At 37.9% G+C, this 144,179-nt stretch overlaps 1 protein-coding gene, 1 non-coding gene and 2 pseudogenes across 2 annotated transcripts; 2 read left to right on the top strand and 2 right to left on the bottom strand.

The window, feature by feature from the left end:
* Nucleotides 1–57,545: 57,545 nt before the first annotated feature.
* On the bottom strand, nucleotides 57,546–58,083 carry LOC134732831 (large ribosomal subunit protein eL6-like; annotated as a pseudogene).
* Nucleotides 58,084–71,870: 13,787 nt separating this feature from the next.
* Nucleotides 71,871–76,675, bottom strand: LOC134732943 (keratin, type II cytoskeletal 8-like; annotated as a pseudogene).
* Nucleotides 76,676–76,843: 168 nt separating this feature from the next.
* KPNA4 (karyopherin subunit alpha 4) lies at nucleotides 76,844–143,809 on the top strand. The gene is made up of 17 exons (XM_063620382.1): nucleotides 76,844–77,203; nucleotides 107,435–107,479; nucleotides 108,365–108,454; nucleotides 108,572–108,601; nucleotides 108,698–108,750; nucleotides 112,729–112,824; nucleotides 113,348–113,433; nucleotides 116,263–116,349; nucleotides 118,208–118,377; nucleotides 118,472–118,516; nucleotides 122,401–122,532; nucleotides 128,082–128,210; nucleotides 129,482–129,586; nucleotides 133,762–133,833; nucleotides 135,367–135,529; nucleotides 138,896–138,990; nucleotides 141,759–143,809. The coding sequence occupies exons 1-17, from the start codon at nucleotides 77,135–77,137 to the stop codon at nucleotides 141,855–141,857; spliced, it is 1,566 nt and encodes a 521-aa protein (XP_063476452.1). The 5' UTR covers nucleotides 76,844–77,134; the 3' UTR covers nucleotides 141,858–143,809.
* Nucleotides 128,423–128,752, top strand: LOC134733400 (small Cajal body-specific RNA 7). Its single transcript, XR_010116844.1, has one exon. It is a non-coding gene; the product is annotated as a small Cajal body-specific RNA 7 (non-coding RNA).
* Nucleotides 143,810–144,179: the final 370 nt, after the last annotated feature.

Genomic DNA, 144,179 nt, shown 5'->3' with positions numbered 1-144,179 from the left:
GAATATCTATTTTGGCCTGAACAACAGTGAGTTTTTTTTGCTCAGTAGCAAAGGAACTTTTTTGTAAATGTATGAGACTTTTTTCACCTGGAGTAGCCACTGACAAAGTTATTTTCTATTTGTCCATTATAATCTGCACCACCCTGTCTGCACGGCGTGATCTGGAATACTGGGCCAACACTGGCAGAGGGAAACATCATTACAATCTGTTGTTTGGCTATTCCCAGTGTTCAAACATCCTAATAAATGATACTCTATTATGTCTGAATGACTATAAAATGTTCTTGAAAAAATGGTTTGGTTTGATTTTTTCTATATCACATATCAAATAAGAGAAAATGAAAGCGAAGTAGGAGAGATTTCTATTGGATATAAAGGAGAGCTTCCAGGCTGCCAGAGTGAAAATATCAGAATGGATTATTGAAAGAGAATGCCTGGTCTTTTGTTAGGCATATCATTAACAAAGACTAACTTTTCTAAAGGCATAAGACTAGGTCAGATACTCTCTTACAGTCCTTTGCAGTTCTGTAGTTGTATAATTGTGTATCACATCCAAATTTTCTCAGCTTCTCTCGTTTTCATTTATATCATTCAGTGTCTCAGGTTATTAATTGGTAGGGCCAGGGGTCTAAGCCCCTTCTCGGGCCAAGTGAACACACACAAACACACTAGGGTCAAACAGTTCTTAAGAATTCTGAGACAAATTCCAATCTGTATAAATCTGGTAGTGGAAAGAAGTTCGTCATTGCCCTCCTTATTGAACTGCTTCATCTCTGAGCATAATCTGTGAGCATAGGCCTCACTGATCAGACCTTGATGATATTCCCCCATGAATGTTTCCTTGGCAATGGAAAGTATTCTTCCAGACCTCTTGTCTCTCATCACACCACCCTCTTCTCCCCTGCCCTCAGTGCTTTCCCTTCTTCTCTCTTCCCCTATGTTATCCCTACCCTCCCTCTTTAGAAGTGGCCCTTCCCCAGTATTAGCAAGCCTTTGGCCTCCTCCTGTGACCCGGAAATCCTGTCAGTCCCTGGCACAGGCTAGGAGTCATAACCATTCTTCCACCTGTTCCTGCTACTGGTTGGGAGGAGAGGGAAGGTTTATACCCTGAAGATAGAGATGTGGTCAGAAAAACACTACCTGGATAAATTTGTTTTCTTTTTTCTTCCCCCTCTCTTCTTTGTCCAGCCCATTAAAAAACTCATGCGTCTTGCACTGGAGAGTTAATCTCCTGCCAACAGCTTTCAACAGGTCCATGTATGGGAGTCATATTCCCCTTGCTGCTGTAACTCATCAATCAAAAGAGCACCACTTCCCTCCCAACCTTGTATAACATTGCAAGGCCTCCTTTTATTAACCAGTCTTTGGACTAGACATTGCCCTCTAGTAAGGGATGAGGGAAAGGCAACCTCACCACTCATATAAGGTATTGTTATGAAGTTTAGCAAACTGTGTTTATGGCCTGTAAGCCAAATCCAGCCCACTGACTGTTTTATGAGAAAAGTTATGCCCATTCATTACCCTGTTGTCTATGACTGCTTTTGCACTAAAATAACAAAATACAGTAGTTGCAACAGTGACCACGTTCCACAAAGCCTAAGATATTTACTATCTGGTTCCTTACAGAAAAAGTTTACTGATCCCTCATATAGTGTATCATGTCTATTAATAAAATCAAGACCACCACAACCAAAAGATCCACCTTAGCTGCTGCTTTCAAAGGTTTTGAATAGTTGTGGGATTTTTGTTTGCTCTTGAACCAAAGACTTAGGCTCTAGAGAAGTTTATCCTTCCATATGCCTTTCTCTATACCCTGCATGTTTTTATTGTGGCTGAAAGAGTTGTCACATTCAAAATGGCAGAATCTATCAAATGAACAGCTTTATGTAACTACCTAATGTTTAAGTTAGGTGAGAAAGTCCATAAACTTGAAACCTTGGATTCTCTCTCAACTCCCTCTTCACATCCCTCTATCCATATCCAACAGGTCACCAAGTTCTATTAATTCTACCTCCTAAATGTCTCCAACCTTAAATCCCCTTTCTCTATTTCCAGTACCCTACTTAAAGCCCTTATCTCTTATGTGGAACTAAATCAATGGCCTCTGGCTTATTCTCCCTGCCCCCAAGCCATCTCATCCTTACTAAGCCATTGTCCCTGTATTTATACCCTCCTCCCCAAAAATCACTCACCGCATATATACCCTCCCCTGACACATGCACATCATTCTCACCACATGTACACTTCTAACCTCAGAATTGGGGCTTTTACATCATTAAATAGAACCACTATTTACTTAGTGACTTAAGCCAAAAACCTAGAAATCATCTTTGATTTTGTCATTTTTCCTCATAACCCACACTGAATTAGCTCTAATTAATTTTAATTAACTAGCTCAAATTAATTCTAACTTGGCAAGCCCTATCAGGTCTATCTCAAAAAATTTATAGTAATCCTAATAGAGTTAAAGAGGGCTTAATAATTAACACTTACATTCCCATCTCCAGTTAAGAACCAACTGAAAATAGACACAAAAGTCAGACAAATGGAGACAAACGGAGGTCAAAATATTACCTTTATCAGTATTAGAGCTAATATTGACAGCTCATTCTTCTGTCTGTAGGTAAGAAGGCATCCTAATAGTGAACTCACAGCTAGACAGGCTTCCTACCCAGCCCCAGGTGGCATGGGCCACCACAGACTTCACTGTGCAGGGCAGAGAGTGCCTGCTCCTGTAGTACTTGCAGCAGAGGTATAGGGCAGACTACACATTTTGGATACAGGTAGACAGATTTTGAGGAGGGAGGTTGTGGGAGGAGCATGCTGGCATTGCCTGTACAGGCTGAAAGTCTGACAAGTTCTGGGCGGAGTGAGTGATGATGAGTAAAGAGGCAGGAAGGTTATAAGCAAGTTATAGGAAAGAAGATTACCCTCCTCTCAAATTCCCCCAATTTTTGTTCTCTTGCCCCATTTGCTTAACCATTAACTAGTGGCAAGGCTTCCCTCCATGGGGCACAAGATTAAAAATCTACTCAGGCAATCATCATCCCATCTTCGAAAAATTATTCCTCCAACACCAACCACGGCTGTTCAGGGATGCTGGTGGGCAGTGTTTTATTTTTAATCCCATGGACTCTAAAATGGGCCAGAATAGCACATTGATTAAATTAATTCTAAAACCTGCATCCAAACTGAAAATTATTTCTCTATTTTATTTCCTTTCCCAAACTATGTCCAGCCACATTATCTAATATAAGTTTGGCAATGATTAAAATAACAATATAAAAATACTCCAATAATAAAACTGCCAACAACAAAGTCCCAGATTTGAATATTAATTGCCTTCTTAGATGGATTTTCCTGGGAGGAAATTAAAGTTAAAAATTAAATCTCCATGTAAATTAGTCCAAGGATATTAGAGGTCAAAAGAATTAAAGTCCAAAATCACATTCTCATGCACTTGGGAGTTAAAAACCCAAAGAAATTGAAGTTTAAACTTTATCCTCTTCAATTTCTTACTAATACTTTGCCTGGTCTCAGCTAGGAGGGTCTGGGGCAGTCGGTGGGGAGTAGGCAGCTGCAACCTGGGCTATCTTCTATGGAACGGATGTAGGTCCTTTAGGACTTTAGCAGTTGGATGCATCTCTACTATGTCCTGTGTTTAAAGGCTCCAAGACTTAATAGAATACAGAAGACTATCCCAGCATGGGCCCCTGACCCACTAAATCCAGAAAACAAGCCAATCTTGCTATCATATAATATACAATTCCAGAGCCCAGAGTTAGTATCGTCAAAGACCCTGGCAGAGATTCATTGGTACTGGATGGAAGCAGGTCAGACCAAAAACAAATAACTTGGCTTAACCTTTCAATGACGCGAGTCGGTCTGGGATAGTTATCTGAAGTTCACAGTCTCTGAATTTACAGTAAATCTCAGGATCAACCTCCCATTTAGTAGTTAATTTTGACACCATATATCTATATATCTAGGGGTGAGGCTGGAGGAAGGTGGTGGGGATCTGCAAATAGCCTTGTTTCCAAGATAGTAGCATTTGAGACATCATAATCTTCTTGCAAAGTTAAAAACTTGAACTTGTGTCAGCCCAAATCACCAGGCTTTATTTGAGACGTGTATTTGTTAGGGTTCTCTAGAGGGACAGAACTAATAGGATATATATATTAGAACTAATAGGATAGATAGATATACATATCTCAAGGGGAGTTTATTAAGGAGTATTAAACTCACATGCTCACGAGGTCCCACAGTAGGCCGTCTGCAAGCTGAGGAGCAAGGAAGCCAGTCGGAGTCCCAAAGCTGAAGAACTTGAAGTCCAATGTTCGAGGGCAGGAAGCATCCACCATGGGAGAAAGATGTAGGCTGACTTTTCACATTTTTCTGCCTGCTTTATATTCTAGGGGCACTGGCAGCTGATTAGGTGGTGCCCACCCAGATTAATGGTGGGTCTGCCTTTCCCAGCCCACTGACTCAAATGTTAATCTCCTTTAGCAACACCCTCACAGACACACCTAGGATCAATACTTTGCATACTTCATTCCAATCGAGTTGACACTCAGTACTAATCATCACAGGCACCCCCACCTTTCTACTTATTCATAATCTAATTTTTCATTTTCCCTTTGAATCCCTGTTTCTGGCACCCCAGAGCAGAACTGAATGTGAGCCTCATCAACAACCTGTGAGCAGACCTTTTCAGGCCTGAGCCACAAAGGGTGCTTCATTTACGCTTGCTGTGAAATTGCGTAGGGCTATAAAATCTGTTTAGGGAAGGGATTTTTGCCTAGTCATCACATTTGATTCAGCTGAAGAATCAACCTTAGCAGATTTCCCAACTGAATGACTGTTAATCCTTCACAGTTTGTTTCTAGCGGTTTATGAGAATCAATTCCCCTCCAATAGATTCCTTGATTTACCATCTTTCCTCCATTTTTTAAATATTCCAGGCCTTAAGTAGCATTGCTGCCTGGTGTATCTTTAAGTGAAGTTCTAATATATGCCTCTGGTGCTTCATTCCCTCTGCTGTTACCCTTTCCTTTCAAGAAAGACCCAGTTGAATTTCTAAAAATTTAAACTACTTCTTAATTGGGTTGATTTCTAACACATGTAGGGCTGGGATTGAGGGCCTTCCTTCCTTCCTCTCTATTTTCTCTTTGCCTTCTGGCTTAGAAAATAGTTTTCCTAACATATTCATCTAGGTTTGATGTGTAGGGCTCCACCTTAGTGAAAGATACGAAATCAATAAAGTCGAGGGCTACCAAAAGCTACACTATTCAAACAAATCTTAGTGACTTTCTCCCACCCTTGCAGGAATGACTCACCTGGGAGATATTATCCCATCAAACCAACATCCAATCTAGGCCCAGACTTGGCTGATGATTGTTCTGTCTGGCTCTCCATTTATATTTTTCATATCTACTGTGCCTTCCTTAAAATGCCAACCTTATAAATTTCTCTGATAGGTGTCCTCATAGAACAGGCACCATCTGCATTAACTGTCCGTCTCTGAATCTAACCATTTGGCAACTATTTAAATATTTTATGCTTATGTACCTGGTCTTCCCCACTCAAATCTCCCTACATTATTTGTGACCACTTGGTATAACCACACCAGTAGTCAAAAAGTTGTTCCAATTGCTCTTACTATGGATTCTTCATCTGCACCTTTCAGGAGAGCCTCTCAGTTTGTTTCTGCATCTGGCTTCTTGCAGACAAAGGGATTCACTCAGAGATCTTATCCCTTTTCATTTGTTTTCACTGGGCCCAGTCACTACTCCTGCACTAATAATAGTTAAAACATCTTCACCTTTTCTAAATTCTTCTTTATGAAGAATTAGGTGTTTACACCTCCTACTGCTTTTGGGTGGCATATCCATCCTGACCTCCAAGAGCTCATATTGACCTTCCTAGATGATTCATCTCCAACTAAACACTCTGTTTCCTAAGAAAAGTTTTTTCCCCCTCCAGCTAATCATCTTGTCTTCTTTTATTTTATTTTTATTTTCCCACTTCCTCTGGTCTTATAGTCAGACTGAAGTATAAGTTTCAAATCAACCCAATTCCTCCTCAATTTCCTGAAAAAACTTCATTACTTGGGATGAATGGTCCAGGCACGGCCTTTGAGTTGTTTTCTACCTCAACCCAAGAAAATGGCATATTCTCTTTACCTTAAGAGTTTCCATTTCTGCCCATTCCATTCATTTATTCATAAATTTACTAATAAAATTTCCCATCTTTTGTGGGTAGGATTTGCTATTTGGTTCTCCAAAATCTAAAGCTATGGTCAGAATTTGTACAACAAGTCCAGAGCCACTTGAGACCACATGATAGGACTGACCCCTGATTCTATAGACAAGCTTCACAAATAGTTGTGCCACTATTTTCTCTCTTGGACTCAAAACAATATAAAGTGGAATTAAGTTTCAGACAGCTGATTTAACACTGCCTATCTAGAGCTGGCAATAATAATTTAAAGCCAGAACCTTGTCTGCTATCCAAGCCATTATCTTCTTGTCTGGATTACCACAATAGTTTCCAATTCGTCTCCCTGTTCCTCTTCTTGTCTCAACAGTCCATCTTCTACATAGCTGCTACATAGTGATCTTTTAAAAATTTACATAAGGTGAAAGGATGCTAACAAGGAAGTGAAAAGGCAACTCACAGAATGGGAGAAAAATTTTATAAATCATATATCTCATAAGGGCCAAGTATGCTGAATATATAAAGAACTCTTACAACTCAACAATAAAAAAATTATATTTTAAAGTGGGGAAAGGACTTGTATGGAAATATCTCCAAAGAAGACATACATAAAACAATAAGCACATGAAATAATTCTCAACACCATTAGTCATTAGGGAAATGCAAATTAAAACTACAATGAGATAACACTTCACACCTACTAGGATGGCTATAAACACAAAAACAGAAAATAACAAATGTTGTCCATGATATGGAGAAACTGGAACCATCATACATTGCTGGTGGGAATATAAAATGGTACAGCTACTTTGGAAAGGAGTTTGGCAGTTCCTCAAAAAGTTAAACATAAAGTTACCATATAACCGAGCAATTCCAGCCCTAGTTATGTACCCAAGAGAAATGAAAGCATATGTTTATATAAAAACTTATACTTGAATATTTATACAAGTATTATTCATAATAGCCAAAAAGTGGAACAGCCTAAATGCTCATTAACTGATGAATGGATAAACAAAATGTGGTATATACACACAACGAAATATTATTCTGCCATAGAAAAGGAATAAAGTACTGTTACATGCTGCAACATGAATAAACCTTGAAGACATTATGATAAATGAAAGAAAACAGGCACAATAGGCTGTATGAGTCTATTTATGAAATGGCCGGGACAGGCAAATCCATAGAGACCAAAAGTAAATTAGTGGTTGCCAGGGGCTGAGGGGAAGGTAGAATGGGGAGTAACGGTTAAGAGGTACAGGGTTTTTGTGGGGGAATGATAAAAATATTCTGAAATTTGTGATGATGGATACATGCATTGTGAAATACTAAGAACCAGTGAAACGTACACTTTAAAATACTAAAGTTATGTGAATTATACCTCACTTTTTTAAAAGACTTAAATCAGATCATGATCTTCCACTGGTTAAACTTTTCAATGGCTTCTTGTAGTACTCAAAATCCAATCTCTTTACCTTACAAGGCCCTAGGTAATATGACCTTTACCTCTCTTATCTCACCCCTCATTCCCCTCACTCCCCATCCCCCATTTATATTACACTCCAGGCTCACTGGTGCTCCTGCTTCCAATTCTGCCAAGGTCTTTCCGCTTAATCTTTCTCCTGCTTGGAGTATTCTCTGCCTAGGACATCTCTTGACTGCCTCCCTCTTATCATGGAGGTCTCCGGTAAAACCTCTTCAAGGAAGCCTCCTTCACCATCCTTATAACTGTCTATCGTATTAGCTTGTATTATTTTCTTCACAGTACTTATTACTCTCTGAAATTATTTATCTGTTAACTCTCTTCCATGAAAACATACATTTTCTGAGAGCAGAGATTTTGTCTGCCCTGTTTACTGCTATAATCCAAGTGCTGAGAACAATGCCCAGCACAGAGGAGATGCTAAAAATATAATTTTCAATGAATGAGTGAGAGCTAATATTTGTACATTGGACATTTGGATATTTTGATGGTATTTGGGAGCTGACAGAGCTGGTGGTTTTGATTCACATTCCTGGACACATTGAGACCGTAAGTATAGCATCTAGGGAGGGTGTAAGAAATAGCAAGGTTGGAGAAATGTTTTCAAATTTCTCAAAGACAGGATTAGATAGTAGAAACTATCTAAAAATGTCCAAAGCTTATGGAATAAGCTATCTGAATCACTCAAAGTAATTCATGATTCCGTTTGTTCCCTGAGATGAGAGTTAAGGTGCACACGCTTAATCTAAGATCATTGGAAGAATGTACCCAAAGTATACATTCCTCTGAGCCATGAGGCAGTGTAGTGAGGCAGCACAGTGAGGTGTCCCTAAGACTGCCGCTCAGCCCAGCCTTGGGACTCATGCTTTCTTCCTGGAAAGGGGCAATAAAGAACAGAGCCCCTGTAAACCAGAGCACAAGGAACATGTGCTTCAGGGCTCAGGAAGAGGGCAAGCTGGGAGAGAAGGGTGGCAAGAAAGCCATTGAGAACGCAATTAAGAAGCAACTATGCATGTGCCACTGTTGGTTGTGCAGGGGGATGTCAGGGCAGGGGGAATCATGTGGCTGATATTAAGAGAGAAAATGAGGATGCCAGGAGCTAGGAAGACACCCTCTGAAGCAGATACCCTAAGAGCTCTGTGAAGGGTCTGAGGCCTGGGGTCCCCATATTTTACTAATAAAGACTGAGCCACACATTGCTGTTTTGTCACGATGGCCCAGGGAAATGTGGGTTAGTCATATAACATAAGGGACAATGCTTGAATTCTCTTATTCGAATGAGGAAAATATCCTGTTTTTATTCTGAGATGATCTATGAATCATAGATGACATAAATTAAGTGGAAACAACATTGGGAAGAAAAAAACCATCTGTCATTGTATACTTTAGTGAGTTTGATGATCAGGCAACAGAAATGCTTACCTCTAAACTAAGCCAGGTAGAAAAAGAATGTAAAGATAGTATATGTTTAGATAATTAAGTGAGGAGAAAAGTTATTGAGGCAGGAAAAAAAAAGCTTGGAGAGATGAGAAAGTGAGGTGGTATAAGGAAATTAAGGGCTAATTCAGAAGTAATAACCAATTTTGTGAAATGGAAAGTAAAATTTTGAGCTTAAAAGGATAAGATACATATATATATTTGAGATATATATATGTGTACCAGTTTGAACAATGAATGACAAGAAATACTGCGAATGAAAGTGATTTTTAGAAAGTTTAGAAACTTTAAGAAAATGAGCAGAACATGATGTGGCCCAGATTACCCAGACATAGTGAGGAAATCATATCTAGGGATGTCATGGATCAGACACATTTCAGGTGGTTAAGAAGGAGACCAGTGCTGGCTCGTACAGGTTGAATTTCCAGAACAGCCTGCTAGGTAGCCTCCACTGTCCAGCCACCCTGTCATTCCATCGCCTAACTAATCTACTTGAAACAGGCCTTTAATCACCATAAAACCTTCCACGCCTTTCCATGTCTTACTAAGTCAACTCTGAATGCTGCCTGGCTCTCCAGCCCCATCCTTCCTATTCAAACTTCCGTCTTAGTACTCTCCACTATCTCTCTTTTCAGGACTGCCTCTCCAGTGTCCCGCCTCTGGGCCTTTGCCCAAGATGCTGCCTGGGTCTGACATGTATGCTGTCTTCTGTCTGATTAGTAAAATGTCATCCTTCTATCAAGGTCAAGCTTATAGTTTAATTCCACCATGGGTCTTTCCTAATTGTTCCTTTCTGTGAACTCCTAAAACCTAATTGCTCAATTCTATTGTCATGTATTATTCACAATTGCTTTACATGTATTAGTGCCAAGAAATGAAAGAAAGAGAAGAAAATAATTAAGAAAGAGAAGAGTGAAAGTCAAGAGGTAACTCCCACTTTAGATTCCAGTTTGGAGGTAGGTGCTGCTGGAAGGATGGAGGAAGCACAGCGAGCTGTCCTGGGAGCCTTGGGTGCAGGAAAGGAAGCAGGGTCGGTTGTAATGAGCACCCTGCTTCCCATGTCACTTAGCAACACATCTTTCTTTTTTAATAGTTTTTTTTAATGCCAGTTTTAGGTTCACAGCAAAATTGAGTGGACAGTACAGGGAGCTCTCAAATACATATTTCCCCGACACATGCGCAACCTCCTCCACTATCCCATACCCGCTGCCCTCTGTCTGCACTTCAGACCTACAGAAAACTGTGAGATAGTAAATAGGTGTTTCTTTCATTCTACAACGTAGATGAACCTGGAGGACATTAAACTAAGTGAAATAAGCCAATCACAAAAAAAGGCAAATACTGTACTATCTCACTTACGTGAAGTATCTAGAGTAGTCAAATTTATAGTCAGAATGTAGAAGGGTGGTTGCCCCAGACTCTGGTAACTACCATTTTATTGTCACTTCTATGAGTTCAGTGGTTTTCGATGCCACGTAAAGTAAGAACATGAGATAGTTATCTTTCTGTGCCTGGCTTATCTCACTTAGCATAATGTTCTCTAATTCCAGCCAAATGAATAATGCTACAATGAACATGAGAGTGCAGATATTTCTTTGACAAACCGACTTTAAATTTGGGGGGTAAATACTCGCAAGTGAGGTTGCTGGATCATACGGTAATTCTGTTTTGAGTGTTTCAAGTAGCCTCCATTCAGTTTTTCATAATGGCAGTACTAATTTACATTCTCACCAACAGTGTACAGGAGGGGTTCCCTTTTCTTCACATTCTTGCCAACACTTGTTATCTTCCATCTTTTTGACAGTAGCCATTGTTACAGGTGTGAGGTGATATTTCATTGTGGTTTCTCTAATGATTAGTGATTTTGAGCATATTTTTCATATAACTGTATGTCTTCTTATAGAAATGTCTATTCAGGTCATTTTTTTTTAATTTTTATTGTTTTATTTTTTATTTTAAAGTTCCAGGATATATGTGCAGGGCAGGGGGAACCACATGGCTGACATCAGGAGGGAAAATGAGGATGCCAAGAGCTATGAAGACACCCTGTGAAGCAGACACCCTAAGGGTTCTGTGAAGGGTCTGAAGCCTGGGGCCCCCATATGCAGGTTTCTTACATAGGTAAACATGTGCCATGGTGGTTTGCTGCACCTTTCAACCCATCATCTAGAATATTAAGCCCCGTCGCCTGGGTATTAGCTATTTATTCTGATGCTCTCCCTACCCCTGTGCCCCCACAACAGACCCCAGTGTGTGTTGTTCCCCTCCCCGTGTCCATGTGTTCTCATTGTTCAGCTCCCACTTATAAGTGAGAACATGTGGTGCTTGGTTTTCTGTTCCTGTGTTAGTTTGCTGAGGATCATAGCTTCAAGCTCCATCCATGTCTCTGCAAAGGACATGATCTCATTCCTTTTTATGGCTGCATAGTATTCCATGCTGTATATGTACCACATTTTCTTTATCCAGCCTATCATTGATGGGCATTTGGGTTGATTCCATGTCTTTGCTATTGCGAATAGTGTTGCAGTGAACATATATGTGCATGTATCTTTATAATAGAATGATTTATTTATATTCCTTTGGGTTTATACCCAATAATGGGATAGCTGGATCTAATGGTATTTCTGAAACCGCCTTTGCAAAATTATAGTTGAGGAAATTATGCCAGTGAAGGAAATAAGACCTAACCAACTCCATCTTGCTTCTAACCTTTAAGCTGTCCTTGTTTATTCCTGGGCATAAGCCAAACTAACTTTGGGAAGGAATTTAGTTCATGGTTTGACTCTGAAACAAAATGGACAACAGTCCTTTCCCAAAAAGGCCCCTTTCTCACCTGGGGACCAGTCTGCCTTTGCAGGACTAATAAATTAGCTACAGGATTAGAAATTACAGTTCAGGGGTCATGCAACCTCTGGCTCCAAGAGTCTGAACCTCCCCAAATTCCTCCTGGGGAGAACATCACTACTGTAAAACCTAAGATCAGTGCTTGAGATATTTTTCAGACCCTGTACTTGATGGATCAGCTGAGACCACCTATACTGGTAATCTGGCTCAACCAGTTCTGCCATCCCACCCAGAAACAGAAGACAGCAAGAAAAACTCACTTTGACCCCCTATGATTCCATCTCCAACCTGACCAATCAGCACTCCCCACTTCCCAAGCCCCTGCCCGCCAAATTATCTTTAAAAACTCTGACCCCGAATGCTTAGGGAGACTGATTTGAGTAATAATAAAACTTCTGTCTCCTGCACAATGGCTCTGTGTGAATTACTCTTTCTCCACTGCAATTCCCCTGTCTTGATAAATTGGCTCTGTCTAGCAGTGGGCAAGGTGAACCCATTGGGTGGTTACCTTTCTGGTTCTAGGTCTTTGAGGAATCATCACACTGTCTTCCACAATGGTTGAACTAGTTTACAGTCCCACCAACAGTGAAAAGGGCTCCTATTTCTCCACAGCCTCACCAGCATCTGTTGTTTCTTGACTTTTTAATAATCGCCATTCTGACTGGTGTGAGATGGTATCTCACTGTGGTTTTGATTTGCATTTATTTAATAATCAGTGACATTGAGCTTTTTTTCACATGTTTCTTGGCCACATAAATGTCTTCTTTTGAGAAGTGCCTATGTCTTTTGCTCACTTTTTAATGGGGTTTTTTTTCTTGTAAATTTGTTTAAGTTCCTTTCAATGGTAGTTTAATGGGAATAGGACTGAATCTATAAATTACTTTGGACAGTATGGCCATTTTCACGATATTGATTCTTCTTATCCATATGCATGGAATGTTTTTCCATTTATTTGTGTCCTCCCCAATTTCCTTGAGCAGTGGTTTATAGTTCTCCTTAAAGAGGTCCTTCACTTCCATTGTTAGCTGTATTCCTAGGTATTTTATTCTCTTTGTAGCAACTGTGAGTGGGAGTTCATTCATGATTTGGCTCTCTGTCTGTTGTTGGTGTATAGGAATGCTTGTGATTTTTGCACATTGATTTTGTATCCTGAGACTATGCTGAAGTTTTTTATCAGTTTAAGGAGATTTGGGCTGAGATGATGGGTTTTCTAGATATAGGATCATGTCATCTGCAAACAGAGACAGTTTGACTTCTCTTCCTATTTGAATATGCTTTATTTCTCTTCCCTGATTGCCCTGGTCAGAACTTCCAACACTATGTTGAATAGGAGTGGTGAGAGAGGGCGTCCTTGTCTTGTGCTGGTTTTCAAGGGAAATGCTTCCAGCTTTTTAGCAATATATCTTAAGTGTTCAGAATCATGAAAAATAAGAAACTTCCACATGATGTTCCAGATAATGGAAGCATGCAACTTCTCAGGTCCCCACTCCAGACCTACTGAATCAGAAAGTCTGGATGGAACCCAGCAATCTGTTTTAACAGCACTCCAAGTGATTGAGATTACAGTAATGTTACAGAACCACTGCTTTAGAGCACTGGAACTTTTCTTAAAAAGTACTCATTATATGACACTATTTCGATAATAAATTACATACTTCCTTACCTTCTGGAACAGAATGTACTAAACATAAAGTGCTCTTTTCTCATGGGGCCAGTCACCATGATGGACATCATTTCTTGCCCAGTGCCATTGTAACAAGTAGCACCCCAGACAGAACACCCAGACACCATGCTGCCAGGGCCACAGTCCATCTGGGCAACTGACTGCAACTGTCAATGTGGGCCCACTGAGCGCTGATTGTTATCTATAACAATATTGGAGGAGTTCTTCAGTTGCAGCTTTATAAAAACTATTCAAGGACCAATTGAAACTAGCCGAACCATAGTATAAAAGAAAACCCAAGCAGTTCACGAATTATACCCACACCTAATACTACAACGAACACTGCGCAGAGGCATTCTGGTGTCATATTCCATTGTCTCTTCACAAAAGAAGTGGTGGAAATTCTTAGGTAATTCTTAGGAAATGTTTCTGTTCTTAACTGGATTTCACTTCCTAGATTATCCAGGCTTTACTGACCCTCCTCAAAGGAACACACTCTATTCTTGTCACATATCAGTTTGCCCGAGAATGACTGCTTTCTTACAACTCATTTAAAATAATTCTCAAAATCGACATCTACAGTTGCTCAAAAGTTCAGATTTTTAGCAAGACATCTCCCTGGTTCATAGGTTTAGCTTTTCTTGAATACATTGTGCTGAACCTGCAACCAGCTTCTTATGCCTTGAGATCAGCACTGTTTTCCACATTCACAGCTCTTTGTCTATCAGTACTTCTGTGTTCTCCCATACTGAGGCTTTCAGTGAGATTTATATTCAGTTCCTTTTGGGAAGAAATAGTTTCCAGATTGAGTCCAACCTGAACAGGATTTCCACAGATCCATGGATCTGAGGGTAGATGCATATGAAAATTTCACAGATATTGCCAAAATGTCTCTCAGAGGAGTTGTACCGGTGTTTCCCAGAAATGTAGAAGGTGCCTGTTTTCCTGTAGCCTCACTGACAGAGATGGAAATTTCTTTTTACTATAGATATCTTAGGGTCTTATGACACCCTCACATGACAGGCACCATTAGAACAATTTCAAGCCCCTCTCTTTAGATGTTGACCCCCGGTGCAGTTTTCTTTTTCAATTTAATTCAAATAATTGGATTGAGAACTTACTTTGAAACCAGTTCTCACAAGTGTAAAATCAAAGAACTTGCAACCTTGCTATGATATTTGTAATAAACTCTGTTCTTTTTTTACTTTGAAGACAAGTCAAGAGTTTTAAAACTGAGATTTTCAGAAGGAAAATCTCACTCATACCTGACTTACATGATATTGAAATGACACTTTGGAATTTGAGTTTAAACATTAGAGTTCATGCTGGAATTAGTTAAGACTTTTGAGGTTTTGGGGATGCGATGAATATATTTTACATGTGAGGACATGGATAAATGCTTAAGTTGATGGAGACCTCACTTACCCCAATGTGATTATTATGCATTGTCTGCCTATATGAAAATATCTCGTGTATCCTATAAATATATACACCTGCTGTGTGCCCACGAAAACTGAAAATTAAAATAAATACATAATTAGAAGCTCTTTTTTGTTTTTGTTTGTTTGTTTTTTAGAGATGGAGTCTCGCCATGTTGCCCAGGCTGTTCTTGAACTCCTGGGCTCAAGTAATTCTCCCACCCCAACCTCCCAAAGTGCTGGGATTACAGGCATGAGCCACCCTGCCCAGCCAATTTCTTTTTTTTTTTTTTTTAACTGCTAAAAAATAACATAGGCAAGGACTGGACATGGTGGCTCACACCTATAATCCCATTTCAGGAGGCCAAGGCAGGAGCATTGCATGAAGCCTGGAGTTTAAGACCAGCCTAGGCAACATATTGAGACTCTGTCTCTACAAAAAAAAAATTTTAATTAGCCAGGTGTGATGGCACAAGCCTCTAGTCCCAGCTACTTGAGAGATTGAGGTGAGAGGATTGCTTGTGCCCAGAAGTTGGAGGCACCTCTACACTGCAACCTTGGCAACAGACTGAGACCCTATATTTATAAAAAATAAAATAAAATAAAAATTACGATAACAGGCAAAAATCTACTCAATCTTTTGTTTGCAATGACTTTTAGATATAACAACAAAAGTAGAATCCATAAAAAAATTGATAGATAGGACTTCATTAAAATATAAAATTCTCTTCTCTGTGAAAGATGCTGTTAAAACAATGAAAAAACAAACCACCGACTGGGAGAAAATATTTGCAAAACACATATCTGATACAGGACCTGTGTTCAAAATGTACAAAGGACTCTTAAATTCAACAATAAAAAACAAGTGACTCAATTGAAAAATGGACAAACAATCTGAACAGACATCTCACCAAAGAATATATGCAGATGGCAAATAAGCATATGAAAAGATTCTCAGCAGTCTATGTTATCAGGGAAATACAAATTAAAACAACAATGAGATACCACTACACACCTGGCTAAAATCCAAAACAGTGACAACACCAAATGGTAGCAAGAATGTAGAGCAACAGAAACTCGTTCATTGCTAGTGGTAATGCAAAATGGTGCAGCAATTTTGGAAAACAGTTTAGAATTTCTTACAAGGGTAAATATACTCTTACCACACAATCCAGCAATAGCACGCCTTGGTATTTACCCAAGTGAGTTGAAAACTTACGTTCCTACAAAAAACCTGCACACAAATGTTTATAGTAACTTTATTTATAATTGCCCAAACTTGGAAGCAATGGAAATATCCTTGAATAGGTGAATGGATAAACAAATTGTGGTACATCCACACCATAATATATTACTCAGTGATAAAAAGAAATGAGCTAACAAGCTATGCAAATACATGGAAGAATCTTAAACGTACATTGCTAAGTGAAAGAAGCCAATCTAAAAGAATGACGTACGATATCATTCCAATTACAGCAGGTCCTCTAATAACATCATTTCATTCAAAGACGTTTGGCTACAATGTTGATGAGAAAAAAAAAAATTGATTCCTGGCCTAGGCCACTGTCCATGTGGAGTTTGCAAGGCTTCCCCATGTCTGAGTGACTTTTCTCCATGTACTCGCGTTTCCTCTCACATTCCAAAGACATGTACATTGGGTGAAATGTTGTGTCTAAATGGTCCCAATCTGAGTTAGTGTGGGTATGAGTGTGAGTGTGCCGTGTAATGGGATAGAGTTCTGTCCAGCATGGGCTCCTGCCTTGTGCCCTGAGCTGCTGGGATAGGTCCTGGCTACCTGCAACTCTGAACTGGAATGAGTGGGCTGGAAAGTAAATGAATGAACGAATGAATGAATGCAAATTATTGTCAAATAAAAATTTGTAAAGTATACAATAATTACACAAATGCACAACAATAAATGATTCAAGACAAAAGCTCTCAGCAAGCCATCATTTTTGCTGTTGTTTGTTTTTAAACTATGTGATGACAAGAGGTGCTCCTTACAATTTTTGCTTTGCAAAATTATTTAATTTAGCCCATGACCACTATGACTCACTGATTCACCAAAAATTGGATAAATAATTATCTTACTTGTTTTTATTACTCTGTCTTAAGTGTATATGTAGCTCACATTTATTTCTATATTTAATATTAGAAGTGTTTGGAGTCTTTATTTACAAGTTTAGTGATTTTTGTGTGTGTGTGTTACCAGAAGTACACCTTAGGAACTTAACTCTTGTAAATATCAATTACCCTGTAGTGAAATTGGTTTTGGTATAGGTCATTTTGCTTAAAGTCACAGTTTCCAAGAGCCTCTTGACAACATTAAGTGAGGACTTAACTGTATACAACATTCTGGAAAAGGCAAAACTATGGAGACAATAAAAAGGTTAGTGGTTGTCAGGGCCTTAGAAGGGGGAAGAGAGATGAAAAAGTGGAACAAAAGGGAAATTTTAGGGTTGTGAAACTACTCTGTATAAAATTGTGACGGTAAATACAAGACATACATTTGTCAAAACCCATAGAACTAAATAACACAATGAGCCCTAATGTAAACTACGGACTTCAGTTAATAATAATACATCAATATAGGTTCATCAACTATAACAAATTCACCATACTAATGCAAGATGTTAACAATAAGGCAAATTGCCAGAGGGCCAGGGTGGTATATTATATAGGATCCTTCTGTACTTTCTGCTCAATTTTTCTATAAACCTAAAACTGCAACTAAAATATAAATATTCATTTTCATTTTTTAAAAGTAAAAACAGAATAAACTATATAACAAAGTGCTGTTTTTATAACTGAGAAAGACATGCACAGAAAACAACAAAGCACATTTTACAAAAACACATAAGAAAGAAGTTATTCATTAAATATACTAGAATTGTGGTCTTTGGGGAAGTGGAGTATGGCAATAAAATATAGTTAGCAAAATAAGAGAGGAATGTTGACATTGCATGAACCAATAATGATAACATACCATGAACTGAATATGACCAAATTTGTCCTGTGAATTTGAAATCCAAAAAGGAAAAATAAAAAAGGCAATGGTTCTCAATTTGAGCCAGGATATAGAGCTTAGAGAAGCTTAAAAAGAATGCACATGCTTCAGCTACATTTCATACCTACCACAACAGAAACTCCAGACTTGGAGGCCAAGTTTGTGCATTTTGCAAAAGTTCCTATATTAGCCAGGACACTTTTAGCTACAGAAACCCAACTTGAATAAGCATAAGCAATGAAAGCTCAGGACTATACTGGTTTTTTCAGCTTGGAAGTCTGGGGCATAGTCCAGCTTCAGGGACAGAAGAATCCAGGAGCTCAGGCAATGTCCTCATACTCTCTCTCACAGCTGCCTGTCTCAGTCTCTTCTACTGAAGACAGGTTTTCATCCATGTAGAGAAGAAAATGTTTACTAAATTCCTGGTCATGTGGTCATCCCTGTTCTCTGAGGGGAAAGAGAGGAGTGAAATGGAGTGCTGTAAGTGACAACCCTCAAGGGCCAAGGGAATGCAAAAGAAAAGATAGATTAAGCACACCAAACTAGAGATAATCATCATATCCTCCCAATTTAATTCAGAATGACTCAAACTTCACTTGTAGGACACACTGCATCTTTATGATTAAAAAAAAGAAAGAAAGAAAAATTGCTGGAAATATTTCTGTTTCCCACCCTCCTCTCTTTCTCAACCTGGGCTCTGCTGTCATGTTCTGTTTGGGAGCTCACACCATCCCCTGCCCTAGGAATGTAAAACAAACATCTGTTTAAACTTGCTTTGTGTCTGGCTTACAGCTTTCTTTAGTAGGCTTGGAATTTTAAAAATGAAGCTATTTAGGACACCTGGGTGTGCTGTGCTTTTCGATATATATTATCTCATTTCATTCTTACAATACAGATAATGGTCTAAGAAAAAGACCAGATAAGTTAACTTATCCAAGGTGAGAAAATATAAAAGTGAGAATTGGAATTTGAACCCAGGCTTTAAATCTCCAAATCTCATGCTTTGTCCAATGTGCAACAGCTTCACAGATAACATTAATAATAAAAATAATTATTATAATAAAAATTGCTAATAGTTTTTAAGTCCTTTCTATGTGCCAGGCAATGTTTTATAAATATTATCTCACTAATCCTCACAATAGACTATGAGGAAGATATTATTTCCCTCATTTTATAGCTGGGAAGACTGAAGCTCAGATAAGTTATTATCCTAATCACATAGCTACTAGTGGTGGAGCAAGGAGGTAAAACTAAGTGCATCTCAGAAAAAGGCCAATTTCAAAAGGTCACATGTTGTATGAGTTCATTTATATGGTATTGTTAAAATAACAAAATTATTGAGATAGAGAACAAATTAGCAGTTGCCAGGAGTTAGGGATGGTGGAGGTGGAGGAGGAAGAGTGACTATACAGGGATGGCACAAGGGAGATCTTTGTGGTGACGGAATGGTCCTGTGTTTTGACTGTGGTAGTGGTTATATAAATCTACATGTGATTAAATGATATAGAATCCTGCACATACATAGCGCCAATGTCAGTTCCCTGGCTTTGATATTGTATTATAAATACAAAAGATGTAATCAATGGCAATGAGGAAAACAAGATGGGACCGCTCAACACCAGATGTCTCTATACTAACTTTGCAGCTTCCTGTGAATCTATACTTATTTCATTATTTGAAGCTGAGACTAACAGTTGAGCCAGATATAATCCCTTGGAAACTGACATGCCTATACAAAAGTAAGGAATTATTATTATTGATAGTACTAATATGGAAGTGTCAGTTCTCTAAGAAGATAATTTCAAATATATTTTGCTTCCAGCTATTTATTTATTTATTTATTTAGAGAGACATGGTCTTACTCTGTCACCCAGGCTGGAGTGAGTGCAGTGGCACAATTATAGGTCACTGTAACCTCTAACTCCCAGGCTCAAGTAATCCTCAGACTCAGCCTCCCAAATAGTTAGGACTACAGGCATGTTCCACCACACCCAGCTAGTTATTTTTTTTTAATTTTTATTTCTATAGAGACAAAATCTTGCTATATTGCTCAGGCTGGTCTTGAACTCCTGGACTTAAGCAATCCTCCCACCTTGGCCTCCCAAGGTGCTGAGATTGTAGGCATAAGCCATCATGCCTGGCTGCTTCCAGTTTTTTAATGCATAATAAATGTAGGCAACTTGCTTTGCTCCGTGTGTGTACTAGACTCACCTATGCATCTCAGTAAATTTGCATGTCCCCACCTTCTACCCCCTACTTCTGCTACTTCAACTACCATCACCTATCTCCTAGCACTACTTACTCAGCCTTCCTTGGGAATGAGGGCTGAACCTCAGCACAGTCTCCATTAGAAGGAGGCAACAGACAAATTTCTTCTCCTGCCATGGTTTACCCTGGCCCCAAGGATTTTGTATGTCTTCTCCAGAGAAGTTCCATGTAACTGAGCAAGTTATGTTCTTTGAGAGTTTGTGGCCAGCTTGATAACACACCACATTGTATTTTCTTTCCTTCCTTCTTTGACTCATTTCCATTTTCTCTCACCTTTCCTACCCTGGGATTTTGCTTTCAGTAAACTTTTAGCAGGTAAAGTTTGCCTTAGGTTTTGTTTTCCAGGGAACCTCAGCTAAAACAGTGTGCTACTGAAAAGATATGCACAAATTAAATTTTGTTAAATTGAATTATATTTTAAGTGCACATAAAGAGATTTTCTGCTTAAGATTTTTTTAATGGAACAAGAAGATTTTTGTTCATATAAATAAATTATCCTGTCATATTTACTTTTTTTGTAAGGCTAGATTATTTTTATCTAAACTTGCTAGATTATCTACGTCAGTTAGTTTTTCTTTTAAATGGGAAATTCATTTAACAGATAAATACTACACAGATTAACAGTGTAAACTACACAGATTTTAACCCATAGAGTAAAATACATGGGATTCCATCAAGTTTATAGGTGACAGGCAAATGACTGGTACTGAAACAAACACAATTTCTATATATATACATATATTTTAAATGTTCTTCCCAGTAACAATGAGAACACTCAATGCCCAAATTTTGAATCCTAATACCATTCTCTAGTAAATGGAATCAGGGTTCCTTAGAGAAATGGCTGATTCTAGGGCTGGGGCAGGGAAAATGCAAAATAGAGCATCCTATAATGCTCAAAACACAAATGTATGAGGTCATTCAAAGAGATATGGGAGCAAATGTGAAAGTGCTCCCAAAACAAACCTGAAAATATTTGAGGGCAAGACCAGCCTGATCAACATGGTGAAACCCCGTATCTACTGAAAATACAAAAATTAGCTGGGCGTGGTGGCCCGCGCCTGTAATCCCAGCTACTCAGGAGGCTGAGGCAGGAAACTCACTTGGACCCGGGAGGCAGAGATTGCAGTGAGCTGAGATCGTGCCATTGCACTCCAGTATGGGCGACAGAGAGAGACTCCATCTCAAAAAAAAACAAAAAACAAAAAACATAGTGTCAGATTATAACCCAAAGTATAGAATAAATGTCCAGAAGTTCATGCCCATTTAAAAAATGATTAAATAAATAAATAAACAAGGGAGAAGAGATAAATCTTCCTTCCATTGGAATTCCAAACAATTTTTGTAGATGCTTTTCTTCTAGGAGGCGAAGCTGAGTCCCTTTTTCCCCCCTTGAGTATGGGCTGAATTTAGTAATTTGCTTCTAAAGAATGGAGTATGGACAAGGAAGGAGAGTTACTTTACAGTGGAGACTACAGACACTACCTTAACCAAGTGATCAAAGTTAACACAACCAATGTTGAGTCAAATTGGTAATATTTATTCATGCTATGATACAATAAGGATGGTACTTCATCTCTGTGGTCATCCTCCCCAAAACCTATCTCCCTAGTTTAACCAGAGAAAAAATCAAATTGAGGGACATTCTACAAAATATCTCACTATTACTCCTCAAAACTGTCAAGGTCATGAAAAATAAGAAAAACCCAGATAAAGGCAGGCTAAGGAGGCATGACTTAAATGTAATGCGATATCCTAGACAGGGTCCAGAACAGAAACAGGACACTTGTGGAAAAACTAGTGAAATCCAAATAAAGCCTGGGGTTAATAACAACCTACCAATGCTAGTTTCTCTGTTGTGACAAATGTACTTTGGTAATGTAAGATGCTAAAATTACCCAAGAGGGAAAACTGGGTGAAAGTTATATGGGAACTCTTGGTATTTTCTTGCAACTTTCTTGTAAATCTAAAACTACTGTAAAATGAAAAGTTAAAAAAAAAACAAAAAGGCTCAAACTTACCAGGTTCTTGTGTCATTAAAAAACAGAAACTAGAAAGGAGAAATGTTTCAACAGGTTCAGTAGGAGAGAAGAAAATATATATATATTGCTTATTTTTCACTGTAATTATTGTAAACTTCCTTTTAAGAATAGTTCTATGATGGCATTACTTAAATATTGTAAATGAGTAAAGAAGATAGAGAGGTAAAAGAGGATAAAAGGCACAGCCAGAGATCAGGGTGAAGCCTGAAGACGCCAGCATGAGGGTTCAGAGCTGCCGAGCAGGCATACCAAGCTCAGGGAGCCCACAGTGGGGCTGAGCAAACAACCTGCTCAGCCTCCTTCTCTGTCAACACCAACCTTGCCCAACACTGTAACCCAGTTGGCATGAGCTCAGTGATCCAGAAAGAGACATTTTTATGTAGCAGAGAAGTCATTAAAATCTGGAAATGTGGTGTCTGCTTCCTCTCCATATCCCAGATTATCCAGAACTGCCCGGGTCAAAATCGAGCCATTGGTGAGTGGGGAGAAGCTAAGCCACTCAGGGGAAAGTTCTAGCAAGATCCTGTTTGCCCTTTTCCTCCTCCAGGGGCTCACCATGGTGCTGTCCAATTTTCTCAGATGAAAGATAATTAGAAATATACAATTTGCAGCATAATTTTCCCTTCACGGATGGTGGTACTGATTCATATCCAAAACCTACCTGGGAAAAATAATTATTCCCACTGTTAACACTGATTTTAATAGACCCCTGTGGCTTAAGTGACTACAAATTCTACTCTAAAGGCAAACATTAAATAAAAATTAAAAACATCACTCACATTTACTTCCACATTAGAAACCAATAATTATATAAAGCCTTAATTTAAAAATACATTAGCTGATTAAATTATATCAAGCCATTGAGACAGAATAGATATTATTTCCATTTTACAAACGAGAAGAAGTGAAGAACTGAGCAATTCAGTAAATGGTTAAAGAGCATACAACTAGATAACCCAGGTTATCTAGCCTCAGTTCTTGACACTACCTGCCACTCCACATGGCTTTCATGCTGGTCACTTCATATTTTCAGCCTGCCCGGCACTGTCAGGTCCCTTTATAAGCTCGAAGTCCAGCTTGAATGGGATGAAGGTAGATTGTGGGAATAAGTTGTGCCTTTCCCTCCAGCAGGCGAGCTTAACCTTACAGCTCTCACTGTCCTCATCATGTGTTGTCAAGCAATGGGAATTGGCCTTTTTTGCAACTTTACAAAAAACACTCCGTTTACAAAAAGCACTGAGTTCCAGGTGCTGGAACTCCTCCAGGTGGAGGAGATTTCTTACATGATATTTAAAACTTTCCCCTAAAAATGATATGATGCTTGAGATTGTGAGATGTGCTTTAAAATAACCCATGAGGGAGCAGAGGAGGAAAGGGGTACCAATGAAACAGGGATGGCTGTATGTATGTAGATATGGCATATATACGTAGGATACGGGAATGGCCTTATAACATAAATGCCAAAGCCAAGTGATAGGTACATCAGGCTTCCTCTACTATGATATCTCCACTTTTGTATAATTGAAAATTTACAGAATAAAAAGTTAATAAATCAACAAACAAACAAATGAATAAATAAATAACACCAAGACTAGACTCTGGGGAGAAAAAAATCAAGTACCTAAATTTGAAGAACATAACTGCAATCAGTTAGGGTAGGCTGACCCATTTTAATAAACAAACTTTAATATGATCACTCAAATGGAATAGAGTCTTATTTCTCTCTAACAAAATGGTTCAGAGTAGGTGTCCCAAACTAGAGGGGGAAAGGCTGTGCCCCATGAAGTCGTTCAGGGACACAATCAGACAGGGGTTATGCCATCTCAATATGTGGCTTCCGAGGTCACTTTGTTACCATCCTGGACCGTGAGGAGGAAAGGAGCACAATGCCCAGTCTCCTGAAAGCACAGTTTAGAAGGGCATGTATTATTTCTGTTCACATTCCATTAGCAAGAGCTGAGTCACATGAAACATTTAGCTGCAAAGCAAGCTGGCCAATGTGGCTCATGGCTTGACAGACTAGTTACAGCTGCAGTGGAAGAAAGCACAAATTTTGGTGGAGAACTAGCTGTCTCTGCTACAATAATCTAATAAATTTTGCTATTAACATAGGCAGAAATCAATTTATTATAAAGCTTATGAAACTTAAATTTCAGGGCCTCTCACTTATATCGGTCTCTTCCAATGGCTTGTGAGGGGTCTGTATTAGTTACCAATTTTTGTATAACAAATTGCTCTAAACATACCAGCTTAAAACAATAAATGTATTATCTCACACTGTTTCTGAGAGTCAGTAATCTGGGAGCAACTTATCTGAGTGGCTCTGGCTGAGGATATCTCAAGAGGTTACAGTCAGGTTGTCAGCCAGGGCTGCAGTTATCTGAAGGCTTGACCAGGACTGGAGGATCTACTTCCAAAATGGTCCACTGACTTGGTTGTAAGCCGGAAGCCTCAGTTTCTCACCACACAGGCTTCTCCCCAGGGCTGTCTGAGGTTTCAGACAACATGTTAGCTATGTTCTGCCAGAGTGAATGATCCAAGAAATGTAGAAGTCATCACGTCTTTTATAACCTAGCCTCAGAAGTGACATATCATCACTTCTACTGTATTCCATTGGTCTCATAGACCAACTGCAATACAATATGGAAGAAGAACCATACAAGGGTGTGAATATCAGGAGAGAGATAATTGGGGAAAATCTTTATAATTGGAGGCTGGAGCACATGGTCATATGTTTTTGTAACATTTGCAAACGTTAAGATATTTCTATAATATTTTTCTTAACAACTGTCTTGACCAAATTGTTTAAGCTTTTGGTCCTACAAAACATGAATTCTATTCTTCCATTATCTTGCTTGACACTTTTCAAGTGGCTTTAGAATTCAGTGAGACTATTCCACAAATCAAAGTTATAATAACTAAATTCTGAATGGAATGAAGCACTTTTTAAAAATGTTTGTTTGGGTTACTGTTAATATTATCTAGGTTGTGTACTGTTGATTTATTAACAATGCCAGATGAGAACTTAGGAGATCTGGATTCTAATCCAGATTCTATCTCTAATTAGCTAGGTGGTCTTCCTTTCATAAGATGCAGCCTGCTTTCCAGGCTGGCTTTTTTATCAGTAATGAGGGTTTGCATTCACTGATCTATATAGGTCAGCTGTTTAAAACTCTATGAATTAATAATATGTCTCTCTATGCCTCAAATTCCTCATCCATAAAATGAGGATAACAGTACCTACTTTACAGAGCTATAGTGATGATTAAATAAGGTAATCGACATAAAGTGGCTAGAATATGCCCAGCAAGCAACAAATGTTCAATCAATGTTAGCCATTCTTACTATTTTACCCCTGGAAACTCGCCAATCTCAGGAAGCCTATTTTGAATGCTTTTATATTATCATAGTAATTTGTAATCTCGGTTTTTATCTTGGATGATTGTGTACATTTTTGTAAGTTGGCAAAAGACAATAGGAAGCAATGTCAAGGATATAGAACATTTAGAACTCAGTAGGAGTATAAATTGTTGTAATGACTTTGGTAAAACATTTGGCAGTATATCTACTTAAGCTAAACATGTGCATAGCCTATGATAAAGCAAATTCTCTTCTTGCTACCAACCTGAAAGAAATTGGTGCTTACATCTACCAAAAGACATATATAAAAATATTTATAAATGCTTTATTCATAATACGTGAAATTATTCAAAAAAGGTGAAACAACCAAAATGTCCTTTTACAGTAAAATGGATAAAGTATAGTGTATTCATAAAATGGAATGAATATAGCCACGAAAAATACAAGTGTCACCAAAATTATGTTGAGTAAAAGAAAAATCACAAAAAAATTGCATACTTTATAATTCCATTATGTAGAGTTCAAAATCAGGCAAACAAATCTGTGCTGATTGATAGAGGTCAAAATAACCATTACCTTTGGGAGGATACTCATTGGAAGAGGGGGCAAGGGAGCCTTCTAGGTTGCTGGAAGTGCTCTATACATTGATCTGATGGGGGTTATATAGGCATATACATAAGCAAAAATCAATCAAGCTTTAGATTTAAGATTTATACTTTTTATTGTAAGTTGTACCTCAATAAACCTTTTTTTAAGTTGATAATGGTATAAAGAAACACACTGCTGGATAGTGATTTAGATTTATTCAACTCTTTCATTTTAGCTAATGCTAAATTGTTACAATTATAGCTACTGGACAGCAATTACTGAACAATTATTTAACTATTACTCCCCTATCATATGCTACACTATCGTGTCAATTGTTCACTCATTTTACAAATACTTAAGTGCCAAGTACTCTGCTAGGTGATGGGACCATTAACAATGAACAAAATAGTCATAGCTCTTGCTTCCACAATGCTAGGTGCATTGAGATGAAATAGAAAAGTAAATCAAGAGTCACAATTGCATGTCACAAATGCATTATAGGGAGAGTGGAAGGTACCTTGCTTGCTATTGGAAGACAAAGCAGGAACAAAAGCCCAGAGGAGAAAGACTGGCTGAAGAAAATAATATCCAAGTTAAAATCAGTACCATTAGAGAGACATAGAGTGTAATTTTATGGCACACTGTTCCACAGGCTCAAGAGAACATGGCATATTCTAGGACCTGAGAAAAGTTAAATATGGTGGACATAAAGCATGTTGGACAGGGAGCAAGGAGTGCAATAAATGATGCTAGAGAAGCCAGCCCATGGAAGACACTGCAAGCCCTGTGAAAAGGGTAAAGGTATTCCATGGACAGGGAAAAGACATGACTCAACATGTAATCTATATGTTTGGTCTGTCTTCAGTGTGAAGAAGGAACTAGAGGGAGGCAAGATTGAAGGAATAGAGACTGGTTGGCAGGCTGTGGCAGTAAACTAGACTGGAGATGACGGTATCTAAAACTAAGACAGTACAGGAAAATTGAGACGTATTAATAGCGTGGAAGTAGAAATAGCAGGGCTTTAAGACTGACTAAGCAAAAAAGAGATTGACAGTTGATGTCCAGTTTCTGGCTTTAGCAACCTTGTGGACAGTGGTGCCATTCACCAGTACAGGAAATACAATGAAAGAGAAGTTTGCAAATTTGAGATATTTTGAGGAGGTAAGAGTAGGAAGCTGATGAGTTCTGTTTCATCCGAGCTGTGTTTAAAGTGCTTAGGAGCCATTGAGTTAGAGATATGTAGACTGCAGCTGGTGCTTAGGAAAGGTGACTATCCTGAAGAAATAAATTTGGAAGTCGGCATTGTGCAGGCATTAATTAAAGGCACATAAGTAGAGAAAATCTAAAATCACCCTGAATAATATGTAGAGTAAGAAGAGAAGCAGATTAATTATAGAACACTGAGGAATCCTCATTAAATGATCAGCAGCAGCGAAAGAGGGTCCCTTAAAGAATACTGAGGAGAAACACAGAGAACAAGGAAACCAGAACACTATGTACACAGAAGCTAAAGGAAGAGAGAGTCTTCAAAAAAAAAAATATTAGGTGGGCAACAGGATCAAATGGTGCCAAGAGGTTACACAAGGAAAGTCTTGGTGACCTTCACAAGAGCAGTAGCAGAGGATGTATATACCAAATTTGAGTGGCTAAGGACAGAATGTGAGGTCAGGAGATCTGATTGTCAAACATCCACAACATCCACTCCTGCCCGCCTCAAAACTGGGGGGTCCTATTCCCCCTGCTATTGACTAGTTTAGAAACATATTAATTAGAGTCCTAGTTTTAGACAGAGTACATTCTCACTAGTTTAAGTGGAAAGGGATTTATTACAGTGTATTGGTTAGCTTAGAGCATGTCTGAGGGAGCCCAGAAACCAAGCTTGAATGTTGCATAGCCAACACAGCCAGAAGAAATGATCAACCACACCATGGGAACTTTCCAGCAGATACCTCCCTGCTGCCACCACCTGCTGCTTGATACCCATGAACCCAGGATCTGGTGGAACCTCTCCAACAGCTGCAGTAGAAAAAAGCCTCTATGACCATGCCTGCCAGAAGAACCATGTGGCCTCTGCCTTGTGATGTTCACTTCTGCCTGCCAAGTCTGTTGGAGGATGGGGGTCTGCCAGCAGAAACCATGAGCAACCCTAGCTACACTTCAAGAGAGTCTTGGAAATATAGTCTAGCTTTCCAGCTTCTAAAGCCCAGGAAGCCATGTAACAATGGGATTGGAAAAGTGTGGAATGAGCCAATCAGTAATATTTGCTGCTGTCCATCCCTTTGACTCACCATCCATTCACCCTTCTTCCCATGTCAAAATTTCAAACCACAAATTGCAACAACATGTTCTTACTTTTCATAATTTAAATATTTCTTATACAAAAGAAGCTACATTCATTGTCTCCCTTTGAGATACAGAATCTCATCAATTACTCCGTGCATCTGTGGGTAATGTTTTTTCCTTTTCATGCTAAGTCACAACTCAGCGTTGATATTTTGAAATCTGTAGACTAAATTGTAAAGTTAAACACAAATGAAAAGAGCAAGGGAAAAAAAGAACACAGCAAGGAAGAAAATAACGGTAGGTACTACAGATCATGAGACCATAGCTAGGATTTATAGCTTCCTTCCTCAACTACTTATTCTATGCTCCCTTTGCTTCAGCCAGAAGCTTACATGAATCATTTACCTGATGAGATTATTTAAACTTCCTTCCTAAAAGGCCTTTTATGACTCTGACATATAGATTCCTAAGATTTTGCATTGGCTTTTGCCACTAGACATGGTAGTAGCAGAAGGCAAATGATGCCCTAGATTCCAAATATACTCCTCCTGGCATTCATTGTCTGGTAGAAACTCTTCCCATTTAAAATAAGAATCAAGCACCCCGGCCGATATATGCAATCTTTTTCTTCCCTTGTTCACAAAGCATGAGGAGTCCAAAAAGATCAGGCGTCAGTCTCAACCTCCAGTTCAATGTAACCACTTTTGTGTCTCCTGATGGACCCATTCTTCCCTTGAAAAATAAGACTGTTAGAAAAGCAGAATTAAAAGTTTCAGGGACGGGAAACAAGGATTTAGTGGGAGATGTCACTCCTACTTCACATCCATTTGCTCCTGAACCAATATACTGTGGCCATGGAAGATGATATGCATTTATTGCATCCGGAGTGCTAGCACCACAACCCAGCAAGGTCATATTTCCTGGCTGGTACCTAAACTGGGTCTCCCAATTTACCTTCTGTCTTTCTAAATGCCTTTCCACTTCTGGGTGGATACGTGGTGAGATTGGTGAATTTCAACAGAATTAATTAGCTCAATGCTTAACTTCATTTGCCAATAAATAAATTCCCAGGTCAAAAGCAATCATTAATGGGATATCAGTGAATTAGTTAGTTAGTAGATCTATGGATAATGATGCAGGTAAGAATTTTGCATGCAGGGAGAAGAAACCTGTATCTATAGTATATACATGTTGCAGTGAGAAAAAACTGCTGCCCTCTCCGTGATGAAAGAAGACCTGTGTAATCAACCTGCCACTAGATGGCTGGTTCCTATTCCGGGGCTTGGGATTGGACCAGGGCCTCGGATATTCGTCATTGCAGCAGTTATCATTGGTAGTCAGGAGCTGAACTAGCCATATAAGCCCCAATGGGGGAAGTCAATGTTGAATCTATGCATAAACTCCTTCCCTGCTACTGTAGAAACTTTTTAAATGAGCCTATTGAACACTTAGATGTCTGAGGAAAAACCTTTTGTCCACTTAGTCATTGAGAATCTCCTCTACTGAAGGAGTCGTTTGACAAGTATCCCCGTGGTACCCTGTTATTTTCATACTCTTGGCACAATTTTAAAATGTCCGTCTATGCGCTTCTTCCCCTGTATCTTCTTATCACAATCTTTCAATCTTGTTCTCGGCCCATGAATCAACATAAATCCATGCCTCAGACCATCTCCTTTCATACAAAATCAACCACAAGATGTTCCTTCCAAAACTCACATGTGCATCTGCTTACCAGAAGCCTGTTCTGTGAGAAAACTCTTACAATGATTTCTTTTTCCCTGTGAAGAGGAAGCATGGTCATCTGCTGGAAGTGCAGAGGAAGGTGACAAGATCAGAGATTTGAAAATTCAGGTTTAAATTAGCCACTCATGAGAGTGGTTGATTTGGAAAACAAAAAAAGGATTGGTGGGGGCAGTTTTGAAGCTGCCAAATTATATGATTACATGATTTTTCTCCAGAAGCCTACTGTAAGTCACTGAAGACACAAAAACCACCACAACAAACAAATGCAACATGTTTATCACAACCTCAAGACTAGTCATTCACCTGAGTTTAAAAATAATCACTCGAGGCCAGGCGCGGTGGCTCACGACTGTAATCCCAGCACTTTGGGAAGCCGAAGTGGGCAGATCACAAGGTCAGTAGATCGAGACCATCCTGGCTAACACGGTGAAACCCCGTCTCTACTAAAAATACAAAAAATTAGCTGGGTGTGGGAGGCTGAGGCAGGAGAATGGCGTGAACCTGGGAGGTGGAGCTTGCAGTGAGCCGAGATCACGCCACTGCACTCCAGCCTGGGCTACAGAGCGAGACTCCATCTCAAAAAACAGAACAAAACAAAACAAAACTCGTTTACAAAGCAATTTACTGGTAATTCTTGCTAAATCAAAGTTATTATTTAGATGTTAGATTTTTAATAGCAGTTTTTTGTCTAAGGCATAATAGTAATGTATAAAAATTATTTTTCCAAGTAAGTGCTATTTGAAATAACCATTGTCTTAGCCTGTTTGTGAAGCTATAACAAATTACCTGAGGCTGGGTCCTTTATTTTTAAAAAATTTATTTCCTTACAATTCTGGAGACTGAGAGGCACAAGGTCAAGATGCTGGCAGGATCACTGTCCCCTGAAAGATGGTTCCTCATAGATGATGCTGTCTGGGTGTTGTCACATGGCCAAAGAGTGGATGAGAACAAACCCACTCCCTCAAGCCCTTTCATAGGGCTCCAATCACATACATGAGGGCCCTGTCCTTATGACTTAATCACCCCCTAAAGGCTCCTTGTTTTAATACTATCATATTGGTGATTAAGTTTCAACATACAAGCTTTGGAGGACATATTATTTATTCAGACCATAGCAATTATCTTACAAAATCAATAAAATCTGTTGATAACAATAGTTGCCTGTAGGGAGGGAAATTAAGTGACTGAAGGACAAGAGTGGAAGGAGATTACTACTAGCTCTGTGGGGTCTTTTCTTTAAGGGCACTAATTGCAATCATGAGGGCTCCACCTTCATTACTTAACCCCCAAAAGCCCCACTTCCTAATACCATCACCTAGTTAGGATTTTTATATATTAATTTTGGGGAGATTTAAGCATTGCAGCAAGTTTGGGAAGATAGTTGCTACCCAGTGAGATAAGAATGCAGTGTGTAGCCTGGTGTGGTGGCTCACGCCTGTAATCCTGGCACTTTGGGAGGCCAAGGTGGGCAGATCACCTGAGGTCAGGAGTCCGAGACCAGCCTAGCCAACATGGTGAAACCCTGTCTCTACTAAAAGACAAAAATTAGCCTGGCGTGGTGGCAGGCGCTTGTAATCCCAGCTACTCAGGAGGCTGAGGCAGGAGAATCACCTAAAAATACCTATAAATAATAAAATAATATCTATAAAAAGCCCCGTGATGTGTCCTGCTTTACCCACAAGTACACCCCTCTGCCAGGTGCTGACAGGGCAAGGCTCTATGCAACTGTGATCTACCCTATACCTATACCAAATGACACCTAATTGGTGATTTTCTAAGCCATTTGCTCAGCATCAGCTAACTAGAAAGATATTTTCCAAAATATTTATGGTGAGAATATAGATTGCTTATTTTTTCCTTGTATTTTCCAAACTTTCGATGATGCTCACAGTCAGGGAAAATGCATCATAAATCTTTTGTCATGTGTTTGTTCATTCATCTTCCCACGTGTTTGACCAAATTTTATTGAGTGTTGTGTGTGGATATGTTATAGAAATTCATATGTGCTGTGTTCTAGGAAATACAGAGCTAAAAAGAGGAAGCCTCCACTTGCCGTGGTCTCTTTTGAATGAAGCAGAGTGTAAATAAGGAATGATTCTTGCCCTCCAGGTATTTACAGACAGATACATGGAAAAGCACCGAATAAAACAGAATGATTTAAAAGCTATATGCAACTAGCAATGTGCTATGGGAGTAAGAAGAAGAAACAATCCTATGCATATTGGGAAATGTTTCACTGGACAAAAAGGCATCTGAATTAAGTTTTGAAGGAGGATTAGAATTTTAGAGAAGAGAACAAGATGGAAAGTGCATTTCGCATTGAGGAAACAGCATGGACAAAGGCATGAAAATGCATGGCAAGTGCCTGAGTCTGTTCTGGGTGCTATTACAAAATACCATAGACTGAGTGGCTCATAATCAACAGAAATGTATTTCTCACAGTTCTAGAGACTGGGAAGTCCAAGATCAAAGCACTGGCAGATGCAGAGTCTGATGAGGGCCCACTTTCTTATTCATAGAAGACACCTTTCACTGTGTCCTCACATGGTGAAAAGGGTGGCTAGCTCTGTGGGGTCTTTTCTTTAAGGGCACTAATTGCAATCATGAGGGCTCCACCTTCATTACTTAATCAACCCCCAAAAGCCCCACTTCCTAATACCATCACCTAGTTAGGATTTCTATATATTAATTTTGGGGAGATTTAAGCATTGCAGCAAGTTTGGGAAGATAGTTGCTACCCAGTGAAATAAGAATGCAGTGTGTAGCCTGGTGTGGTGGCTCACGCCTGTAATCCTAGCACTTTGGGAGGCCAAGGTGGGCAGATCACCTGAGGTCAGGAGTCCGAGACCAGCCTAGCCAACATGGTGAAACCCTGTCTCTACTAAAAGACAAAAATTAGCCTGGCGTGGTGGCAGGCGCTTGTAATCCCAGCTACTCAGGAGGCTGAGGCAGGAGAATCACTTGAACCCAGGAGGCGGAGGTTGCAGTGAGCCAAGATCGTGCCATTGTCCTCCAGCCTGGGGGACAAGAGCAAGACTTCGTCTCAAAAAAAAAAAAAAATGCAGTGTGCATGGAAATATTTATGGGAAAGAATGCCAGAAAGGAATGGATGAATCATGTTGCCTTGAAGAGTGAGGCATGTACTGGGAAGACACTGAAAGTTTGCGAAAAGAAAGGAACAACTTCCACTTATGTTTCAGGACAATGTCATGTTTTAGGCAGTATGATGAAATTAAGATCATAGGCTTCGAAATTAAGCATACCTAAATTTTAATCTTTTCTTGTACTTGCTAACAGTGTCACATGGGGCAAGTCACTTAACTTTTCTGTTTCTTAATTTCATCAGGTCAGACTAGAGTTGACAAATGAAAGTAATCAATACTCAAATAGCACACAGTAGATGCTAAATAAATTATAGGTTTCACTCTTTCTATAGCAATGTGGAGAATGTATTATCAAGGTAAGAGATTGAATGCACAGGCTATTCCATGGACTGATGTGGAGTCTTGGTGAGAGGTGTCGAGGGCCCAAAATAAATAATGACTGTGGGAATAGAAATGAGAGAACAACCATAAGATATTGGCATCTAGTGCACAGAGCTAGAGATCCTACAATATATAGGACAGCCCTTAACAACAAAGAATTACCCAGCCAAAAGTGGCAGTAATACCAAGATTGAGAATCCCTTTATTAATGGAAAGAGGTCAGAGAACAAGTTGTATGACCTTTCTTTCCTTAGGAAAATTGTTTTTTTTTTTTTTTGAGACAAGGTCTCACTCTGTCACCTAGGCTAGGGTGCTGTGGCTCAATCTCGGCTCACTGCAACCTCCATCTCCTGGGCCCAAGTGATCCTCTCACCTCAGCCTCCAGAGTATCTGGGACTACAGGCACACACCACCACATCCAAATAAGTTTTTGTATTTTTTGTAGAGATGGGGTTTTGCCACATCACACAGGCTGGTCTGAAACTCCTGAGCTCAAGTAATTCACCCGCCTCAGCCTCCCAAAGTGCTGGGATTTACAAGCATGAGCCACTGCGTCCGGTCCAATAATTGTTTTAAATTATGAAATATTTAAAACATATTTGCAATATAATAAACAGACACCTACATGCTTACCACCAAAATTTAATGCATATTCATAACATAGTTCTTCTACATCAAGGAGAAAGAGATGGAGTTGTGAGTCCAGATAATCCTTGAGAAGCCCTCCAGCCCTCTGTGACTGAGAATCAATTGTATCTTATGGAAGAGTACTTACATATCCTCAGGTAAAGATCTTTCATTTTTCCTTCACGGAATCTTAAAATGTAAATTTTCTGAAAGGAATAATTTGTTAAATTAAGAGTAAGAATTTTCTATTTGGCTCTTTAAACAACAATAATAACAAATATTATTAAGATAGCATAATATCTAGGAAAGAAAGAAATATTGAAGTTTTCTATGACAAAAGCTTTCAATAAAAGGGGCTTAACACTTCATAGGGATTCCACGGTTTTTAATTAAATGGAAGCAGAGAGGAGAACCCAGTCTACTCTCACAAGCCTCTCATAGCTCCATCAATATCTGACATTGGGCCAGGCATGGTGGCTCACACCTGAAATCCCAGTATTTTGGGAGGCTGAGGCGAGCTGATCACTTGAGGTCAGGAGCTCGAGACCGGCCTGGCCTTGCCAACATGGTGAAACTCCATCTCTACTAAAAATATAAAAATTAGCTGGGCATGGTGGTGTGTGCCTGTAATCCCAGCTACTCAGGAGGCTGAGGCAGGAGAATCACTTGAACCAGGAAGCAGAGTTTGCAGTGAGCTGAGATCACACCACTGCACTGCAGCCTAGACTACAGAGTGAGACTCTGTCTCAAAAAAGAAAAAAGAAAAATCTGATATTGGCAAATGATTCAGTTTCAGTGCCTGCAGTCTGTATATTTTGCCATGCATGTGATTTCCCCCATAAGATGCCACAAATATAAATGAAAAAATTAAGTGGCTCCTTCAGGCTTTTAGTGACCATTACCACTTATGAGATAAGTAGAGATGTGCAGACACGGGGAGGTCAGACAGACTTTCACACCAGCCAAGGCATTGTTCCTGTAGTAGGCTGCTTCAAATTCACACCACAGCCCGGTTACAGGACCTACATATCAAGATCCTTTGAGTCACTCTTGGGCAGGTGGTACTACAGATGTAAAATCTGCATATGCCAAGGATTCATTGTGCCTTTATTAAATCATAGCACCTATCGTGGCTTCTGTGATGGTTAATTTTATGTGTCAATCTGACTGGGCTAAGGGATACCCAGATAGCTGGTAAAACATTTCTGGGTGTGTCTGTGAGGATTTCTGGAAGAAGGGCATTTGAATCAGTGGATTGAGTAAGAAAGATCCACACTCACTGATGTGAGCAGGTATCATCCAATCCATTGAGGGCCCCAATAAAACAAAAAGGCAGAGGTATTAGGCTGGCCCCAGTGGCTCATGCTTACTTATAATCCCAATGGGAGGCCAAGGCAGGAGGATTGCTTGAGGCCAGAGTTCAAGACTAGTGTGAGCAACATAAAGAGGCCCCTGTCTCTACAAAAAAATTTTAAAAATTAGCTACTTGGGTGGCTGAGGCAGGAGGATTGCTAGAGTCCAGGAGTTCAAGGTTGCAGTGAGTTATGATCACACCACTGCACTTCAACCTCAGTGACAGAGTGAGGTAGAGTGTCTCTAAAAAAAATTTTTTTAAAGAAAAGCAGAGGTAGAACAAACTCACTCTCTTCTTTAGCTGAGACATCCATCTTCTCCTGTCCTTGGACACTGGGCCTTTGGACTCCGACTGAGACTTGTGCCATTGACTTTCCTGGTTTTCAGACCTTTGGGCTGAGGTAGAGCACCACCAGCTTTCCTGGACCACCAGTTTGCAGATAGCAGATTATGGGACTTCTCAGCCTTCATGAGTCAATCCCTCATAATAAATTTCTTTCTATACATCTATATGTATACTATTTGTTCTATTTCTCTGGAGAACTCTAATAGAGCTTCCTTCTTTGATCCACATCTGCCTAGGTACTCAAATCTTCTATTTACATGTGTATTTGTGATATGCATTTTCAATCAGCTGCCTCAAGCAGATTTTTTTGTGGATTATTTTATGTCTGTGGTTTAACATGCTCATGTAACTATCTAAAGCTGTACTGTCCACTACGCTAGTCAATAACCCACATATGGTTACTGAGCATGTGAGACATGGCTAATCTAAATCAAAGTGTGCTCTAAGTGTAAAAAAAAATAAGATTTTAAAGATCCAGGGGGAAAAAGGAAAAAATATCTCATTAATTTTATTACATTGATTACATGTTGAATTTATTTTAGGGATCTTCAATTAAATAAAATATACTACTAAAATCCATCTCATATGGCTTTGTTACTTTTTAAATGTAGCTTTTAGAAAATTTGTAAAAATGTAACTTGCATTATATTTCTTTTTTTTTTTTTTTTTTGAGAGAGAGTCTCGCTCTGTCGCCCAGGCTGGAGTGCAGTGGTACAATCTCGGCTCACTGCAAGCTCCGCCTCCCGGGTTCCTGCCATTCTCCCGCCTCAGCCTCTCCGAGTAGCTGGGACTACAGGTGCCCGCCACCACACCCGGCTAATTTTTTTGTATTTTTAGTAGAGACGGGGTTTCACCGTGGTCTCGATCTCCTGACCTCGTGATCCACCCGCCTCGGCCTCCCAAAGTGCTGGGATTACAGGCGTGAGCCACCGCGCCCGGCCGCATTATATTTCTATCTGTAGAGTTTACCCTCCACACTTAGGCATTTTAGGATCAGATACACCCCATTTCAGACATACTTCTGATATGATATACATGGTGTGGAACTGAATATTCAGACAACATTTTTTTAGAGAAATATCTTTAGCTATTACATTATTAACAGATGATATTGTGTTAGATTACCCTGTGCTAGAATGGGAGATGTCCTATTCATGAGAGAGGTTCTATCAAGGAAGAAGTATTGTAGCCATATTTCCCTAGCCAGGAACTGATGGAATCAATTATTAAAGGTCTTACTTCTGAATGTGTACATACTTATGACCCCTGGAGGTAGAAGGGATAATCATAAGGATTCTTAAGACAAAAGTCATACTCGATTGATTTTTTTATAGGTAAATAATTACATGTAAGAAGAGGATGCCATAATATCTACTTTTTCACAAAGCTTTGACCAAGTTTTGTGCTGAAAGTTTTCTCATCCATAAATGGTTGGGAAAAGAGTGTGAGATAAAAGCACTTCAGTTAAGAATAGATAACTTGGAATCAACCCAAATGTCCATCAATGATAGACTGGATAAAGGAAATGTGGCACATATATACCATAGAATACTATGTAGCCATAGAAAAGGATGAGTTCATGTCCTTTGCAGAGACATGGATGAAGCTGGAAACCATCATTCTCAGCAAACTAACACAAGAACAGAAAACCAAACACCACATGGTCTCACTCATAAGTGGGAATTGAACAATGAGAACACATGGACACAAGAAGAGGAACATCACACACCAGGGCCTGTTTGGGGATGGGGAGGTAAGGGAGGGATGGTAGGTGATGGGTTGATGGATGCAGCAAACCACTATGGCACGCGTATCACTATGTAACAAAACTGCACATTCTGCACATGTACCCCAGAACTTAAAGTATAATTAAAAAAAGATGCATTAGTTATCTATTGCTGCATAACAATATTACTATAAACTTAGTGACTTAAAACAACACACGTTTATTATCTCAGTATCTGTGAGTCAAGCATTCAAGTACAACTTAGCTGGGTTCTCTGCAAGACTAAAATCAAGATGTTGGCCAAGGCTGGATTCTCATCTGAGTTTGACTGGGAGAAGATCCACTTCCATACTTACATGGTTATTGGCAGTATTCAGTGCTTTTTAGGATGACAGACTAAGATTCTCAGTTTTTTACTAGAGGTTGGCTGGAGGCTGCCTTCAGTTTCCTTGTTACATGTCCTCTCCACAGGGAAGCTCACAACACAGCAGCTTGCTTCTTTAAAGGCAGCAAGAGAGAAAGCCTCTCAGCAAGAAGGATGTTATAGTCTTAATTAACACAATCACATACATGTAACCAAGTATATCCTATCACCTTTCTGTACTTTATTGGTTAAAAGCAAGTCACAGGTCACATACACACACACTCAAGGGAAGGGGAAAGTGTGAAGGCCATGGGGTAGAGAGAATGAGGCCCCGTTAGAGTCTGTCCTACAGATAGAGAACTGGCTTAGGGATAAAAATTAGGCAAAAATGTCACGGTGGTGTCCAAAGTATCTGTGTTAGGATCATTTTAATTAATAGTTTTCAAATGATTTGGGGAAGAAGAAAAATAACAAGATTTCCCAGTTTTCCAACAGAAATAATTTTCTAAATAGTGACATGTTGTGACAATGGGAATAAGCAAAGACTGGTCAATGGAAATCATGAGCTGTGGCAGTAGCAACATCATCGACAAGTGGGAAGTGGACTTATGTCTGAGAACCAAGACACAGAAGCAATAACTAGAACTGCACAACCATCTTGGTGGAGACAAAGATAAGCTGCATCAGGGACTGGGGGCATTCAGGAAATGCTACCCAATAGAGTTTAAGAATAGCAGAGAAAAACATGCTGGCCAGCCCTGTAACAAAAGGAAAGTGGGTGCATGGTAAAGGTTCTCTTCTTACAGAGATTCAAAAAACCTTCCAGTGAAAGGCTAGAGAAGATATATAGACTCTGTGACTGTCTTAAAAGAGAGAGAAAGGGAAAAACTTGTTAAACCATAGTATATGGTGTCAATGCTCAGAAAAGATAACTGATTAATTTTTTACAGGTTCTGAATTAATTAAAGATATTTTAATACCCAAGATCTCATACATTAAAACTAAACCATTCTATGTTTTAGTGAGTAGCTGCCCTTATTTGCTTTCAACAATTATTTACTGAGCAGTTATTGTGCTTGGAAACACGCTAGATGCTTCAAATACAGCATGAGCAAAAACAGGTGAGGTCTCTGCTCTCACAGAGCTTATAGTAATGGGAAAGATGAACATTGGATGAATAATTATACAAATAATGACATAATTATTACTGGTAAGTATTATAAAAAATGAGAATAGAATGCTTTGAGGAAAACATGATAGGAGGATCCAGGATTGAAGGCACAGTGACATTCAAGCTAAAACTTGAAGGATAAGTTTCCTGCCCAGAGATGGAGAAAGCAGATGCCAGCAGAGGAAACATGTTAGAAGACCCCAAGAGAAAAGAGTTTGAGGTTCACTGAAGGAGGAGGGAGGGTGACAGGGCTGGGTCATGGAGAGCAAGAGCTCAAAATGACAGTAGCAATCACATAGAGCCATGTCAAGGATGTTTGAATTTCTCTTAAGAGCACTGAGAAGCCACTGAAAGTTTTAAGCAGAGAAATGATATAATATGATGTTTCCTTCAAACTGTCCTTCTCATAGTATTGGTGACTGGACTGAAGAAAGGGCAACTGTGGACACAGAACAGCCAGTAAAGTTTTCATGGTCATCCAGAGAGATACAATGGTGGTTTGGATTAGGCAAATGACAATGAAGATGGAGAGAAGTGGATACATTTAATAAATATTTTAAGGTAGAAAGGTCATTGATTGGATGTGAAGTACCTTTCACAGGGAGATGGAATTTTCAAGGATGACAACCAGGTTTCTGGCATGAACAGTTGGGGAACAGTTACCATTTATTGATAAAAGGAAAAAGTAGATGGGAATAGATTTGGGGAGAAATTCAAGAGGCTTCAGTTAAAAGATGAAAGATGCTTCTTTCTCTTGCTTATGGTGATAAAAGAATGTTGTATTTAGGTAATAATTGAACTATATGACCTTTGTTTTTCCATAAAAATACACATCAAGCATTAGGAGGTAGAATATATTTGCTACAGAAACAGACCAAGATGTTACAGGGCTAGCTTTGGACTTCTGCTACTTACGAATAAAAATGCTAGTGACATCAATTTATTTTGGCAATGTTCCCTCATAATCAATTCCAGCAAGTTAGTGCTAAGCAAACCAAGCATTCTCAGTTGACCAATCTTACCCCTACTGATTCAGTAGCTGCCAAAAAGTAAAACCTTTGGTACCAGGACCAAACAACTCTTTTAGAGTTTGTAGAACACAAGTTAAAATCATGAACGACCAAACGTTCTGAACTCCTGTCCAATAATTAATACCTGTGGATAACAGGCAACTGTTTTTTATGCAAGAATAAAGCTTATTCTGTCAATGTTATTACTGCAATATTTTACCATCAAGGGGATGTTCAGATTATGAATGTATTTTCTGTATTAACATTTTATAAAACTGATTTGTCCCAGGGTTGTTTTTTTTTTTCTTTTCCATGTTGTTTGGCCTCTCAGATCTAACACTGTGAGGCTGTAAGAAACTGCTGTGTCTTATCCACCTTTGACCTGCAGTGGATATTCATTGAATATTTGCTGGTTAGAGAAATGAATGTTTATTGTGTGGACTGTAAACTACCATTGAGATTAACAATGACTCTAAAAATGTAAAAATTAGACAGATGAATTCAATATAAACATGTCAAGATAAATGAATTGGAAGAAAATAATTCAGATCACACTAATAAAATATTAGGTTCTGAGCTATTCAAATACAACCAAAAATAATCCAGAACATAAATAACTTTTTCACAGAAAATATCTATCCTATGTTCTCTCTAAGATAGTAGCTTAATGCAATGAACTGTAAAGGGAGATTGATTTTAGAATTTAGTATTCAAATATCAAAGACAAGTGGGTATTGACCATGAGAAGACAAGAAATTTCTTATATGAAAAAAAGATCGATAACAGTGAATACAAAGATAAACATTTACAATTAGGTTTATAAAACTAGGAAATGAATTTCTCTGGTAATACATCTGTCTCTGAAAAATCCTATTTCACCAAAGACAATTACTTTAAACAGTCATTCAAATTATATGACATTGAGGGAAAAGGAATATTCCATAAACTATAAATTAAACTCAAATTGTTTCAAATCTCTAATGATTGTTCTACTTATTACCATTTGTTTCCATAGTTTGGTTTCTTTAGCTTGGTTAAATTGTAACCTGAGTGGTACCTATTCAATGATCCACAACAGAGAATTCTAATTTTTATTGTGCAATCATTTCTAAACCTTGGATCCTATCCATTTTACATGCAACATCAGTGAATACTCTTAGGAAACCAATGCTATGTGACCCTTTCCAACAGTGCAGAGGTTTATAGCCCAATTTGTTTTGTTTTGTTTTGTCTAATCTTTAAAGACTAAGATTGAGTTGCAAAAAGGATTAATTCATCACCTCCTTATCAACCTTAGCCACAGAAACTGTGATAGTCTCTTCAGAAGGAAACTTGCAGATTTAGGAATATGTCTAAATAGGTCTGAAAGGAAGAGTTACTTTTCACTGGATAATCTTGTTTTTTGTTTGCTTGTTTGAGATGAAGTCTCACTCTGTCGCCCAGGCTGGAGTGCAGTGGTGCAATCTCGGCTCACTGCAACTTCCACCACCTGGGTTCAAGCAATTCTCCTGCCTCAGCCTCCTGAATAGCTGGGATTACAGGCACTCGCCACCACACCAGGCTAATTTTTGTATTCTTAGCAGAGATGGGTTTCACCATGTTGGCCAGGCTGGTCTCAAACTCCTGACCTCAAGTGATCCACCCACCTCTGCCTCCCAAAGTGCTGGGATTACCGGCATGAGCCACCATGCCCAGCCTGTTTGACTTTCTTTATGTATTTATTTTTACCACATGCACGTACTACCTTACAATCACCATAAATCACAATTTAAAAACAATAACAACAACAGAATTAGTTACATGAAAAACACCCAAAATTACATAAGCAGTTTTTTGTATCTCTCTTGGAGATAGTCCGTGTTTTTTCCAAAGTTCTACAGAATGTACTGATATTCTAACTATAAAATTCTCTGTTATGTCATCTAAAAACAAAGCTGAATGTCTATATAGTCAATAGAAACAAGTTAATTCTCTGCATTCCCAGGGTCATGATGCCAAAAATAAACTAAACTCTCCAAAATTCAAATCTCTTTAATCAAAAGTTTTGATTCTACCCTAACGACTCTTTGTTCAAACTGCTAACAAAAATAAAATAGGCTGAGTTGAATTGAGTTAAATTGTCTCTTCTCATCTCAAAACTCCAAAGAATGTACCATAAGTTGGGAAAATGCATGTTTTTTTTAAAAGCAGAGAATCTAAACAAGTCATGAAAGGATTGAGTCACCAGGTAAGAAAGGATGGCTACGTGTAACACTGAAGTTAAGGTGCTAGGTAAACAAAGCAGGCGAAACTCAACCTGGGTCTAGAGTCCAAATTCACCCAGAAACGAGCTTCAGACAAATTGGCTAATGCTATCTGCACTCATCTGTGCCTCGGATATACTAGCAAATTACCTTATTAATAAATAACAAGCAAACAGATCTAGGTCACCTACATTTCCTTTCTTGGTGAGGCAGGTCCACTTTAGGGTTCCAAAGTCCAGATCAGAAATTGTTTTGAAGAAGTCTGAATCAGGACCTAGGACTTACACGGCCATCAAAATCTGGTTTAAAAATGTTCTATCAGCTCGATGTTGGTTTGAAGAAATGGCACAAGTTATGAACAATTTTAAAACAACTTGCTGACAAAGCCACTCTTTTTCCCTTAAGATTTTTCAGCATTCATTTAACTTGATATTTTCTGCAAAAGATTTTAGGGATAGGAAAGTTTTCCGAGACTATCTATAGCACAGCCTCTGCGTATAGCTCAAATCTCTCTCCAATTGGCCTTAATATCCCGTATTTGTGGCTTTCAACCAGGATTGGATGGGCTTGGCCTGAGTACTATAGTTTGGAAAATCTGCCACAGTGATTTGAATAGATGGAGTCGGCACCTATTTACCTGCAGTGTGCACACTCGCAGATGCACACACACTCAGGATTTATGTCACTATAGCTCAGGTTTTATCCCATTCCATTGTAGTGCCTTCTCATAATAGAATAACATACCCACCATGGAACAGACTTTATCGAGCTTGAATTTCTTTCTTGAAAAAAGTCAAGATAGGATCTTTCTTTCTGTCGCTCAGGCTGGGTGCAGTGGTGCCATCATGGCTCACTGCAGCCTAAAACTCCTGTGGACAAACAATCCTCCCACCTCAGCCTCGAGAGTAGCTGGGACTACAGGTGTGTGCCAACCAAACCCAGCTAATTTTTTAAATATTTTGTAGAGAAGGGTCTCACTATGTTGCCCAGGCTGTTCTCAAACTCTGACCTCAAGCAATCCTCCCACCTCTGCCTCCCAAAGTGCTTGAATTACAGGCATGAGTACCATGCCTGGCCAAGCTGAATTTTCTTGGTTTGTAAAACAAGTCATATTGAATAGGCTTTTTAAAATTACACATGCTCTCTCACCTTGAGAATGATTTGTTATAAGTTTACCATTCAGTGTTTCTGCTAACAGCATCCTTTCTGTCACCCAAGCTGGAGTGCAGTGGCGTGATCTCGGCTCACCATAACCTCTGCTTCCCAAGCTCAAGCTATTCTCCCACCTCAGCCTCCAAAGTAACTGGGAACACAGGTATGTGCCACCATACCCAGCTCACTTTTGTATATGTTTTAGAGACTGTGTTTCACCATGTTGCCCAGGCTGGTCTCAAACTCCTGAGCTCAAACGATCCACCGGCCTCGGCCTCCCAAAATTCTGGAATTACAGGCGTGGGTCACCGTGCCTGGCCTGCTAACAGCATCCTTTTCTTAAACATATTCCTCACATCTTTATGATGGCAAAATTCCAATTTATAATAATGCATATGTGACATTACAAAAGATTGTTCTGTCTACTAAATTTGGGGTAGGTTTCTACATAAGTATAACGTCTCCATAATACATTGTGATATTTGTTGCCCCATATTAAATTCACTTTTTTGGTTTTGGCTTCCAAAAAATTATATTCACTTTTCACCAAATCACATTTAACATAGTAAGGAGCCACAGTCTTTGGATTAAAAGTACAGGGCTTGAGATTTAAATTTTAATTTTCTACTGAAGCGGCCACAACATTCTAAAATTAATTTTTCATTTTTATTTAGTTATCTTTACTACAATCACTCAACAATATTTATTATTTTAAAATATTTTAAAGCCTTTTTTAAAAGTAAAAAACTCAGCTCCTTCATTAATAACACTGGAGGCAGCCCCAGTAGGGCCTGAGGTGTGGTTCTCAGTAGAGCCAGCCCCTAGAGTGGGAACCCAAATTCTGCTACTGTAATTTTTAATCCGTTCTTGATTTCTGTCACTTCATTTTTGAATTTGAATTTTATTCTTTCATTCCTTATATAATTTTGTTAATGTCTTTTACTTCATTTTGAAATAATGCAGTACTTTGGACCTGTTTTTTGAGTATGTCTTTTTGGCATACTTTTATTGTCTGTATAGATGTTATTTTACTCTTTATTCTCTTTTTTCTTATACATCCCTAATCCAAAAATCTGAAATCCAAAATGCTCCAATATCCAGAACTTTTTGTGTGCCAACATGATGCCACAAGTAGAAAATTCTACACGTAAGTACTTACCACAAACTTTGTTACATGCACAAACTTATTTAAAATATTGTTTAAAATCACTTTCAGGTGATGTGCCTAAGGCATATATGAAACATAAATAAATTTTGTGTTGCAACTTGGGTCCCATTCCCAAGATATCTCATTATGTATATGCAAATATTCCAAAATCCAAAAGAACCCTAAATCTGAAACACTTCTAATTCCAAGCATTTCAGATAAGACATACTCAGCCTTAACAACTTTGTATGGCATCTGACCTCAATATTTTTCTGTTGCTCATTTTCATGTGAATTTAGTTTCCCAGAACTTTAAGAAGGAAGGTTGATTCAGACTGCTTTTATAACCTTGATTGTTTAAAATACGGCAGTTCGCTATCAGAGATTCCCTGACTCTATTCCCCTCTCCCACTTTAGTCTGGTCTTCTCTTTCCTTCCCCATTGTTCCTATCCTGCTACTTTTTGACTGCAATCTCAGCCATTTTTTCTCACTATGAGATCCTAGCCTGGAAGTGAGACTGGTGGGTCAGTTTCCAAAGTTCATGAGATTAAGCCACTAGGGATCCTATAGGCCTTATCTGAAGATTCCCCCAGTTTCCTAGCTCTTCCATCCACTAACTTTGTGACCTTGGAAAAATTATTCTACCTCTCTGGGCCTCTATTTCCTCATTTGTAAAATGGAGATCAAATAATAAGATAATGAATTTTTATTTGAGATGCTTATAACATTGTTCACATTAAGCGAGTACTGTCTGAAGGTTTGTTTAATAAGTAAAATATTCATCTAATCCTTATCTATTAATTCACCTTGAAGTTGTAGAAGCTCTCAGGTAAACTGATCTAAACCATCTGCCTCCTCAGTGCCTCAAAGAGAGTATTCAGGTGTTAGCCATAGTTAAAGCTTTAATTTACCCTATCAACATATTTCACATTATTGGGAGGATTATTTTTTATTAATAATTAAAATTTTTGTTTGTACCATACTATGAGATTGAGGCTAGAGATTGGGGTTATGGGGGTGTGTGGGTGTTTTTTGTCTATTTGTATGTTTTTTAATTTTTGTCTGTTTTTATTTTATTAATAATAGCAAAATTTAAGTGTATGATATAGTATTGTTAATTATAGGCACAATGTGTATTTTTATTTTGTTTTATTGACATAACAGATGTACATAGTTTGAGGGTACATGTGATAATTTAATACATTCATATAGTTTGTAAAGATTATATCAGTGTACTTGGGATATTGATCACTTTAAATGTTTGTCTTTTATGTATGCTAGAAACATTCAAATTATTCTTTTCTAGCTATTTTAAAATATACAATAGATTATCGTAGACTATAGTCACCCTACTGATCCCCTAACACTAGGTCTTATTTCTTCTATCAAACTATACATTTGTACAGTTTTACCATTAATCAACTTCTCTTCATCCCCCCCCTCCCCATTACCCTTCCCAGTCTCTAGTAACCATCAATCTACTCTCTATCTTCATGAGATCCACTTTGTTAGCTCTAACATATGAGTGACCACATGCAATATTTGTCTTTCTGTGCTTGGCTTATTTCACTTAACATAATGACCTCCAGTTCCATCCATGTTGCTACAGATGAAAGGATTTCACTCTTTTTTATGACTGAATAATATTCCATTGTGTATATATAGCACATTTTCTTTATCCGTTTATCCACTGATGGGCACTTATGTTGATTCTGAATAATGCTGCAGTAAACATGGGAGTGCAGATGTCTCTTTGATATGTTGATCTCCTTTCTTTTGGATATATACCCAGAAGTGGAATTGCTGGATCATATGGTAGTTCTATTTTTAGTTTTTTGGGGAACCTCTATACTGCCTTCCACAGTGGCTGCACCAATTTACATTCCCACCAACAGTGTATGTGGGTTCCCCTTTCTCCACATCCTCACCAGTATCCATTATTCCCTGTCTTTTGGATAAAAGCCATTTTAAGTGGGGTGAGATGATATCTCATTGTGGTTTTGCATTGCATTTCCTTGATTATTAGTGATGTTGAGTATTTTTTCATATGCCTGTTGGCCATTTGTATGTCTTTGGAGAAAGTCTGTTCAGATCTTTTGCTCATTTTTCAGCCAGATTATTTGGATTTTTGCTAGTAAGTTGTTTAAGCTCCTTATATATTTTGATTATTAATGTCTTGTCAGATAGGTGGCTTGCAAATATTTTCTCTTATTCTGCGTATTGTCTCTTCACTTTGCTGATTGCTTCCTTTGCTGCACAGAAGATTTTTAGCTTGAAGCAATCCAATTTGTCGATCTCATTAAATTTAAAAGCCTCTGCACAGCGAAAGAAACTATCATCAAACAGGCAACCTACAGAATGGGAGAAAATTTTTGCAATCTATGCATCTGACAAAGATCTAATATCCAGCATCTATAAGTAACTTAAAAAACAAACAACCCATTAAAAAGTGGGCAAAGGACATGAACAGACACTTCTCAAAAGAAGACATACATTCTCCCAACAAGCACATTAAAAAAAAGCTCAACATTACTGGTCATTAGATAAATGCAAATCCAAACCACAATGAGATACCATCTCATACTAATCAGAATGGCAATTATTAAGAAGTCAAAAAATGACACATGCTGGTGAGGTTGTGGAAAAAAAGAAACACTTTTACATAGCTGGTGGCAGTGTAAATTAGTTCAACCATTGTGGAAGACAGTGTGGCAATTCCTCAAAGACCTAGCACTAAAAATACCATTCGACCCAGCAATCCCATTACTGGGTATATACCCAAAGGAATATAAATCATTCTATTATAAAGACACATGCATGTGTGTGTTCATTGCAGCACTGTTCACAATAGCAAATATGTGGAATCAACCTAAATGCCCATCAATGATGCACTGAATAAAGAAAATGTAGTACATATACTGTTCTACAATAGCAGCACTGTTCACAATAGCAGATATGTGGAATCAACCTAAATGCCCATCAATTATACACTGAATAAAGAAAATGTAGTACATATACACCATGGAATACTATGCAGCCACTAAAAGAAATGAGATCATGTCCTTTGCAGGGACATGGATGGAGCTGGAGGCCATTATCCTTAGCAAACTAATGCAGGAACAGAAAACCAAATACCGCATGTTCTCACTGATAAGGGGGAGCTAAGTGATAAGAATACATAGACACATGGCAGAGAACAACACACACTGGGGCATGTCAGAGCGCAGGGATGGGAGGAGGGAGAAGATCAAGAAGAATAACTAGTGGATGCTGGGATTAATGCCTGGATAATGGGATGATCTGTGCAGCAAACCACCATGGCACATGTTTACCTATGTAACAAACCTGCACATTCTGCACATGTACCTCTGAACTTAAAACAAAAGTTGGAATTAAAAAGTAATAAAAAATAAATAAATAAAATAAAAAACAAGAAATCTTGTCTATTTTGGCTTTGGTTGCGTGCGCTTTTGAGGTCTTAATCCAAAAACCTTTGCCCAGACCAATGGTCTGGCAGCATTTCCCCAAAGCTTTCTTCTAGTAGTTTTATAGTTTCAGGTCTTAGATTTAAGTCTTTATATGGATTTGATTTTTGTGTATGATAAGAGATAGGGGTATCATTTTATTCTTCTACATATTGTTATCCAATTTTCCCAGCACCATTTATTGAAAAGAGTCCTTTCCCTATTGTGTGTTCTTAGCACTTTTGTCAAAGATGATTTGGCTGTAAAGACGTGGATTTATATCTGGTTCTTTATTCTGTTTCATTAATCTCTGTGCCTGTTTTTATGCCAGGACCATACTGATTTGGTTAGGATAGCTTTGTAGTAAGTTTCTTTTTCATTTTTAATTTTTGTGGGTACATTTTAGGTGTATATATTTATGGGTTACATGAGATATCTTAATATAGGTATGCAATCTGTAATAATCACATCAAGATAAATAGGGTATCCACCACCTAAAGCATTTATCCTTTGTGTTTCAAAAAATCAGATTATACTTAGTTATTTTTAAATGTACTATTAAATTATTTTTACTATAGTTACCCTGTTTTGCCAGCAAATTTCAGGTCTTATTCATTCTTTCTAACTATTTTTGTACCCATAAACCAGCTCCATTTTCCTCCTACCCCTTCTTACTACCTTTCCCAGCTTCTGATAACCATCCTCCTACTCTCTACTTTTATGAGCTCAATTGTTTTGATTTTTAGCTCCCACATATAAGTGAGAACATGCGATGTTTGTTTTTCTATGCCTGACTTATTTCATTTAACATAATGACCGCTAATTCCATCCATGTTGTTGCAAGTGATGGTATCTCATTATTTTTTATGGCTGAATAGTACTCCATTGTGTATATGTACCACACTTTCTTTATCCATTCATCTGTTGATGAACACCTGGGTAGCTTCCAAATCTTTGCTATTGTGAATAGTGCTGCAATAAACATGAGAGTGCAGATAACTCTTTCATATACTGACTTCTTTTCTTTTGGATATATACTGAGGAGTGGGATTGCTAGATTGTATGGTAGCTCTATTTTTCGTTTTGTTTTTTTTCTTTTTGGTTAGTATTTGTTCCTTAATAGGTACTTAATCTTTTTTTATATATACTTTAAGTTCTAGGGTACATGTGCACAATGTGCAGGTTTGTTACATATGTATACATGTGCCATGTTGGTGTGCTGCACCCATTAACTCATCATTTACATTAGGTATGTCTCCTAATGCTTTCCCTTTTTAAGGAACCTCCAAACTGTTCTCCATAGTGGTCGTACTAATTTGTACTCCCACCCACAGAGTACAAGTTTTCCTTCTTCTCCACATCCTCGCCAGCATTTGTTATTGCCTGTCTTTTGGATATAAGCCATTTTAACTGGGGTGAGATAATATTTCATTGAAGTTTTGATCTGTATTTCTATGATAATCAATGATGTTGAGCACGTTTTCATATACATGGTGTCAGTTGTATGTCTTCTTTTGAGAAATGTCTATTCAGATCTTTTGCTCATTTTAAAATCAGATTATTAAATTTTTTTCTATAGAGTTGTTTGAGCTAATTATATATCCTAGTTATAAATCCCTTGTCAGATGGGTAGTTTGCAGATATTTTCTCCCATTCTATGGGTTGTCTCTTCACTTTGTTGATTGTTTCCCTTGCTATGCAGAAGGTTTTTAACTTGACATGATCCCATTTGTCTAATTTGGCTTTGGTTGCCTTGTTCAATTTGGATTTGGTTGCCTGTGTCCAATTTTGGTTGCCATTTGTCCAATTTTGCTTTGGTTGCCCGTGCCTGTGGGGCAACCAAATACTCAAGAAGTATTTGCCCACTCCAATGTCCTGGAGAGTTCCCCCAATGTTTTCTTTTAGTACTTTCATCATTAGATGTCTTAGATTTAATTATCTAATACATTTTTATTTGATTTTTATAGACAGCAAAATACAGGGATCTAGTTTCATTCTTTGCATATGAATATCTAGTTTCCCCAGCACCATTTATTGAAGAGACCATCCTTTCCCAATGTATGCTCTCGGAAACTTTGTCAAAAATTAGTTCACCATAGATGCATGTATTTATTTCTCAGTTCTCTATTATTTCCCACTGGTCTATGTGTCTGTTTTTATACCAGTACCATGCTGTTTTGGTTATTATCCTTCTGTAGCATAATTTGAAGTCAGGTAATGTGATTCCTCCAGTTTTGTTCTTTTTACTCAGGACAGCTTTGGCTATTCTGGGTCTTTTGTCCTTCCACATAAATTTTAGGATTTTTTTGCTATCTCTGTGAAGAATTCATTGGTATTTTGACAGGAATTGCATTAAATTAGTAGATTGCTTTGGGGAGTATGAACATTTTAACAATATTGATTCTTCCAATTCATGAACATGGAATAGCTTTCCACTTTTTTGTGTCCTCTTCAATTTCTTGCATCAATGTTTTATAGTTTTCATTGTAGAGATCTTTCACTTCTTTGGTTAAGTTAATTCCTAGGTATTTTATTTTATTCATAGTGATTGTAAATGGGATTACTTTCTTGATTTCTTTTCCAGATTGTTTGTTATTGGCATATAAAATGCTATTGATTTTTGTATGTTGATTTTATATCTTGTAACTTTACTGAATTTGTTTATCAGCTCTAATAGTTTTTTGGTAGCGTCTTTAGGCTTTTCCAAATACAAGATCATGCCTATTTGCAAACAAGGATAATTCAACTGCTTCTTTTCCAGTTTGGATGGCTTTTATTTCTTTCTGTTGTCTGATTGCTCTAGCTAGGACTCCTAGTACTATGTTGGATAACAGTGGTGAAAGTCAGCATCCTTGTCACATTCCACAGGAAAGGCTTTCAGCTTTTTCCCTTCAATATGATGCTAGCTATGGGTCTGTGGTATATGGCTTTTATTATGTTAGAAATATACTCCTCAGTATATATCCAATATACCCTGTTTTTTTAGAGTTTTTATCATCAAGGGATGTTAAATGTTATCAAATGCTTTTCAGCATCAACAGAAATAATCATATGGTTTTTGTCCTTCATTCTGTTGATATGATGTATCACATTGAGTGATTTACATATGTTGAACCATGCTTGCATACCTGAGATAAATCCCACTTGGTTATGATGAATGATCTTTTTAATGTTGTTGAATTCAGTTTGCTAGTATTTTGTTGAGGACTTTTGCATCAATATTCAACATAGATATTGGACTGCAGTTTTCTTTTTTTTGATGTGTCTTTGTTTGGTTTTGCTCTCAGGGTAATAGTAGCCTTGTAGAATGTGTTTGGAAATATTCCCTCCTCCTCTATTTTTTGGAATAGTTTGAGTAAGATTGGTATTAGTTATTCTTTAAATGTTTAGTAGAATTCAGCAGTGAAACCATTGGGTCCTGGGGTTTTCTTTGCTTAAAGACTTTTTATTATGGCTTCAATCTCATTGCTTATCATTGATCTCTTCAGGTTTTGAATTTCTTTATGGTTCAATCTTGGTAGGTTTTATATGTGTAGGAATTTATGCATTTCTTCTAGATTTTCCAATGTATTGGCATATAGTTGCCCATAGTAGCCATTAATAATCCTTGGAATTTCTGTGGTATCAGTTGAAACATCCCCTTTTTCATCTCTGATTTATTTGGATCTGCTTTTTTTCATAGCCTGGCTAAAGATTTGTCAATTTTGTTGAACTTTTCAAAAAAGTTTCCTTTTTGTGTTGAAAAGTTGTTTCATTTATTTTTGTATTGTTTTCTTCATTTCAATTTCATTTATTTCTGCTCTGATCTTTATTATTTCTTTTCTTGTACTAATTTTGGACTCGGTTTACTCTTGTTTCTCTAGTTCCCTAAGATGCATTATTAGGTTGTTTATTTCAAGTTTTTCTTCTCTTTTGATGTAGGCATTTATAGCTATAAACTGCCCTCTCAGTACTCCTTTCACTGTATCTCATAGGTATGTTGTGTTTTCATTATCATTTGCTTCAAAAAATTTTTCAATTTCATTCTAAATTTCTTCATTGACCCACTGATCATTCAGAAGCATATTGTTTAATTTCCATGTATTTGTATGTTTTCCAAAATTCCTCATTATTAATTTCTAGTTTTATTCCATTGTGGTCAGAGAAGATGCTTGATATTACTTCAATTTTTTTGAATGTTTTAAGACTTGTTTTGTGACCTAACATATGGTCTATCGTTGAGAATGATTCATGTGCTGAGGAAAGCAATGCGTATTCTGCAGTTATTGGATAAAATGTTCTGTAAATATTGATTAGGTTCATTTGGTCTATAGTGCAGATTAAGTCTGAAGTTTCTTTGTTGATTTTCTGTCTGGAAGATCTGTCCAATGCTGAAAGTGGGGTGTTGAAGTCTCTAGCTATTATCGTATTAGAGTCTATCTCTCTCTTTAACTCTAATAAGAGTTAAAGTGAGCTTTATATATCTGGGTGCTCCGGTGTTGGGTGCATACTTATTTACAATTGTTATAGTCTCTTCCTGAATTGACCCGTTTATCATCATATAATGATGTTTTTTGTCTCTTCTTATAGTTTTTGTCTTGAAATCTATTTTGTCTAATATAAGTATAGCTACTCCTGCTCTTTTTTTAGTTTCCATTGACAGGGAATACCTTTTTCCATCCATTTATTTTCAGTCTGTGTGTGTTTTTATAGGTGAACTGTGTTTCTTATAGGCACCAAGCCTATATTGGGTCTGGTTTTCTGATCCATCCAGCTATTCTATGTTTTTTGATTGGAGAGTTTAGTCCATTTACATTCAATGTTATTATTGACAAGAACTTACTCCTGCCATTTTGTCATTTGATTTTCGCTTTGTGGCATCTTTTCCTTATTTTATTCCTTCTTGTCTTCCTTTTAGTGAAGGTAATTTTCTCTTATGGTATGATTTCATTTCTTGCTTTTTATTTTTTGTGTATCTGTTGTGTGTTTTTTGGTTTAAGGTTACCATAAGACTTGCAAATACAATCGTATAATCAATTATTTTAAGCTGACAACAACTTAACACTGTTTACATAAACAAACTAGCAAAAAGAAAGTAAAAGCTCTACACTTTTACTTCATCCCCCTGCTTTTTAACTATTTGTTATTTCTATTTATTGTACTGTCTATGGCTTCAAAAGTTGATGTAGTTATTATTTTTAATTGATTCATCATTTAGTCTCTCTACTTAATAGTTGTTTACACACCACAGTTACAGCATTATAATATTCTTGTGTTTTTTCTGTATACTTACTATTACTAGTCACTTTTGCACCTTTAGATTATTTCTTATTGTTCATTAACATCATTTTCTTTCTGTTCGAAGTACTCCCTTTAGCATTTCTTATAGGACAGGTCTGGTGTTGATAAAGTCGCTCATTCTTTTGTTTGTCTGGGAAAATATTTACTTCCCCTTTGTGGTTGAAGGATATTTTCACCAGATATACTATTCTAGGGTAAAAGCTTTTTTCATTCAGCACTCTAAATGTGTCATGCCACTCTCTACTGGCTGGTAAGGCTTCCACTGGAAAGTCTGCTTCCAGATATATTGGAGCTCCATTGCATGTTGTTTGTTTCTTTTCTCTTGTTGCTTTTAGGATCCTTTCTTTATCCTTGATCTTTAGGAGTCTGATTGTTAAATGCCTAATAGTTTTCTTTGGGCTAAATCTGCTGGTGTTCTATAACCTTCTTGTACTTGGATATTGATATCTTTCTCTAGGTTTGGGAAGTTCTCTTTTTCCTTTGAATAAGCTTAAGCTTTCTACCCCTATCTCATTCTCAATCTCCTCTTTAAGGCCAATAACTCTTAGATTTGCCCTTTTGAGGCTATTTTCTAGACCTTGTAGGTATGCTTCATTACTTTTTATTCTTTTTTCTTTTGTCTCCTCTGTGTATTTTCACATAGCCTGTCTTCAAGCTCACTAATTCTTCTGTGTGATCAATTCTGCTATTAAATGACTCTGATGTGTTCTTCAGTATATCAATTGCATTTTTCAACTCCAGAATTTTTGTCTGATTATTTTTAATTATTTCAATATCTTTGTTAAATTTATCTTATAGGATTCTGAATTTTTTCTCTGCGTTATCTTGAATTTCTTTGAGTTTACTCAACACAGCTATTTTGAATTCTTTGTTTAAAATGTCACATATATCTGTCTCTCCAGGATTGGTCTTTGGTCTTTGTTTGGTGAGGTCATGTTTTCTTGGATGGTGTTGATGCTCGTAGATGTTTGTATCTGGGCATTGAAAAGTTGGGTATTTATTGTAGTCTTCCCAGTCTAGGTTTGTTTGTGCCTGTCCTTCTTGGAAAGGCTTTTCGGGTATTTGAAACAACTTGGGTGTTGTGATCTAAGTTGTATCTGTATTAGGGGAAACTCAAAGCCCAGTAATGCTGTGGTTCTTGAATACTCATAGAAGTATCACCTTGGTGGTCTTGAAAAAGATCTGGAAGAATTATCTGGATTAACCAAGCAGATACTCTTGTTCTCTTCCCTTGCTATCTCCCAAAGAGTCTCTCTCTCTCTCTGTGCCAAGCCTCCTGGAGCCGGGGGTGGGGTGACACAAGAAACCCCTGTGGCCACCACCACTGGGACTGTGTTGGGTCAGACCTGAAGCCAGCACAGCACTGGATCTTGCTCAAGGCCTGCTGTTACCACTACCTGGTTACCACCTATGTTTGCTCAAGGACCTAGAACTGTACAATCAGCAGGTGGTGAAGCCAGACAGGCTTGTGTCTCTCAAACCATGAGACCCTTCCCAGTCCTCCCTCTGCTTTCCATAGGCAGAGGAGTCTCACTCTGTGGCCACCACCACCACAGGCCCACAGGGAGTACTGCTAGGCTTCCACCAATGTTCACTTAAAGCCCAAAGACTCTTCAGTCGGCTTGTGGTGAATGTTGCCAAGCCTGGGACTCACCCTTCAGAAAGTAGGCTCCCCTGTGGACCAGGTCAGGCCAGAAATGCCATCCAAGAGCCACACCTGGAATTAGTGTCCCCAAGAGCCTGCCTGGTGCTCTACCCTCCTGTGGCTCAACTGATATCTAAGGTGCTAGACAAAGTTCCCTTTTACTTTTCCCTCTGCTTTTCTCAAGCAGAGGGAGTCTCTCATTATAGCCACTACAGCTGGGAATGTGCTGTGTCTCATCTGAAGCTGGCAATTCTCAGTCTCAACCACAGCCCAGAATACCTGGATATTGCTACTAGTTATTCAGGGCCCAAGTGCTCTTTAGTCAGCAAATGATGATGGGTCCTGCCATGGCTAGGTCCTTTTCTTCAAGGCAGCAAGTCCCCTTCTGGCCCAAGGTGTGTCTAGAAATGCTGTCCAGGAGCTAGGGCCTGGAACAGTGCCCTCATGACTATGCCCATTACCCTATCCTACTGTGGCTGATCTGGTATCCAAGATGTAAGACAAAGTCCTCTTTGTTCTTCTCTCTCCTTTCCTCAAGCGGAAAGAAGGGATCTCTATCAGACCTGCAAGCTGTTCAGCCTGGGGTTGAGGGAGGAGTGGTGCAAGGACTCCTTTAGCTGCCCTGGCTGGTGTCTCAGTAGGTCATGTGCCCCCACCAGTCCACTGGCTCTGAGCCCAGCTCGGCACTAAGACCCACCTAGGAGTTGTATTCCTTATGGCCTAGAATGCCTTCCAAGTTTATTTAGAGCCCCAGAGCATTCCAACACTCAATGAAAAGGCTTACCAGAACTCAGTTCAATGAAAAGTCTCACAATCACTGCATTCTCCCTCCCCAAGCACACAGATTCTCCACACCATGCAGCCACTGCTGAGGGACCAGGAAAAAGCAATTAAAGGCTGTTAAAGACTGTTTTTCCTGACCTTTTCAGTGCCTCTTTCAGTAATGTGAAGTTCATACAAGGTACTGTGAGTGCTCACCTAATTTTTTGGTTCTTATGAAAGTGTTGTGTGTGTGTGTGTCTGTGTGTGTAGATGTTAAATTTGGTGTTCCCATGGGGGGGTGGGGGAGACAATTATTGCAGCCTTCTATTCTGCCATCTCACTCCACCCCTCTGCCAGTAGTAAGTGTTAGAGTCGGACATGTGATGCCTCTAGTTTTGTTATTTTTGCTCAGGAGCATTTTGGCTATTTGGAGTGTTTTGTGGTTCCATATAAATTTTAGAAGTTTTTTCTATTTTGTGAAGAATGTCACTGGTATTTTGATAGAGATTGCATTGAATCTGTAAATTGTTTTGGGTAGTATTGTCATTTTAACAATATTAATTCTTCCAATCCACAAGCATGGAATATCTTTTGTTTGTGTCCTCTTCAACTGTTTTTAATCAGTGTTTTATAGTTTTCTTTGTATAGATCTTTCATTTCTTTGATTAAGTTGATTCTTAGGTATTTTATTTTATTTGTAGCTATTTTAAATGGGATTGCTTTCTTGATTTCTTTTTCAGATTGTTCACTTTTGCTGTATATAAATGCTACGGATTTCTGTATGTTGATTTTGTATCCTACAACTTTATTGAGTTTTGTAATAACTTCTAACAGGTTTTTGGTGGAATCTTGAGGTTTCTCTAAGTGTAAGATTATGTTATCTGTGAACAAGAGTAATTTGACTTCTTCCTTTCTAATCTGGATGCCCTTTATTTCTTTCTCTTCCCTATTGATCTGGCCAGGACTTCCATTACTATGTTGAATAAAAGTAGTGAAAGTGGCAATTCTTGTCTTACTGCAAATCTTAGAGGAAAGACCTTCAGTTTTTTCCATACTAAAGTTAGCTGTACGTTTGTCATATATGACCTTTATTATTTTGAGCTATGTTTCTTCTATGCCCAGTTTGTGAAGGCTTTTGACATAAAGGAATGTTGAATTTTATCAAATATTTTTTCAGCATTTATTAAAATAATCATATGGTTTTTGTTCTTGGTTCTGTTAATGTGACGTGTTACATTTATTGATTTGTGTATGTTGAACCATCCATGCATCCATGGAATGAATCTCACTTGATAATGGTGATTTATCTTTTTGATGTGTTGTTGATTTTTTTAGTGTATTTACAGATACATTTAAAAAAACTAGAAAGCCAAATTCAACAACACATCAAAAAATTAATTAGATTCTTCTTAAGATATTTAGAACACCAATTTTTGAGAATAAATTTCATTTATCTGGGAAAACACAGATCACAGGTAGCCCTGGAGCTGAGGAATCGCTTTGATTTTTAGTAAAATTTGCAAGTCCACAGCTTTCTGATCAACCTTGCACTGCTCTGTAATCTCCTTTTTTTTTTCCTTTGTTGATGATCTCACCTTCCCAGTGTCTGGGCTTCCACAGCTTCTTCTTCTTGAAGTAAGTATGAGTAAGACGTTTTAGGATTTTCACATTGCTGATAACAATTTTTGTGGAGGTGGCAATGACAAATTTCTTGTGTGTTCTTCATAGAAGAACTCAATTGAGAACCAGAGATCCAGTCATAAGTGAGAAGTGAGAAACCACTGCCCAGCTGCTTCACGAAAACCACCCTCTTGCCTCTGTGGTGCCCAGGGGGGATGAACAGAATGGTCCTGGGAGTGATGCTGCCTCGCAGTTTTCTCTGTGCTGACTGAAAGATTTTTGGCTGTGGCTCAACAGCTTTCAGGGCACATCTTCAGTAGGATAATAGCTATGCATTTTGCAAAGTGTAACCACTTGAGTACCTTCAACTTTGTCACCACCAACTGCTTTTGTATTAAACCAGTTGCAAAAACCTTCTCCTTTTTCTCTTCAATCTTTGATTTACCGGCTGAATACTTCCTCTTGTACATAACCTTTCCACAATACATAGCAGATTGGGAATATCTGCCAATTCCTCTGATGAAGACAGGACTTCAGCTGCAATGAGGCTTCCCCTTTTTGGCTTTTTGTTACCCTTTTTCACCTTCCCATTAGCAGCAGCCTTCTTGGCTTCAGGTTTCTTCTACTTAGTATCCAGCTTCTCAACTTTTTCACCCACCATCTTGCAAGATGGGAAACAGAACTTGCTAGTACTTTCTTGAGGACGTTTTTTTCCTGTGTCGATTTTCATAAGGGATATTGGCCTGTAGTTTTCTTTTTGTTGTGTCCTTCTCTGATTTGGTATCAGGGTAATGCTGGCCTCATAGAATGAGTTTGGAAGTATTCCCTGTCTTCCATTTTTTTGGAAGAGTTTGAGTAGAATTGGTATTAGTTCTTCTTTAAATGTTTAGTAGAATTCAATAGTGAAGCTATGAGGTCCTAGGCATTTCTTCGATGGTACACTTTTTATTACAGCTTTGTTCTCATTACTCATTATCGGTTTGTTGAGGTTTTCTGTTTTTTCATGGTTCAATCTTGGTAGGTTGCTGTATCCAGGAATGTATCCATTTCTTCTAGGTTTTCAAATTTGTTGACATATAGTTGTTCATAATAATCTCTAATGATCCTTTGCATTTCTGTAGTCTCAGTTGTTTCTGATTATTTATTTAGCTCTTCACTCTTATTTCTTCTTAGTCTTAATGATTTGGTGATTTTGTTTATCTTTTCAAAAAAAAATCCTTTTTGTTTCATTGATCTTCCATAAATTTTTTAGTTTCAATTTCATTTATTTCTGCTCCAATCTTTATTATTTCCTTCCTTTTACTAATTTTGATTTGTTTTTGTTTTTGCTATTCTAGTTCCTTGAGGTGCATCATTAAGTTGTTTATTTGAGATTGTTGTACTGTTTTGATATAGGTGTTTATTGCTATAAACTTCCCTCTTAGTACTGCTTTGTTTTATCCCACAGATTTTGGTCTACTATATTCTCCTTTTCATTAACTTCAAAAAATTTTTAATTTCCTTCTTAATTTATTCGTTGATCCATTTGTCATTCAGGAGCATGTTGTTTAATTTCCATTTGTTTGTGAAGTTTTTGAGGTTTCTCTTATTGGTTTCTAGTTTTATTCCACTGTGTTCAGAAAAAGGTAATTTTTAAAATTATTTTTATTCATTATTATTTTTTAGAGACAGGGTCTTGCTCTGTTGCCCAGGCTGGAGTGCAGTGGTATGATCATGGCTCACTGCTGCCTGAAGCTCCCAGGCTCAAGTGATCCTCCCACTTCAGCCTCTCAAGTAGCTGAGACTATAGGCAGGTGCCATCATGCCTGGCTAATTTTGTTTATTTTTTGTAGAGATGGAGTCTCACTATGTTGCCCAGGCTGCTCTCAAACCCCAGGGTCAAGTGATCCTTCCATCTCAGGTTCCCAAAGTATTGGGATTGTAGGGATGAGTCACCTCACCTGGCCAGGAAAGATACTTGATATGATTTCTACTGTTTAAAATTTGTTCAGACTTGTTTTGTGGCCTAAGATATGGTCTGTTCTGGAGACCGTTCCATGTGCTGATAAACAGAATATGTATTCTGCAGCAGTTGGGTAAAATATTTGGTAAATAAGTTAGGCCTATTAGGTCTAGTGTGTAGTTTAACTCCAATGTTTCTTTGTTGATTTTCTGTCTGGACAATCTGTTCATTACTCACAGTAAAGTATTAAAGTCCCCACTATTATTGTATTGTGATCTATCTCTCCCTTTAGATATATTAATGTTTGTTTTATATACTTGGGATCTCCTGTTTTGGGTGCATAGGTATTTATAATTGTTAAATCCTCTTGCTGATTTGACTCCTTTATTATTTTATAGTGACCTGCTTTGTTTCTTCTTACAGTCTTTGATTTGTAGTCTGTTTTATCTGATATAAGTATAGCTACTCCTGTTCTTTTTTTTGTTTCCAGTTGCATAGAATCTCTTTTTCCACCTCTTCACTTTCAGTCTATGTGTATCTTTATAGGCGAAATTGGTTTCTTGTAGGTAGCGTGTAGCCAAGTCTTGGTTCTTTATCCATTCAGCCACCCTATGCCTTTTAATCAGAGAAGTGAGTCCATTTATACTCAGTGTTATTATTGGTAAGCAAAGACTTACTAATGCCATTTTGTTTCTTGTTTTCTCATGGTTTTGTACCTTCCCTCCTCTTACTTCCTTTCTTGCTGTCTTCTTTCATGGCGAAGGGATTTTCGCTGGTAGTATTTTTAATTCATTGTTTTTTATTTTTAGTGTATCTATTATAGGTTTTTGTGTTGTGGTTACCTTGAGGATTATAAAAAGCATCTTGGAGACATAATAAATTATTTTATAGAGATGGCAACTTATCTTAGATCACAAAAAAATTGAATAAAAAAGAAGAAAATAATTTAAAAAAACATTTTACATATTAACTCCATCCCCCTCCCCCTCTTGACTTTTAGTTGTCTCAATTTACGTGTTTTAAATTATCTCTTGATAGGTTACTGTAGCTATTATTGTTTTTGACAGATTTGTCTTTTGGGCTTCATAATAGAATTATGAGTAGAATGCATCCCACAATTACAGTATGAGAGTATTCTGAGTTTGTTCATGTACTTAGATTCACCAGTGGGTTTTATAGTTTCAAATTTTTTTTAGTTTTCTTTTCTTTTTGTTTTGTACATTAGTGTTTTTTGTTTCAGATTGAAGAGCTCTCTTTCATATGTCTTGTGACGTAAATCTGATGGTGGTGAATTCTCTCAGCTTTTGTTTGTCTGGGAAGGACTTTTGTCTCCTTCGCCGTTGAAGGATAAACTTGATGGAGACAGTATTCTTGGATGGCAGTTAAAAAAAAAAAAACTCCCTCACTTTAAAAATGTTATTCCACTCCCTCCTGGCCTACGTGGTTTCCATTGGGAAGTCTGTTGCCAGATAAACTGGAGCTCCTTTATATGTTATCTGCTTATTTTCTCTTGCCACTTTCAGCATCTTTCCTTTGTCCTTGCCCTTTCAGTGTTATTATATGCCTTGGAGTAGTTTTATTTTAATCAAATCTGTTTGGTGTTCTATGACCTTCCTGTACCTGAATATTTATATCTTTCTCAAGTTTTGGAAAGTTTCATTATTTCTTTGAATAAGCTTTCCACCCCATGCTATTGCTCAACTCCCTCTTGAACACCAATAATTCCTAGATTTGGTCTTTTGAGGCAATTTTCTATATCTTGTAGATGATCTTTGTTGGTTTCCTTTTTTTCTCCTTTCATTGTGTATTTTCAAATAGCTTGTCTTTGAGAGCACTGATTTTTTTACTCTGTTTGATCCATCTGGCTGTTGAGAGCTTCTAATGAATTTTTCAGTTCAGCAAATGTATTTCTGAGTTCCAAGACTTCCATTCGATTTTTTTTTATTATTTCAATCTCTTTGCTAAATTTCTCTGATAAACTTCTGAACTGCTTTTCTGTGTTATCTTGGAAATCACTGAGTTCCTTAAAACTGCTATTTTAAATTATTGGTCAGAGAGTTCACATATTACCATCTCACTGGGGTCAGTCACTGGTTCCTTGCTTTGTCCATTTGGGGAGATCATCTTTCCCCATTTGCTGTTGTTTCTTGTGGATGTACATCTGTGTCTTTGCATTGAAAGATTATTTATTCCAGTCTTCTTTGACTAGCTTATTTTGGTTTTTATTAGATATATTTGCTTAGAGGTTCTTAACCACTAGGTTGCTGCCTCCTTTTCAGTTCTATGTGGCTCCTTAAGCCCAGCTTCACCTCAGTTGTAGTAAACAATCATAGCACTGCCCTTCCCAAACTGGGGAAGTCCTAAAGAAGATATTTTGGCAGTGTGGAAGGCTGGCTAGTGGTTTGTGCCCAGGGGACCTGTGGAACAAATCTCCTACAGCATGTTGCTGCTGAGCAATCATTCTCATCTGGTGTCCCCTTTAGCTGAGTTACACAGCAGAGTTTTCAGGGCTGCATGGTAGTACTGCCTCCTCCCTTTGTTTCTGCCCATTCTCAGGGATATTTCTCCCTTTAGGCACTCACAATGTGCCCTGTGGTTAAAGCAGGCACAAGTCTCCTGCCAGGGAACCCAAATTGATGAGGAAGCTGGTTGTCCACTTCAGTCTCACTTTTTCCAGTGTAGAAACTGTGTCGGGGAAGAATTTTCACACCCTTATTGCTGGGCCAAATGTGGGGAGGGATATCATGGATGTGGAAGTTCTATTCTCTGTCTTCTCAGAGTTTTTTCACTTTTCTGTGGGCACAGGAACTGTCTCATCTCCATATTTAAGTTCTGGGATATTGCTAGTGATAATCTTGGTGCTGTATATTTGTTTTTAGTTTTCTGTGGGGGAGAGTGAAGCCAGCTTGCTGCTATGCCACCATTTTGGATCTACGTGTCATTTTGGTCTTTAACAAAAGATTCGAGAGAAAGGAAAGCTGTTTAGTGTTATCTTATTAAGAACACAAATGCTGTTCATCTCCAATGTTGAGTGGGAAGAGGTATTTCTCATTATATCTGTTCAATTTTCCCTTTTCTCTAGGCTTTCTAAGGACTTAGAGGTAATTTTATTTGCATGTAATCAAATAAAACTCCTCAACATCTGATACTATTAGCAAAGGTGGCAAACAATCCGTTTAGAAAGTCTCTGGAAAACCTTTTCTTAAAGTTCAGAGTATTGTTAAAGTTTTCTGAAATTTTAATTTTTTACAACTTATGATTCAATGATGCAAATTTCTATTATCTATGGTCAGAATACACCACTTCTCTAACCTGTTGGATCTTGTCATTTCCTCTTTTTTTTGAGACAGAGTCTTACTCTGTCACCCAGGCTGGAGTGCAGTGACGCGATCTCAGCTCACTGCAACCTCCACCTCCCGGGTTCAAGCAATTCTCCTTTCTCAGCCTCCCAAGTAGTTGTGATTACAGAAGCACGCCACTACGCCTGGCTAATTTTTGTATTTTTAGTAGAGACGGGATTTCTCCATGTTGGCCAGGCTGGTCTCGAACTCCTGGCCTCAAGTGATCCACCCACCTCGGCCTCCCAAAGTGCTGGGATTACAGGTGTGAGCCACTGTGCCCAGCCTCATCTTTTCCTTTTTAAGCAATTTTTCTCTGCTTTAGAACATATAGATACAAAAAAACTAACCAACCATATTTTTAGTATTTAGATTGCCAAAAAGTATTTATCTATATCATCCTGGGATTTGTCTGGAAAAAAATATGATCAAAAAAAGAAAGGAGGTATTCATGACAAATAAATGTAATGTGTGATGGTTTGAATCCTGAACTTGAAATTTTTTTTTCTTCTTTTTCTATAAAGAATATTTTTGGGAAAATTGATGAAATTTAAATAATGTCTAAAGATAAGAATTTCATGTCAATTTTCCTGATTTAGATAATTAGACTGTGATTATGGAAGAGAATGAACTTGAAGCATTTGGGGTAGAAACATCATGTCTGCAACTCAACTCTGAGAGTTCAGAGAAAGAGAGAGAGGATGCAAGAGTAAATGTGTAAAATGTTAACATCTGGGGAACTTGGATGAAAGGTATATGGGAATTCTTTGTACTATTCTTTTACAACTTTTTTGAAAGTCTGAACTTGTTTTAAAATAATTTTTTTAAATAGTCAGGGATTAAGAGCAGAAAGTAAGGTCAGTGTCCTGAAGATCTCTTTGAACACTTACAGGATCCCTAAATGGTACACATGGAAAGTAAAAACCTTATTAGCTTAAAAGAAAAGTTGGGAGCTTAGAGTACCTCATATTTGGCTAAAAAGGCCAATCCAAAATTACTACCTAAAAGGTACTCACTTTGATAGATACAATGATGTTTAATTTAATACACTGCCATTCCATATTAGCAGAATCAGTGATATTCCAGTGAGCTAATAACACAGGCCAAGACCATTAAAAATTGCAGGGACTATCAGATTAGCAGAGATGAAATTGAGTTATTATGCTCAGTTAGCATGTGGGGCAACAAACTTGCTTGTACACTACTGGTGGGATTTAGATTGGTATAATCTGGTATAATCATTCTGAGGAGCAACCCAAAAGTATTATCACATTTTAAAATGTTCATAAAATGTTCTTACCCTTTGACTCAGCAATTCCACTTCTAGAAACTTATTCTAAGGAAATAATAGGGCAAATGCACAAACAAGTATATTCAAATATGTTCACTGTCACAGCAAAGAACAGGAAACAACATATGTCCATCAGTAGGAGACTGATTAAATAAATTATGGTTTATCTATACCAGACAATATTCTTCAGAAATCATAAAGTATGAGATAAATTAATAGGAAGCAATGTCCCTAATGTGTTAAATGAAAAAAACAGGTTTCAGAATGGTATATGTAGTATGATTCTATTTACATTTACCTTACTTGTTATATTAGTCTGTTTTCATGCTGCTGATAAAGACAGAACTGAGACCGGACAATTTACAAAAAAAAAAAATAAAATAAAAAGAGGTTTACTGGACTTACAGTTTCACATGACTGAGGAGGCCTCACAATTATGGCAGAAGGCAAGGAGGAGCAAGTCACATCTTACGTGGGTGGCAGCAGGCAAAGAGAGAGCTTGTGCAGAGAACTCATTTTTTAAACCACCAGATCTCATGAGATCCATTCACTGTCATGAGAACAGCATGGGAAAGACCTGCCCCCATGATTCAATCATCTCCCACTGGGTCCCTCCCACAACACGTGGAAATTATGGGAGCTGCAAGATGAGATTTGGGTGGCGACAGAGCAAAACCATATCACTTGTTTACATTTAAACTGGAAATATTATATAGACAGTTTTAAGAAAAAAAAACTGAAGGAATGCATGCGAAAAAAGAATTGTGGGTAGGCAAGGAGTACAAGTACATATGTTACACTATGGGTACACTGATACATGGTACTACGTATATGCTACGCTAAATATGGCAGACTACATATTTGTAAGGACCAGTGCAAAATGAAAATGTTGAGCCACCAATTTAAAAACAGAATTTCTAAGATAGTGACAGCAGAGTTTTATTTTTTTTATTTTTATTTTTTTATAAAGGAAAGAGGTTTAATTGACTCGCAGTTCCACATGGCTGGGGAAGCCTCACAATCATGGCAGAAGACAAATGAGGAGCAAAGTCACATCTTACATGGTAGCAAGTAAGAGAGCATGGACAGCAGAGTTTTAAGCCATGCTTGGAGCTCTGTTTGGCTGTACGAATCACATGTCCATAAAGCCAGGCCTGACTATACACAACACTATACCCTTAGATATATGCTGTACTATATATTACACTATAAATTACACTCAGTATATACTAAGATATACACTACAGTAAGGGGTTGCATATGAGTGGTGGGTAGAAACACACATCTGGTTTATCTTTCCCTTTCCTTCCTTGTTATTATCTTGAGTAATAAAGTCAACACAAATTATATTCAAATTATCCCTAAAAGGAGTTAGCATTTTAAGGGTGCCAAGATCAACGATTTGCCAGAGTACCCTTTGGATCACTTCACACGTCACAAGAGTGCCTCCAAGAGGACTGACTGAAATCCAACGAGGAGACAGAGATATATGGCTCTGCTCACATTTCAAAACAGAGCTTATAATCCTGGTGTGTGGTATTACTAAAGACTTCTGTGGCAAAATTTAACTACACTTAAAAAGTTTTCCATTCTAATGACTATCTCGACAATAAATGCAGGGTAATTTTTTCCTCTTTTCATGTCACAAGTAGAAGCATAAGAAAAAAGTAAGAAGATAAATATAAAACAACAGGTATTTCTTACCTCTAGAAATTAAATAGCTCTTCTAGGTCACTTGGGTACTGATATTTTTCTACTGCTCTAAATGGCCCTATGATATCCTTGACTTAACCAAATAGTAGTGTTACTAGTTGTTAATTGACTTGATCTGTCTACAAGTTAAACGTTTCCTCTGATGCTTCTATTTATAAGTAGAACTAAAAACCTGGGAAGTCTAATTTGGGATCAGTATGGTAGCTATGTTCTGCCATGTAGAACATCAAGTTTGATTAGGCAGATCTTAGGGTTGTAGCCAAAAAGCAAGGGCACAAGACATTCTAATATCTAATGGGCTCTAAAGATGGTCTAACACTTACCAGGCTCTTATTCCCATTAGTTACATGAACAGCAACCTTTAACAGGCCCTAATGAAAGTGTTGGGATAAGCAAGTAGGTGAAAGACAAGGGTTTCCAGGATTCAACACTGTGGGAAAGCAGGAAGAAAAAAATTAAAAGATTTGTTGTTAAAGATTTTGTCTGAAGTCCATCATAAGGTAACCAGTGGTAACTAGGCATAAATGGCACACAAGGAACTATAAACCTTTGACTTCATAGGCATCTGGAGAATCTGTTGAAATTCTATTTGAGAAGTTCTCCAAGAGACTTCAGGGTTTTGTATAACATGGTGACAGACTATAAATAGAAATCTGATAAATCCTATGAGGTGTGTATTTCAAGACTAAATCCCATGCCTTAGAAGTGTTCAATCTTACACTATCTTTTAATTCATGTTACACAATTATAATCATGTGTGTATACATGGTACCATATATCACATATAATCTATGCTCAGTAATAAAGAAAAACAACTAATAAACACATCAGAATCCTACTTATATGAGATTATCCAAGGCAGTCATCTGTTTTAGGACATTAGTCTGTCTTCATTAAAATTATTAAAGACACTTATATTCATGAGAATTAATATTCACCAGTCTGATTAGCACTACTATTCTCACATTTCGAAACAGAACCTATAATTCAGGTGTGTAATATTACTGAAGATAGAATTATACCATTTCCACAAATACAAAAAAGAGCTCTATTTAATGCATTTGCCCTTTGTTACTTCCATAGATATTTAACTGCTTTTACTCTAAATATCTAAATATTACAATTACTTTTTGTTTTAAATGATTAGATGCACATGGGTCTTACAAGAAAAACGTTCTAACAGTATCCTCTGAAGACTAATGGGCTATGACTCAAGAAGTATTGAGGTTGGAAAAACCACCTGATGGGAATATTGAAGTGAAAATTCAAGCACAAAATGGATGGTTGATCTAGGTAATATTTATACTTTCTCCCAACTCTGAAATATCATGAATATGAAACAATTCTTACAAGTCTTGAACAGGGCAGAGGCATTGGGAATGAAAAGTAGGCAAATGTGAGAGACTCTGTGAAGATACTTAATCATTACAATTTGGCATTGATTGAGTGTGGGATGCAAAAGAAAAGGATGAAAAATCAAAGTTACTTAATGTTTTCAGCTCAAGTAACTGTGTAGCACCATTAGCAGAAATAAAAAAGGATTAAAAATGAACAGTTTTCATTTTTTCCTTGTTTTGATTGAAAAGGAATCCCCCTGAACAGGGTGACTAAAAACAGAGAAGCTAACCCAGTAGTTCCATTTTGTTTGTTGGTGTCAGAGATAGTTCCAAAAGGTCAGTCCAGATGGGGCAGGAAACTCCAATCCTCCTGACTGGACCTCTAGCGGGAGAGCCTTGAGAAGGAGACTAGCAGAAGGGAAACAGAGTATCTGGTAAATGGGCTAAAATTCAGAAAGAGAGGAAAGATAGTTAATGGAGACAATCTGCCTCTTTGAGAATTGATTCAAGAACGAGGACAGGCTTGTTCCTTCAAGGAGCTAGGGAAGGCAGTGGCAGAGTATATGAGATTTAAGCTAACACCAAAAAACTCAGAATAGACTTTGCATGCTCAATGGAGCCAGTCTTGGTGAAGAATGCCATAAAGAAAATAGCATTTGAGAAAACTCAAGAGGAAAACTAGAAGCAGAGAGAAACCTAGGAAAGTAGTACATACATCTATTCAGAAAGTAGTATGGAACTGGGTATTACTGGCTTGTTAAATGCTGTCCTTGAAACACTAATTATTTGGTACATTTTTTCAAGTAAGAAATCTATAGCAATGAATTTACACACTCATTACTTTTTTTTTTTTTTTTTTTTTTTGATGCAGGGTCTCACTCCTGTCACCCAGGCTGCAGTGAAGTGGTGCAATCATGGCTCACTGCAGCCTCAACTTCCCAGGCCCAAGTGATCCTCCCACCTCAGCCTCCCAAGTAGCTAGGACTACAGGCGCATGCCACCATGCCACCATACCCGGCTAATGTTTTCTTTTTTTTCTTTCTTTTTTTTTTTTTTTTTTTTTTGTAGAGACAGGGTTTCACCATGTTGCCCGGGCTGGTCTCAAAACTCCTGGGCCCAAGCGACCCACCTGCCTCGGCCTCCCAAAGTGCTGGGATTACAGTTGTGAACCACCATGCCCAGCCGACATGCGGTATTTTGAAGTGTTGCATAATATATGATCTATTACTGTGATGCCTAATTAACCCTTATTTTAACTCTGTTCTTATCTTAATGCTGAAACTACCTCATAATGAGCTCTGTTGGGCCGGATTTAGTAGTTGCCAAAGTGTATTCTAGGAACTGAAACATCATTAGCATCCTCTGAGCTCGTTAGAAATTCACATCTTCAAAGGCTGTCCCAAATTTACCGAAACAGAAACCCTGGGGATAGAGGCCACCAATCTGGTTTTTAACCTTCCAGGTGATTCTAATGCATTCTGAAGTTTGCAAACCATTTCCTTGGGCATTTCAGAACTAGACCTCTTCAGAGATCCAGCTGAGATCAGTGTGATAGGCCAGGGTCTATCTAGAATGGTCAACTAGAAATCACAGGGGTTTACAGCTAGGCAGGGCTGGACTCCAACTAGGGTTCTAGCACCTGTTAGTTGTGTAGGGTCTTGAGCAAATTACTTAGCTTCTTTGAACCTCAGGTTCCTCATACAGAAAATAGAAATGTCTACCTTTAAAGGTTGCTATGCACAGTAAAGTTTATGTACCTCCATGGTAATTAGGAGTGCCAGCTCTGGTGTCATGCCCAGTTCAAATGCCAGCTACTGTGTGATCTTGGGCAAATTACTAAACTTCTTTGTCTTCAATTTTCTCACCTGTAAAGTGAGTATACTTAACTCATAGGGTGGTGGTGAGGATTCAATGAGTTAACATACATATATTGCATACATACATTATCTATATAGAGTATTTTATTATTATTTGTATTTCTTTTGTATTTCTTTTATTATAGGCAGGTAATACTTATTGAGCACTTATGTGGCAGTCAGTCTTTTTTTTTGTTTGTTTGTTTGAGACAGAGTCTCGCTCTGTTGCCCAGGCTGGAGTGCAGTGGCATGATCTTGGCCCACTGCAACCTCTCTCTCTCGGGTTCAAGTGATTCTCCTTCTGCCTCAGCCTCCCGAGTAGCTGGGATTATAGGTGCTTTTTATGCCTGCCAGCCCGGGCGCGGTGGCCCACGCCTGTAATCCCAAAACTTCGGGAGACCGAGGCAGGCGGATCACTTGAGGTCAGGAGTTTGAGACCAGCCTGGCCAACATGGTGAAACCCTGTCTCTACTAAAATACAAAAATTAGCTGGGTGTGGCGGCTCGCGCCTACTCAGGAGGCTGAGGCAGGAGGAGAATCACTTGAACTCAGGAGGCAGAAGTTGCAGTGAGCCGAGATCGCGCCACTGCACTCCAGCCTGGGCAACAGAGCGAAACTCCATCTCTAAAAAAAGTGCTCATTAACTATTACCTGCGTATAATAGCAGAAATACAAAATAAATACAAATAACGATAATAAAATACTTTACATAGATAAAATACCTAAACCTAGAATACAGTAGGTGCTCCATATTTGGTAACAACTGTTATCACTGTCATTATAGAATTTTTTCCCGTAAAGTATAAGGTTATAAAAGGTTCCAATACACGGATATTGCCTCATACTTTCATATATTCTTTACGTTCTAATGTCTTGCCTCCCCTCTGAATAACCTCTGTGGATTATATCAATATCAACTTCCTTGTTTCGACAGTGTACTACAGTTATACAAGATGATACCATTGGGAGAAACTCAGTAAAGGACATATAGGATCTCCTTGTACATTTTTTTGGAACTCCTATGAATCTGTAATTAGTTTAAAATAAAAAGTTTAAACAACAAAAAAAGATAGGGGTAGGGAGCTTGCCTGAAATGAGAACTATTGGGCCTGAAGGCTAGGCCTATAATTCTGTTTTTCTCCAATTAAATAGTTAAAACTAAGTTAAAAAAAAAAAAAAACTAAGCTAAAGAAAAACTAGATTCATCCCTCTCAATCAAATTAACATCAATGGTCAGGTGCAGCAGCTCACACCTGTAATCCTAGCACTTTGGGAGGCCAAGGCAGGCGGGTCACTTGAGGTCAGGAGTTTGAAACTGGGCTGGCCAACATGATGAAACCATGTCTCCACTAAAAATATAAAAAAGTTAGCCGGGCATGGTGGCAGGCACCTGTAATCCCAGCTACTTGGGAGGCTGAGGCAGAAGAATCGCTTGAACTTGGGAGATGGAGGTTGCAGTAAGCGGAGATCACCCCACTGCACTCCGGCCTGGGCAACAGAGTGAGACTCTGTCTCAAAAATAATAAAATAATAACATCAATGGCTAGCCTTTTAATTTATCATCTTTTACCAGGGCTTCAGTCAAAATTATCTGCCTATAATAGCAGAAATAGAAATAACAATAATAATTTTAAAAGAAAACACTTTGCATAGATAAAACACCTAGACCTAGAATATGGTAGGTGCTCAATATTTGGTAACAATTGTTTCTCCAGGCTCCCCAAGTTATAAGTCAGAAAAGTCTGGCAATGAAAATGAATGAATGAAGTCCCTACTACCTGATCAACTTCGTTTTCCAGAGAAAATAAAGATATATTACCAAAGGCTTAATATTTTTCTCTCAAAAAAGCAGCAGTCCAACTGTAACAAAAACAATTATATTTTAGTAAGATTTAGCAACATATAAAATTCCTGAGGCCGGGCGCAGTACCATGCCTGTAATCCCAGCACTTTGGGAGGCCGAGGTGGGCGGATCACAAGGTCAAGAGTTCGAGACCAGCCTGACCAACATGGTAAAACCCCGTCTCTACTAAAAATACAAAGATCAGCTGGGTGTGGTGGCCAGTGCCTGTAATCACAGCTACGTGGGAGACTGAGGCAGGAGAACTGCTTGAACCCAGGAGGCGGAGGTTGCAGTGAGCCGAGATTGCACCACTGCACTCTAGCCTGGGAAACAGAGTGAAACCCTGTCTCAAAAAGGGGGGAGGGACAGCATTAGGAGATATACCTAATGCTAAATGACGAGTTAATGGGTGCAGGAAATCAACATGGCACATGGATACATATGTAACAAACCTGCACATTGTGCACATGTACCCTAAAACCTAAAGTATAATAAATTTAAAAAATAAATAAATAAATAAATAAAGCCTACAAAAAAAAAAGAAAGAAAGAAAGAAATTCCTTCTTTTTTCAACCAACACTACCCAGGCTTTTGCTCCGGAAATCAAACATAATCTAAGGTATTACCCCAAACAGTAACAGAAACCATAGGATCCATATTACAAAGAAAGATTCTATAATCTTCAGTTTAATGCATATATCATGAGAAGAGTCTAAACTGCTTAACAAGTATAATTATTTTTGAGATTGCATTTGATCAACCAAAATCCTGTGTAAGTCTTCACAAATCCTTTCACAAATGTCTGTTGCAGAACAGTTTCTTTATTCAGAAAGTGACTCAGAGAATTTCATGACACACTGAAAGCAAGTATCTCCATAATATTTTAGACTTTCCCAATACCAAGAGTGATTACAAGTCAGAAGATCATTACCTAACACCAAATAGCCTATTGCAAAACAGGTCTCAGATACAGAATAGGTTTTCTTGTGTTTGGTTATAACAACTATACTTCATATACATAAAAAATCATCTTTGTTAAATAGTCTGTGTTAGTTATGTACTAAATGTTTGTGTTCCCCCAAAATTTATGTTGAAATCTTAACCCCCAATGTGATGGCGTTAAGGGTGAGGTTTGAGGGAAGTAATTAGGTCATGATGGTGAAGCCCTCATGAGTGGGATTAGTGCCCGTATAAGAGATATGAGAGCTTGCCTCCTGGCTACTATCCAACATACAAGGATACAATAAGAAGATAGCCATCTCCAAACCAGGAAGTGAGTTCTCACCAGATACCAGATCGGCCTTAATAATGGACTTCACATCCTCCCTAACTGTGAGAAATAAATGTTTGTTGTTTAAGCCACTCAGTTTGTGGTAATGAATTATCACATCCCAAATTAAGATAATGTTGAAATGGTTAATAATTCTGCATTTTACTTCCTTAGTTCAGCAAGTTAAATTGAAACCTCCTAATCAGTTAGATCTACCATATCTTGCTAATTCAATTACCAATCACCACGTAGAGCTATTACCAACTCCCTGAAGGACTTCTTTGCCCATTTGATAAATTATGTATCTTCCATCTGGGAAGAACTGTAAGTATAGACACTAAACATGTAAACTTGGCAAACGAGTAGTGACATTTTCAAGTAATAAATTTAAGCCAATAGACTAAGAATTATAATTAAGGATAATTGTTTAACAAAGTGTGTCACAACTACTTTTAAATACATAGGGGGTTTTGCCCTGAAATGTATGTCTGATTTATTCCCTGAACTTTCACCCCAGAATGAGCTTGATACCAAATCAAGAATTTATATAAATAGAAGGAACTCAGTAAACTAGAAGCAATAATGACTCAATCCACAATTTTTTTTTTTTTTTGGTGGAGCTAGCTGAGGTTTTATTTTGGACAAAAAAAAAAAAAAAATTGAATTGTTTTGTAGCTGGAAGCATGAGCAAGGGGGGTCCCCAGACAGTAAACTCCCCCACAGGTGGGTTGAGCCTCAGGGGGGTCTCCTGTTCTCTGTGCTTCCCCACACAGCAGCCTCCCTCCTGGAGTCTGTGGCAGCCACAGGAGGGGCAGATTAGGAGGGGCTGCCACAGTTGTTCACTTGGGCAGGAAGTCAGAGGACTCAGACACCAGCTTCCCATTGCGGGTCTCGATCTTCTTCACAACCACGGCCCTGGTGGAGCTGGTGCAGCTGAAGGAGCTGGAGCCTGTGCCAGAGCCAAAGCTGGAGCCCAGGCCATAGCTGAGGTCACGACTTGTGAGGCCCACATAGGCCGAGCTCAGATCAGCTGCAGAGCCGCTGGTGGTCTTCATATGGATACTCACGTTCTGCATCCCAGACTCCAGCCGGCTCTCCTAGCCCTCCCGCAGCTTTCCGTAGGTGGCGATCTCCATTTCCAGGGCCAGCTTGACGTTCATCAGCTCCTGGTACTCACACGCTGCAGAGTGGCCTCCAGCTTGGAAAGCTTGGCCTTGGCATCCTTAACAGCCAGCTTCCCACGCTGCTCAGCATCTGCGATGGCGGCCTCCAGGGAAGCCCCCTGGCCTTTGAGGCCCTCGATCTCAGCCTAGAGCTGGCTGATGTTCCGGTTCATCTTGGAGATTTGAGTCTTTGTATGCCGCAGGTCATCCCTGTGCTTCCTAGCCAGCATCTGCAGCCCCACATACTTGATCTGGTACGTGCTCTCAGCCTCAGCCCGGCTGTGGTTGGCGACCTCCTTGCACTGCCTCTTGACTTCAGCGATGATGCTGTCCATGTCCAGGAGTGGCTGCTGTCCATGGACAGCACCACAGACATGTTGGAGATCTGGGACTGCAGCCCGCAGGTCTCCACTTCATACAGTTGGCCCTTCCAGGTGAGACTCCAGCTCTACGTTGTTCATGTAAGTTTCATCCACATCCTTCTTGATGAGGACAAATTAATTCTCCATCTCTGTACGCTTATTGATCTCATCCTCATACTTGTTCCTGAAGTCCTCCACCAGCCCCTGCATGTTGCCAAGCTCTGCTTCCAGCTTCAGCTTCTCCTGGCTCCAGCTGCCGCCTAAGGTTGTTGATATAGCTCCCGAACATGTTGTCCATGTTGCTCCCAGCCATCTTGTGCTGCTGCAGAAGGCTCCACTTGGTCTCCAGCACCTTGTTCTGCTGCTCCAGGAACGGTACTTGTCTGTGAAGGAGGCAAACTTGTTGTTGAGGGTCTTGATCTGCCCCTTCTCCTGGATGTACACAGCCTGGACGTTGGAGTCCACCTCCAGGTTAAGGGGGCTCAGCAGGCTCTGGTTGACCGTGATGGTGGTGATGCCTCTCATACTGCTGGCCCCACCATAGCCTCCGCCCAGGCCACTCCAGAAGCTGCTGTTCCCCACTAGGGAGAAGCTCGAGGAGCTGGTGCAGGCACTGGGCCCACTCGTGTAGGGGCGGCTGCTGAAAGCCTGGGGGCCAAAGGTGGATACCTTGTAGGACTTCTGGGTCACCCTGATGGACATGGTGGAAGCAGGAGTGGAGGCAGCAGGCTGAACCAGGTGGAGATTCCAGAAGGAGCGGAGAAGCTGCTTCTTGATCTCAATCCACATTTTTATCAAGAGGGGTTAGCTTGCTTTTCAATTTAAGTGGAGGCCTGCAGCATTTCTGTAATACTTAAAGGCATTTTTTCTGGTTTTCCTGACTCCTGCTTTAGGGGCATATGGTCTTGCATTTGACAAATAGTCCCTGAGTACTTATGTGCCAAGTACTATTAGGTGCTGGGTATACAGTAGTGAACAAAACAACTATGGTTCTTGACTTCAGAGAGCTTACTGTCTAGGGAGGAAGACAAATTTTAGATAAACAAATAAAATTATAAATTGCGGTTATTTCCTATTTGTATTGCATCTTTCTCAGTTGGTAACTAATCACAACCCTTTTTTAGGAGTCTTCTGTGGAGAGAAAACTCGGGTTGTTGTTTAATCATCAGAGACACTCAGTTGTAGCTGGAGACATGGAGACATATAACAGACACGTCTATAAACTTCATCATGAAAGCTACCATGAAATATATTCCAAGAAGTACAAAATGTTCATCTATTGATATGTTGACAAGATAACTTTTACTCATAGGGTGGGAATTCGCTGGTAATTTGTTTTCTTGAACACTGCTTATGATAAAATCCATGATGGCGCAAAATACATACATATTCCAGCTTTTCAAGTGAATTTTCTTATCCTAAACTCATTTTGAAAAACATCAGTGCTCTAGTATGTTACTTCAGTTAAATGAGTCTTTGAAGAATAACAGTTTATAATGAACATCATCATTTGTATTTAAGATCTGTTCTAAATTTATATTCAAGTTAACTTTCAGTGTGAGTTATTTCCAGGCACAGCTTCTGTTGTCCATAGCCCAGTTGATGTATATAAAGTACTGACGACTTTAAAGGTACTACTCTGCTTCCTAAATTTTTACCTTCCTTTCCCCCACTACAATATCCTCTACAAAGTGATTCCTAAAGTACTCCGGCTCTTTTCATTGCCCCTCCCCCAAAGGAAACTCAGTTGTTCAAATCTGTTAAACCCACTAACTTCTTCCATTTTAACTTAAAAAAAAAAATTCCCCTCTGTTGCCTTTAAAAGTGTTTCCTTAAGGAAGATCTGCATTTTAAACACTTATCTGCACGTTGTTCTACTCAAAAAATATACTAGAAAGGACCGAGAGTCAACGATTCTGAAGGAGTTTGTATCAGGGTCTCTTCTCCCTACCTCGCCAAGTTTAAACACACCCAACGCCTGGATTCCTTGCTTCCGACTCGAGTTGCTGCTTTACATATCCCTGTACATTTGAGGTGTCGTGTATTCGTTGATATTTCAATATATTTTAAAATAATTTTCCATTTCTGTTTTGTGAAATTGTTGAATACGTTCTTTTGTATCTCGTGTCATTTCTGCCTCTGGTAATGTTGTCCCTGGTATCCTTGGAACTCATTTCCTTTCTCAACAGACAATATTCCCTGTCAGCTGCCACGGGCCCCGCCCTCCAGAAGTTCATACTTTGTGGTCAAGCAGCTTCTTTAACTTTCTAAGACGAATTACCTAGGAAGTGCTATTGTCCCAGGATCACCAGCTCTGCCTAAATTCCTACCTGTTGCGGGTGCTTAGTCACAGAAGATGAATCAGATTCGTCTAATGGGCCCTTTCCTTTTCCACCCACCTTTCCTGTCGCTTTCCGCTGAGCCTCCTCAACTCACGTCATCCCAGCAGGTCCTGGCCCCCAGACCCGGCCCTGGACGGCAGGGAGCCCCAGCCCGGGAACGGAGCTGCGAGTGTCCGACCCGGGAGAGAGCGAAGCTCAGATCTCTCTGCAAAGCGAACGGAGAGCGCAAGGAATGCCCAGGAAGACAGGGCGCGCCCGGGGAGAAAAGAACGTTACTTTAACGCAGCCTCGACCCTGAACCCCTGGCATCTAGGGCTTCCCGGACGAGTGGAGCAAAACAACTCGCCCTGCTGCGTTCCTGGGCCTCTCTTTCCCCTTGCTGGTTTCCCCTGAAGTCTACTTCTCTGTTGCTTCCAACCCCTCTCTCCGAAGGCATGTGGTCCTTCCCAGCCTGCCCCCGCCGCACCCCTCCCGGCCCGGAGCCGGCTCCTCCCAGCGTCGTTCGCTTCCCCTTTCCGTTCGCTCTTTCCGCCCCGGCTCTCCATCGCCCCTTTAGATTGGTCGAACGCACCGGAGCCTGGTTGGCCAATGGGCGAGCTGGGCTGGAGGCGATGGGCGTGGCCGCAGCGCCGGGGCCTGCAGATCGAGGCTGCCTCCCCCTCTCAGCCGGCAGCACATTCCGCCGCCGTTGCCGCCGCCCGGCCCCACAGTTGTCTTTGCCGGAGCTGCAGTCGCGCTGGGGTTAGCGCGGGGGGGCGGGCGGGGAGAGGAGAAGGCCGCGGCGGAGGCAGGTGAGAGGAGGAAGGAAGCGGCGGCGCGGCGGGCACAGCAGCTCAGGCGGCGGCCCGGTTCCTGGGAGTGTCGGTGCGGCGCGGTGGTTGGGGCGGATCCCGCGGGGCCCGGGCGGGGGAAGGAGTCACCGGCCCGGCCATGGCGGACAACGAGAAACTGGACAACCAACGGCTCAAGAATTTCAAGAACAAAGGCCGCGACTTGGAGGTAAACTCGGGGACGACGCCGGAGGGGTAGGGGCTGTGGACCTGGGGCCGGTCTCCGCCGGGACCCCGAATGTGGGGAGTAGGGGCGGGAGCCGCCTCCGGACCTCGGGGAATGGCGCTAGGGGCCGGCCCGTCCGTGACGCCTCTGTTAGCGCGCCGGGAAGTTTATGTCGGGCCTGCTCCGCCTCCGCCGGGGAGCGAGGTGCCCGGGTACGGCCGGCGCGGCCTAGGCCTGCCCGGCGGAGCCGGCCCGGCGCGGGTGCGAGGGGCCGGGCCGCGCGGCGGGGAGGCTGGGCGCGGCGCGTGCGGAGGAGGCGTGCGTGTGCGGCTGGTGCTGCCCCTGCCGGGCCGCGGCCCCCTCCCCGGCAGTGGCGGAGATTCCGGCTCTCTCTCGGGCACCGACGTCTGGCGCCGCGGGAAGGAGGGCGGTGGGGATGGGAGGGTGAGCGTGTGGCGACCGAGTGGGGCTCTGAACTTCCTCAGCGAGGCCCGAGGCGTCTCCACTTAAAGGCATTTTTTCTGGTCTTCCCGACTCCCGCTTTACCCCTGCCTCCCCCCAATATCCAAACTACAGGACAACTTCTCCGTTGAAAAAAAACACCCCCGGCGTGAGAGGCCATCCTGGTGATGCTAACAGTGCCTTCCAGCGGCCTGTGTTTTACTCTGGATATAGCTGATTCAAGATGTGGCTCACGGTGTGCCCTCTTCCAGGCAAAGGATACCCCTTATTTCAGCTTGTCCACAAATCTCTTTACCCCCTCCTGAGAGGAGACCACCAGCTGCATTCTTACATATAAAGTCCAAAGGGTTATACAAAGCTGTCATCCTCTAGTCTACAGTATCCTTTCCCTCCACCTGCTGGTGGTGGTAGTGGGGGATGGGGTGGGCTAGGGAATGGCACCATCACGTTTGATTATTTAAAAAGGAAAAAAAAAAGCTTCATTGTCTTAGATACAGCTGCTCCTGAGATTGTCTACATAAGGTGTATGGGTTAAATACACACATGCACACACGCATACCCACACACCCCACTGAGATTTTTGATAGAAGACTTCTTCCCTTCAGCTTTAAGAGTTTAGACAAATAGATTTAATACTTCCCTTCTGCATCTTAATCACGAGTTTAGCTTTAGGGAAAGTGGTCAAGCAGTATTTTTTATGTTGTTCCTCGGTAACGTTTTCATAATGAAATCTTCAACTTCCCATGGCATTTCTGAACTTGAGAGTTTGCTTGACTGAGATATTTTTTGGGCTTTTTACAAAGCTGTTAATATTATCTTTAAAGTAGTTTATGCGTTTTAGTGGGTTTCATAATTTGAGGGACTACTAAGTGTCCAGGGCTGTTAATTCTGTGGTTCTTTTAAGGTTAACATATTACCATTGTGATCCCTTTTTTTAATGCAAAGATGTCACATCTTTATTGAGATAATTCGCATGCCATAAAAATGAGCTTCTTAAATAACAATGATTTTTCAGTAAATTTACTTGTTTGTGAAAGAATGTGGTGAAAATGTTTTTTACTAATATGAATACTTAGAATGAGAAAAAATCACAAATAATAAAACTTAAAAATTGGTAAGTACCACAAAATTACAGAATCCAGAAAAATAGCAATTAGGTGCTTGACAGATCCCTATAACCCTTTTTTCCTCTACATTTCTGGCTTCATTTTTCTAGCAGCTTCATTGAGATGTAATTCACATGCCATACAATTCACCCACTTAAAGTGGCTTTTAGTGTATTCTCAGTTTTGCAACCATCACCACAGTCAATCTTAGAACATTTTCACCGCCCCAAAAAGAAACCTGTACTCATTAACAGTCACTCTCCAATTCCCAACTACCCCAGCCCCAGGCAACCAGTTTTTGTCTTCTTAGATTTGCCCATCCTGGATATTCCATATAAATGGAATTGTACAATTTGTGCTCTTTTGTAACTGGCTTCTTTCACATAATGTAATGTTTTCAAGGTTTATCCATGTTGTAACAAGAATGTATCAGTGTTTCATGGCCGAATGGTCCTTATGGCCGAATGATCCTCCAGCTCGTGGATATATCACATTTTATTTATCAGTTCTTCAGTTAATGAACATTTTCATTGTTTCCACTTTTTCAGCTATTTTACATAATACTACTAAGAACATTTTTGTGTGGATGTATGTTTTATTTCTCTTGGCTATATACCTAGGAATAGAATTGCTAGATCATATGGAAACTTACATTCAACCTTTGGTGGAATTGCCAGACTTTCTGAAGTTATCCTTATTTTTTAAATTGATGTTTCCTCCTACCTCATATCTTTTGGTACTTTAGTCAAAATCAGATTAAGAGCTGAGGCTGTATTAGAAGAATATTGTGATGTGTGACTTTTAAAAAATAAGTATATATTGACATTAGCCAGGTTTTTTTTTTTAGAAATTCATAGTGCCTTGTGGTTGTCCTCTGGTGACTTTGATAGCCTTGTGCATACATTAGGGGTAGGAATATTTTCACTTCCACCTAAGGAAATAACATATGATTCTAATGGAAAGTCATACTTTGTCCACACTGTGACTTACTCAAAATCACATATACTTGTAATGAGATAGAAACATTCTTTTTTGTATTTTGCGAACAGTACAGTGGTCTGTTTTGTGTATTTGTTACTTACATATCTGCTGTATCTCTCTAAACACTTATCAGCCTACTTACATATATGCTGTATCTCTCTAAACACTTATCACCCTTTAGATATGGTTACTACATTTTGTTACATAATGTATGTAGAATACAGCAAATTCTGAGAAAAATAATTGCTTTTTGATTTGGATCTTATGATGACATCTATTTCATGGGGAGTCTTTGGAAAGAAGTATGGACCAGTGAATTTAACTTAATCCAGTGTATCCAAAATACCATGCAACATCTAATTTGTGTAAAATAATTGAGACATTTCACGTTATTCCTTTCATATGTTCAAAATCCAGTTTGTATTTTACAGTTATGGCATACCTCCACTTGGACTAGCTGCATTTCAAGTGCTTAATAGCCACATGTGGCTAGTGGCTACCTTATTGGAACAGCCTATGTACAGAGTATATAGCATTTAGGGAGAGGTAATTGTAGCATATTTTGATCTAACAGTTTATTTGATTAGAAATGATGAAGAGTACAAAGTCCTAGAGTTTAGTTTAATTTGATCTCTAACTTTGTGTATGACCTTGGGGGAAATCGCTTAGTCTTATGGTTCTTTCATCTGTAAAACTAGAGGTACTTGACATCTGCTTCATGAGTGTTGTGAAGATTAATAGGTAATGTTAGGAAGATGCCTGGCAATTCTCTGAGCGTTTTATCACCCTCAGCTTTTCTGTTTGGGGAGAGGGAAGGGATTTAACAAGATTCAGTATAATTGATTCGCTTACTCCCTTATTTTCAGTGGCTGTTTTTTCTCTCTGCTTGTATAAGTTGTTACATTGAACAAGTAATAGGGAAAGCTTTTAATACAGAGACGTGTAGCTGCTCATTGAAGGGCAGTTTAGACACACCAAATTAGTGATCCCTATTAAAGTTATAATTTCTGAGTGTTAGAGTTGAAAGTTATGCATAGATTTCCATCTGATATTTGTTCCTACCTCTCTCTACCATTCTGGCTCCTCTAAAATGTGGTCATGTTAAGTTTCTTGAAAGACAAAAGCAACAAAGAAGGCAAATGTTGAGTATCCATTTAAAATAATTATCGGAACTATCAGATGATATTCACCATGGCGTGGCTGCTTCTTACAGTGTTGTAGAAGATCCCCAGTCTTAGTTTGAGAATAGTAACCATAGAAAAGAGGGTATACAGTGCAGCATAGGAAATGGGAAGTGACCACACTTGAAATAAAAAACTTATCAGGATAAAGTAAATTAAGCTCATCTAATTAATGTTTTTTAAAGTAGAGGGGAATTTTCTTGTAGATTTCCTAATAAACCTGCATACTTTTGATGAAAGTTCTAAGTGTCTAGGTTCAAATAGAGCATAAAATATAACTAGATCTTTTAAAAACACAACTTTAAGAAAACAACTTACCCTAAATATAAAAGAATATTAAAATGCTACATAATTAGAAACTTGTGATTATCCACACAAACACAAAATATGAAGTCAGCTTGAACATTTTTTAAAAAAGGTGCTTGGTTGGCAAGAGTTTAATAAATTGATCAGCTGTTTTGTTGTTTTGAAAGAGCCTCGGTGATTTGTTAAAGTGTACAGAGTGAAAAGCATTGTTAAGGTATTAAGTCTTGTTAACTTTTAGAGACTGATCTCTCTCACCACAAATCTTGGAACATATTTACTATACTTAAAATAACTACTGTCTAATTTTTCACATAATAGTCCAAGCATGTGACAATATGAAATATCTGATAGAAATATAATTAGGAATTAAATGATTGTTTTTGTGCTTCCTGCCAATTTTCCTGGTTTACAAGGTAGCCAGTTTGAGAACTGCTTCATTGATAGTTTTCCTGGAGATACCAAGATGCACTTATTTTTCATAGTCACTAAGTATGTCAAATGAATATACAAGATTGAGAAGAATTGTAGGAGTGCTTTAGATTTCAAAGAATGAAGCTACTTTAGAAAAAAAAAAATGCAAAGATAGTTTTTAAACATTGATTTCTAATACCTGATAGTGGTTGTGGGTCCTTAAAATATTTTTAAATGTTTTCTGGAGTGGCATTCATCTATTTGAGGCCTATAATGATGAATGAAACAAGAGTATGTCATCAGATTTAACCTTGATCTTTGATTTTGGTACTTACTCGCTGGTTTAGTTTTGGAACAGAAGAGAGGAGTATGACTGAAGGGAACTTTTTGAGCACCTACTGTATATGCTTTTAACTGTATTCACATTTCTCTCAATCTTATAAATATTGAATTTATTTTAAAGAAGAAATTTTAAAGAAGAAACTCTTGTGCTTTTGATTTAGTAAGATAACATTCAAGGGAATGATTTTAATTCAGGTGTGTCAGAGTCTGTTCTTTTTGTACTTTACCATATTTCCTCCATTTGACTTCTTTCAGTCTTAATGCCAGTCTCAAATTTGATGAAAAGGTTTTATATGAAAGCACTGAGCATAGTCCACGGGGTATAATAGGTATTCAGTAAATGTTTTCTTTTTTTCTCAGAGGGGTTTTTGGAAATTGTGTGTCACTTGTGGACTTCCAAACACTAGAAAACACAGTTTGTTTTCTGTGCTTTTCATTTAGGTTTGGTAAAAGACAGGGTTGGAGTTCTTCCTTTTTCTATAGTTAATATGGGAACTATCTTTATATTGACACCTATAAAATAAGGACATTTTTCAAGACCAAAAATACATAGTGAGAAGAATGGCCATGTTGAACCTTTTTTTCGGGTCTTAATATTTGGCTTAAGACAGCTGAATTCTCATCTATTTCTGCATTCAGTCTTTTGTGATACACTGTTTTGGTCGAAGTGTGTGAAGAATATCCACCTTCACACAGACAGACAGTTGAAAAAGGAAGGTATGTATGTTTTCATAGGCTTTTCAGGATAATTATGGAGATTAAGTGATACTATACCGTAATTCCACAAGAGGTAGTTTCTTAAAAGATTAATTGCAATGTAGAATCTGAAGCCACATGAGTGAACTTTTCTTACACTGTTACATTAAAATCTATTGGTGTGTCTTGCACTTCAGATATAACTTTTACCCATCTTTTACTGATGCTTTTTGTAACACCATGCATTGGATTATTTGGAAAACATTATGTCACTGAGTTATGCACATCTTCCAAATGCTAACATATTTTATTCAATAAAAAATTCATGATAACCACACAATTCAGAAAAATCTTAAGTATTGAGAATCTGTCAGGTTCACGGTAGTGGATACAAGTTTTCTAAAATTCTAATTTTCTCTCGGAAGCTCAATTTTTTTTTTTCTTTTTTTACCATGCCTCTAGGACAAGTTCAGAGAAAGCTGAAATTTTATCATTAGCAATAAATGCTATAAATGGTTATCCTTGAAGCCATAGACTCACTTTGCTCATTTTTGTGAAAACATCTTCCAGCCATTAAGTCTGAATAACCATAATTTGTCTGTCAGTAGTTTTTTCAAGTAAAAATAGTGTTCCATGAAAACAGTGGCTAGGTCAGGTCACAACTCAGTTGCACAAGTACTTTTTCCTTGAGACAGTCGTCCTTCAGTAGAAGTTGGTATGCGGCAGAAGTGGCTTATATGTAATCTCCATTTTTTTCACACAATTAGAAAAGGCCAATATTTAATAAAAGTAATCATTTTTTACTGTTTCCTCAAGGACATTCTTAAGTGAGCTGGCTTTTAAACAAATTTTAGCTGTGAAATCAGTGACTACTATTGCATCGTGATGTCATTGCCTTAATTCATTCTAAAGCATCAGCAGTCTTACCCCTATGGCATCAATTCAAATGTTAATACAATTTTTTTAAAAAAAAGTATTAGTATTATCATTAGGAAAATAGTTTTGACCCTGTGTACTCTCTGTAAAGGTCTCAGGACCCACATAGGGGCCCATGGACCATACTTTGAGTACCACTCTCTTAGTTTATCATTGCTTCTTTTGCACATGAGTGTCACTTTTAATTAATACAGGCTCTTAAAGGACCTTATAATATAGGGGTTAAAAGACATGGACTGTGGAGTGACTTAGGTCTGGGTTTGAACTCTGGTTTCTCCACTTAATAATTATGGAGGCTAACTTAATTCTGTCTAAGCCTTTGAAATGTTTAACAGTGCCTAGCATAAAGTACATGCAGAGTAAATGGAACCTCTTACTATTTCTGCCAACTTACTTAGTCATACATTGCATCCAAGTAAACCCCTATGTTCTATATCAGAATAACATTTTGCTTACAAAATTCCTCTTGTACCTCTGTGTGCCATAATCCAAACCACATCATACAAATTGGGGAAGGCTTCCTATTCCCCTTATTTAACAGTCACCTGAAAACCTACTTTCTCCCACATACTTCAGCCAAATTGTCACATACATACTAGTTTATGACTTCTTTAATCCTATGTTGTAAGTGGGTTACTAAATGCTTTATGTAGATTTTGTCACTGTTTTCTCAAAAGATTGTAAATATAATCAGAAAACAACCATAATTCATACTATTTAGTACCCAGAATGAAAATGATTTAAGGTAATAGATATTTGTTGGTCATACAAGATTAAGTTGATTATTAAAGATGCTAAACTTTCCCAGGCACAGTGGCTCATGCCTGTAATCCCATTGCTTTGGAGGCTGAGGCAGGAGGGTTGCTTGATACTGGGAGTTTGAGACCATCCTAGGCAATATAGTGAGACCTTGTCTCTACAAAAAATAAAAATAAAAAATTTAGCTGGGTGTGGTGGCACACACCTGTAGTCATACCTATTTAGGAGGCTGAGGCAGGAGGATCACTTGAGCCCAGGAAGTGGAGGCTGCAATGAACTATGACTGTGCCAGTGCACTCCAGCCTAGGTGACAAGAATGAGATCTCATCTCAGATAGATAGAAATTTTTAAATGCTGACTTATTTTCTATTGCTGTTTATTTACTATTCGGACACAATGTGGTCACCTGTCATTTTTTCCCTAAATTTTTATTTACTTTAAACTTAATGTAAATTAGATTTTAATTAACGATGTATTTTGACAAACGTGGAATTTCATGAATTTTTTGCCAACAGAAGTCGGAATCCTAAGATAGTATGTTTTTTACTAGTTCAGTGATGGACATACTGTCTAATATTAGAAGGTAAATCATAGTCTATCTCAGTGTCCTGTTCTTTAATGAAAACTTTAGTTTGCACATATCTACTTTTTATGTTTTTTAAAGTATGTCTTTCTGGACCCTTGAGGTAAGTGTTACATAAATTTATTTAGTTGAGTAGTTTTATCCTGAAAGACCTATGTTAAGTTGTCTCTGCTTGGTTGTATTAAATGGCCCTGTCCTGTTTGCCACCTGTTCTGCCTCTTCACACTGGCTTTTTAGCCACTTTAAGCTGTTACTGGTCCAGAAAAACAAGCAAGATAATACCTTAAGGTTTTCAAATAATTGTTACATCACTCCTAGTTCTTTAGTAGGTGTGAAACCCAAATATTTTCCAGCTCTCTTTAAAATAGTGCAGAGGATTTGGTTCCTTGAGGCCAGGAGTTTGAGACCATCCTAGGCAGTATAGTGAGACCTCGTCTCTAAAAAAAGGAAAAAATTTAGCTGGGTGTGGTGGCACACACCTATAGTCCTACCTATTTAGGGTAGGTTTGGTTCCTTATTTCACTTTTGAATATTATGTGGAGATGTTCATTTTTCTACAGATATATCTATAGAATTGGGTTCATTGTTGATCAGCTGTTTCAAACACCTTAAATTTGTTCACGTTTTTTCTCTTAATGTTGTGAATAATTTTTCCCAATTCCCTTGTTATTCTCCAGCTTTAAAACAATGACAGTACAGGTTGAGCGTCCAAATCCAAAAATCTGAAATCCACAATGCTCCAGAATCTGAAACTTTAAGCACCTACGTGATGCTTAAAGGAAACGCTCATTGGAGCATACCAGATTTTGGATTAGGGATGCTCAGTCTCTAAGTATTATGCAAACATTCTAAAATCCCAAAAAATCCAAAGTCCGAAACACTTGTGTTCCCAAGCATTTCACATGAGGGATACTCAATGATGAAAAGTTTAATTAAGACCAATAAACAAATAAAAAATAGGATCTGCCTCATTAGTCATTAGGGAAACATAGCTCTAAAGCATGATGAGATACCACTTTACACCCACTAGGATGGCAGTATATAAAAAGAAAATAACAGGTGTTGGTGAGGATGTGGAGAAAGTGGAACCCTCATACATGCCTGATGGGAATGTAAAATGGTAACGGCTGCTTTGCAATGCAGTTTGGCAGTTCCTCAAAAAGTTAAACAGTTAACATGTGACCCAGCAGTTCTACTAATTAGATATAAATCCAGGAGAATTGAAAACATATGTCTGCACAAAAACTTGTAAATGAGTGTTCATAGCAGCATTATCCATAACAGCTAAAAGAAGGAAACAACCTGGCTGGGCGCAGTGGCTCACGCCTGTAATCCCAAGCACTTTGGGAGGCCAAGGCGGGCCGGATCACCTGAGGTCGGGAGTTGGGAGACCAGCACTACCAACATGAAGAAACCCCATCTCTACTAAAAATACAAAATTAGCCAGGCATGGTGGTGCATGCCTGTAATCCCAGCTACCTCGGAGGCTGAGGCAGGAGAATCACTTGAACCCAGGAGGTGGAGGTTGCAGTGAGCTGAGATCGGGCCATTACACTCCAGCCTGGGCAACAAAAGCAAAACTCCATCTCAAAAATAATAAATAAATATAAATAAATAATTTAAATAAATAAAATAAAAGAAGGAAACAACCCAAATACCCATTAACTGATGAATGCACAAAGTATGGTATATACATACAATGGAGTATTGTTCTGCTATAAAATGAAGTGTAATAGTTCACCCTTATCTGCAGTTTCAAGTTACCTGCAGTCAACTGTGATCAGAAACTAGGTGAATATGTGATACAACAAGATATTAATATTTAGAGGGAAAGAGATCCCACATTCACTTGACTTTTCTTACAATATATTGTTATAATTGTTCCATTTTATTATTATTAATCTTTTACTGTGCCTAATTGATAAAGTAAGTTTTATCATAGATATGTAGGCATAGGAAAAAACATACTACATATAGAGTTCGGTACTATCTGCAGCTTCAGGCATCTACTGGGGGTCTTGGAACACACCCTGTGCAGATAACGGAGGGACTATTGTACTGACACATGCAACGGTATGGATGAACCTTGAAAACATACTTCCTGAAAGAAGCTAGTCACAAAAGATCACATTCTATAATTCCAGTTATATTTGAGATGATATGTAAATAAATAAAATTAACTCTTTTTCCTACACTGCCCTTTCATACAGTCACTCAACACAATACTTCTGACACCAGATGTATGGGGGTTTTTCCCCACGCACCAGCTAAGCAGTCAGTTCTGCAACGGACACCTGCTGGGTATCCACTGATTCAATTTAATTCTGACACTGTCTACCTGGAGATAACATCAGATTTCAGGTTGAGAGCTCAGTCCCATGGGAGTGTCCCCCACTTCAGATGGAATCACAAGCACAGGTTATGTCTTGTGCCTCTGACTGACTGGCTATACATAGAGTTCGCACTACCCGCTCCTTGGGTTCAATTAGTTTGCTAGAATGGCTTACGGAACTCAGGGAAACACTTTCCTTATGTTTACTGATTTTTTTTAATAAACGATATTACAAAGGATACAGATGAACAGCCAGATGTGGTATATGGGAAGGGGCACTGAGTTTCCATGCCGTCTAGGCACCAGCATGTGTTCTGCTATCCAGAAGCTCGCAGAACCCATTTTGAGTTTTTATGGAAACTTCATAATGTAGGCATGATTGATTAAATCATTAACAATTGGTGATCAGCTTAACCTTCAGCCCCTTTTCCCTCCCCAGAGGTTGGAGGGTGGGGCTGAAAGTGCCAATTCTCTAGTCATGTCTTGGTCTTTCCAGTGATCAGCCCTCATCCTGAAACTAACTAGGGCCCCCCAGTCACCAGTCATTCATTAGCCTTCAAAAGACACTCATCACTGCATAGATTTTAAGGATTTTAGAAGTTGTATGTCTGGAAATGGGATGAAGACCAAATATTTCACAGTATCACAATATGAAATGTCCAGGATAGGCAAGTCCATAGAGACAGAAAATAAATTAGTGGTTGCCAGGGGTTGGGACAGAGGGAAAAGGGAATGATTGCTAGTGGGTATGGAGCTGATTTTTGTGATGTTGAAAGTCATCTGGAGTTAGATAGTGGTGTTCAATGCACAACTTTGTGAATGTACTAAAATAACTGAATTGTATACTTTAAATGGGTGAACTATATGGTATGTAAATTATATCTCAAAGCTGTTATGTTAATATTAAAAACAACAATAGAAAACGTAAGAGATGAGTGGGAGTTGTGACAACTTTCCACTTTTTGGGGGTCACAGTTGAACTCTAAGCAGCTCTTTTTCACTGACTTTCCCTTCTACCCTTCCCTGTATTGAATTCATTTGTTAAGCAAATATTTATTCAGCATCTGTATTGGAGGTTCTGTTGGAGGTTGTACATAACGCAGGCTGAGTTCCTATTCTCATGAAGTTTACATTCTAATAGGTCCAGATCTCTAAGATCTCTCAGTCAGCCTTAAGCTGGCTCTGTGGGTAAATTCAATCAATATGAGCTAGATTCCTTATGTTTCTTTCTTAAACTCAAATTTACAATGAGTATTATACCTTAAGTTTGAAGAGAAAGAAAAGCCTAAATGTTTTGTATCTGATATCTCCTTGAGATTTATGCAAAAGCTTAGTTTTTAATGTGGGAACACCTAGGATTGCATCTCTAGTTATTTGCCATTAGGACAGTTTAATAATAATTTTTTCAGCCTCCATTTCTGCATCTGTAGAATTAAAATCCTATCCTAATGGGGACTTGTTTTGAATTAGGCGTTTAAGAATGCAAGGAACACATCCTTATTCAGACTAGGTCAAGTAGGGATATTAGGGAAGTTCAGGGACCAGTTCTCATATTATCCAAGACGTCAGGTAAGATTGTCTTGATGGTAGGTGTTCATGGATCTGCAAAGTTCTGCTCTGCCAGCTGCTAAGTTTTATTTTCCCTAGCTACTGACTGTCTTAGTCTTTACGTAATTCTATGTTAAATTACTAAGAGATAATCTGACTGAGCTAATAAGCTGTGCCCAAGCTGAAGCAGATTGTTTTTACTGCTGGCCTGCTTATGGATTGGCTTTTCCTGAGTCAGGTGCTTTCTTCCCAACTCACACTAACAGTCTTCTGTGTTGTGAGGAGTATAGGGGTATCACATGAGAAGTAACATCATTTGACTGCTTCTCCAGGAGCACCCCTGGAAAGAGCAGTTTCTTTTAGACAAGATTGTAAATATGACATTATGTTAATGTCCACCTCCGTTCTTTCTTTCCTGTTAACTTTCTACTCACTGTCATAATCTGGGGCAAATCATTATTGTCTCATCCCCAGAGTGGTTACCTTGTTTCTGCTATTGCCTTTCTCCAGTTCATAAAATAACCTGCATGTTTTTTAAAAAAAATAATAATAATAATAAATCAATTCTCACCTCTCCTGCTTCATTAGCTTCTCACCACATTTAGCTTCCATACTCCTTACTGAGACCTTCAAGGCTGTACCATATTTGGTCCTTGTGTACTTCTCCTCCCTCTCGCTCTACTATCTCCCTTCGTTACTTATACTCTCATTCATTTATCTTCTTTTAATTCCACTAACACATTAGTGGTGTTCTCCTCTTCACCCCTTCACACATGCTGCTCTGTCTGTGAGAATGCTTTCTCTGCGCCTCCAGTCCCCGTCTCTTTCCTTCATTTACATGGTTATTTCTCATCCTTTGAATCTCAGCTTCAAAGTCATTTATTCGCAGAGGCCATCCCTGAAAAAGTTAATTGAAAGTTAAGCCCCCCGGTTTCCTTAAGAGCACTGATGATAATTTGTGTGTTTACTCAGTGTTAGTTTCTCCCCTCAGACTATAAGCTCCCTGAAACTTACCTATTTTGTACACCACTATATTCTTAAGTCTCATTACAGAGCCTGTAGTCAGCATTTAAGTAAATATTTGAGGGAATTAAATGAAAATTTTTTTTAAAGAAAACAGGAGTGTACTCTGTTTAGAATTAGTAACTAAATTAGAATTTTTATTTTTAAGGTTATCTTATGTATTATATAAATTTATGGAGTACAAGTGCAGTTTTGTTACATGTGTAGATTGCGTAGTGATGAAGTCAGAATTTTTAAGTCTGTTTTTTCTCTTGATAGAAGTAATGCATGATCATTGTAAAAACACTTTGGAAAAATAAAAATAATCTTTCATATTCTCACTACTGTTAGTCTTTTGGATTGTTTCCTTTTTCGTGTGTACATTTTTCCAAACATATTTGAACTTAATTTGAATTCTCATGAGAGTAACTCATATTAGAATACAGCGAAGGTTTTCATCCTTGGCACTATTGACATTTTGAGCCAGATAATTTGTTGGGGGATGGGGGAGTGTCCTGTACACTGTAGGATGTTTAGCAGCATCTGTGGCCTCTTCTTACTAGATGTCAGTAGCACACCCCCCGCCCCCCACCCAGTTGTGACGACCAAGAATAGTCTTCAGAAATTGCCAAATATCCCTTGTGTGGCAAACTCACCCCAGATGAGAACCATTAGAATGCAGTTACTTCAGTAAACTTCCCAGAACATCATTGCTGTTTTCACTTCTCAACCCAGAAACCTTCAGTGGCTTCCTATTATCTCTAAGAGGCACTGAAAAGTTCTTAATTAGCTAGGCATTTCAGGCTCTCAATTTGGTTTAACAGATATTTGAGTGTTTGCTGCATAAATGCTAGTAAAGGTCTAAAAGTGAAATTACTTGTCCAAATTAATTCTTACCTTTTTAGTTGATAACTCCCCATCCAACTAACTTCATCTCTGACTCTCTACTTCAGGCAAATGAACCCACCTCACATTTAACATTCAGTTTTGCTTTTTCTGTATTTGCTTTTGTTGGGTCTCTCCTGGAAACACCTTCTAGTCTCCCCTTTACCTTGCCGTTTCTTATTTATGCTTCCACATTGAACTTAAACCTCCACAATTCCGTTTTCACTAATCACATCAATTCATATGAATCTTCCCTTTCCTGAACTCTTAGAGCAGTTATTTATGTACCTATATTTTGATATTTTCTTCTGTAAGACAGTGTTTTTACTTTTCATATGTTTTTGTAGAGAAAAGAGTATTGCAAAAGGATATGTGTGGCTTGTATACCAACAACTTGGATAACCTAGATGAAATGGATAAATTCCTAAAACATATAACCTGTCAATACTGAATCATGAAGAAATTGTAAATCTGACTAGACCTATAAGTAGTAAGGAGATTGAAACAGTAATTTTAAAATCTCCCCACACAGAAAAGCCCAGGATCATTGGCTTCACTGGTGAATTCTACCAAACATTTAAAGAAGAATTGATGCCAGTCCTGCTCAGACTCTTTCAAAAAATGGAAGAGTTCCAAACTCAAGGCCAGCCCTACTCTGATACTAAAACCAGGAAAAGACATTATAAGAAAAGAAAACTACAGGCCAGTATCCTTGAAAATAGATGCAAAAATCCTCAACAGAATACTAGTGCACCAAATCCAATAGCACATTAAAAGGATCACATACCATGACCAAGTGGAATTTATGCCTGGGGTGCAAGGATGATTCAACATATGAAAATCAGTATGATACACCACATTAACTGACTGAAGGACAAAAATGACACAGTCATACCAGTTGATGGAGGAAAAGTTCAGTATCAAACCTTGACAAAATTCAGTGCCCTTTCATGATAAAAACACTCAAACTAGGAATAGAAGAAAATTATCTCAACATAATAAGGTCCATATATGAAAAGCCCACAGCAAACAACATATTCAATGATGAAAAACTGAAAGCTTTTCCTGTAAGATCAGAAATAAGGCAGTGGCAGTGTGTGCTGGCTCATGCATATAAGTCCAGTGCTTTGGAAGGAGGCCCCGATGGGAGGATCACTTGAGCCCAGGAGTTCGAGAGCAGCCTGGGCAATATAGCAAGACCCTGTCTCTACAAAGAAAAAATAAAATAAAAACTATCCAGGCATGCAGGCATGCACATGGGGTCCCAGCTACTTGGAAAGCTGAGGGAAGATTGCTTGAGCCCAGGATTTTGAGACTGAAGTGACTGCCACTGCACTGCAGCCTGGACAACAGAGTAAGACTCTTTCAAAACAGAACAAACAAGGATGCTCACCCTTGGCATTTCTCTTCAACATAGTACTAGAAGCCCTAGCTAGAGCAGTTGGGCAAGAAAAAGAAATGAAAGACATCCAAATCTATAACAAAGATGTAAAATTATCTCTGTTCACAGATGACACAATCACCCTAAAGATTCCACAAAAATGATTAGAACTAATAAATTCAGCAAAATCAACATACAGAAAAACAGCTGTCTCTATACACTAACAGTGAACAATCTGAAAAGGGAATTAAGAAAATCTCATTTCCAATAGTGTCAGAAAAGATACTTGGGAATAAACCTAACCAAATTAAAGGCTTATATGCAAAACATTGCTGAAAGAAATAAACACAAAAGGAAAACAATCCAATGTTCATGGAAAACTTAATATTGTTAAAATGTCCATGATACCCAAAGCAGTCTAAATGTTCCATTGCAAGCCCTATCAAAATCATGGCAGCATTTTTTACAGAAATAGAAAAGCAGTCTTCATAAGGTACCATAAGGACTCTGAATATCTAAAACAATCTTGAGAAAGAACAAGCCTGGAGACCTCATGCTTCCAGACTGAAAGACATATTACAAAGCTACTGTAGTCAAATCAGTATGGTACTGGCATAAAGACATAAACAGTGGAACAGAATAGAGAGCCCAGAAATGAACCCCTGCATATTCGGGCAAATAATCTTCGACAAAGATACCAAGACTACACATTGGAGAAAGGATAGTCCTTTAACAAACGGTGCTGGGAACACTTGATAATCCACCATGCAAAAGACTGAAATTGGACCCTTGGACTATATACAAAAATTAACTCAAAATGGATAAAAGACTTAAACATAAGATCTGAAACTGGTAAAATAGAAGAAAATAAAGTTTTATAACTTTGGTCTCGGCACTGATTTCTTGGATAAGACACTTAAAAGCAAAGCTATAAAAGCAAAAATAGACAAGTGGAAAAACATCAAACTGAAAAGTTGATGTACAGCCAAGGAAACAATCAAGAGTGAAAAGACAACCTGCAGAATGTGAGAAAATATTTGCAAATGATGTATCTGATAAAGGAGTAGTATCCAGAATATGTAAAGAACTCCTAAAACTCAACAATAGCAAAAACCAGCAACCTTATTTTAAAATGTGCAAAAGGCTTGAAAAGATATTTCTCTAAGGAAGATAAACAAAATAGCCGATAAGCACATGAAAAGATGCTCAACATCAGTAATTAGGGAAATGCAGATCAAAACAACTATACCATCTCCCACCCATTAAGATGACTACTATAAAAATAACAAAAACAAAATAACTGTTGGTGAAGATGTGGAGAATTCAGAATCCTGTGCATTATTGTTGAGAATGTAAAATGGTGAAGCTACTATGGAAAACAGAATGGTGGTTCCCAAAAAGTGAAAAATAGAATTATTATATGACCCAGCAATTACGCTTCTGAGTATATATCCAGATGAATTGAAAGCAGGAACTAAGATACTTGTACATTCTAGTTTATAGTAGCAGCATTTGCAGTATCCAAATGGTGGAAGCAAAAGGTTATTTAATGTATAAAATAGATAAAATGTGTATGTACATACAGTGGAATATTATTTAGACTTAAAAAAGGAAGGAAATTCTGACATATTACAACATGAATGAACCATAAGCATTATGCCAAGCAAAATATGCCAGTCACAAAAAAAAAAAAAATACTGTATAATTCCACTTATACAAGGTACCTAGAATAGGCAAATGCATAGAAACAGGAAAAGGAATGATGGTTGCCAGGGGATAGAGGGAAGGAGACAGGGAGTTGTTTAATGGATGTAGTGTTTCGTTTTTGCAAGACCAGGATAGTTTTGGGAGATTTGATGCACAACAATATGAACATTCTTAATGCTGCCAAACTCACTTTAAAATAGTTAAAATGGTAAAGCTTATGTTATGTGTTTTTTACTACAGTTTTTCTGAAATTTTCTAAATTTTAAAGTGGTTAAGATAGTAAATTTTATTGTTATGTATATTTTACCACCACCACCAACAACAACAACAACAAAAAACCCAGAACACTGACAACACCACATGCCAGTGAGGATGTGGAGCAACAGGAACTCTGATTCATTGTTGGTTGGGAAGGCAAAATGGTACAATCACTTTGAGAGGCAGTACAAAACTGAACATACTCTTACCATATGACCCAACAATAGCACACCTTGGTAATTAACCAAATGAGTTCAAAACTTATGTCCACACAGAGCAGCTTTATTCATAATTGCCAAAACTTGGAAGCAACTAAGATGTCCTTCAGTAGGTAAATGGATAAATTGTGATATATCCAGACAAGGGCATGTTAGTCAGTGCTAAGAAGAAATGAGCTATTAAGCCATGAAAAGACATGGAGAATCTTAAATGCATATTGCTAAAAGAAACAAGACAATCTGAAAGACTATGTACTCTATACTTCCAACTATATGACATTCTTTAAAAGGCAAAACTATAGAGACAGTAAAAAGATCAGTAGTTGTTACCAGGGATTGAGGTTGAGGGAGATGAATAAGGAAAGCACAGAGGATTTTAGGGCAGTGAAAATACTGTTTGATACTAATGGATGCATATCATTATACATTTGTTAAAACCTATAGAGTGTGCGACACCAAGAATGAACCCTAATGTAAATTATGGACTGTAGGTGATAGTACATGTAGGCTCATCAGTTGTAACAAATGTACCACTCTGGTAACAGGATGTTGATGTAGCGGGAGGCTTTGCCTGTGTGGGGGCAGGGAATATGTGGGAACTGTCTGTACTTTTTACTGTTTTCCTATAAACCTAAAACTGCTTGAAAAGTAGTCTTTTGTGTGGCATGGTGTCATTCCTGTAAAAATCCTAAATATATAAAATTGGTGATATGCAGTAAAAACACCAAAACACCCATGAGAATCTAATCAGGCAATTAATTAGGAGAATGGTTGCATTTGGCAGAGAAAAATAAGGGGAGGAGAGGATTGTAAATAGAGGGAGATTTTAGCAGTATTCATAATACTTTTAAAATTTTTATTTCTTCAAAAAAGCAAATATGACAAGATAACATTAATACATTGGATGTCATGAAATTTTTTTGTATATTTGACATTTCATAGTTGGACTTTTTAAATTCATCTTATAGAATTGGTTAATTTGGGATTGCACATGTCGCCTACATACTCCACTGACTAGTTAGTAGAAGGGAACCATTATGGTCAGTTTACACAGATTTAGTCAAAAGCTCGTCCTGGAAACATCACCAGAAATGGGAATCACTTTGCAGTGTGGCTTAAGAGACCAAAGAAGGGCCGGAGAGTGAGTTTCGTTTCCATTTTGAGAAAATTTAATGTTTTGTAGATACCAGGGCTCAGTTTTAGTTTTGTAACGTATTTAGTTCAGTACTATACCACAATAAATGAGACGTGGGTTAGAAGCTCTAAGTCTTGAGTGGTATTTTAAGCATATTAAATAGTGTGCAGGGATGGGAATAAATGGTAGCAGAAACAGACCAGAATTCAGTAGATGAGGGGTGGGGAGCGATATTGGAACCTTTGTTTATCCAAACAAAGGTTGGTGATTAACCGTATTAGTTTATAAAGTAAATGTACGTTTAGTAATCCTCATCTTATTTGACCTATCCCCAACACTGGATGTAGTTGATTGTGGTTCCTTAAAAAATAGTATTTTCACTTGGTTCCATATTCGCACAGATTCTTCCTTTTTTTGAGATGGAGTCTTGCTCTGTCACCCAGGCTGGAGTGCAGTGGTGCGATCTTGGCCCACTGCAACCTCCGCCTCCTGGGTTCAAGCGATTCTCCTCCCTCAGCCTCCCAAGTAGCTGGGACTACAGGCATACACCTGCACACCTAGCTAATTTTTGTGTTTATAGTAGAGTCAGGGTTTCGCCATGTTGCCCAGGCTGGTCTTGAACTCCTGACCTCAAGTGATCCACCTGCCTTAGCCTCCCAAAGTACTGGAATTACAGGTATGAGCTTCCATACCTGGCCTCGCACAGATTCTTGACTGCCTTCTATCTCACTAATTTCTCTCTTAGTCTTGTACCTCTTATTTTGTGGTGCCTCAGGTTATGCTCATTTTGCAGGTAATCTCATCTGGTGATCTGGTTTTAAATATTTGGACGCTGACAACTTTGCAAATTGATATTTTTAGTCTCACCCTCTTTCTTGAACTCAAGATTCAACTGACTACTTGACATCTCATTCGATGCATTATAAATACCTTAAACTTGGATCTAAAAGTGATATTACCTCCCAAAACTTGCTAATCAGTCAGCCTGCCCCATCTCAGTAAATGGCAGTTCCATCCTTCAGTTGTTTGGATCAAAAACCATAAAATCATTGTTTCCTCTTCTTGACAGTTCTATCCAGTCTGTTAGCAAATTTTGCAGGTTCTGTCTTCAAAATATATTCAGACTCATGTTTTATGATCCCCACTGCGACCACTCTGGTCCAAGATATTATCTCTTGCTGGGATTACTGCACTTGTGGTACATTCCCAACACAGCAGCTGGAGTAATTCTCTTTTAAATCAGAACATGTCTCTCCTCTCTCCTTTGCTCATCCCCCAGTGGCTTCCTAGCTCACTTAGAGTAAATGCCAAAATCTGTACAGTGGCTGGCCTCCATTTCCTACCCCTCTTTGTTCATTGCATGTCAGCTATCCACCTGGCTTGATCACTCTTCTCAAAGTCTTTTTTTTTTTTTTTTTTTGAGATGGAGTCTCACTCTGTCACCCAGGCTGGAGTGCAGTGGCGCAATCTCGGCTCACTGCAAGCTCCGCCTCCCGGGTTCACGCCATTCTCCTGCCTCAGCCTCTCCGAGTAGCTGGGACTACAGGTGCCCGCCACCACGCTGGGCTATTTTTTTGTATTTTTAGTAGAGACGGGGTTTCACCGTGGTCTCGATCTCCTGACCTCGTGATCCGCCCGCCTCGGCCTCCCAAAGTGCTGGGATTACAAGCGTGAGCCACCGTGCCCGGCCTCAAGGTCTTTATTTAAAAATGTCCTTCCTTTGTCAGATGAGTAGGTTGCAAAAATTTTCTCCCATTGTGTAGGTTGCCTGTTCACTCTGATGATAGTTTCTTTTGCTGTGCAGAAGCTCTTTAGTTTAATGAGATCCCATTTGTCGATTTTGGCTTTTGTTGCCATTGCTTTTGGTGTTTTAGACATGAAGTCCTTGCCCACGCCTATGACCTGAATGGTATTGCCTAGGTTTTCTTGTAGGATTTTAATGGTTTTAGGTCTAACATATAAATCTTTAATCCATCTTGAATTAATTTTTGTATAAGGTGTAAGGAAGGGATCCAGTTGCAGCTTTCTACATATGGCTAGCCAGTTTTCCCAGCACCATTTATTAAATAGGGAATCCTTTCCCCATTTCTTGTTTTTGTCAGGTTTGTCAAAGATCAGATAGTTGTAGCTATGCGGCATCATTTCTGAGGGCTCTGTTCTGTTCCATTGATCTATGTCTCTGTTGTGGTACCAGTACCATGCTGTTTTGGTTACTGTAGCCTTGTAGTATAGTTTAAAGTCAGGTAGCGTGATGCCTCCAGCTTTGTTCTTTTGGCTTAGGATTGACTTGGCGATGCGGGCTCTTTTTTGGTTCCATATGAACTTTAAAGTAGTTTTTTCCAATTCTGTGAAGAAAGTCATTGGTAGCTTGATGGGGATGGCATTGAATCTATAAATTACCTTGGGCAGTATGGCCATTTTCACGATATTGATTCTTCCAACCCATGAGCATGGAATGTTCTTCCATTTGTTTGTATCCTCTTTGGGCTAATATCCAGAATCTACAATGAACTCAAACAAATTTACAAGAAAAAAACAAACAACCCCATCAAAAAGTGGGCAGAGGACATGAACAGACACTTCTCAAAAGAAGACATTTATGCAGCCAAAAAACACATGAAGAAATGCTCCTCATCACTGGCCATCAGAGAAATGCAAATCAAAACCACAGTGAGATACCATCTCACACCAGTTAGAATGGCCATCATTAAAAAATCAGGAAACAACAGGTGCTGGAGAGGATGTGGAGAAATAGGAACACTTTTACACTGTTGGTGGGACTGTAAACTAGTTCAACCATTGTGGAAGTCAGTGTGGCGATTCCTCAGGGATCTAGAACTAGAAATACCATTTGACCCAGCCATCCCATTACTGGGTATATACCCAAAGGACTATAAATCATGCTGCTATAAAGACACATGCACACGTATGTTTATTGAGGCACTATTCACAATAGCAAAGAGTTGGAACCAACCCAAATGTCCAACAACGATAGACTGGATTAAGAAAATGTGGCACATATACACCATGGAATACTATGCAGCCATAAAAAATGATGAGTTCGTGTCCTTTGTAGGGACATGGATGAAACTGGAAAACATCATTCTCAGTAAACTATCGCAAGGACAAAAAACCAAACACCGCATGTTCTCACTCATAGGTGGGAATTGAACAATGAGAACTCATGGACACAGGAAGGGGAACATCACACTCCGGGGACTGTTGTGGGGTGGGGGGAGGGGGGAGGGACAGCATTAGGAGATACACCTAATGCTAAATGACGAGTTAATGGGTGCAGGAAATCAACATGGCACATGGATACATATGTAACAAAACTGCACATTGTGCACATGTACCCTAAAACCCTAAAGTATAATTAAAAATAAAAAAAAAATAAAAAAAAATAAAAAAAAAAAAATGTCCTTCCTGGCTTTATATTTTTCTGTCTAATACCACTGAAAACACTATACATTTTAACTTTATTTATAATCTCTCACACTAAAATGCAATAAATGCCACGAAGACAGAGATTTTGTCATTTTGTTCTGTTTTCACCTTAACACTCAGAACACTTGTGGTCAGTAAACGTGTTGGGTGAACGGTTTCCTATGCACATGCATACATCTGTTTAGTATGTGGACATAACTAGAGGGCTTTTAAAATAGTGCTTTTGCAAAGTAATTCAGTAATTTACCTTTCAATGAAGATTTTTCTGTTGCTAAGTTTAATGTCTTTGACATAAGTTCACAAAGAAAAAGAATATTTTTAAAGTAAACACTGAAGAGAAAAAGAGAAGGAAAAATAGCTTATTTGAAGGAATATGTAACAGAAGTAGACCGAGAATGAAAAAGTAATGTGATGTGGTGTAAAGAATATTGGACTGGATCCAGGATATCTAAGCTTTGGTATTCTTGAAGTCGCTGGGCCATAGTTCCTTTCTCCATAAAATGAAATAGGTTAAATGATTTCTATTCTCTTCAGTTACAAAATCCTATAATACTATTTGTTTAAATTTTTCCGTAAGGAAACCATGAGTTTGAGTTTATTATGTTCTTATAACATAGAAGGAAAATGTTCCTCAATCTCTCTTGCTTACACATTTGATATTGTTTTGTAAATGGGAAAAAAAAAACTTTTTCTCATCTGAAAATGCACCAAATCAGCAGAGAAATCAGATTCCTTCAAGCAGTAATATAAAAGCTTGGGTTCTATTGACCTTCTTAATTTGGGTATATCTCATTTCTTCTCTTATTCTTCTTCGGTAATTTTTCCCAGTGTCTTTTCCCATGAGTTTTCTTCAAGTCACTCAAACAATTTGTGAAATTTTATTTCTTCTGTTAAGGATTCAAAGTTTTTTGTTTTTTGAGACAAAGTCTCTCTCTGTCACCCAAGCTGGCACGATCTTGGCAGAGAGTTTGAAGAGAAGTGATCATTCTTGGTAGCATTTGATCAATTCCCTTATAACTCATTAATCCTAGAGTACCTTCCTTTGTGCTTATATAAAACTTATATGTGTGTTTGTTTACTAGAGTAGATTTATTTATAGGTTGTCCTCAGTCACCTTCTATAAGTGATTCTGAAAGTTTATCTTGCAGTGTTTCCCATCCCTGAGAAGGTTATATGTGTCTCAGCAAACCTATGGTCATTTCTAACCTTTTTTCTTTTCCTGTTGAACACCATCTCTTTGCCAGTGCACACATATACACGAACACACACTCACAGTTTGGTAATTGTCTCTGCTACCAAAACCTAGCTATTGAAAGGTCAAGGAGGCCGGGCACAGTGGCTCATGCCTGTAATCCCAGCACTTTGGGAGGCTGAGGCAGGTGAATCACCTGAGGTCAGGAGTTCAGGACCAGTCTGGCCAATGTGATGAAACCCTGTCTCTACTAAAAATACCACGCCACACTGGGCGTGGTGGCGGGCACCTGTAATCCCAGATACTCAGGAGGCTGAGACAAGAGAATCACTTGAACCCAGGAGGCGGAGGTTGCAGTGAGCTGAGATCGCACCATTGCACTGCAGCCTGGGCAACAAGAGTGAAACTCCATCTTGGGGGAAAAAAAAAGGTCAAGGATTCCCATGTCCTTTTGGCATCACTGCATAACTTAAGGCAAGAGAAGTGCAAGATATGAAAACACCAAGCAACTGTACCAGAGCCACAAAATAGCTCTTTATTGTTTATAATTTTGAGTTATGACTTTTTCATGATTCTTAGCATAGAAACTACATTGCCATGCATAGTAACTACAAATGACAATTATATATTTTTTGACATTGTTTTCTAAAGTTGAAAAAATTGGCTGGGTATAGTGGCTCACACTTGTAATTCTAGCACTTTGGGAGGCCAAGGTGGGTGATTCACGTGAGGTCAGGAGTTCGAGACTAGCCTGGCCAACATGGTGAAACCCATCTCTGCCAAAAATACAAAAATTAGCCAGGCTTGGTGGTGTACACCTGTAGTCCCAGCTACTCCAGGCAGGAGGATCACTTGAACCCAGCAGGCTGAGGTTACAGTGAGCTGAGGTTGCGCCACTGCACTCCAGCCTGTGCGACAGAGTAAGATTCTGTCTCAGAGGAGAAAAAAATGATACAGTTTTTGAGGCATAAAAGATCTCAGAGATCCATTGAATTCTCTTTACAAGTGAAGGAATTAATACCCGTAAAGGTCGTGACTTGCCTGTGATTTCATTAAAGGTAGAGCTGGGACTAGTAGCCATATGCTGGTAGAGTATTATAACCATATACTAGGAAACCATCCTGGGAGGAGATGTATGCATTTATTTTCTCTTCTATCATATGTAACCTCGTGCAAAAGGTAGAAGAATATAGAGAACTCTGGGAATTCAGATTTTTCCCTTCTTTATTTTGTGACTTTTCCAAATAGACATGTATAACTTTTTAATTTAATACATTTTCCTATTGTTTGAATGTTGAAGAGATAGTGAAATTCTAATCCTTTTCTTTGGAGTTAACACCTAACAGTTTCTAACATTTTGGCAATTTTTTAAAATTATATTTACGTACTAATAAATTTTCAATGCTTACAGTTTAGATATGGGTCATTTTAAAGTATGGTATCTATAGATGAATTATTTCTTAATATTGCTCCAGTAGCTTGCCTAGATTAAGTCTGACCTCCTACACTCTGTATTTTCAGACTCCTCTTCACTTATGCTCAGTGTCCATTAATCTTATCACTTCTTAAAGAGGTAAGAACTTGATTCTGCTTGAGAAGACTTTTGCCCATCACTAGTAGAACTTCAGGCCTTTAATACTAGTGTTAATAAGTGCTACCTCTGAGAAATAAATCTACAGATTGAAAATTTGAACTAAACTCACTGCTTAAATGAACTTTTCTAAATGAAGGATTGTAATATGGGTTTTTATCCTTAGGAGATACTAATTATTGACCCACTTGAGTAAGCATTGAACAGCGTTAGGCATTTAAATTTTCCCTTTTATTGTCATAATGTAATTTATTTGCTAATTACATGCAGTTTGCCAACATAAATACTATTTGACAAAGGCATGAATAAGCACCATGATGGCTGCTGCTGCAGAGAGAGAAATAAGAAATAGGAAAACATACTTTTCTACTTATGCTATTTTAGCTTTTGGTTCACCATGTAATCGGGTTGAACAACTGTTTTACCTACCAAATGTGTTTGGGTTGTGATGATAATTTGGGTTGAAATCACCAGTAACTCACTTTTCTCTAGAAAGTGTAGCTTAGCTTTATGTTATGTGATTAATTTGTCTCCTTGCCTACCTGTTCATTTCTGGCTTCTGATACTCTTCAGCAGATTCCACACATGCCATCTTCCATATGCCATCTTTCATCTCTGTTTTTGTACATGCTATATTTTCTACCTGGAATGCCTTTCTCTAAATGGATTGCCGTTAAGTCTTGAAAATTAAGCTTACATGTTATCTTTAGTAATTACCTTCTTTGCTGTCAGAGTACGTTGTGTGCATGTTATTAATACATGTATTAAGTAAGTACAGTCAAGTAACATGTTTAGAATGGTGTTTGGCACTTGCTGTTTGCTAAGTTTGGGCCTTATTACTATTTTACTAAATTATATTTCTGTATCATAAGAGTGCTACCTCCTTAAGGGCATAGATATGCAGTGTCTGGTCCATCTTTGTATTTCTAATGCTTGGGAAATAGGTGATTAATAAATGTTTGATGAATGCTTTCCAGGAGGCTCTAAATTAGTAATACTGTTAACTCATGTTGGGGAGGGAAGGCATGTGTGTGTGTGTGTGTGTGTGCGTGTGTATATAACTTTTAAAAACCACTTTATTACCTCTCATAAAATTCATCAATTTTAAGTGTAGAATTCAATGATATTTAGTAAATTTTCATAGTTGTGCAACCATTATCACAATTCAGTTTTAGAATATATCCTAGTCACCACACAGAAGATCTCTTGTGCCTGTACAAATTTTTTAATTCTTATTTTCTTTTTTTTTTTTTGGTAGTGCTGTTACCTAAGTATTAACCTTCCTAAGGTATCAATGAAAGTCAGGCTGGGTGAAATAAAGTCAAGGCATTATATTTCTTATCTTTGTATTATTTAGAAAGAATTTTCTTTAATCTTTTTCTCTAGTGAGATTGAGTCCTAACTAAATCCTAACTTTGCTCAAGAAAATTTAAAATATCTAAAATTGTGCAGTAATTACTATATCATATTTTAAATTAACAATTTTTAGGGCTTTAAAGAAAAACCGTGTGTTGGTAAAACTGACTTGAAAATTAGCAGGAATCAAGTAGCCACTAATTGGAAATTAAGTAGCAATTAAGTGGAAAGAAAATACTAGAATCTACACCTCATTAAAGCAGGGAAAGTGTTTAATCCCTAGTGCTTAACACAGTGATGGATGCATAGTAAATACTCATTAAGTACACAAACTGCATTCCTTTCAAATAGAGCTAGCATTCTGTTTTGACTTGTTTGAAATTTTTTGTCAATTTCTTATCCCCTTTTGCCTGAATTTATAATTTTATAACTGTTTGACAAGCAAAGAAATATAAAATACCTGAGTGATCTGCCTCTACCCATCTCCTCTGAGGAAATAGCAGCAGCAGTCCTCAACCTCCCCCACTTACAGTCTTTGTCCTTTATATAGCTCTTTGGCCTATACATAAGCCTTTGGCCAGTTCGTCAGCTTTCTGGAATTCTAATTGACACCACTGCTTACTGCATCAGTGTAAGTCATGTGAATTTACAACTAATATATTTTCATGTAGTATACAAAGCTTGCTCTTTAAGGACAGGCTTAGAAGTCTTATATACCCCTTTCATGGGGTCCCAAAGAACAACTATTGTTTGGAGTAAAAAACATGCCCAAATGCTGCCAGGCTGTGGTGCATAGGGTGTCTTTCTACCAGTTCATTCATTCTCTGCCTTGGAGAAGAAAAGAAAACTCTTGCTCTATAATAAAGGGATTGTCAAATCTCTTATTTTGCAAAGTTTCTGTGAAAGTGGTAATAGCCTGGTCTTATGTTGTTACTACAGTGCTAAGTTGGTTTGATAAATACTTTATTAATAGTTTCAAATTATCAAAAAACCTCCAGACTTTGTTGTAACAAATGAGTATCAAGTAAAAAAAAATCTTTCGGGTCAGGCGCGGTGGCTCACGCCTGTAATCCCAGCACTTTGGGAGGCCGAGGCGGGTGGATCATGAGGTCAGGAGTTAGAGACCAGCCTGGCTAACACGGTGAAACCCCGTCTCTACTAAAAACACAAAAACTTAGCCGGGCGTGGTGGCATGTGCCTGTAGTCCCAGCTACTCAGGAGGCTGAGGCAGAAGAACTGCTTGAACCCGGGAGGCGGAGGTTGCAGTGAGCCAAGATCCCGTCACTGTACTCCAGCCTGGGCGACAAAGTGAGACTCCGTCTCAAAAAAAAAAAAGAAAATTTTTTGTAAATCTCCAGATTTAGTAAATAAGATGTAATATAATGGGAGAAAATTTTTTGGAGTAAACAAAACATTTATGTAAATACACAGTATGTAGTTGTTTGGGATTTATTTAATAGTTTGCTCTAATGAAAAGAAGTTAAAGCCCATTATACCTTAATCCTGCTACTTTAGATGAAGTGATTGCTAATAAAAACTTTCCTTAGACTGGAAATACCCAGTCCCTCAGAAGTCTACCTTATCTATTTGTTGAACAGTCTTAAGTAATGCATCCTACAGATATTATTTTCTGTGCCTGAGACATAGGTCATAGTTTTTTGTTATTAGAATTGCTTATTGATTTCATATTGTGATACTATGCAAAGCTCATTGCGTTGGTAATAGTACTTTTGCTTTAGTGTGAACCATTGGCTCTCCAATTCACTTGAACTCTTGACTTCGAGAAGTGTGGAAAACAATATGGCTTAGTGGTTAAGTGGCTTTGTGTGTGCCTGTCTGGGTTGTAATCCTAGCCACCTTTGGACAAGCAATCTAACTTCTCTAAGCCTCAGTTTTCTTATTTTTAAAAAGAAATAAAGGGTTGTTTTATTCTTACCTCATAAGGCTGTAATGATTAAATGAGATAGATGTTAACACTTACCGTAGTATTTAGCTAATTATTTTTATTCATTTTGCAGCCTATTTTATTATTTTAAAATTGACTCCTGGTGTTTTAAGAAATCTATATCTGTACCAAATAAAGTTACATAGTATATTAGAAAGTGATAAATGGTATAGAGATAAATAAGACAGGGAAGAGAGAGAGAGAGAGAAAGTACCCAAATGGAGAGTTGGCAGATGGTCAGGAAGGGAGAAGCCTCCCGTAGAGATAAGGAACTGAGCACTGCAGGTAGTAGGGGAAGAGCATTCCCAACTGAGGAAATAGCAGCAGCAGTAATACTAAGCTAACACATACACTGCTGTGTACCAAGGACAGTTTAAGTACTTTACATATTTTAGCTGATTTAATCCTTAACAGCAGTCCTGTGAAGAGGGTGTTTTTACTATCCCAATTTTATAGATAAGGAAACTGAAGTGCAGAGAGCTAGAAAGTAGTATGGCTAAAAAAGTTGAACCCAGGCAGTTTGACTTTGGAGTCCATCTTCTGAGAAGTTACTGTATAGTGTATTAGTTAAGGCCTTGCTACAAGAGACTTTCCAGTGTGTTCGAGAAATAGCAAAGTTGGTGTGAGTACAGCAGAATGAATGAAGATAATGGTAGGAGCTAAGGTCCAAGCAATGGCATTTGGGGAGGGAATGAGGTGGGAAGATTTGACTGGATGTAAGCCACTGTAAAGACTGGGCTTTTAAGTCTGAAGTGGAGCGTGTGAGAGTCTTTGGATATTTTTGAACAGGAGGATGATATGATCTGACTTTTTACAAAATATTTTTCACTGAGTCCTTGGACCTTTCCTTCCTTGGAGTCTATGGGTAGAATTCAGGAGGGCCCCTGGAATTTAGAAGAAATTACATCTTTATTTTCACCAACTTATAACTGAAGCAGTGTTTCCTTCACTCAATGTAGCCAGTTAACCATAGTAATATTAGAATTACCTGTGACTTTGTTACCACCAATAAAAATCACCTCGTTGTTGTATTTATGGTCATCATTACTTTGAAATTATAGTAGTTATTAGACCCACTGCTAGATCCCATTTAATGTGATCATAAAGAAGCACTTACATTACACTGTTTTTTATATTTACAGCTCTTTTTTTTTACATTTATGTATCAAGATAGTTTCCTTTGTAACTAAAAAAAAATAAATAAATATATATATATAATGTGTGTCTGTATTTAAAAACACTATCTGAGAAGGTATCCACTGATTATACCAAACTGCCAGAGGAGTCCATGGCACATAAAAATTAAGACTCCCTATGAGGATTACTCTGATTGCTGTCATTATAATAGACTCTGGAGGAAGATAGAGGGTAAGAGCAGGAGGACTACATGTTAGGAGACTTGCAGTTATCTAGTTGAGAGATAATGGTAAGTTGGCCCAGAATAGTAGCAGAGGAGGCGGTGATATGTGTTTGGATTGTATGTCTTGAAGATTGAACCAACAGGATTTGCTGACAGATTGAATATGTAATGTGAGAGAAAAATAAGGATGGCTCCAAGGTTTTTGGTTTTTGCAGCTGCAAGGATGGAATTGCCATTTGCTGAGATGGTGGGTGGAGTATGTTAAAGATCAAAAGTTCAGTTTTGGATTTAAGTTTGTGATATTTATTAGACATCTAGTATGACTTTCTGAGTTGTTACCTCTACGTAATACACAGTCATTAGAAAGAATAAGGTGAACCTGTATGTAAAAACAGATTGAACTTACATTGTTTCTGAACATTTGAATGTTTTACAGTGAACACACATCCCTGTAGTAAGTAACTTAAAAAATGAGAAAAATATGTTTAAAAATAAAAGAATGGCCACGGTGTGTCATGGAATAATTGGATGGCCATGAAAAATAATGAAATAGGTCTTTATACACCACCATGGAATATCTCTAAGGTCTATAAACAAAGTAAACCAAAACAAGATAAAAAACAGGATAGATAGACGTGTCAGAATCATGGTAAATCTAACTGTTTTCTATGAGATAAGGAAATTGTGGGTGAGCAGGAGGGCTCCTTTGGCTTTTTTTCGCTTTTTTTTAAAAACAGTTGAATTTACTAACCTTGTACATGTGTTATTTTTTGTAATATCATCGGTTCATATGAGAGGTGAGATTATGGGCTCTTTTATTCTTTGTACCTCTGTATTTTTATAAACCTTATGTTATAGTTTTTAAAATTGTGATATAGCCAATATTGTAGATCTATTAATAATTTCAAAGAGATTTTTCACGTTTTGCAATATGAATGGGAAATGAAGGTTGAAAATCAGCTACATAGTATGATTTTTATCGTAAGATTTGACTTTATATCCACATGGCTAAAAGAAAAGATTAGAGGTGTATATTGAAATGTTAATAGTGGTTTTCTCTGGATAATGGAATTTGAGGTGATTTTAAAAATATTTTCCTTTAATTTTTTTGTAGACTATGAGAAGACAACGAAATGAAGTTGTAGTTGAATTAAGGAAGGTGAGTCTGATTAATATTGGGTACTTCTAAGCATAATTCTAACAACATTATAGCATTATATACAAGATGCCAAATATAATGTTTTTATGTAAAATATATAACCTATTGTATAACTAAATTTTATTTACTAAATTTAGTTAAACTTTTTAAAATCTCAACTGCTAAGCATTTTTCTTTAGAAAAAGGAGAGATTTTGGCTAAATTTGACAAGCTTCTGAAGTTGAAAGGATACAACTTGTAACTTGTTCATTATGCAAAAACAGATATAAAGAACTTAAAGTATAAGTCATTGAGATACAGTTGTATTAAATAGTTCTGCTATTAATGGGCAGTAGTACGTCCCTGAAAAGAACTTGTTGCAAACTTCTTCAACTTTTAAGTATTATAGTTGAGAATATATTTATAAATTTGCTCCAAGCATTTTAAGTGAAGTTGAAATGGCCCTTGATTTTTGTAAGACATTATTGGTTTTTGTCTAACTTTGAACTGCCCAACTTCTGCTTTGACTTTGCTTTTAGGTGATAAAGAGGAGCTCCCAGATCATGTATAAAATGGTTTAGTACTTTTAAATAAATATTTGTGTTTGGTTCTGGCTTAAACTGTACACTATATTTTTTAGTCAAACTTGCTTTTGTTTTGTTTTGTTTGTTTTTACATAGTTCACGGTTCATTAAAAATGTAATATTTGGGAATTGGGACTCAAATTAGTGTTGCGTGAGTGGTAAATTCACAGTTTGGTTTAATTTTTACATTTGAATTTTACTTTTAAACGGCACTTCATATTTCAGTTTTTAGGCACAGGATTGCCTGAGCTTTGTATGAAAGTATTCAGGTTTTCTTTTTAACTCAAATTCTCTGTTTGATTTTTTTTTTTTTTTTTTTAAGAATAAAAGAGATGAACATCTCTTAAAGAGAAGGAATGTACCACATGAAGATATCTGTGAAGACTCTGATATAGATGGTGATTATAGAGTGGTAAGTTATTGTTATTGTTATTCTGGTAACTTATAAGTACCAGTGAAAGATTTTACATTAATAAAAGAATTTTAAGGTGACTTTTTAACTGAGTTTTCTCTTTAACTTTTTTCCCAGCAAAATACCTCTCTAGAAGCTATTGTTCAAGTAAGTTGGATTTTTTTCCCTCTCTTCATTTGCATTTCTTGTCCTCAACAGCTAATCGTTACATATTTACATCATAAATTATTTTATTTTTTATAGAATGCTTCAAGTGATAACCAAGGAATTCAGTTAAGTGCAGTTCAAGCTGCTAGGTAAGTTGAATTTTGAAGACATGTTTAGATTTTACACCTTACACAGGGGTTCTATTTTGAATTTTTACTATGGAGTAGTCCCTGTTAATCAAATTTAACTTTGATGACAATAGTAAATAGTAATAGATCAACTAAATTTATTTTTTTTTTAATTCTCTGGTTTAGAGTATTAAAATACTCTAATTTTAGAGTTTTTTTAATTAGAGTTTTTTTAACAATTTTTATTTTTAGTTGAAAGTGTGTACACTGAAGCTTTAATATACATAATGCATACAGATGCCAGGGAAAGTTGATTTAACAAATTAATGCCATAGAGCAAGAGAAAAACATTGTTTATAAAGCTTTACCTTTTACTAATGAATAGGTTTAATTTTATAAAGTCTGATTCTTCAGATCCTTACCAGGTATCTTAATTCTTCTCACAATCCTCATATTGATCAAACAATAAATCCAGAATTATAATCTTACTATGTCAATGTACATAGACAAGTAGATGTAGATTAAGATTAATGACGGCCGGGCGAGGTGGCTCACGCCTGTAATCCCAGTGCTTTGGGAGGCTGAGGTGGGCAGATCATGAGGTCAGGAGTTCGAGACCAGCCTGGCCAACATACTGAAACCCCGTGTCTAATAAAAATACAAAAATTAGCCGAGCATGGTGGCAGGCACCTGTAATTCCAGCTACTCGGGAGGCTGAGGCAGGAGAATCATAACTCTGTCTCAAAAAAAAAAAAAAAGAGATTAATGACTGCATACACTCCCAGTGTCTTTCCAGGTAGGAAGCACCAAGTTGTTTGAACATTTCTTTTTTTTTTTTCTGAGATGGAGTCTCGCTCTGTCGCCCAGGCTGGAGTCCAGTGGCGCAATCTCGGCTCACTGCAACCTTTGCCTCCTGGTTCAAGCAGTTCTCTGCCTCAGCCTCCCAAGTAGCTGGGATTACAGGCGCCCGCCACCACACCTGGCTAATTTTTGTATTTTTAGTAGAGACAGGGTTTCACCATCTTGGCCAGGCTGGTCTTGCACTCATGACCTTGTGATCCACCTGCCTCAGCCTCCCAAAGTTCTGGGATTACAGGTGTGAACCACCGTGCCCTGCCTGTTTTGCACATTTCCATTGTGAAACCTATGCTCTCATATTTTAAGGGAAGAGGCAGAAAAATCTATTACTGAGACCTTTGTATTACATAGGTTGGGGAAGACATGGTTGTATCATAATGCAATTTAGTGGTTGCTTTGTATATTTATGAATATAAGAATAATACTCTATGTTGAGTTTATCAGTAGGAAAGAGACAAGTAAGAAACTGATCCTAGTTACAGAATTGGAAAGTGGAAAAAGTTTGTAGGTCTATCCAATACCTTATCCAGTGCTGCACGAATCTGTTTTATATTTATTAGACTTTTCCAGTATTTGTTTATCCACCTTAAATAACTTAGAACTGATAGGGAAATTATAAAATTACAGTATTGTGTACCAAAGGTAAAAGAACTTCTTAGAGAGGAATTCTTTATGTAGGCAGAAAAATCTCAGAACCATTCACATGTCAAAATAGCAAATTAATGTTTATAGGAAGAATGATTAAGAAATTGATTATGCTCACCACTGTGAGAGGTGAATATTGGATAGTTTTGGGACAGTTCTTCTCAACATGTAATCTGCAAGAATGTTAAAGCCCAGTGTACCCTAAGAAGTTTTCAAAGTATGATCTATGGATCACTGGAAGATTCCAAGACAATTTCATGGGTATGCAAGAGCAAACTGATTTTCATAATAATTCTAAGACTTTATTTGCCTTTTTTTCACTATGTTAATGTTTACACTGTTATTGCAAAGCAACTGTGAGTAAAATTGCGGGCTCCTTAATACAAATCGAGACAGTGGCACCAAACTGGTTTTATATTATATTTTGTAAAAATTATATTATTCACCATTATGTAAAGAATAAAAGCCATTTCTGTTCTAAAATATCCTCAGTGAAGTGTAAAAAAGTTTTTTTTAATTAAATTTTGACGCTTGATCTCATGAAACCTTGTTTGAGAAGGCTAGGTTAAGACTTCTTCGAAGTGGTTTTTTTTTTTTTTTTTTTTTTTAAATTTTCACTTAATGCTAAGCCCTGTGCCATGTGTTGAGGAAATAGCATGTGGTATAATTCTTTCTCCTTAAGAACTTTATAAGCTAATTGGAAAGGCAAAACTGTATTTTAAAAAATAGGGGGCTGGGCGCGGTGGCTTACGCCTGTAATCCCAGCAGTTTGGGAGGCCGAGGCCAGGGGATCACTTGAGGTCAGGAGTTTGAGACCAGCCTGGCCAGCATGGTGAAACCCCCATCTCTACTAAAAATATAAAAGTTGGCTGGGTGTAGTGTCGCATGCCTGTAATCCCAGCTACTTGGGAGGCTGAGGTGGGAGAATTGCTCGAACCTGGGAAGCAGAGGTTGTAGTGAGCCGAGGTGGCACCACTGCACTCCAGCTTGAGTGACAGACTGAGACCCTGTCTCAAAAAAAAAGTAGTGATAACACCAAACGTAGGGCTGTGCTGTATAAATCCTCTTGAAATTCAAAGATGGTGTATGTAAAACATAGAACTTGAAATGGACTTTGAATAGAATTTGAATACATAGAAGACTGGGCATTTCAAGTGAGGGGTTTAGGATAGCTTCAGTCTTACTTCAGTTGAAATGATGTGACAGACAACTAACCTATTGTTTAGTTACAGAGAATAAGATTAGTTATAAGATGGAGCCAACTTGTGAAGTAGTTTAAAGCTAGGTCAAGGAGTTTACATTGATAAAGGTAGTAAATAAGCAGCCATCACATAGTTTATATAGGGAAATGATTTGGTTAAGCTTTCATAAACATTGCTTTTATATAGTAATACAGGGTGTTCCAGTGGGTAAAGATATGATTAGGCCACACTGAGGACTTATCAGCTAAACCTGTAGTCTCCCACATGTGAAAATAGGCAGTAGGTTTTGTTTTTATCTTATAAGCTCCATGAGAGCAGTGATGTGTCTGTCTTTTTTACCTCAGATTCTCTAGCATCTCTCTGGCTGTTTTCCTGTCAGTTGCTGTGCTTATTCCATTTCTCTTTAGTTGCTGAGATGAAAATGTTGTTGAACTTTTATGGCCTTTAATTTGGTGTGCAAAGTAGAATGAAGAATTAGGGACTAATATCAGCTATAACATATTTCAGCAGACTACCTGCTTTTGTCATTTGACTCTATTGTGACCTAGTGTGAATAATTTTGGATATTTTGGTGACCTCTTAATTCCTTTCTTAGCAAGGTAAATGCTATGTTGAAGAAATCTGCCCATTTTTTTCTCTGAACTCAAAATTATGTCCAAAAGTAACATATATTTTTTAAAAATTAGTTTTCTTTTTATAAGTCACAATCAGGACTTTATTGAGGGAATAATATTGTTGTACCATTAAAAGTAGTAAAGTGGCCAGGCTCCGTGGCTCACGCCGGTAATCCCAGCACTTTGGGAGGCCAAGACAGGTGGATCACCTGAGGTCAGGAGTTCAAGACCAGCCTGGCAAACATGATGAAACTCCGTCTCTACTAAAAATACAAAAATAGCTGGGTGTGGTGGCACACGCCTGTAATCCCAGCTACTTGGGAGACTGAGGCAGGAGAATCACTGGAACCTAGAAGGCAGAGCTTGCAGTGAGCCAAGACTGTGCCACTGCACTCCAGCCTGGGCAACAGAGTGAGACTCCATCTCAAAAAAAAAAAAGGTAGTAAAGTGGTTCATATCTACCTTCTTATTTTTCTGATTATTTGTCATCTCTATAAATTTAATTTGTATATCTTTTTATAAATTTAGAGAAAAGGTTGCATTATATAAATTGTTAATTTCAGAGAAGGCACTTGTACCAAATATTCAGATTTATGTTAATATTTGTCAAATATGAATTTAAATTTAATCATAATATTGTATGTTATTAAGTTTCACAAGAGTGTTTTTATCTCTTACAGGAAGCTTTTGTCCAGTGATCGAAATCCACCAATTGATGACTTAATAAAATCCGGAATATTGCCCATTTTAGTCCATTGTCTTGAAAGAGATGACAAGTGAGTACATTATTTGTTTTTCTTTTTTTAATTTATAATGTATCCTTTGGAGAAGACAAGACTCTCTAGTAATTAGTTTGATCTTTAAAGAAAGAAGAAAAGGGCTATGGGATGGAGTTGAAAAGTCAAAGTGAAAAGCAGTGCAAGTTTTGTTAACACCAAGAGATGAAGGTAGTAGCCAAAAAGGAACTTGAGAATGATAAATTTAACTTTTAAGCTTTGAAAATTGGCAAGAACTAGTTTGACCAGATAGGTACTTGAGAAAACTGTTTGGGGAGTAGTATGCAAGTATCTTAAAAAAGATTTCTTACTAAAAATAAGGATCCTGGAGGAGGTTGTGTGGTTTTTATACTGAAGAGATGTTTTAAACAGTTGTTGAGGGTTAAAAAAAATATGCTGGATGGATAGATAACTTTTGAAACAAAATATTTAATGCATTTCAAATGGTAGAAGGAAGAATGGTTAGATATTTGGCCCAATGTAAAAATCCCTGCTGTTTAAAAATACTTGTTTTTTTTTGTAGTCCTTCTTTACAGTTTGAAGCTGCATGGGCTTTGACAAACATTGCATCTGGAACTTCTGAACAAACTCAAGCAGTAGTTCAGTCCAGTAAGTTGGTTATTAATAAACATAATTGTGATTTTTTTTAAAAGAAGTCAGTAAAAAATAGTGATTTTCCCAAAAGACTATGCAATTTAAATTACAAAATAATAGCTACTACGTAGTTATTGAAATAGGTCAACTTAAGTATGTTACTTTAATCTTCTTATTCTGGTAACTGATGTTTTTTGTATTTCCAAAAATTCACTTGATTCCTTCCTAAATATGAGAACATTTCCTAATTTTAGTAGCAGATTACATTATTATTGTTACACTTTATTTATAGGACATCAGTAGAAATAAAGGAGTTTTTCCTGTTGCCACATTGCCTCTCAGCCTCTCTTTTTTGTTTTTGTTTTTTTTGTTGTTGTTGTTTTTCTTTCTCAGACAAGATCTTACTCTTTTGCCCAGGCTAGAATACAATGGCACAATCTCAGCTCACTGTAGCCTCGGCCTCCCGGGCTCAAGAGACCCTTCTGCATCAGTCCACCAAGTAGCTGGGACTACAGGCATGTGCCACTGTGCCTAGCTAATTTTTGTGTTTTTTGTAGAGACAGGGTTTCACCATGTTGCCCAGGCTGGTCTCTAACTCTGGGCTCAAGTGATCAACCTGCTTTGGCCTCCCAGTGTGCTGGGATTATAGGCATGAGCCACTACACCTGGCCTCAGCCTCTCTTAATGAGATTTTTCTCTTTTTTTTTTTTTTTTTTTTGAGATGGAGTCTCACTCTGTCGCCCAGGCTGGAGTGCAGTGGTGCGATCTCGGCTCACTGCAAGCTCCACCTTTTGGGTTCATGCCATTCTCCTGCCTCGTCTCCCAAGTAGGTGGGGCTACAGGCACCCACCACCACGCCCGGCTAGTTTTTTGTATTTTTAGTAGAGACAGGGTTTCACCGTGTTAGCCAGGATAGTCTCGGTCTCGATCTCCTGACCTCGTGATCCGCCTGCCTTGGCCTCCCAAAGTGCTGGGATTACAGGCGTGAGCCACCGCGCCTGGCCATATCATATATTTTAAAGAAATCTTCTATAAAGTAGTCCTAGTTGAAAGAATGGCTTGAATATTTTTTTTTCATTGTTATTATAATAGGATTGCTTTTTTTTGTTTAAAGAAATGTAAGTGGAAAATTACTATTGGAAGTAAGAACCCGAGTGTATTGTCTTCATGAATAGTATTTGATTCTTCTACCAAAGAAATTAATAATTTTAAAGAAGATACTTTTAAAATCCTCTTTAAATATGGAAGCAGCATACTTCTCTGAGCTTATTAAAGATGTAAGCACTAATTTGTACATTTTGAAGGGGAACAAAGATGTTATCTAAATAATCATTTTACTGTAGACACTTGTGTTGTAATATTACTTAGAAAAGATAATTACCTCACATCCTATTAAAACTGGTTTAGTTTTGGGTTCAGGTGGTTTTTATTGTGGTTTTTTGGTTTTGTATAGCTGACTGTTAGGTAAATTTTTGGTTTCATAACAATGTTTTATTCCCTCTCACACTTTTTCCTTGCTGTTATGTATGTTCTCTAAAAATTAGAAAGAGGCTTAGAATTTTTTTTGACCCTGCTAGTCTGCTTTAATATACCAAAAATAATAAATAAATAAATAAATAAATGAGGTTGGGCATGGTGGCTTATGCCAGTAATTCTAGCACTTAGGGAGGCTGATCAGGCAGGCAGATCTCTGGAGTCCAGGAGCTAGAGACCAGCCTGGGCAACATGGTAAAACCCCATCTCTACAAAATGCGGGAAAAAAAAATTAGCCAGGCTTGGTGGCATGCACCTGTAGTCCCAACAACCCAGGAAGCTGAGGTAGGAGGATCACTTAAGCCAGGGGAGGTCAAGGCTGCAGTGAGACCTGTGGTGGCACCACTGAACTCCAGTCTGGGCAGCAGAGTGAGGCACTATCTCAAAAACAAACCCATAAGTGAATTACCTTTTATTATATTACAAGCATGATTGAGCTACATATACTTAAATAGTGCTTTTTAAAGTAGTATCAGAAGGAAAGAAGAAGAATCATTTGTTGAGTGCAGTATTTTGTTCAGATACAGACCTATCTCTGTTTCCCATCCTGTTGAGTAACAGAATTACTTTCTGATTCGGAAGATCCCACATGGCCCAGGAATCACTGGCCTGTCTTAAAGACCCACATGTTGTTAACATAAATTTGTGTTCAAAAGTTACTTCAGGCCGGGTGCAATGGCTCATGCCTGTAATCCCAGCACTTTTGGAGGCCAAGGCAGGCAGATCACTTGAGGTCATGAGTTTGAGACCAGCCTGGCCAATATAGTGAAACCTTGTCTCTACTAAAAATACAAAAATTAGCCAGGCGTGGTGGCTAACACCTACAGTCCTAGCTACTTGGGAGGATGAGGCAGGAGAATCACTGAAGCTTGGGAGGCAGAGGTTGCAGTGAGCCAAGATTCCACCGCGCCAAGATTCCACCGCTTCCCTCCAGCCTGGATGACAGAGTGAGACTCCGTCTCAAAAAAAAAAAAGTTACTTCAATAATGTACTTTTTTTTTTCAAATTAGAGATAATACTTAATCTATAAGGAATTAATCTTGAAATTAATTCCAGGTTTAATTGTTAATGAAATTTCACAAGCCTAATTTAACATTTGTCTGGATAACTCATTTTGATACTGAGTAAATAGTCGCTGGTCAAAATTCTTCCAATAATGCTATTCCAATAAAATTCATTTAATGAGGCTATATTTTAAGTATATTTTTATAGGTTCCCTTTTTTTTGAGGTCTCAGCAAAAAAAAAAAAAAGATTGATTTTTGGTTTATGGTATCTTCAGCCTTAAGTATTGTTATTTTTTCTTCCATCAGATGCTGTGCCACTTTTCCTGAGGCTTCTCCATTCGCCCCATCAGAATGTCTGTGAGCAAGCAGTGTGGGCATTGGGAAATATCATAGGTTTGTATAAAACTTGTAATACTAGTCCAAAAATTGTTATCATATACTAAGTAATAAAAATAGTAATAAAAATAGCTACTAGTAATCCAAAAGGGAAAACAGTTTGCCTTCAGTACTAGTTTTTGTGAAATAGCTTACAGAAATTTGAACTGTATTACTGTAAAAGCATAAAGTCATAGTAAATAGAATTTTTGTTGCTTAAGATACCATTGTTTTTGGTATATAGTCAGCTCTTAATTATTTGAATAATTATGCAAGATGTATACAATTTAGACCTTCTGTCTCATGCTAGGATCCATTTTTTCTTCCCCTAATCCCCATGTTGATCAGTGGGGTCCATTTTTATTTCTCAGCTTTCTCCATCAAAGAAAGGAACAAGGAAAAAGGCAAAACTTAAACCAATAATTTTTCTCCATAATGACAGTTCTGAGAAGAGTCTAAAGTGAAATTTTTTCTCTCTTGCAGGCTTTAGTACATTAGAATTTAGCAATGTATAAAATATAGTAATATTATTTCCTGTCACCATGAATCAACAAGAGATAACCATAGCCTTTTGACAGTCTAGTTAAATATTTAACACTGTGATTACCATAACTTTCAGGTTCTCTTTGATAAATAATTGTAAGGAAAATAAAGACAATTCAATTATTTCAAGGATTTGTTTTTTTAACTAGAGCCTAAACTCAAAAATTCAGAGAACTATTCTCCAGTAAAGGATGGAAAAATTCTGAATTGTGTTGTGCCCCAGTATAGCTCAGAGACCTAACAGTTATGAGTGGGGGCTGAGGTACTGTTTGTAGGGGTCTTGCTAATCTAGTGAAAGAGAATGATTCTAAAGATTATTTTTGCCAAATTCTTTATTCTTCCATGGAAATAATCATTGTTGCTTTGATATGCCTTCTCTTTGTTGCCCCTATACAGGGCCAACATGAAAGTAAAGAGTGGTTATGAGTTTTTAAGGGAGAATTTCTCTGTAAACCGTTCTTGACATTGGGTTTATACTATTAGGAATGCTATTGTTTCTATATCCAGAGTCCCTCACTCTTTTGCTTTTATACCAAATGTTAGATTTAGAGCCATTATACAGCATCTTGATCTTTCATTTTTTTATTCCAGTGACATTCCATAATTAACATGAATATAAAGATGCAAAAAGAACAAACATTTTATCTCCAGATATTATAGTGCAAGGGAAGGTGCTTTCACTTATGGTAACATTTCAACATGGCTTCATATTAGAAACTGCAGTGATGCTTTAGATACAGAAATTAAATTTGGCAGTTCTCTGCAGCAGTGGTTCTCAAACCTTAGCATGCAATCAGAACTACATGGGGTGCTTGTTAAAACACAGAATTCCAGACCCATAGAGTTTCTGCTTCAGGAGGCCTGAGCTAGAGCCCAATAATCACATTGAGAACCACTATTCTAGCACTGGTTCACCCTTTTTTTCTGACTTAGTTTTCTAAGTGTATAGAGTAATTTATAGTTCATAACCTTGATGCTCTGATACGGGATCATAAGTACAAATTCAACAAATATTTTCTTGATACATCTTTTTTATCACATGAAAGTTTGTTAAACCGAGAGTATCGTTGAGAGCGAAGTTAAAAGCAGCAGTTTAATTAAGTGAGCAGCAAAATGCTGAAGATGGGAATAATGTGCAAAAGAATACCTTATCACCTTATGTTGCCTCTCTTGGCTCAGAGACCTTGAATGTGAGCCTGCTTGTTATTGTCTAAAACTGAACACTGTATCTGGATAAAATACATGAAGCAGCATATTCCCAGTGCTTTGTGTTTTCTGAAAATGCTTACTGTCAATATGTTTTATTGAGTTAATTAATCCTTTTTTTCTACAGGTGATGGGCCCCAGTGTAGAGATTATGTCATAAGTCTTGGAGTTGTGAAACCATTACTTTCCTTCATAAGTCCATCTATTCCTATAACATTCTTAAGAAATGTTACTTGGGTTATGGTCAACTTATGTCGCCACAAAGACCCACCACCACCAATGGAAACCATTCAGGAGGTAAACACTTTTAAAAAAAAAATTAAAAGAGATACCATTATATATATGTTTTTTATCTGTGTATGTTTTTAAATCTACATATTTCTCTCCTCAGATTCTTCCAGCCCTTTGTGTTTTAATTCATCACACAGACGTAAATGTGAGTAAATGTGTCCCATTATATATTTATGTATGTATGTATGTATTTCTAGGGCTTCCCCTGTGACATAGGGGAGAAATATTATACTAACCATTGTGTCAGCATACTATCAGATTTTCCCATTTCAAGTTATATTAGATTAGTGATTTTATAATATTTTTATATTTACTCTGTGTTTATCTGTATCACAAAATATAATACCAGTTAAGAAATCAAGCATAACTGTTATTTTGGTGTGGGCAATATTGTATGTATATATATATATTAGTGTTATAAAAACTGACATTAAAAGTTTTTAAAGTTGCCAGTTAGTGGTGATTTCTCTTACTAAGATCATGTCTTTAATTGTTCTTGTGCTTTTTACGGAAGCTCATTTTGACAGTTTGGCCAATGAAAGCACACACAAATAGTGCTATTTTTGTTTTTTGAAAGATGAAAAAGGAAAATGTTTGTGCGTGGATTTGTATTCATATACACATACCAAACCATGGACATCAATTGCCCTTTAATTCCATTTTTATTCTATTTCTCAGTTACAGTGACTGGCAGTGGCTTCATTTATCAAGATAACTCTTGATTATCCAAACAACAGGAAAAAAAAATCAGTGCAGGCAAGATTTTAAACATAGCAAATATATTTTGCTTATTTTTACTAACACAGATGGCAGAGGAAAAAGCAACTCAGGGAGTATGAATGAGGTGGAAAACTGCCCTGAGTGCTTGTAAAAGCCAGACCAGCCTTTGGTGTGTTAGAGAAACCAGGAATATAATGGGTAAGGGAAAACACATGAATGAAATGTTTAGCAACAATCAGGAACTCATGTGGTTCTTTAAAAACAGTTTGGCATGGTGACCAGTGTTGGACAAGCTGCTTCATTTCTTTACAATTTAAAGGCCTATACCTTTTGGCCAGAATTTAATTTGTATGGAACAAATTAAAATTAGAATTTTACTGTATCAAACAGTGACATAATATATAAAATTCATTAGATGAACATGATCTTTGTGGTAGAGTTTTTGTTTGTTTTTAGCCCCAGATAGTTTAGGATCTTAAATGTGTAAGTAATTTTTGTTTTTGGCTCCTTAATAGCCAAGTTCTTTGATTAAATTGTAAATTTCAATATTTTGCTTTGAAAGATTTACAAGAGGCCAGTTGTGGTGGCTTATGCCTATAGTCCCAGCACTTTAGGAGGCTGAGGCAGGAGGATCACTTGAGTTCAGGAGTTCGAGACCAGCCTGGGCAACATGACGAAACCCTGTCTCTATAAAAAATACCAAAAAATTAGCCAGGCATGGTGATGTGCACCTGTAGTCTCAGCTACTCAGTGGCTGAGGCAGGAAGATCTCCTGAGCTTGGGAGGTCAAGGCTGCAGTGAACTGTGATCATGTCACTGCACTGCAGCCTAGGTGACAGAGCAAGACCCTGTCTCAAAAATAAATAAATAATAAATAAATTGGCAAGAAAGATTTAACTTCAAAGTTTATACCTCTACTGAAAAACACGACACCTTGGTTGACTTTATTTAGAGATAGATTGTGTCCTTTCCACCTATTTACTCCAATCTAGATGAGACTGTGACTCCATTTTCTTGCCTTTGATGTGTCTTAAGAATTTGTCAAGCCCATTTGCATTGTTCTTTTTAGTAACATGATTGACAAATAATATTATTGCTTACCAAATAATGTGTTAGAAGTTTGATTTGAATTATGATTTTGATCTGAGCATTAGTGACATGTCCTTTAAAAACGTGTATCTAGCTTTTATATACAGTTATGGGCAAGTAACTTGAAATTTTTGGCCTATGTCAACAAATTTTAGCGTATGTTGATACTCCAGAAAAGAAACTCAGTTACGTTTGCAAATTGAAATGTAGGTTTTTTCACATATATTGATACCACCTTTTTTGTGTGAACTCTTTTTTTTTTTTCTTTTTGAGACAGTCTCGCACTGTCGCCCAGGCTGGAGTGCAGTGGCATGATCTGCACTCACTGCAACCTCTGCCTCCTGGGTTCCAGCGATTCTCCTGCCTCAGCCTCCCCAGTAGCTGGGATTACAGGTGCCTGCCACCATGCCTGGCTAATTTTTTTGCATTTTTTAGTGGAGACAGGGTTTCACTATGTTGGCCAGGCTGGTCTTGAATTCTTGACCTCGTGATCCACCCGCCTTGGCCCCCCAAAGTGCTGCGATTACAGGCATGAGCCACCACACCCAGCCTGTGCAAACTCATTTGATGTCTTCTTTTTACATTAGAAATATCCTTAGAGCTTTCTTGAATTTCCTAAGAAACAATGGCAAAGCGCTATTTTCACCTTTTAGGAGTTTTGGGGTGTCTTTTTGTTTTTTTTTATCTTTTTTTCTTTTTTTCTTTTCTCTTGGGTGTCTTAAGCATAACATTAGTTTACAGTTTTACTGTTTTTTTAAAGTCAAGGTCATAAAAACAAGAAAAAATAAACAATGCCGAGTTGTTTCTGTTTTTCATAGAGACGGGGTTTCACCGTGTTGCCCAGGCTGGTCTCTTAACTCCTGGGCTCAAGCTGTCCACCTGCCTTTGTCTCCCAAAGTGCTGGGATTACAGGCGTGAGCCACCACTCCCTGCCTGGTTTATAGTTTTAAAGGTTTTACACTTCTCCAGCTTGTCTTGACACAGGGTTCATGTTCTGGAAAGGCTTTGGAAGTAGTTTTAGGCACAATTATTATTCCCATGTCTTTGTCAATAATTTGTGTATTTATTTGCAGCAGTTACAGTTGTTTGTCATACTGCCCTTTGGTCATAACTTCTAATTAGGACCTAACGTACTAGGAAAGATCAAACACATGGCCCATTGTACTTAAAGATATAATTGTTAAAAAAAAATAGTAGGCTACTTAGTAGAAGTTGATTACGCAGGCTTTTTTTTTTTTTTCATAAGTAGCAGCTGTAGTGAAGTACGTATTTTTTGTTTTAATTACAGGTCTCACAGATTGACCTATGATTATTTTAATGTCTTGATCTGCAGCTGTAGGGGACTTCCACTATTTAAGAAGTTGCTGGCCAGGCGCAGTGGCTTACGCCTGTAATCCCAGCACTTTGGGAGGCTGAGGCGGGCGGATCATGAGGTCAGGAGATCGAGACCATCTTGGCTAACATGGTGAAACCCCGTCTCTACTAAAAAATGCCAAAACTTAGCCAGGCGTGGTGGCATTCGCCTGTAGCCCCAGCTACTCGGGAGGCTGAGGCAGGAGAATGGCATGAACCCGGGAGGCGGAGCTTGCAGTGAGCTGAGATGGCGCTGCTGCACTCCAGCCTGGGCGACAGAGCGAGACTCCGTCCCAAAAAAAAAAAAAAAAAAAAAGTTGCCTCCAGTTCTGTAAGGCAAAACAAACTGGTTGGAAAAGATTAAAGTATTTTATACTATAATACGAATACTTGGGTTATTGGCTTTAGGCATATCTACATGGTACTTATGATACTAGAGAACTCCTTGAATATATTCATCTGGCCCAGATGTTTTGAACAACTGTGCATATTGGATACATGTAGTCTTTCCAGCTTTATACATGAGCCACAATGTTTTTGGACCTGTTATCCCTCAGCCTTTGGGAAAGAGAATGTCTTTTTCTCCTGTTTTATGAGCTGTGTAGTGTGCGTGTGTATCTTAGTGAACTAAGATTGGATACTAATCTGGGATCAGAATCCTGAATATGGCTAAAAGATGTACGTCTTAGTACAGACATCTATAGATGATGATGTTTAATACCATAGCGATTGGATTCCAGTGAATTGAGCTGAGAGAAGAAAAGAAGGAAGAAGGTAGTTGAACAATCTTAGAATGGTTGTTGGGTCAAGAATTACTAAAATGAGAAAATATTTAAAAGTTCTTTGAATTTTTATTTTATTCATTAGATATTGGTAGACACAGTCTGGGCCCTCTCTTACCTTACTGATGCTGGCAATGAACAAATACAGATGGTAATAGACTCTGGAATAGTTCCTCATTTGGTTCCTCTGCTCAGCCACCAGGAAGTTAAAGTTCAGGTAAGTTTGTTCTTAGTAAAATTATAAGTATTCCTTACCAGTAATTACTTTAAGCATGGCATTCAAAGTGGACAATTTCAGTAGTTTAAAGTATATTCTTAGCATAACAACAAATCTGTGATGCAAAGAGGAAAATAAATAATAAGCAAGAAGACTCCATTGTAGATTACTAATTTCTTTTTTTAAGATGGGGTCTCACTGTCACCCAGGCTGGAGTGAGGTGCCGTGATCTCAGCTCACTACAACCTCCACTTCCCAGGTTCAAGCCATTTTCCCACCTCAGCCTCTTGAGTGGTTGGGATCACAGGCACACACCATCATGCATAGCTAATTTTTTTCTATTTTTGATAGAGTCAGGGTTTTGCCATGTTGGCCAGGCTGTTCTTGAACTCCTGGCTCAAATGATCCTCCCATCCCAGCCTCCCAAAGTGCTGAGATTACAGGTGTGAACCACCATGCCTGGCCAGATTACTGATTTTTAATGTAGACCAGGGAAGTTCATTATAGCAACATGCATGGCATCTGAAACAAGTATTGACGGACACTTATTTTTTCCTACTCCTCTTCTTTTTCTTCTTCTTCTTTCACTTCCCTACTTTTTTTTTTTTCCTCCTTGCCAACCATCCTTATTTACTCACCTGGCAAGTTTAGTTAACTCTTAGCTTCATTGGTGCTGAAATAAGGGTACTGTACTGAAATGTGCTGTTTAGGGGCTTTCTAAATTGTTGCTTTTCACTTATTTAAATTTATTTTTTATTGTTTAAATTCTTTCACATAATATTTATCCCAAAGAACTTGCATCTAGAAAGAGCCAAAAACAGAGTATGAGAAGTTCTCAGAGATATAAGCAGTAGCTGTTAAGCTACAGTTGTAATGGGGGAGACACAGCAAGCTCCCTCTACCTTTCTGAGGTAAATAGTATGTTTTAATCTGCTAATGTTAGTCTGTAGCCTAAGTCATTATGCCTGAACATCAGAATCAACTGTGTGGAGCTTAAAGAATATGTTTTTAATTTCTCTCGCTCAACCCCTGGAGATTCTGTTTCAGAAAACATTTCTTAGAAACTTGAGCTTTAAAATGCTCTTCAGGTGATACTGATACATAGTCAGATTAGAGACCCAATACCTTAAAATTAAAGCACTTTAAAGACGGAACACTTAGCTAAATACAGAAAGAATACAATAATTTGGCCGGACATGGTGGCTCACGCCTGAAATCCCAGCACTTTGGGAGGCTGAGGTGGGCATATCACAAGGTCAGGAGATTGAGACCATCCTGGCCAGCATGGTGAAACCCTGTCTCTACTAAATACAAAAAAAAAAAAAAAAAAAAAAATTAGCCAGGCATGGTGGCATGTGCCTGTAGACCTAGCTACTCGGGAGGCTGAGGCAGGGGAATCTCTTGAACCCAGGAGGCAGAGGTTGTAGTGAACCAAAATTGCGCCACTATTCCCCTGCCTGGCAAATGAGCAAGACTCCATCTCAAAAAAAAAAAAAGAAAAAACAATAGTTTGTCATTTAAGGCTATTTATGACTTATCTTAAATATTCTTGCCATATGTTTATCCTTAAGTTTGTATTTATTTTGTGTGGTACTTATGTCTTGGTACAGAATTTTGGTTTGTATTTTGTTTTTTGTTTTTCCAGAAATAATCTTCAGTTTTCAAAATGGACTTCATTAAGGATCTATAGGGCTTGGAATTTACCTTTAGCCAGTGCTCAAGGACAGTTGAAATTCTCTACTCTACCTGACACCTTATAGAGATTTTCTTATACTTTTCAACTTTCATGCCATAATTTCATAAAATAAAATAGTGTAATGGAACCCCATGTAGCTTTTTTCTCTGTACCTGTACTCCTCCAAATTTATTTTGATACAAATTCCAGATAGCATTTTACATAGCTTGCAGCTCTAAAATTTAAGCTTATTTTTTTAACATAACCACAATACCATTAGTAGACTTTTTAAAACCTTAATGTTAAATATTCAGTCAGTATCTGGATTTTATTTACTGCTTCATTATTTTTTCACAATTTTACCAAATCAGTATCCAAAGACCACACATTGCATCTGCTTGCTATATATTTTAAACGTCTGTTACTGTGGAACTTTCTTCTCCTTTCTTTTATCTTTCCTCTTTTCAATTTATTTGTTAAAGAAGCTAGGCTACTACAAAACATTTTTGGAAGACATTAAAGAAGACCTAAATAAATGGAAAGACATTCATGTTCATGGATTGTCTAATATTGTTAGGATGACCGTGCTTCCCAAGTTTGTCTACAGATTAAACACAATCCCTATTAAAATCCCATGTGCTGTTGGTTTTTGGCAGAATTTTACAAACAGATCTTAAAATCCATATGGAAATATAAGGGGCCTAGAAATAGCCAAATGATCTTGAAGAAGAACAAAGTTTGAGGACTTCTCATTTTCAAAACACTACAAAGCTACAGTAAATAAAATTTTGTGATACTGGCATAAATATAGACATGCAGATCAATGAGATAGAATCAAGAGTTCAGAAATAAACCTATACATTTTATGATTAGTTGATTTACTTTTTTTTTTTTTTTGTGAGAGTCTTGCTCTGTTGCCCAGGCTGGAGTGCAATGGCATGATCTCGGCTCATTACAACCTCCGCCTCCCAGGTTGAAGCAGTTCTCCTGCCTCAGCCTCCCAAGTAGCTGGGATTACAGGTGCCTGCTACCACGCCCAGCTGATTTTTTGTATTTTTAGTCTAGAGATGGGGTTTCACCGTGTTGGCCAGGCTGGTCTCGAACTCCTGACCTCAGGTGATCCACCCGCCTCGGCCTCCCAAAGTGCTGCGATTGCAGGCGTGAGCCACTGTGCCCGGCCAGTTGATTTTCAATAAGGAAGCCACGCCAATTCATTGGGGAAAGAATAACCTTTTCAACAAATGGGCAAGAACGACTGGATATCCACAAGTAAAATAATGAAGTTGGACCCCACTTCATACTATATGTAAAAACTCAGAATAGATCAAACACCTAAATATAAAATCTAAAAACGTAAACCTCTTAGAAGAAAAATACAGCCATAAATTTTTATGACCCTAGATTAGACAGTGGTTTCTAAGATATAACACCACAAGCAACCAAAGAAAAAGAATTGATAAGTCAGGCTTCACAAAACTTAAAAACTTGTGTGTGCTTCAAAGAACACCATCAAGAAAGTGAAAAGACAACCCATAGAATAGAAGAGAATGGGTATTAGAAAATTATGTATTGGCAAAGGGATTTACATCTAAAGTATTTAATGTATAAAGAACTGTTACTACTCAAAAATAGACAACTCAGTTTTTAACTTGGCAAAATATTTGAGTAAACAGGCTTCTAAAGAAGATACAACAAATGGTCAGTAAGCACATGAAAAGAAGCTCAACATCATTAGTCATTAAGGAAAGGGAATTAAAGCCACAGTGAGATACTACTTCACACCCACCAGGATGGCTATAGTTAGGAAGACAGTAACATACTTTTGGTGAGGGTGTGAGAAACTGGAATTCGTATATACTGCTGGTGAGAATATAAAATGGTACAGCTGCTTTGGAATATAGTTTTGGCAGTGCGTGAAAAAGTTAAACATAAGGTTACAATATGAACTGGCAATTAATTACTCTTAGGTACATACCCAAGAGAAATGAAAATGCATATCCACACAAAAATTTGTATACAAGCATTCACAGCAGCGTTATTTATAATAGCCAAAAAATGAAAACAGTTTGAATGTCTGTCAGCCAATGAATGGTTAACTAAAATATGATATATTCACACAGTGAAATATTATTTGGTCATGAAAAGGAACAAAGTACTGATGCATGTTGTAACATGAACTTTTACAACATTATGTGAAATGAAAGAAGCTAGACAAAAAAGGCCAAATACATTTTGATTTTGTTAATATGAAGTGCCCAAGATAGCCAAAATCTTAGAGACAGGCATAGTGTCTTCCAGGGACCTAGGGATGAAGGCAGTGTGGGAGTGACCAGTAATGGATACAGGTGTTCTTTTTGGGGTGATCAAAGTGTTCTGGAATTAGATACTAGTAATAGTTACACAACTCTGAATATACTAAGAACTACTGAATTGTACACTTTGAAAGGGTAAATTTTATGTTATATGAATTTTATCTCAATTTTTTCAAAAATTTGGATCATTTGTCATGTAGAAAGGAAAATTAGAGGAGTAAAAAGCTTTACTTAACAGGAAATGACCTCATGCAACCACAGAAAAATAATTGATAATTCAAATTCACACCATAGTGAAATCTCACGTTAAGCAGGTGTCTTCTTTCCTTCAGAAAGGCACTGTGTTTTTTGTCTTTTTGTTTTTGACAGGGTCTTACTCTGTTGTCCAGGCTGGAGTGCAGTGGTGTGATCACAGCTCACTTCACCCTGGACCTCCCAGGCTCAAGCAATCCTCCCACCTCAGTCTCCCGAGTAGCTGGGACTACAGGCTTGTGCCACCACACCCAGCTAATATTTTGTAGAGACAGGGTTTTGTCATGTTGCCCAGCCTGGTGTCAAACTCCTGGGCTTAAGTGTTCCACCCACCTCAGCCTTCCAAAGTGCTGGAATTACAGGCATGAGCCACTGCACCTAGCTGTTTTTATTTTTACATTTTCAACACTAAATCTAAAGTTCTGTCTTTTTTTTTTTTATGGCACCGTCTAAAATTATCCTTCTTGTTTACTGACTCCTCTCTTACAATAATATAAGCTCTGTAAGAGCTGGAACATGTGTCTATCTTCACATCTCTGTTCCTACATTAGTGCCTGACGCTAAGTGCTCAAAAAGAATAAGTTTATTGGAGCAGGGTGCAGTGGCTCATGCCTGTAATCCCAGTACTTTGGGAGGCCAAGGCAGGCAGATCACCTAAAGTCAGGAGTTCGAGACCAGCCTGGCCAACGTGGCAAAACCCCATCTCTCCTAAAAAAAAAATTACAGAATTAGCCAGGTGTGGTGGCATGCGCCTGTAATCCCAGCTGCTCAGGAGGCCAAGCCAGGAGAATCGCTTGAACCTGGGAGGTAGAGGTTGCAGTGAGCCGACATCGAGCCACTGCACTTCAGACTGGGCGACAGACTAAGACTCCATCTCAAAAAAGAATAGGTTTGTTGGAAGAAATAATGAGTGAATGAATGCATTTATCTTTTATAAGGTGCCCAACATGCCTTTTAATGAGTGTTTCGGCTGGGCACAATGGCTCATGCCTATAATCCCAGCACTTTCGGAGGCCGAGGCAGGCAGATTCCTTAAGCCTAGGAGTTCGAGACCAGCCTGGGCAACATGGTGAAACTCTGTCTCTACAAAAAATACAAAAATTAGCCAGGCAGAGTCATGCACTGCTGTAGTCCCAGCTACTCTGGAGGCTGGGGTGGGAGGATCACTTGAGCCTGAGAGGCAGAGGTTTCAGTGAGCTGAGATCGCACCACTGCACTCTACCCTGGGCGACAGAGCAAGACCTTGTCTCAAAAAAAAAAAAAAAAAAAAAAGGATTTCACATAGAATATCATCTCATTGTGCATTTCAGACTGCTGCACTTAGAGCTGTGGGCAACATTGTTACTGGAACTGATGAGCAAACACAAGTAGTTTTGAACTGTGATGCTCTTTCACACTTCCCAGCACTCCTGACACATCCCAAAGAGAAAATTAATAAAGTAAGTACAATTAAATACTACTTAATAGATAGCACTTAAAATGTTAACAGTTTTTATTTGTAAAATTAGAGTCTTAGAAATGTCTGTAATATTGATTCTTAATACAAACTGTCATTTAGACAAGAGAAAATAAAAATTTTACTCTCTATAACAAGCATTAATAATTTTTTCATATATAAAACCAATTATGAAAAATGCAACTTTGGCTCTCTTGGAAATGATGAAATAGAGATAATTGGGTGTTGAATGTTGTATGACTGGAAATTTGTAATATATATATTATGTAATTCTTATAACTTTAGTGTTTTATAGGTACTTAATAGAGAGTGTGTATGCATGTGTGTGTGCTTGTGGTGGCTATGGAAAGGGGGCACTGACTGGTGATGCTGATATTGGAGTGCATCTGAGGCTGTTGTAGAAACAATATGGGTTGTTGATTACAACATTGCCAATGATTATAACCCAAGAACAGCTCACCTAACTAGCCCGGCACCCTAAAATCTCTAACGGGTTCATTAAAATGATCCTGTGATCTGATCCAAAAGAGCCTAGTATACATTAGCTAATACTAATATTGTTTAGAGTAAAACTTATTAGTTATCTATGATTATAACGCTTAAGGCCACCATTATCTTGTCAAAAGTAGCACCAACTGTGATGTAAAGGGTAACATAAAAAGATTAAGATAGGCCAATAAAGCAATCAAATATCTGGTTCCACTTTTCCTTGAGAGAAATTATGCAGTGAATGACTGTTACAAATAAGTATACTAAAACAATGCACTATTTTGTTTTTTATGTCTCCATTGTTGGGGATAATTGATATTTATCTACTTTGGCTAAGATTCTTCATCAGAATAGAATAGAATAGAGAATAAAGCACATTATGTGAGGGAAGGGCACTGAATCTTATTTACAGCTGTTTTAGGATTTGTATTTGTATTATACTCATTATTCATATTTGCTCATTCATTATTTCATATTTGCTCATTCAAATTTGTTCAGCCAAGCTTCTTTTGAGCCACACTGGGAGCATTGTTTTCAATAATTCTTCAGAAGGGTTAGTTCATTGTGATTTGAATTAGGTCCATTAGCTATTTGTCCAAAGAAAATATGGAAAGGGGTGTAAAGGAATTGAGATTCCTGAGATTTTTATTATGGAGCTCATTTCATAATAAAATCATTGGGACAGTGTAGTGAATGCTTTTTTTCTTAGTTCAGATGCAGATTTTATTTTTTCATGAGAAATATTCAAATGCTCTCGTCCTACAGGAAGCAGTGTGGTTCCTCTCCAACATCACTGCAGGAAATCAGCAGCAGGTACAGGCAGTAATTGATGCCAATCTTGTACCAATGATAATACACCTTTTGGATAAGGTAAGAAAATCATGTTATATGTATCATTTATCTGATGTAAGGGGAAGGGGATTTAAATCTAAGACATTATGTGAATTTATACTTTCTGTTTAATTAGAAGCCATACAGTGGCATGAATATAGTAAAGTAATATTAACATTACAACTTTTGAACCTAGCCATTTTTATATACAAGAAACTTTTTGGGGGGTGGGGGCAAATCCTAGCCCTTTCTGTGTATCATTCTTTTACCAAAATTGCCATTATCCTAGGCCATACTAAACTTTCATATTGTTACTGTTGATAATAAATGCTTACATAGTATTCTAAGCACTTTACATACATTACCTCATTGAATGACATGAAGCCTATAAGATTAGGGATTATCCCCACTTGATAGATGAAGAAACCCTGGTATAGACAAATACATTGTCCAAAATCACATAGCAAATAAGTATGCTATTGTATGCCATATCATCTCTCATGCCAATATTAGCATTTGGGAGAAACAAGTTTATCGCAATTACAGCATGAGGCTGGGTGCAGTGGTTCACACCTATAATCCCAGCAGTCTGGTTGGCCAAAGCAGGAGGATCACTTGAGCCCAGGAGTTCAAGACCAGCCTGGGGGGGCTCCATCTCTACAAAAACTTTTTTAAAAAAAGAAATTAGCCAGGTGTGGTAGCATGCGCCTGTGGTTCTAGCTACTCGGGAAGCTGCGGTGGGAGGATCATTTAAATCCGAGAGGTTGAGGCTGTGGTGAGCCATGGTCATGCCATTGCATTCCAGCCTGAGTGACAGAACAAGACCCTGTCTCAAAAAAAAAAAAAAAAAAAAAAAACCCACAAAGTAGAAGAAACAATCACAGCATGAGGGTTCTGAACACTGATCTGTAATTAAAGAGAAGATAAATCAGTTTCTCTGTGTTTCCTGTAAATCGAGTTCAGTTTTTTAGGCAAGAGTATGTCATGCACAACTCTATTTCCTAATGATTCACATGAGGAGACACAGTCTGTCTTACATGTAGTGATATTAAGATTGTTGAGTGATCTGAGGTTTTACAGCCTATTCCAGCTGATGGTTATAAAGTTATCCATTAATCTTTCACCTATGGTTTTTAGGTAGCCATTGATCATCCTTGTTAGGATCCCTTGTTTTACTAGGAGTTGCAAAATGGTGACTTTCTAATTCCGTCATTCTTTGTATATTGGCCATGATTCTTTAGTAAAGAACTTGTCTTGTTTTTTGTTTTGTTGTTTTTTTTTTTAAGACAGTCTCGCTGTCACCCAGGCTAGAGTGCAGTGACACGATCTCGGCTCACTGCAATCTCTACTTCCCGGGTTTAGGCAATTCTTGTGCCTCAGCCTCCCAGGTAGCTGGGACTATAGGTGCACGCCACCACACACACAGCTAATTTTTGTACTTTTAGTAGAGACGCGGTTTCACCATGTTGGCCAGGCTAGTCTCCAGCTCCTGACCTCAAGTGATCAGGTGTGAGCCATCCACGCCTGGCCAAGAGCATTTCTTTATCAGCTATTGTTTATTAATACTTTGAAATATAGTTCATTTAGGATAGGCAAGATAAATGTTTGATTCTTTGTCCTTATCAGTCATTTTTTAGAATGACTCATTCCCTAATAACCTTGAAAGCAGACCAGAGTAGATTTTTTTTTTAGTGTCATTTGGAAATTATGAATTTTTAAAATATATTTTGCAAGTTTTAATCCATTTTAGTTGTTACTGTTTTTGGCACTCTGTTTGTTCCTGACCAACAGGAACTTCTTAGAATTGGTGACCTGTATCTTTTACGTTATCACTAGTTTTTGAGAGCTACACCTTTTGGATATGACGTGATTCCCAGGCCTATCTTACATGTTTTCTGATCTAGAACTGGAATTAACTATTTTTCTATGGTATCTTGATTTTGTTTTGTAGAGAATGGTGTTTAAGGATCATATTTCAGCTATAAAGGTGATCATTGTTACAATGTTGTCATTTTTTCTAGGCCTGAGTAAACAAAATAAATGATAGGCATTGTTGTAGAAAGTGAAAGATGATGAGTTCAGGAACATGAGAGTTCATAAAAAATGAATCATGAATGAAAGGGAGCTATTAAATATTATTGGATATTTAAGATAACAGGGTTTTTAATTTTTATTCCTCTGATTTTATATTTACATCTCTTTTATGCTGAAAATCTTCCTAAAAACATTAACATAATTACTTATTTTTCTTATATTTTGGTATGTATAGATCTGTGGATACATGTCAATATACATTAAGTACATCATTGATGACATATATCCTAAAGACCATAAAAAACTCCTAATTTTCAGCATAAGACAAAAGAGATGCAAATATATTTTTGATATATATGTATATATATAAAAATAACAAAGCCATATTGCCCCTGACAACATGACTACTGAATGTACTTTTAAGATTTCTTTGACATTTGTTTGCCTTCAGAATATATTTCATCAATAATGTACTTAAAAAAATGTCACTCCCATAGCACTATATAGAGAGCTTCTTTATTCCTTGTTTTTTTTTCTTAGTCCTTGTTTTTCTTATTCCTTTCATAGCTACATAGTACTGCATTGTTCGGATGCACTATAATGTATGAAGTCAATCTATTATTGATGATATTTGAGATGTCTCCAGTGTTTGTTGTTAAATAGTACTTTAAAGAATAGTGGCCAGGCGCAGTGGCTCATGCCTGTAATCCCAGCACTTTGGGAGGCCGAGGCGGGCAGATCATGAGGTCAGGATATCGAGACCATCCTGGCTAACACAGCGAAACCCCGTCTCTACTAAAAATACAAAAAATTAGCCAGGCGTGGTGGTGGGCGCCTGTAGTCCCAGCTACTCGAGAGGTTGAGGCAGGAGAATGGTGTGAACCCAGGAGGCAGAGCTTGCAGTGAGCCAAGATTGTGCCACTGCACTCCAGCCTGAGCGACAGAGTGAGACTCTGTCTCAAAAAATAAATAAATAAATAAATAAAAGAATAGCTTGTGGCTGGGCACAGTGGCTCACACCTGTAATCCCAGCACTTGGGAGGGTGAGGCGGGCAGATCACTTGAGGTCAGGAGTTCAAGACCAGCCTGGCCAACATGGGGAAACCGTGTCTCTATCAAAAAACACAAAAACTGACACTTTCCTTTAGTCCCAGGAGGCTAGGGTGGGAGAATCACTTCAACCCAGGAGGTGGAGGTTGCAGTGAGCCGAGATTGTGCCACTGCACTCCAGCCTAGGCAACAGCAAGATCCTCTCAAAAAAAAAAAAAAGAATAGCTTGTAAGTTTTTTTGATGTTTTTGCCCGATTATATTTGGGATTACTAGATCTACAGATAAACGTATATGTAAATTTTGCTATTATAGGGCTAATTCCCCTCTATAAGAATTATGCCATTTAATACTACCAGCCTCACACACAAATATTTAGATTTTCTTATTCTGATAAATATGAAAGGAGATATGGATATTTTAATTTGCATTTCTTTTATTTTTATGGTTTTTTAATACATCATAAGCATTTTTTCAGGTTGCCACTTGTCTTAATATTTAATAGTTGCTTATTCAGCAGATTTACCATAATTAGACAATTATGCTTATTGAGAATTTTAGTTGTTTTTACTTTTTGGCTATTATGGTGCTGTGATAACCATATATAGAAAGATATTATTACTCTGCTTTATATTATTTTCTTGGTAAATTCTCAAAAATGAGATTATGAAGTTTATGTATATGAATTTTTTAATGACTTTTAAATATTTCTTCATATTTGAAAAGGCAATGTATAACATCTTTATCATAGTTTCATTAATGGTGGGTATCATTTTTGTGTGTAAAAGAATATGTTCGTTTACATGACTCTTTGTAGTGAAATCGTAGATTTTTAAATTTTTTCTTTACTATTTTTATTTCATTTTATCATCAACTTCATTTAATCTGATAATATTAAATAATAATATCAGCTTGGTTTGTTTCCAGGAGAGTTCACAGAAAGGTGTCTCCATGTATTTAGGGTAGATTGGGTATAGTTCAAAGACCTGTCTTAATAAGAAAAAATGATATATACAGAAAGACTAAAAGGAGACCTTGGAAAATAAGCAGTTGAAAAATCATCACAGCAAACGTTTTTTCCAGTTTACTCTATGTGGCAATTTTTATAGCCTTTTGTTTTGCCTTTTTACAGGGGGATTTTGGCACTCAAAAAGAAGCTGCTTGGGCCATAAGTAACTTAACAATTAGTGGAAGGAAAGATCAAGTAAGTTGAGCTTTTTAAAATTTATTTCTCAAAACTGGTAAAATAAAAGTACAGGTAATTTTGATTTATATTGGAGTAAGTTATAATTTAAAATAATAGCAACACCCTGGGAGGCCAAGGCTGGAGGATCACCCGAGGCCAGGGTTTTTTGACTGGCCTGGGCAACACAGTGAGACCACATCTCTATTAAAAAAATAAAATAATAGCAAGATAACAGGTACTAACTTTTATATAACAGGTATATAGCTTTCTTTGTCACATAGAAGTATCACCTTGACTTCGTTTCGTCATACTTCATAGAAGTGTTCTTTTTCCCAATTTATTGGTTTACAAGAATTTTTTAATCCATGGTAAAATTGAGGCCCCTATAGTCAGGAGTTTTTTGTTTTGTTTTGTTTTTTAACAGTATTAGGAATGAACAGACTTCTTAAGTTAATATGGAAGAAAGAAACTGCATCACTGATTCTCCTAACAAATGAACAACAACAACAAAAAGTAAAAAGACAGCAACAATAACAAATTCATCAGCAGCAAACCAAACAAGGAATTAAAAACTCAACCAGATGGCTAGGACTTAGGAACTAGGGTGAGGAATGTAAGATGCCTAGGAAAGAGGCACCCACTCTCAGGTCGTGCAGGTGACAAAGCTTAACACTGTGCCAACTGGCAAAGGAAAAACAGTTTTAAAGAGGTTAGATCTGTTTCACAGAGTAGGTAAAAAGAACAAATTTAGAGCTGAATAGCAATAAATTGATAACTGTAACAAAAAAGCTGTAGACTGGTGGTTATCAGTGAATTCACATAAATACAGAGCAGAACAGAAATATTAATATAATGCATGGAAATTATAACTATTGAAATACTGAAATCTTTGGAAAATATTGTGAAATCAATAGAATAGTGAATTGAGAGGTAGCCAGGCACATGTGAGCCACTAGATGCTGTCACACTGAGCCATTGTAGTTTTTTGAAACTAGTATCCAGGCGGGATGCAGTGGCTCATGCATGTAATCCTAGCATTTTGTGAGGCCAAGGCAGGAGGATCTCTTGAGTTCAGGAGTTCAAGACCAGCCTGGGCAACATAGTGAGACCCCATCTCTATATATTAAATAAATAAATCAATCCTGCACAACATAGTGAGACCCCATCTCTCTATATTTAATTAATTAATTAAATTAAATAAAAATAGCTTACAGCCTCCACTACTAGCCTCCTTAAGTGATTTCATAATTTCTTACTCTTAAAGGGAAAAAATCTTTGAAGGAAGTATTTCTTATGGCAAAGAAATGTTTAATAGGAAGTTGAGTGATTCCTTTATTTTAACTTTACGTTGTTTTTTTCTAAGTTCAGGAAAAAGGAAACTAAATTTAAAAGAAAAGGAGGTTAGATTAATAATGTAGGCACACTTAACCTGAGAGAGATGAGGTCATATTTCTATACTCGAAATTTCAAAATCAAAATTATTCCAGTGAGATAACATGGCACACAAAGTTTACCTATATTGCATTATTTTGTGTTGTTTTTATTCTTCAGGTGGCTTACCTTATCCAACAAAATGTTATCCCACCTTTTTGCAACTTGCTGACTGTAAAAGATGCACAAGTTGTGCAAGTAGTACTCGATGGACTAAGTAATATATTAAAAATGGCTGAAGATGAGGCAGAAACCATAGGCAATCTTATAGAAGAATGTGGAGGTAAGTTTATTGTAAGCTCTTATTCCACATCTTAATGTTCTCTTTGTAACTACCTTTATTTGCCAACTAATATAGCACATCTATATTCTTCTGTCTTAGATATTCAAGTAACAGAATAAATATTATATTCTATATGTACAATCCTGCTTAGCCTCTTGCATATGCTTAGGTAACTGAATTGCTGCCATATATTGAACAGACACTGTGATAAGTTACTGGGAAGACAGTGGTAAACAAGACACAGTCCTTGCCCTCAAGGCATGTAGTCTAGTCTTGATAAATATGAACTGATTTAATGTGCTAATTACCCTAATAGAAATGTACAACAAAAGGCCAGGCGTGGTGGCTCACACTTGTAATCCCAGTACTTTGGGAGGCCGAGGCGGGCAGATCACGAGGTCAGGAGATCGAGACCATGGTGAAACCCCGTCTCTACTAAAAATACAAAAAATTAGCTGGGCGTGGTGGCGGGCGCCTGTAGTCCCAGCTACTCAGAGAGGCTGAGGCAGGAGAATGGCGTGAACCCGGGAGGGGGAGCTTGCAGTGAGCCGAGATCGCGCCACTGCACTCCAGCCTGGGTGACAGAGCGAGACTCCGTCTCAAAAAAAAAGAAGAAAAAGAAATGTACAACAAAATGGGATGCCTAATCCATTCTGGAAGAAGCAGGAAGTGCACCTGAGCTGGATTTTGAGAGGTGAATAAGGATTAATAAAGTAAAAAGGGATGAAAGGTGTTCCAGGCAGAGATAACACCATGAGCAAAGTCTGAGGTGAGAAATAGCATTCAGCAAATTATAAGTAGTTCAGTGTTGCTGAATCACACAGTATGGCGTAGAAACTACCAAGAGACAAAGCTGGAGAAGTAACCAGCCTCCTGTGGAGGCTTTTTTTTTTTTTTTTTTTTTTTTTTTTTTTTTTTTTTTTTTGAGACAGAGTCTTGCTCTGTCGCCCAGGCTGGAGTGCAATGGCACAATCTCGGCTCACTGCAACCTCTGCCTCCCAGGTTCAAGTGATTCTTCTGCCTCAGCCTCCTGAGTAGCTGGGATTACAGGCGCCTGTCACCACGCCCAGCTAATTTTTAGTATATTTAGTAGAGACGGGATTTCATCATATTGGTCAGGCTGCTCTTGAACTCCTGACCTCAGGTGATCCACTCGCCTCAGCCTCCCAGAGTGTTGAGATTACAGGTGTGAGCAACTGCGCCCGGCCTCCTGTGAAGTCTTAACAAGCTTTATGGCACAGCAGATGTTTTATTCTTTAGGGCAATAGTTTCCAAACATGGCCATGTACCAGAGCCTCCTGGAATGTAAACAATACATATTAGCTTTCAAGTCTTAGAGTTAATATATAGACAGAACATGAAAATTTCAAATGTGGCTGTGTAACACAGTGTAAGTGTTATCAATCTGGATAAGCATAAATGTAAAGGTATTTCTGACAGAAGTTGAAAAGTGAATGAAAAGAGAGGTAACTGCAAAAGTAGGAGAACCCATAACTTCAACTAAATGGGAATGGTGAGAGGCTTCAAAATTAATGTAGTAAGAAATAGATATATTTAAAGTTACTAAAGTGACTGATAGAACAACAACAATAAAAAAATCTATAACTGTCGAGTTAAGAACAAGAGATGGGGAATAGTGTTACAGAACTAATTAGGGATTAAGTAACAAAAAATGACAATAGGCATACTTAAGTATTTTTACTACTTGATTTTTTTAACTTGTAAACATTTTAATTACTAAAATATCTTTATACATTCAAGTAAAAATGTAAGTTCTTGAACATTGCCTACCTCACTGGAGGTGGGACCCAGGAATCCCCAGTGGATTGTGCCATAGGAGTGACAGGCCATTGGTGATTCATCTAGGGGATGGGTACATTCAGATGGCACATGGATATCTGGGGAATGAAGCCTTTGGAGACAGGAGGCAGGAAGAGACCAGTTAAGAAAGTATTTATGGCCGGGCACAGTGGCTCACACCTGTAATCCCAGCACTTTGGGAGGCCCGAGGCAGGCAGATCACCTGAGGCCCGAAGTTCAAGACCAGCCTGGTCAGCATGATGAAACCCCATCTGTACTAAAAATATAAAAAATTAGCCAGGCGTGGTAGCGCACACCTGTAATCCTAGCTGCTCAGGAGGCTGAGGCACGAGAATCATTTGAACCCAGGAGGCAGAGGCTGCAGTGAGCCAAGATCACGCCGCTGCACTCCAGCCTGGGCAACAGAGTGAGACTCTGTCTCAAAAAAAAGAAAAAAGAAAGAAAAAAAGAAAGTATATAGTGGCCAAGCCACAATAAATGAAGGCAGTAATAATAGAGACAAAGGGGAGATGAGGAGATTTAAAGTCCAGTGGATGGACTTTCAAGTTTTTGAGGTTTGATTGTGGGATATTGAGGGAAAGGGAACTTGGGCTTTCTCTTAGATTTCAAGCTATTGTTGATTATCACCAAATAAGAATACAACTGTAGGACGAACCGTTTAAATGAGGAAGGCAAATAACAAATTGTGTTTTAGACAGTTTGAGTTTTAGGTAGCTATGAAATTTCCTGGTAGAATTACACAGGCATTTTAATTTTATGCATGTGAAGCTCAGAAAAGAAACTATAGATTTGCAAGTCCTCAGCCTATGTGTAGTAGCCAAATTTTTTAATGGGAAGATCACCAGAATGAGTGTGTAGGTGAGAAGTGAGCCCGAGATAACTTTCTCCATTTAAGAAATGGATAGAGGAAGAACACTCATGAAGGGGCAATTTCACTTTTTTCGAAGACTTTAAAATTATTTTTCCTCTAAAGTAAAACAGGATCCAATTTGCATATCAACAAGTTAAGTATATACTTTTTAATGTTTCTGCCTGTAATTTAAACTCATTAATGTTTACAGGGAAAATTCTCTTTTCCCCTGAAATACTGGGTTAGATCTTCATCATTTTCCAGTAAACTTAACAGCTATCTTAAACATCATATTTATTAATCACCAGTATTTTAAATTTATTTTCATACATGCTCACTAGAAAAACTTGGCAGGTGCTGGAAAGTAGGAAGATTCTGCTTTTTACTTAAACAAATGGAATTTTACATGTTATTACTGGTTATGTATTCTGATGAATAGGCAGATGTCTCACTACTTATTTATACACTTATTTATACATTTACAAGCAGACACTCAGGTTGTTAATTTTAAGATAAATATGCTATATCTTTGTGCATAAAATTTTTTTATATTTAAGATTCACCTTTAAATTCCCAAAAATTATAATTCAAAAAATTTGCAATTCAGAAATTGGATTATGTGTTCCAAAGATTATTCTAACTTGTCACTGCTCTTTAAATATTACTGTTGTTTCACATTACAAAATTTCTTGCAGGGCTGGAGAAAATTGAACAACTTCAAAATCATGAAAATGAAGACATCTACAAATTGGCCTATGAGATCATTGATCAGTTCTTCTCTTCAGATGATGTATTTAATAATTTGTAGTTTTCTTAATTTTATATATAAACATAGATCTGGATAAAGTAATATATATAGTAAGCTGGGGGACATACATGTGTATTTTTTTGGAATGGAATTAAAATAGATGTATGACAGTAATGTCACCTGCTTTGAAAACATAAATATTTCAATATTTTAAGATCCCTTCAGGGCATATTAGCTCTAATGGCAAGAAAATAAGGACTTTTTTGACCAAACTAGATGAGTCAGACTTTATTTTCACTTGGTGTCTTTATAGTTCTCATTTTTTAAAATTGTTAATATCATACCATATTTATAAACAAAACAGTGATACTAGTATATCCTGTAATAAGTTCTTTATGACAGTAGTTAATCCACACTTGAATGGGTTGTCACTGTTTTTATTTCATGACCAAAAACAAATATGAAAATAAATAAATAAGATGGAAATAAACAGGTAAGGCACTATATAATGTAAGGTATAGTATACAAAAATATCTTCAGATTGTTAGTAATAGTAGTGGAAATTAAAGTATTAACTTATTTTTAGTATTTCCTCTTTGGAAAAGTAAATCTAAAATTAAACCAATTGCTCCTTAGAAAATTTTATAGTGGTTCAGTGCAGCCACCAGAGGATTTCTTTAATGATTTCTCAGCTTTTCAAAGAATAAGTCTTTTACTCCATGCCTTTCCATATTATCAAAAAGGATAGAATGTTAATTAAACATTTTGTTAAGTATGTATAGTTTGAACATTAACTTGACAAGGACAATATCAGAAAAGAAAATTATAGACTATTTACTTATAGTCGTCTAAGCTTAGTCCTATTTAGAATATAATGCCAGTTAAATAAACCAGAAATAAAATTAAGAAAAGTTTTTTTTTTTTTTCTTTCTTTCTTTTTTTAAAGATGGGGCCCAGGCTGGAGTGCATTGGCGCAGTCACAGCTCACTGCAACCTCCCCCTCCCTGGCTCAGGTGATCCTCCCACCTCAGCCTCCCAAATAGAGCATGCCACTATGCCCGGATAATTTTTTAAGTCTTTTGTAGAGACAAGGTCTCCCTATGTTGTTGCCCTGGCTGATCTTGAACTCCTGGGCTCAAACATTTCTCCCATCGTGGCCTCCCAAAGTGCTGGGATTACAGGCATGAGCCACCACGCCCAGCCTGGCATATTCTTTTAAGGGTAACTTTGATCGTATGTCTTAAAGTTGGATTTTTGAAAATCATAATTTGCAATTTGGTGACTAATTGTAATAGCCGTATAATTTCTAATACCTCAACATGTAGTTTTCATTCTTGACTTAGATTGTGAAAAGAATAATTCAGATGATATACGTAGTTATAGGAAGTACACTACAGGTTTGTAATATTGTGGAATTTCAAAAAGGAGCCTTTAGATGCAAAGCATATAGAATAATGTATATAATAATAATAATAACCATTATTAGCAGAACTATTATAGGTGGAGTATCCCTTATCTGAAATGCATGGGACCAGAACCGTTTTGGATTTTGGGTTTTTTTGAATTTTAGAATATTTGAATTATTTCTACCACTTGAGCATCTGAAATTCAAAATGTTCCAATGAGCATTTCCTTTGAGCATCATATTGGTGCCCAGAAAGTTTCAGATTTTGGAGTATTCTTTGTTTTGGACTTTCAGATTAGGGATAATCAATCTGTATTTTACTATTTTAAGCCCAAATACCACTTGTCTCTAATTGCTGTTGAAAGATATACCAAAGATTCACTTACTTTCCAAAAGTGGTGGCATTAGATTTTTTTTTTAATGTGATTGTCTTTATGTACTTGCCCGGGGTTTTTTTGTTTTGTGGTTTGTTTTGTTTTGTTTTGTTTTTTGTTTCGTTTGAGACAGAGTTTTGCTCTGTCACCCAGGCTGGAGTGCAGTGGCACAATCTTGGCTCACTGCAACCTCTGCCTCCCAGGTTCAAGGAATTCTCCACCCTCAACCTCCCAAGTAGCTGGGATTATAGGCGCACGCCACCATGCCCAGCTAATTTTTGTATTTTTAGTAGAGATGGGGTTTCGCCACGTTGGCCAGGCTGGTCTTGAACTTCTGACCTCAGGTGATCCACCTGTCTCAGCCTCCCAAAGTGCTGGGATTACAGGCATGAGCCACTGCGCCTAGCTGTACTTGCCCAGGTTTAAGGGAAATTGTAATGAGACCAAATTTTGCATCCTCTCTTTGAGACTTAGGGCCATCATTACTGTTCCTTCATTCTTTTGGAAAATGCCCATCTTACATATTCTCTTTTTTCTCATTTTGGCATCCCTTAAGAAAAAGCCTTGAGTGGGCACAGTGGCTCACACCTGTAATCTCAATACTTTGGGAGGTCAAGACAGGCAGATTGCTTGAGCTTAGGAGTTTGAGACCAGCCTGGGCAATATGGTGAAACCCCGTCTCTACAAAAAATACAAAAATTAGCCAGGCGTGGTGGTGCACACCTGTAGTCCCAGCTACTTGGGAGGCTGAGGTGGGAGGATCGCTTGAGCCCAAGAGGTTGAGGCTGCAATGAGCTATGTTTATGCCACTCATCTCCAGCCTGGGTGACAGAGTGAGACCCCATCTCAAAAAAGAAAGAAAAAAAAAAACCTTTTATAAACTGTTTAAATTTTCTAAAGGATGGTAAGAGAGTGTTGGCATTCATCATCTTTCCAGACCTTTTTTTAAGGGTAATGGGATTAGTACTATAATACTATTTTTATATATTTTAAAACTAATTATCACATTCTTTTTCTTTTTTTTCACCTAGATTGATGAAGACCCTAGCCTTGTTCCAGAGGCAATTCAAGGCGGAACATTTGGTTTCAATTCATCTGCCAATGTACCAACAGAAGGGTTCCAGTTTTAGAAAGATGTTGTGGAAGTTAGGTACAATGCAGCACTGAGATATATATATATATATATATATATATATACATATATATAAAAAGGTTTGATCCATCAAGCTTGGCTCATGGGATCTGCTGCTGCATTAAATCGGGAAAGCAAATGTGAAGATTTCATTTGGAATCACAGAAAATGCCCAAATGAGGTCAAGATGGCGAGTGGGTGCGAGTGAGAATGAGTGGCAAAATGTAATGAAAACTTTACATGAATGCTTATTTAGGTTGTTCAAAGTAAAAAGGGCTACAGGTCACAGATCGTCAGTGCCTGAGAAAGAACATTGACTTACTCTATATCAATTGAGGGGAAAGTGCAGTACTGTCATCTTCAAGCCTTGTAAGCATAAAAGAGAATAGGCTGCCCATATAAGTCAAAGGAAAATGAGCCCAGGCCTTGCTATGAAGCAGTGTGTGAATGGACAATGTTGAATGAATGTCTGGCTCAGTAATGGAGAGCCAGGTTCATCTTTGAAATCTAGGGCTCTTCACTCATGAAGCAGACTCCTAGTCCTGGAGTGACTGTGTACGAGAGTGTGGTTGTGGTGCTGTATGTGAACGCATGCAAGCTTGATTCACCTTCAGGGGGCTGATAACAAACCTAGTAAATCATCAAAATGAGATCATAAGTGTTAATGTACACTGGACATGAAAACAAAGACTGGTTTAGCAGCAGACATTGGTTTACTCTGCAGCCTGTGTTTTCTATTTCCCCCTTTCCCACCTCCTTCCCCCCACCCCACTCTTTTTTTTTTTTCTTTTTTGCCTTTCTTTCCTTTTCCTTTTTTTTTTTTTTTTTTTTTTTTTAGTTTTTATTTACTTTACCTAGTATGCCTTTTTTTCAGTTGCTTCTCAAGTCAGAAAACTTTTCAGGAAGGTTTCCCTGTGCATTTGCACCAGATGAATGTTTGATGCTATGAAAAGCTTTCCATATCATCAAAACTAATTTGTGTAGATTTTTGCATGAAAAAAATCATAAATTTCCCTCAAAATAGACTGTGTTGCAGTACACAAGTTGCCATAATAGTATAAAACAGTAAAATGTGCTTAAAAGGCCATCCTTTTCATTTTCAGAGATAACATAAAGATCTTTGCATGAGGTAAATCTACAGCATAGTTCATTTTTAGATTTTGTTGAGTCCTGTAAAGAAGAAGAAGAAAAAAGTTTCAGTTGTGGTAGAATACCGTGCTGTGTTTAAATGTTACTTGTTTTCAAACTTTGTTTTCTATGAAAATGATATGGAAACTTCTAAAATGGAATTTGGTGCATATGTACTGCTGAATAAAGACCGATGAAGAGGTTTGAGTAGATGTACAAATCAAGTAATGGTTTGAACACCTTTAATAATATGCCTAATCTGTTCAATTGTTTTAGAATCTTTTTATCTTAGATGTAGGCAGCCATGAACAATCTATTTTGAGCCACTTTAGGGAGAAAACTTTGTATTTTTAAAACTTGCATAGAAGTTATGCAAGTGGTTTTTATAAATTGGAATAATACCTCAGTTTTGAGGTTATGCACACTAAATTAAATGTGACATAAATTAATTTGTACAAAAAGAACTCTTTATAAGGTGGCTCATTGTAGGAAATCCTGTGCCTTCCCCTTTGAGCACAAGTGTTGCATGAACAACAGTTTGCTATAAGAAACATACCAGATTAGCCACCATTAGCATCTATATCTACTTTGTGTTTAAAAATCAACTGGTAATTCTGAAACACTGTAGAATGGATAAAAATTATTTTGTGATCATAACTCTTTGTTGAACTAGAGTATTTTTGCAGCATTCCTTGTCATCAGAAACATGGTTAAAGTTTAAAACTAGAAGCAGCAGAAAACTAGCTTGTAAAATTTATCCAAGTAGAGTGCAGGCTAGGCTGTCTTGGGGAAATAAACATTAAAACTTAAAGCAATGTTTTACATGGGGTGTGTGTGTGTGGTGTGTGGATTTTTTTTTTTTTTTTTTTGTAAAGTTAGAGTATAATTCAATGGCTTACATTAGCGTCCTGTCTTTTTACCTAGAACCAGCATAACAAGAAATTTCTTCGGTTCTGTCATTTCAGTATGGACATATTAATATTTTAGCCCACTGAATTTGTCCAGTTGACACCATCAGTGCTTCAGTTTTCTCCCTATCCAAGCCAAGGTTTTAACTTTCCTTCATTCTCCAGTAAAACAGACCGAGACAACTTGAACTATATTTTGAGTATTGCTATATCTTCAAAATACAGCTCCAAATGATGGATTGTATACAAAGCATAGTACAGAAGGTTTCAGTAATTGGAAGGTG

The sequence above is a fragment of the Symphalangus syndactylus genome, chromosome 17 (genome assembly GCF_028878055.3).
Source record: "Symphalangus syndactylus isolate Jambi chromosome 17, NHGRI_mSymSyn1-v2.1_pri, whole genome shotgun sequence".
NCBI classification, from domain to species: Eukaryota; Metazoa; Chordata; class Mammalia; order Primates; family Hylobatidae; genus Symphalangus; species Symphalangus syndactylus.
Note: the sequence above shows the minus strand (reverse complement) of the source record. Positions and strands in the feature narration are given on the sequence as shown.

Coding starts and splice junctions, on each gene's coding strand:
- KPNA4 (XM_063620382.1), top strand. CDS start 77,135: ATGGCGGACAACGAGAAACTGGACAACCAACGGCTCAAGAATTTCAAG. Junction 108,751..112,728: donor AGTGCAGTTCAAGCTGCTAG/GTAAGTTGAATT, acceptor TATCTCTTACAG/GAAGCTTTTGTCCAGTGATC. Junction 113,434..116,262: donor TCAAGCAGTAGTTCAGTCCA/GTAAGTTGGTTA, acceptor TTCTTCCATCAG/ATGCTGTGCCACTTTTCCTG.